The sequence below is a fragment of the Pseudochaenichthys georgianus genome, chromosome 2 (genome assembly GCF_902827115.2).
Source record: "Pseudochaenichthys georgianus chromosome 2, fPseGeo1.2, whole genome shotgun sequence".
NCBI classification, from domain to species: Eukaryota; Metazoa; Chordata; class Actinopteri; order Perciformes; family Channichthyidae; genus Pseudochaenichthys; species Pseudochaenichthys georgianus.
The window spans coordinates 4962303-5092956 of NC_047504.1; the positions used below are offsets into that span (position 1 = coordinate 4962303).

Here is a 130654-nt window from a genome sequence, read left to right on the forward strand (position 1 = left end):
TATTATAATTTATTTTTCTAGTAAAGGGATTGCACAATTGTATTATGTATTTATTTTTTGACGACACAGACTTATGGAGCATTATTTTATTATCACTGTTCTAGCAAAGGAATGCACACATTCATATTGATGTATTTTAATAAATGTTAACTTGACTATTTGTGTTGGGGGGGCCCGACTTTTTTTTCTCCAAAGGGGAGGCCTGACAGAAAAAGTTTGAGAACCACTGCTATAGCCTAACTAAATATCCACTATTATAACACATTTTCTGTAGTTTCCACGCACAAAACGCTACATCCCAAAGTGTGAGAAAACACTTTCATTTGCACCCTCATTTGCACTTTGTGTGGTGGAGTTGATCTAATTTAGATACTTCTAACAGCACTTGATGACGCCCGGCCTCGAGCACACGTATTGGCTGAGTCTCAACGAGACGTGAATAAAGAGCGCGTGGATGGTGGGGAGCGTCTTGTGGTGTGCGAGGACCCTCCAGCGTGCGTCTCTATCGAGGCGGAGTCTCAGCCGGAGCCAAGCACCAGAACTGATGCCAAATAATCATGGAGATTAATAAAAAAAACGAAACCGACAACCCGCTGTCCTCTGCCAGCTGTTTATCAAAACTCTTCCTGTGGTAAGCTATTGTTATCTCTCGTCATTATCCAAACGTGTTTTCATTGCATGTTGTTTCCTGTTCAAAAGCACTTGTTATTTGTACCTGAAGACTTTGTACCTGAAGACTTGTATTGGAGAATCACGACTTAAAGAATACAAAAAACGGATTGTTCTTTTCCCACCGAGACACCATCGAGGAAGCTGACATTTGAACATATTGTCCCAAGTTTTATTTTCACTTGCAACTCATTCAAAGTCATTTTAGGAATGTTATTCCACTTGTTACACATTGTTATTCTAGCACAAAGTTAAACGATAAGCTAAATAATGATTTCCTATTGAATTTTACATTTTTCTTCACATAAATAAAATGAATCTATTTAGACTACATAGAACGCCTCACGTATAACACTGTTGCTTTAAGCTGTTTACATGTGTGCTTCGGCAGCACATTGAGGTGACCTCGATTTAAAATGTATTTAATCTCTTATATTGATGTATTGCTTGATGCTTTCCCCTCGTGCACCAGATCACCATGACTCTCAGTGTTTTGCTTCAGATTCCTGAATAGATTAACTTCCTGTCCTGGTCAGTAGCCGGACATTGGCTGAGCGGGCAGACACAGACAGGAGCGCTCGTTTAGTGACTTGATGCTGCACTCTTAGTTTTTGCAGCCAAGCAGTTCTCCGGACAAAGTAAAAATACTTATTCCAACATTGCCCTAAGGTAAATTGAAAGAAGGCTGAAAGAAGCAATACCTTAACAAAAAAAACATTAGAACATAACTGTATTTCCTCCCTCATAATAACATTTCTGTGCCTCAGACAAAATGTTCCCGACCCTCGCCTACCCACCGCAGGGACATGGCTGCAAAGAGTTAATTCGTTGTCTGTAAAATGCGAAATCCTGGGATTCCGTTTAGCACAGTTGCTGTTTAACTGACATAATTCAGGTTTCTTCAATAATCTGGCGTTGAGTCAAAAACAAGGAATCTATTACTGTATAAAGCAGACTGGGGTCATAGGGAAATCAGTTAGGATTTTACAGCCATTACAATCCAATTGCAGAGCAGCTTTCAAATGAGTTGATGTAATTTCTGGATTGTCAGACACTGACATTAAAGTATCCAAAGGATAACATGTTGAAACAAAATCAAAATACTTATTCCAACATTGCCCTAAGGCAGGGTGGCCAACTCTCACGCATCTGGCGTGTGCCACACGCTTTCACTCTCAATCTCACGCTCTCACGCTGCCCAAACTATTCTCACGTCAAAAACAAGATGAACCGGCAATCGTTTTTGGTTAGTTATTTACAATGTTGAGTTGGCAGCTGCTCAAGCTGTCGATCCGCTCCCTCCCCGCCCGCACCACTCTTAAAGGTGAGATGTCATGCTTTTCCGGTTAGTACCCGTCCCCTTGTGTGTTATGAAGGTTTGTATGCATGTAAACGGTGTGCAGAGTCAAAACCCTCAAAGTACACCATGTAGCGAGTACAACTCTAATACAGAAAATACCTATAACGGCCCCTACACACGGCGGCGTGCGTTGGCGGTGGGCGTGTCTTGAGCTTGGGGAATCAACGCGAGCAGCCCGACCAACAACCAACCACATGAATGTCCCGCCCCGGACATACAAAGCAAAGCATTCATGCTACATCCATGCTGGCTAAATATACTGTCTATGCTTGCTAGCTGTCCATTCAAACAAAATACACTGGATATAAACTCCCCAAACAAGCGAAAACCTACCAGTTTCCCCCACTGTCTTTGCCACCTCCCCCCATGCCTGGCTCCTCCGGTTTGTATCCCTGTATGTTCCCTACCGCCACGATCATTTTCTCCTCCTTTTGTTGACATATGGGAAATAACTGCGGTCTGGCTCTCCCAACATACACCCGGTTTGATTGGCTACTGCTTGTACTGTCAGATTTACATACGAGGGATTTGATTGGCTGACGCCTCCGTCGAGGCGGCAAAAGTAGAACATTGCTCTACTTTTGCAGCGAGCACCTCGAGAGAAGCTACGCTTTGCTCCCGCAATGCAGTTCGGCGAATCGTGACGTCACCCCATTCAAAGTGAATGGGCAGAAGCGTTGAAGCGGCAACGCACGCCGCCGTGTGTAGGGGCCGTAACACAGAAAATACCTCCCCAAAACGCCTCGTTGGAGATACGTCACTGTCCATTTGATTCTTCCATGGACATCATGATGTCATGTCGTCCCCGTAACGAAATGGACCAATCCGTGGAGACGTTACATTACGTCCGCGGAGCCGTTACGTTAAGCCCCCGCTGATTGGTCCAAATTGACCAATCCACGGACTTCCTCACACACTCAGTGCATGCAGCTCTGCTGATCTCTCCTCCCTGGCTGCAGGCTGATAACAGATAGTTGGGATCGCGGCGAAATTCTCTCTGCAGACCCATTCTCACAGCGTTTATCAACCTTTTTCTTTCTCAATATCAAGCCACACTTATTGTTTTTACTTCGGCTGTGACTTTGTGTGTGCTCAGGGTGAGTTTGGCTGTGTTTAGCTGTGTATCGCAAAACAAGGAAATCACACCTCCACGGAGTTTAGCGCGATTCACAACGTCCCGACTGGTCCCGACCAATCGGAGCACACTGGGCTCACAGGGAGGGGGAGGGGGGGGGGGCAAGAGCTGCAACGAGCCGTTTAGTGGAGAGTGAATACTGCTGAATACACATACTTTACAGAGATGCTATGCGAAACCTACGGAGCCCAAAGGGACATGAAAAAAAAAAGAAAAAAACAGAGGGAGAAAAAAAAAAGTCAGGATAACGGGTTAGTATCTCGTGCGCACGTGGGGAAATGACATTTCCCCACGTAAACATAACAGTCTGCAATGACATGGTTGTCTCGTGTTCCACTTCCTCCTTGGTGCATCGGTAACTTTCTCAAAAAAAAATAAAGTCAGGATAACGGATTCGTTTCTCGTGCGCACGAGATACTAACCCGTTATCCTGACTTTTTTTTTTCTCCCTCCGGTTTTTTTTTTTTTCATGTCCCTTTAGGGGCTCCGTAGAAACCAATGTGAGTTTGGAAAATTGCACAGTATAAATCTATTCTAGTAGACCACAACAATCAGTGGTGTAGTGGGCGTTGGATGCGGGCGTACGCCGTACCCCCACTTATTTGGAGCATGATCTTTTTTGTAATAGTCTAATAAATATAAAATCATTATAAAGTCTTATCAGTTGCAAGTGTGCATTTGTTGTAATAATAACAAAAACATAATACATTTCACAGTAATTATAATAAAAACGATTTCCTTAAAGAATTATGATTAGTCATCACGCTCGTGACCCCGCGGCGAGCTGGGGGTGTGTCAGTCATAGACATATAAAGAGTAGACGCCGCATCGACCGCTGCTGCCTATTGGCGCTGACGAGCCGTGGGGCCGCCATCTTGGACCGGTCACCCGCTCCACTCAGTGTAATCTGTCTGGCAGGCGCAATGAAGTGTCAGCGCATTTTATCAATCATAACTCGCTGAATACAAAACTGATTTTCACGGGGGGGGGGTTTCTGCAAACGTCATATATGTAGGCATGATACCGGACACATGATTCGGCGTATTTTAATATTCATAGTAGGCTTAACAGCAATAGAATATTCTGGTATTTGATAGCCTATGTTATGTATGATAGGTATTTTGCAAAAGACACGATATATAATATATACACACACACACATCAAAAAACACTAATGGTCTATATATGATAGAGAAGCAGATTGTGTAGGCCTATACTCAGCTATTTTAATAAGTTGAAAAATGAAGAAACAATAATACATTATACATAGACAGAAGTTATATATCAGTAAAAATTAATATCTATGTCATAAAAAATGAAAATGTACTTCTACATCTATATAAAAAATGTAAATGTTCAAGTTAAACACAAGAACATGACACCACCCCGCCCAAATCATATTTACACAAAGTTGCTCATGACACCCGAATGCCCCGTGCATGCGGCTCCTCCAAAGCATGACTGAGAACCTCTTTCTCATATCTTTGTCTTTGGGAAACCATCAAAATAAAAACGGGAGATTTGAGAGTCAACACAAAAACATTTTAAGAAGGAGGTCAAGCTTATTTTCTTCCTTCTTCTTCCTAGATAGATTAGATTAGATTTTAGATTTAGATTAGGACTCTTTGTGTTTCAGGTGACAAAGACTTCGTCAGGTAATATGCAATGGGAGCCTTCCAATGTCCGTGTAGGCCAACCACCATGAACACAAGAGCCTCAGTAGCAGCATCGGTCTCATTGTTTCCATCACCCATGTCTACAAAAGCAGACATTGACTGGTTATGTGGATTATATTGCACATGTTTTCTGATGGCCATGTCATCCAACATGAGTGAAACACATCCATATTTAGCCTGGTCGTCCTGGCATCTTCTCTCCAGCATATCCAGCATCATCTTGTTCAGGCCAGGCTTGCCATCCACCGAACACAGCCACCTGTAAAAAAATTGAGAAGTAGCTATTTAACGTACTTGCAACCGTAATTTCCAAAAATGAAATTGAACAACATTAAGACTACCTTTTTGTTGTAGTCTCTCTGAGGTATTTGTATGCCTTTGGACCATGTAGATGGAGTGTGAGGGCACATTCTCTGTGGTCCTTGGAGTACTCATGGCCCTGCTTTGCCTTCAAGTCTATTTGAAGATCTGAAATTGTATGAGAAAAAATTAATAAGTCCCCTTCATATAATAACAAAGGAGTTTAATAAAGAGTGTAAGAGTAAGATGTACATGAATCTCAAAGTGCTACTTTCATCTTCCCTGAGTAGAAATCAAGCCTCTTTGAGTTCTTCATTAATGAGGTTCTTTTCCCTCAAATCCCCCAAAAGAGTCCTCACTGTGGTCTCTGCCCTCTTTTCTCTAGCCATGGCATTCTTCCTCTCTCGCTCTCCACTCTCCACTCTTGCTAAAGCTTCATTGAGTCTGGCCTTAAGAGCAGTAGGAGAAGCAGGCGAGACATAGCTATGATCCCAGTAGAAAGAGGGATGAACATGGTTTGAGTGATGTTTCACTTCACACACATCACTTTGACACAACTAGAGTATGGCCCACATTCTTTCTTATAGTCATCACCTGTCAAAGCCACTGCCAGCATCATGCGTGTGTGTGTGTGTGTGTGTGTGTGTGTGTGTGTGTGTGTGTGTGTGTGTGTGTGTGTGTGAGTGTGAGTGTGCCAGGAATGCATGTTCAACATGTCTTCAATTGTGTGTGTATGTGTTTATTTGTGAGTGTGTTTAATATGAGTGGCAGCAAACAAGAGAGATTTGACTTTGTCTAGGACCATTATGATATGATGTTGAAAATAGAAATACTCACATCATTAGGCTGAGGTTGTGAGTGTGAGGTTGAAGCTTCTGGGTCGTCCTGAGGGGCCACAGACAGGCTCTCTTCAGCTTTTCTGGAAGTAGACGTAGTCCTGCCCTTTTCCGGCTAAAATGAAAAAGCAGAATACACACACACACACACACACACACACACACACACACACACACACACACACACACACACACACACACACACACACACACACACACACACACACACACACACACACACACACACACACACACACACACACACACACACACACACACACACACACACACACACACACACACACACACACACACACACACACACACACACACACACACACACACACACACACACACACACACACACACACACACACACACACACACACACACACGTTATTGATAATATTTACATTTATGAATGCTAATAACCGTATGATGATACACCTACTCTTTGGAGGTGAACCGAGAAGCTGAAGATGGAGGGAATAACACCATCTCTGAGTCGGACAATCTGTCCTGTCAAACTCGTCCTGCTTACAATGCTCACTGCAAATCACGGATGACTCGCTTGCAGTGAACCCTTCCCTCCTCAAAGCAACTTCCCACTTCTTTCTCATATCTTTGTCTTTGGGAAACCTTCAAAATAAAAACGGGAGATTTGAGAGTCAACACAAAAACATTTTAAGAAGGAGGTCAAGCTTATTTTCTTCCTTCTTCTTCCTAGATAGATTAGATTAGATTTTACTTTATTCATCCCACAACGGGGAAATTCACTTGTTACAGCAGCGATTTATAAAGTCTCAGTTGGCCATGAACATAATGTTTGCTGGCTACGATTTCGCTGGCGGACATCAATACAGTACAATAATATTCTATTTACAAAATACAACCAATTATAATGTTGAATCTTACTTGTGAAAAGTAATCCCCCGACCCCTGTTCGCAATCCCCCGCCGATTTGCACAGCAATATGCTGCACAGTGCTCTGGCATCTTGAAACCTCTGCTGTCTATGGGTAGAATGTCTGTAGGATGACCGGTCCAAGATGGCGGCCGTATTTCTTGCGCCCCAGCAGCCAATGCGGCGTCTACTCTTTATATGTCTATGGTGTCAGTGACACACCCACGGCCAGTTTACCGCCCGCCGATTTTGCGGCAGCTCTTTCCCTCAAGAACGCTAACGAAAAATCTCTATAGTGGCAGGCAAACATTTTTTACTTGACTTCTTTTCTAAAAAGAATATAATTCACAAGAAGAAAGAGGCTAGCAGCACCGAAGCTACAAGTGAAGCTGCTACTAGTAGGCTACTACAGTACATCATCAGAAGAGCCGCCTAAAGACGTGGATAATGCTAGCTAACGTGCACGTTAGCTGCGCTAGCAACGTTCCCCTGGCTAGCTCAAGCTCACCTTTCCCACAGAGGTATGGACGGAGGAGATGTGGCGGAGAAAACAAGAGGCATACCCGTGGATAGACTGCAAAGCTGGGAAACTGGGCTGCAAAGTTTGTTCATCCATTTCGGATTTATCAGTCTTCAAAACGCAAGGTGTGTGTGTGTGCAACACGTTCTCACTCTCATCCCGTCACATATTGACGGACGGTCAGGGCCCCTCCCCGTCGCTATATTACGTACAGGGTACCCCTTTCCCGTCATTTTCTACGGGCAGGGCGTCCCATAGACCTTCATTGCGGACACAGCGGACCCCTTGCCCGTCAGGCTTCTACGGGCAGGGCGTCCCATGGACCTTCATAATGCCTATTTTAAGGTTCATTTGGCCATTAAAATGCGTTTTGATCTCATTTTATGCGAGTAATGAGTTTTTATTTCGGATTATTTGTGCAGTACATGTACATGATGTTTAGTTTGCTAGTTATGACGAAGATTACTTCATGAATGTGTACACATTCATGGTTGCTAAGGTGGTTGCTATGGACGCTGCAACAGCTCCCAGACCACGTGATCAACAACAATGGCTGGCCTTCGTGTTATTCTCGGTGGAAAAATGCCTATTTTAAGGTTAATTTGGCCGTTAAAATGCGTTTTGATGTCATTGTATGCGAGTAATGAGTTTTTATTTCTGGTTAGTTGTGCAGTACATGTACATGATGTTTAGTTTGCTAGTTATGACGAAGATTACCTTACGTCTGTGAGGATAATACATGGTGCTCAGAGCCTCGTATTTTTTAAATCTTTTTTTCCTTCTAATTTGTTATTCTTTTCAAAATAACACACTGTTATTTACTCACCAATAACATACAATTATTTTATTTATTGGTTTAATTCCATAATCTCGGTCTTTTTTGGTGTTCGTCAGGAACTGAATTTCAAAATAAAAATAACCGGAAACAGACGTAGGCCTATAAGGGACAGTTCGAGCATCATTGCGATTGTCAAAATGTTTGAGTTTAAGATGGCCGAAGACACTACACTACCCAGAATCCCCAGCTATCGTTGAGGACTACAGTCCCCGTGATTACTCTTCTAGGTCTGGGATTGGATGTTGGAGTGGCAGTGCGCCAAGGTTACAGCGTCAAACAGCTGTGTGAAATGGAACGAAACCACGCCAGACTATCCAAAACTGGAATCGACCGCCCCCCCAGAACTACACACTACACTATTGTGTTTCGCAAAATGTTCTATGGGACGTCTCTACTGAACTTTTTCGTTTTCCCACAATTAGAAGTTGCCAGTATTAAACACATTGGTGTTATCAAATGTAAAACATATAATTAATAAATGGATAAAAATCGCTGTCCATAATGCGCAGCATCAATATATAGCATTAATATACCCACAAGAAAGCTCATTGATACTTTGTAATTCTACTCTACTACAATTCAGAGGTTAACCTGGTATTTTTACTCCACTGCATTTATTTGAGTTACTTTGCAGATTCTGTTTAATGATGTGAAATATAAACAACCCTTAAATCAGACTATAGTTACACCTGAGTAAAATTCATATAAGGTGATTGTCAAGTGCCAACAATCAGGAGAGATATTTGATACTTGTGCTTCAGAAGACTAAACATGTATCTGCAATTGACATTAATGGAAACGAGTAATAAAGTATATTAATTACTCGTTATTCTCTACTAATAGTTAATTAAAGACTATATATTATGGCTATTTTTCACATCCCTTTCAAGATTTCAAGATTTTAAAGGTGTATTGACATATCATTTACACAACTTACGGTGTAGTTATGAAATGAATGAAAAACTTGGGTCACAGGTCCCTCAACAGTGCAGTACAAGACATCTATCAATATGTGTGTACCTCCACCATTAAACTGTCATATTTTGCACATTTCTTATTCTATCTACATACATAAGAGTATAATCCATATGTATAATATCAGTTAAAATAAGTGCTTCAACATAGTTAACATTGCAGGAAAGCAATATATTAGACGTTAAGTACTTTTTTATCTGTAGATATATACCCCCAACGTTTTTTTCTTATTTAAAAGAAGACCGTAATCTGTTATTTAATGTTTAAATAAAGGTTAATTCGTTTTTCTGTTTTGCACCTCCTCCTATTAATATCTTTGTACATCCTGCACTAAACTGTTTTATTGAAGAGATCACTTATAGTATCTTCTTGATTTTTTATATTCTATATTTCTATCACAGACCTTCTACTTTCCCCCTATGAAAGTATATGTACTCTTAATATTTTTTTAATCAAATATAACACATAAAACCAATAATTCAATAACGTGCTTTAACCACTAGTCACACAAGGTACACACAGACACTTATGTACAACATCTGAAGATGTGTAGTTTTATTCATGCTTTCACATAATTTTACAGCATATTGCTATACTATTTCAGAATCAGTATTTACATTCTTACATTCAAAATGCAATCCAATTCAAATCAGTAATATCTTTAAAAACTACAGTCCTTTTTTATCAGCTGTGCACCGTTATGGTGTAAATATAACCTATCTATGAATTACATCAAATGTAAAAGTCAGCCGAATTAGTGTTGATACTGCAAAGAGACGTATTGTGTGAAGAGAAATTGAGAAGTTTTTTAATTGTTGATATATCCACGTCAAGTATTCAGTTTCGGCGGCATTTCTTCAGTTTTTCCATAGGTCTTATCATCAGGGCGCTATAAATAAAGAACTACGGCAGATCTGTAATATTTAATGCAGCCGAACCGTGTATTACAATGCCGTTATGTGATGACTTTCAAAGAGAAAAGCAAGAGCACTCGGAATTAAGTATTATTTTAGTCTTTTCAAATGTTTTCCGGATTTCATATAATATAAACACCAAATCCCAGCATGCATTGCGGCTAAAACATCCAATCACCGTAGCTGAGAATCTTGGGTAATCGCTCGAAATGCCCACGTCTGTTTCCGGTTATTTTTATTTTTAAATTCAGTTCCTGACGAACGCCAAAAAAGACCGAGATTATGGAATTAAACCAATAAATAAAAGCAAGGATAATTGTATGTTATTGGTGAGTAAATAACAGTGTGTTATTTTGAAAAGAATAACAAATTAGAAGGAAAAAAAGATTTTAAAAATACGAGGCTCTGAGCCCCATGCATTTTCCTCACAGGCGTAAGGTAATCTTCGTCATAACTAGCAAACTAAACATCATGTACATGTACTGCACAAATAATCAGAAATAAAAACTCATTACTCGCATACAATGACATCAAAACGCATTTTAATGGCCAAATGAACCATAAAATAGGCATTTTTCCACCGAGAATAACACGAAGGACAGCCATTGTTGTTGATCACGTGGTCTGGGAGCTGTTGCAGCGTCCATAGCAACCACCTTAGCAACCATGAATGTGTACACATTCATGAAGTAATCTTCGTCATAACTAGCAAACTAAACATCATGTGCATGTACTGCACAAATAATCAGAAATAAAAAAACTCATTACTCGTATAAAATGACATCAAAACGCATTTTAATGGCCAAATGAACCTTAAAATAGGCATTATGAAGGTCTATGGGACGCCCTTCCCGTAGAAGCCTGACGGTCAAGGGGTACCCTGTACGTAATATAGCGACGGGGAGGGGCCCTGACCGTCCGTCAATATGTGATGGGAGTGTGTGTGTGTGTGTGTGTGTGTGTGTGTGTGTGTGTGTGTGTGTGTGTGTGTGTGTGTGTGTGTGTGTGTGTGTGTGTGTGTGTGTGTGTGTGTGTGTGTGTGTGTGTGTGTGTGTCAGGCACACGCTGTCTGCTTGTTTGCAATGTAGGCTAGGCCTAATCAGAATAATTTCCAGTCCAGATTCAATGTTTGCATTAGTAGGCTATATATATTTTTCGTTTTGTTTATTTAATAAGTTAATTTCAGGACAACTTTGGGAATTGTTTGTTATGAGTTTTAAATATATTTTGAAAGTGGAGATAGAGAGAGAGAAAAGCAGCGCTGTCTGCTTAGTTGCAATACTGTAGCTAATTGCAATTTAGGCCTATACATTGTTTATGTAACGTATGTGCCAGTGTGTCCATGGTTTTGAGTCTGTGTGTGTGTTGAGCACAGCGCAGTCTGCTTTTTGCAGTACAGTAGCTAAAGTAGGACTAAGCATACCGGTAGTTTCTGTGGACCTGTCTGCCCGTTTTGTGAGTGCACTGCGCGCGTGCGCACTTGTGTGGCATTGTTTGGGATGACCTAATTTAAAATAGCGTCCCCCCAGTAAAAAAATCCCCACTACACCACTGACAACAATGGAATTATGATCAGTGGAAATGGCCATGACATGTGACCTTTAACAACGTTAACAGACAGCAGAGCAGTGGGAGCCGGTTGGTCAATCCCTGACCCGTATTGCGCATGGGCAGATCTGAGATCCAGTAGAAATGATAACAAAGTTAAAGTCTGCTGCTTATTGTTCTACTAGGCCAAAATAGAGTCAAAGACTATTTGAGTGAGAGTGTGTTAATTAATATATTTGGCAGTTTGGAGTAAGTCTGTAGATTTGTTTGTGTGCGTGTGTTTCATGTATAGGCCTCTCACGATAATTAATTTTGTTGGATACATTTTCCCGGAAATTATTGCGATAAACGATAATATTGTCGGCACCGTTGTTTGACCATTTTAGACCACTGACGATAATGATAATAATAATTGAAGTACATCCTTTCAAACTGCTAGTCACATCCTCATGTAAATGGCAATTTATCGAGTTCATTTTTATTTATCGTGCGATAAGTCAATGAATTGCTTATCGCGACAGGCACACAATAAAACAGTGTGTTTGACTTTCATTAGTGAATGAAACTTTGTGCCCTTTATACTCTGTGTCCAATATTGTGTATCTATGTATATATATATATATATATCCTATATATATGCTAAGGTCCCGCTACTGACACGATAGCAGTCATTTAGTGCGCATATGTATATGTGTAATTAAACCCATGATATCAAAATCTCACTCCAGCCAGGTACCCAAAGTTGGCAACCCTGCTAAGGTGTTAGTAGACAAAAAAGGCTCAAAGAACCAAATACCTTAAAAAAACAAACATAACATTAAAAAAAAACGGTATTTCCTCCCTCATAACATTTCTGTGCCTCAGACAGATTTTTAGACAGAAATGGTCTTCATGCACATTATTCTAACCTGCACACAACAATTCTGAGATATTTTGTTAAGCGTTTACGAAAAATGAAATGCTTATTCTTAAATAAGCGCCAAGGAAAAGTCTGTGTGATATGCATTGAAAGCCTAATAGATTAATGTATGTAAAGCTAATCAGATCTGACCCATCTATTAGAAACACACTTGCTGTCAAAGGCAGTGGCGATCCGTGTCTATCACAACTGGACCTTCTGTAGACACACGCCCTCCAACGTAACACTGTAATATTACAGATCAACAACACAGATACCATTGTCATTTATTCATTTTACATACATTTTATTTATATAATTAAATCTATGTTTTGTTTGTTTTACACATACAATGACACTTGTGTGAGTCATATTCTGTTTAAGTGACATCAGCCCTACGTGTTTCTAACCGTCTGTTCCAGCTGGTTAGTCCCGTTGCTGCAGCTCGGCCAGAAAAGGAGGTTGGAGGAAAATGACATGTACAGGGTTCTTCCAGAGGATCAGTCCAAAGTGCTGGGAGAGGAACTACACAGGTACTAAATCACCGTGATTCACTGTTGGACACCTCCCAAAAGTCTAAGTCTGTATGCATGCATGTGGAGCCAACAATAACCACTCATTCACTATGTTACTGTACAGAATGAACATGCTGCATTTTCAATGTTGCAGATGTTGGGACCATGAAGTCAGAAAGGCTACGAAGGAGCTCCGGAAGCCAAATCTCACCGGAGTTCTCATTAAGTGCTACGGGATGTCATACGCAATGGCTGGGTTGTTTACATTTTCACTGGTATGTTCTGGCTATTTAAATCCTACTTTACATTTTTCCAAGTGTAATTCATTGTGAGGGGAGGATAAGAAGTGGATTGGTATACCCAAAGGTATTCATGCTACTCAAACTAAACTGAAAGCTTTTCGAGAACAGCTGACGGCTAATCTCTTTTGGCATATTTGACAAGCATGTCAGCCAAATATCTTGAGGCCCGGGCATTTTAGTGTGTTTTGTAATTTGATTAAAACGGAAAGTTGTAGGAAGCTGCAGTTGAAGAGTTTCGCCGATGGCATCCAGCGTCGTAATGCATCTGTGTCCCTCTTTGACATGAAGGAAGCAATCAAAGTTATCCAGCCTCTTCTTCTGGGCGAAGTGATCCTGTTCTTTGAGAATTATGACGAGCAGACGAGTCTGCGCATGGTGTATGTTTACGCAGCTGCTATGTCCATCTCCCCGTTCGCGCTGACCATTCTCCAACATCTCTACTATTACTATGTCCAAAGAATAGGCATGAGGATCAGAGTGGCCATGTGTCACATGATATACAAGAAGGTCAGTGATGGGGAAAGCAACATTTCCACTCCTATAAATATGCTGGGAATTGTTTGAGTATTATTTACCAGACAGGTGACTTGTCTCTCATCAGGCTCTGGGCCTCAGCAGTGAATCCATGGGGCAAACAACCACGGGACGAATCGTCAACCTATTATCAAATGACGTCAATCGTTTTGATGAGGTAAGGCTAGATCAGTGGTAACACTGGCACCATGTTGAATAAAATAAACTGTTTTATTCAACATATGTATGTATTTTAAGTGTCTACTATGCCATGTTTGAACACTGCAAATGAAATGCAGGCTTGTTGGAATTGGGCTCTAGATTACTAATTGTCTCGATAGATTACACTGAATCTGCACTACCTGTGGCTGGGACCACTGCAGGCCATGGTGATCATCGTGTTACTATGGTGCCGGATCGGACCCTCCTGTCTGGCAGGTGTGGCAGTCCTTGCCCTCATGATGCCTGTGCAGACAGTGTTTGGAAAGCTCTTTGGCATCTTCAGGTACGCAACAAAGAAACTTAAGAAGTGCAAGGTGGCACTATTTGCTCTTTATTTTTTCTATCTGGACAGTTTTCGTTCAAAGTAATTTCTCATAATTTTAGGAAGATTGGGGTATTTATTAATATTCCTGTATTTTTAAACTTTGTTTACAGGAGCAAAACGGCAGTCCTTGCTGACAACAGAATCCACATCATGAACGAAGTGGTGTCTGGCATCAGGATCATCAAGATGTACGCCTGGGAGAAACCCTTCTCAGCTCTGGTTACAGACGTCAGAAGGTAAGGATGCAACGGTTTTGTTTAGAACAGAACAGACTTAACAATCTTTGTAATAGTTTCCGCAGCGATAACATGGGCTATTCATTTGAACTGGGACCACAGGAACATGTGTTTTCATCATATGTCCGCTAATTTTGGAAAGAATATCAATCCTATGCAGTTTACTTCAGAACTTAATTCAGTCTGGTGCTCCACCCTCTCTAGACTTCAGTTTGGGCGTTGGCCAAAGTGGTAGCAGAATGTCAAATTTCTGCGTTAGGTTGGGGCCAGCTGTTCAGCACAGCTTTTACCTTCAAATCAAGGCGAAGCATTTCGTCACAGCGTCATTGGTTAAAGGTAAGTTTGAGAAACCGGCTTGAGATACACTTTTTGTTATATTCCATGGAATGCTCTTAACATCCCGATAGCAATGAATATCTTAAGTGCTTTGACAAAAAATCCATACAAACATTTCATCTGTGGAAGCCGTAGTACTGTAAAAAGCACGACCAATCATCTGAGCCGGCCCGGCTAAAGTAACTGGATGGCCTACCTGCCTGTCAGCCTTCCACCAGTGCACAAACTTATCTCGTGCCCTCATTGGTCATGTGCTCGTTCGTGTGTGTTGGAGGAGGGGCTCTGTAAGGAAGTGGTAGATTCTTTCCAGCTGTGTGTTTTCAAATTCTTGCGCACTCAAGCTGGTTTCTCCAAAATTACATACCCCACCTTTAATCCTGATTCTCAGCTTTCAGTAGGTGTTGTATTGTTAGCTCATCTCCTCTGTCGGTTTGTTTACGGCGTGTCGTACCATTTCCAACCTTCCTTTTCTATCAAAAGTGCTGGAAAAACTAGTTGCTGCTCAGCTCCAGGACCACCTAAACTCCAACAACTTATTTGAGAAATTCCAGTCTGGTTTCCGCTCAGGCCACAGCACAGACACTGCCCTGGTCAGGGTCACCAACGACCTGCTGATGACGGCTGATGCTGGCTCTCCCTCTCTCCTCATCCTCCTCGATCTCACTGCAGCTTTCGGCACCGTCGATCACGGCATCCTCCTCCATCGTCTGCACTCCGCCATCGGACTCTCTGACTCTCCCCTTGACTGGTTCAGATCATACCTCACCGGGAGAACAGAGTACGTCTCCTTGGGCGAGGCAGAGTCGGGTACCCACAACATCACCTGTGGTGTCCCTCAAGGATCAGTTCTCGGCCCCACCCTCTTCACACTCTACATGCTCCCCCTTGGCTCTATCATCAGCCGACATGGAGTATCATTCCATTGCTACGCTGATGACACCCAACTGTACCTCAGGATCAACCCTACCTCCTCTGCAGCCCTGCCTTCACCCACACTCACTGCCTGCCTGGAGGAGATACAGGCGTGGATGAAGCAAAACTTCCTGAAACTCAATAGCTCCAAGACCGAAGCCATTATAGTTGGCACCCCACACCAGTTTCGGTCATCCACCATCACCACCATCACCTTCTCCGGCCAGGACATTACCCTCTCCTCAATAGTCACCAACCTGGGTGTTAAAATGGACGCCCATCTGACCTTTGAGCCCCACATTAAACAGCTGTGCAAGAACTTCTTTTATCACCTCAGGAACATCGCCAAACTCCGCCCCACACTCACTCTGTCTGATGCCGAAAAGCTGGTCCATGCCTTTGTCTCCTCCAGGCTGGACTACTGCAATGCACTCCTCATCGGGATCCCTAACAAAAGCATCCAAAAGCTCCAGTACACTCAGAACAGCGCTGCTAGGATCCTGATGAGGGTGCGCAAATATGATCACATCACCCCCATCCTTAAAGCACTACACTGGCTACCCGTGGAACTGAGGATCGAATTCAAGGTCTCCGTCCTCACCCACCAGTGTGTACATGGAACTGCCCCTCCCTACCTCAAGGAACTCCTCACCCCCCATACCTCCTTGCGGACCACCCGTTCCAGCAACTCCAATTTCCTCAAACCCCCCAGAACTAAGCTCCGTACTATGGGAGACCGGGCCTTCTGCTCGGCTGCTCCCAGCCTGTGGAATGCTCTCCCTGACCAAATGAGAGCACCACAGACCGTGGAGGCTTTTAAAAAAGGCCTCAAAACCCATCTCTTCAAAAGAGCCTTTGCCTAGACCTTTTTATCACCCTTTTATTTATTTATTTTTTATTTATTTGTATTGCTTTTTTATTAATTCTACCATGTTGTGTAATGTTTATTTATACTGTTCATGCTCACTACTTGTAGCACTTCGGGATTTGAATTCAAATATGAAGTGCTTTATAAATGGAACCTATTATTATTATTATTATTATTATTATTATTATTATTATTATTATTATTATTATTATTATGTTATCAGATCACTCTCCTCAATGCTCAGAGACCCAGACTGAATTATTAGCTTTATTTTGTTAAAATAGAGCTGTGTTTAAACCTTTACGAACAAGTGGATCAGAGGAAAAGTGCTTTAACCTGTTAAACCCCCATCCCTGTTTTTCAGTTCTCAGGCTCGAAAATGACATTCCAAGAACAAATGACCTTTTTTTCCTTTCAAAAGGGGACAATTATTAATCTTTTTTCTCAAAGTAATGATAAACCTGTGAGTTGGATGTAGAAAAGTCATAATCAATATAGATGTTTTTTATTTTAAAGAAAATTCAGATTGAACGTAGTAAAAAAACTCTAAATTATAGTGTCCGTCCAAAAATTATTTTTTACTTATAGTGAAAACCACCCTTGAATGATGGGATGGTAGACTAAAAGCTTTAGGAATCCAAAGTACAACATATAATAAGTACCCTGTATCAAGATTGATGCAAAACAAGTGACATTTGACCTTTTTTAGAGCAAAAAAAACTCCACCTCTGGGGTGATTTGGGTGGAAATGAGCGTTTTTGCCGTTTCTCTGGAACCCATTGGTCGATTTTGGTGATTGACATCTCTTTCTGACCGTTAAAGCCAATAGAATCGAAGGGGAATTTCCACATACATACCAACGTTACCAAAAAAAAGTGGGGGCTTTGCGCCTGCAGTTTTGCCCAGAGCGAAAGCTGTCTCACGCTCTGAAATCTGAAAACGGAAAAGTAGGTTTATTGCTTATGGATTATCAGAAATCATTTCAAAGTGACACAGACACATTGGATTAACCTTCAGCAGCGTTTTAATGCCATTGAAGACAACTTTTGATCAGACAACAACAGAGGTAAGACCTATTGCCGTTTTTGCTACCTAGCGCCACGTGTTGTGATGTCTTTTTGTTTATAAAGTCGCGAGTTCTTATCATGGAGTGATGATATAGATACCTATCGATTCTGTGTACTCTCACGATGCTAATCGATGGGTTAGATTTGCAGTTATGATATGATAAGTAATAAGGGTGTTATACCGTGTTTTCTGTGCAAACGCCGTTAGCATTATTTTTGCTCGTGGCTAATTCAGAGTCTCAGCGTTAGCTTTGTGGGTTTTCTTTGCAAAAAAAAAAAAAATCAGTTAGCTGACTTTCTTCCCATTACATGGATATTAAACATTCATAGTTTATTAAATATTAAGAAGCCCTCAGGCGCTGTTTCCTGCAGATGATGTGTTTTCCCCCCCGGTGGTGGGGGGATGGGGTTCAACAGGTTAAGTGACCGGCTTCTATGACTGGTCCTAAAACAACCTAATCAGTCCTCTATCATATAAGATTTCATTCTCATTTCATTTAATCGTTTATTTGAATAGGGACAATGCACATTAATGAACACTTTAGACAAATAATGCTTCAAGTGTAAATATGCCGGATTTTAGCTTTGAGCTAATTTCTATCCGTAGTCCCTGACGTATAACATATAAGATCATGTGTATCTTGTCACTCTTAGTTTTACTGGGGTTGGATAATCATTGACACACTGACTCCGACACTCTTATTCACACATTAACTCCTTTCTATGAAACCATTTGGAAATCCTAGAGCTTTTAAAAATAACACGATGTATTCATTTATGAAATGTCTTCTTTCTTTTTTTTAAAACGTGAGAACATTTGACTGCTGTTTTACTTTGCTGTATAAGCACAAGTTACATCTTCCTTGTTATACACGTGTGTTAACTTTGTGGACTTTGTTAATATTGAGTGTCAGCAGGGAGCACCTGACAATGGCATGCCATGTGGGAAAAAGTGTGTGCTTACTCAGAAACAAAAAGGAATATTCACATGATTGAACATTCAAGTAGAGACAGTTTTGTAGCTCTGCCAACCCACAACACTGACGTTAGCATTAGCTTGTGATAATAGTGAATTTTTTTAGGAATAGGAAATACTGTAATTGATAAGTGTGACCTGACAATGTTGCAAACTGGAAATATCTTAAACGGTACAATAAGCCTATAACATTAATAACTGAATTAAATGAACTAGCAAATAGTGTTGATAAGGTTAGAATTAGCAGATATTTCCCACTTAATCTAAACTACTGCATACGTGCAACACATGTTTCCAAAGCTACTAAAGTGCCACTGGTTGAGTATTTTATAAATGAGACACTAAAGCTGTCGCCTTTGGCAGTTTTGTGATGCAAGTTTAGTGTCTTTCTGTTGTAGAAGTTCCCTGTTTTTTTTTTACAGAACTGCAGGAATTTTCTCTGCACATTTTTGCAAGATTACGGGTATTTCCTAATGCTATTGCACAATTATGTAAAATAAGCAGGTCCAGACTCACTTGCATTAACTGAGAATTTAGGAATCTATATGCTTACTCATTAATATTCTGCATGGCCAAAGTCTGGAAAATAATCTTGCCGTTTAAAGCATGCACAAAGGTATACAAGATGGTGCCTTTGTGTAATTTGATTTGTGTCACGATCTTGACCTTCCTCATGTTGTCTTCTATTCCAGGAAAGAAATCAGGCAGATTTTGAAGAGCTCCTACTTACGAGGACTCAACATGGCCTCCTCCTTTGCCAGCAGCAAGATCATAGTCTTTATTACCTTCACTGTCTACGTTCTCCTGGGGAACACCATCGATGCCAGCACTGTGTTCGTCACAGTTTCCCTGTACGGCACCATCAAGCTCACCGTCACCCTGTTGTTCCCACTGGCCATTGAGAAGCTGTCGGAGACTGCGGTTAGCATTTGCAGAATTGAGGTAATTTGGTTAATTTGTTCTAAGTGAATGACTTTGCACATAATTGAAGTCCTGAATGACTGGTTGTTCTACCGCAGATAACCGGTTAGTGTAATCTGTTACTAAACTGGGTCATTGTGTAACTGATCTTTCAAAATCCAGCAAAGACACCAAAGATAATGATTATCTGCAAACTAGGGGGAACAATTAATGCACATTTTAAATCTTGCTGTGTCCTACCATGGGTTTGGAGCTGTGCTTAGTGAATGATCAGTAACACATTAAATAACACAAGGACGTCCAAGACACTCTCTTCACAACCTGAATCCTAATATCAGAGTTTATGAGTGACCCTGTAGGTAGTAAAAAAACCTGCAACAACAGATTCTAGGTAGGAATTATAGGTCACAGTGACAAAAGTTCTAAGTCTTGTGTCCATTAACCACTTCCAGGAATTTCTTCTGATGGAGGAGATTGAGAGGAAAAGCAGTGGGCTTTCTCTTGAGGAAAAGAAGGACAACTCTGTTGAGATTACGAAGATAACCTGCTACTGGGATAAGGTGACCATTTTAGCCCTAAAACGTTTTCTGACATTACTGTAAATGTCATCTTACAGAATATGTGTCAAAAGTCAAAGTCAGCTTTATTGTCAACATTTCTACATGTGTTATACATCCAGAAATCTTGAGATACCGTTTCCCCCAGCCCCACAGTGTGACATATATATACATAAAACAAAAAAAGGTCCTAGACAAACGGGGTATACAACAAAGTAATAGTTTTAATAAGTGCTGGTTAATAATATATTTAAAAACACAGTCCACAGTCCACAGAACATAGAAAAATGTTCAAAGTACAGTTTCAGTGCAGTAGCAGCGGAGATGGGCAGAAAAGTGACTGGTGCTGGATGAGGGAAGGTGGTGTGGGGGGGGGGGGTTAAAGTCCAGGACCATTTGGGGCAGGGGGGAAAGGTGGGAGGCAGGGTGGAGAGTTCAGGGGAGAGATGTCAGAGAGGGGGAGAGAAGGAAGGAGGGAGGGAGGGGAATGTGTGCTTTGATACAATGTATTGCCAACATTGCAAGTCTTGAACCTCGTGTTAGAAGCCAGAGGCTTGTTTGTGGTTTTAAACAATGTGACTAAATGCCACATCTGTTGTGAAATACAAGAATTTCTATCTGGTAATTGTAACTCTCAAGGACTGTTTTTTGTATCCTGCAGAGTTTGGATGCTCCATCGCTGCAAAACATCTCTATCACAGTGAAGTCTCACGAACTTCTGACTGTAATTGGCCCAGTGGGTGCCGGAAAGGTCAGTACGGCGGTGTAGACTACTTAATCTTCTGGATTGTGAATGCCTAAAACTGGCCAACAGAGTTTTGTCTGGGCACTAACAATATTTAAAACTGTCCATTCCCTGTTCCTACCAGTCCTCTCTGCTGAGTGCCATCCTGGGAGAACTGTCTCATGACTCGGGAAACCTCAAGGTCAAAGGTCAGCTGACATATGCCGCGCAGCAGCCCTGGGTGTTCCCCGGAACCGTCCGCAGTAACATCCTGTTCGGAAGAAAGTTTAACCACCAGAGGTACCAGAGAGTCCTCGGGGCGTGTGCTCTCAAGAGGGTGAGATACAACAAAGTGCCCTTCCTCATAAATGATGTAATATCAAACCCACCTGCAACCCATCACTGTTTAGTCAGAAATGTTAATTTGCTGACCTGCAAATCACTAAAAAGTGCAGTCGGGAAGCCTAATTAGTGTTTGACTTTGAAGAAGATTTGCCTGAAATGCCAAGATTTTCAACTAGAACATAAAAAAAGAAAGCTAACAGGGCATGCACATATATATTGTATTTGTACTAAACCTTGGTTGTGTGATTGCAGGACATGGAGCTGCTCCCAGATGGAGACCTGACACTGATCGGGGACAGAGGGGCCACCCTCAGCGGGGGACAGAAAGCTCGGGTCAACCTGGCCAGGTGAGACAACTATCATCTCTTTTTAGACAAAAATAACACTTCCAAAAAATGAATATGTATATTTGGCTTTAATATCAAGAGGCCAGCTACTTTAAATGATTGTTCGTGCGTTTTACAGTACCACGGCTTCCACATTTTTGTATGGATTTGTTTTCAAAGCTCTTAAGATATTCATTGCTATCAGGATGAGCGTTCCATGGAATATAACAAAAAATGTATCTCGAGCCGGTTTCTCAAACTTACCTACCCCACCTTTAAGTAGAAACACGCTTGGTAGAACTTTCCACGTTAGTCTTTACTTCCATAGATTAGTTTATGATTTAGTTCATATTTACTCAAATCATGTTTGGGTTTATTGGAATGTGTGTGTGTTTTCAGGGCTGTGTATCAGGACGCAGACATCTACCTGCTGGATGACCCTCTGAGTGCTGTGGACGCAGAGGTTGGGAGACACCTGTTTGAAAAGTGAGTGACCTGTTGTGGGCCAAATCCATTGCTCATAGTGATAATAATACAGGCAGTGAAAACACAAAAGCATTTACATTTCTTTACAATTTCATACTAACAGGAAAAGATGTGTTTACACAATATGCCAATCTGCTGTGTCATTTGAGTGGATTCCAGTTAGAAAGTATAGTAGATGATTGAAATCCTTTTCAAGTGGGGAAAGGGCACAAAAAGCTGTGAATAATTGACAATAAGTGTCTTAAACAAATTGTGGGACCAAAGTATCTGTCTACAGCAGTGTTTCTCAAACTTTTTCATACCAAGGACCACTTAACAAATAAAAAAACTCTCACGGACCACCTAACTCCACACATATCAAAAAACACATCGTTTGTCTAGAACAGACTGTAAATCGCCTGAACATGGTACAAACAGGTGGCAACATGTGTGATGAAGGTGTTGCGCTGGGCTATATCATGCAATCGAAAGTGAAACTTAACGTTGCTCCATTGCGGAGATATTCCCACGAGAGTGCGGAAAACTTAAATTCATTTATTTATTTCAAATGTGAAATGTTACCAATATACTCACGGACCACTAGGGGGCGCTCACGGACCACCAGTGGTCCGCGGACCATACTTTGAGAAGCACTGGTAGACAGCACACTCAAAAATGTGCTGGTTTGGAAATGCGGGTCACATGTGTTACAACTTAAGGCTGGAAACAAAGAGGGAGGCCACCCAGTTCAGGCCGCGGTTCAGTTAAATGCCTCAACATACCATCCAGATTAGCCAACGACTCAGAATTTTTAACCCGACCTCTCAAAAGACCATCATCTGGGGAATACTCCTCTTCCCCTTTAACCCCTGCCCCCACATCCAGAGATGGTGATGGGTGACCCACTGTCACCACTGCAGCATCTAAGGAAACGGAACAATCAACACCTGGCACAGGTTTACGGGCAAAATAGGGTTTTAGCAAGTTTATACGACAAAACTGCACCGACTTCTTCCGGTCAGGGGTCGCTATCAAATAGTTGAGGTCTGACAACTTCTTGGACACTGTATAAGGCCCAGAGAACTTGGCCTGAAACAGGGAGCCAACTACAGGCAGCAGTGCTAAAACCTGATCTCTAGGACTCAACCCACAACGTTCGGCACGTCGATCATAGAGTCTTTTCATTTTAGTTTGAGCAGACTGTAGCCTTTCTCTTGCCATTTGATTAGCCCGATACAAGCGGTGTTTGAAACCATGGACATAATCTATCAAACTTGACGGGGCCTCCTTGGCTTGCCAATCCTCGTGTAGGGTGGCTCAGATATAATTGTGTGATATAAGTGACAAAAGCTCATGCTCAAAACTTGGTGCCAAAAGACTTGATAGGAAAGAAATGTGCAGTGTTAAAAGTGAATGTTAGACTCCAATGAGTTCTAAGAGAAGCTCACCTGACTGAATAAACAGACACTTTCTTTACTTAATGTGTGTATTGTGTCTGTGTGTCCTCAGGTGTATCTGCGGCCTGCTGAAGAACAAGTGTCGTATCCTGGTCACCCACCAGCTTCAGTACCTGCAGGCGTCCGACCAGATCATCGTCCTCAAGGAGGTTGGTGCTTTCTGAGCTTTTGAAACTGAAGACACTTCAGTGACACACCTTGTTTTGCTCTGGAAGATCAGCACCCTTGTTTTTTTTTTGAGTGGAATTTGAGTTGGCTAATGTAGCTCAGTTGTGTAGCTCAATATTAGCTTCTTTCTCATTGAGACATTTCCCCCAAGGATTCACCAGCAGCGTCACCTCTTTGTCTCTCCCAGGGTCACATCATGGCCGAGGGAACCTACAACGAGCTTCAGAGCTCTGGACTCAACTTCCAGTCCCTGCAGAGGAGCGACGAGGATCAGGAGTGCTCCATTCGATCACCAGAGCCAGACACACTGTCCCTTCTCAGCAAGAGGACCAATAACTCTCACAGCTCCCAGAGCAGCCTCCTGGTGCCCGAGAGCAGATTCACTGAGCAGCAGCTTCCGGTACGTACCTTTCAAAATAAAGTGTTTTCAGGGTTATTCTACAACTGTTTCAATTACAAAGTGTTTGGTATTATATTTGTATAAGCATCCTGCTCATTTGTTTCAACCTTAAGTGTAACCATTATTTTGCCGTATAACAAATCTGGTCAATAATACCTTCTTTAAGACATTTTACAAGGCACAAGTGGAGTTAAATCAGAGTGAAGATGAGTCTGTATAAAGTGAGTGCAGAGCAGAAATTGCAAGGTTGATTCCATAATATAAATCTTATAGCCATGTGTCAGGTAATCAAACCCATTTCCATCTGCAAGAACTCATTTAAAGTCATTTCCCCTCTATGAACTGAGCACCTCTTTTTATAAATAGCACATTTGAAAAAAAACATAGTTTAGTTGATTTCTAGGAATTAGGAGACGTGCTGGAAAAACAAGAGGATTACCAGTAAACAGGAATTATTACATAATGTTTCTATGATAAGCTGTGAATGTCTGAGAAGTCGGGTCCATTGAAACAAAACTCATAATACAATCCTTGTTCCAGTGTCCTTTGTACAAGTCTGCCCAGTATGAAGTGGAAGCCAGTAGTATGAATATGTAGAACGTTTTGTTTTTCAGGCTGAAACAGTGCCCAGCGTGGCAGAGGAGAGCCGAGCTGAAGGAAATGTTAGCGGCCACATCTACCTCAAGTACTTCACTGCAGGCCACAGCCCTGCGGTGCTGGTGTTTGTAGTGCTGATCAGTGTCCTAGCCGAGGTAAGAGATGGCTCATAGGCCTTCATATACTCCAGAAGCAGCTTTATGATCTATTTTGTAAAAAGCTCATACTGAGATATGTGCTTCATGTTTCTTTTTGATGTGCTAATCAATGATTTGTACCACAGTAAATGTCTAGTAAAAAAACTTTTTTCTATGTATAGGGTGCGTATATAATGCAGGACTGGTGGCTCGCATACTGGTGAGTGTTTATCCAGGGCTATTCACACCCTAGTGTTTTTTAAAAGTTGTTGTTTTTTGAACCATGTAATATGTATTAGTTTGCCGTGCGCCTGGTCTGATTTGTTGATGCTGTGTGTCAACAGGTCGAGAGGGGAGTTCTTGAACAGCACAGCCAGAGATGTTACCCTCGGCTCTGGCATCAATGCCACTCGCTCAGAACAAGAGGCCGATCTCACGTTTCACCTTGGCATTTATGCAGGTGAGCCTTCCCTTCCTATCACCACAAATACTGTTTGTGGTGTTTTTAAAGTCCATGCTATTAAGTAGAGCATGTTCAAATGCAGTCTTCTTGTTTCTTTCTCTCAGGTTTGACAGCGGCTGCGGTGGTCTTTGGCTACATGCGCAGTTTGGTGTTGTTTCACGGACTGGTCAGATCGTCTCAAACTCTGCACAACAGCATGTTCAGCGCCGTCATCCGCACGCCTGTTCGCTTCTTTGACGTCAACCCCATAGGTGAGCCTTAACTTCAGAGTCACTACTGTTTAAAATGGAGCCGGGGTCCTGTTTCAATAGTACGACATATGGAGGCAAACCAGGCTTCTGACCTTCTGGATAAAGAAGTGGCATTTGTTTTTCTGACTGACTTTTCTTTCTTTGCTTTGTAGGAAGGATTCTCAACAGGTTTTCCAAAGACATCAGCCAGATGGACTCCCTGTTACCCATCACCTTTGTGAACTTCTATCAAGTAAGAAATTTAAATGACACATACACTGATTGTGTCAGTTCTCCAGTTCTTTAAGTCAACAATTCTCGACATGATCTCATTTTTCTTGAACTACTCAATTATTATTGTGGTTTTGCAGTTATTTTTACAGAATGTGGGCGTGATCGCGGTGGCGGCCTCGGTCATCCCTCTCATCCTCGTCCCCGTCATCCCTCTGCTCTTCATCTTCTTGTACTTGAGATGTTTCTACCTCCATACGTCACGAGACATCAAGCGCCTAGAATCTACAAGTATGTGTTTATGGGTCCTTTCCATAATATACCATTCCATTTCATTGAGGAGTGGGCTTTTTAAATAACGTTATATAATAATTAGGGCTGTCAAACGATTACAATTTTTAATCAGATTAATCACAGCTTAAAAATTAATTAATCATGATTAATCACGATTCGAACTATGTCCAAAATAGGCCATTTCTTTATGTATATTGTTGTGGGAATGGAAAGATAAATGAAAGCAGGCGGATATATCCTTTAACATACAGTATCTATGTTTATTATAAAAAACTTCTGTGTGTCAAAATGAAAGACAACCCACACACCTATCGATCATCAAACCGTGGGGTCTTAATTCATTACGTGTTGATTTCTATCAACGGGGGAGTACTTCAGGAAAGTCGACAGAGGGGGACGGCTAGTGGAGTACTTCGTGACCACAGTGTGAACGTTGTGATCAGCTGTTTTAGCGCAGTTCTCCAGTGAAGGGGGGGAGTCTCCCTCCGCAGCCGGTTGGCGTAGTTTTGGCACAGTTCCGTTGTACAGACCGACGTTAACAGCAGCCCTGTCTGTGCACACGGAGACCGACTCTGTCGTCCGGTGATCTAACCGCCTTCTGGAAAAGCTTCACAAGTACGTCGGTACGCAAATGCGTTTTGTGACACAAGTGACGGTACGCATTTCAGATTACGCACATAACCTGCGTACCAGTTATGTGTTACCTGCAGGGCCGGCCCTCGGCATAGGCAGTATAGGCGAATGCTAAGGGCGCATCAACCCATAGTGGGCGCCAAAAAAAATAAAGAAAAAAATTAGGAAAAAAAATGTATAACACAATTTCCCGATTTTGGATCAACATCTTATTATCTTATACTAACAGAACTACACCATAATTGTGTACAGCGCCCATAAACTATGGCGCACCCCCCCCAAAATCAAGTTGAACTGCCCCAGCAAAACCCAGAGGTTAAATGTGAAATTGTTCTTTTTTTTAAATAATGGTTTTAGTTTGAAATTATAGGTTTTAATTTTGTATTTGTGTTAATTTAAAATAAATCAAACTCCCAAAAAACGTATACAGCTTTTATTAACATTGGAATTTACTGTGTAAGCGGCCGCAGAGTGGAGAGCTTTAGAGAGCTCTCTCCTGAAAGATTGAGGCTCTGATAACCTCAGCTCAGTGAGGTAAAGGCACACCTTTATATGATCATTATAAAAAAATAAGAGAATAGATGAAAAACATGGATAAAATACTATATGACAGTACAAAAAAAAGGGGGAGTGATTTGTAAAATATCCATAAAGAAAGATAAATCTACTTACAGTTCCGTTTCATATGGGTGTTGAGAGAGATTCCATAGATCTGCTAATGTTGCTCTCAAAGTGCACCAGATTGATGCTTTTAACTTCAATATTAAAAAAAAAAAAAAAATCTTCCCAGGGGAGCATGCCCCCGGACCTCCCTAGAGGATGTTAGGTCCACCCCCCACTTAAATCATGTTCACATGGATAGGACACTAAATACAGTTGCACACATCTTGTGTCCATATCTTTCTGTTTTGGTGGTCATGCCACAACCGTGCATGCACGAGTCATAGTGAGTGTCTGCATTTGAGGGAGGAGGGAGGGGGGGCGCCAGCTAAAATCTTGCCCTAGGGCAGCAACTTGGTCAGGGCTGGCCCTGGTTACCTGTACTACAGCAAAAATATTCTCCGTCGGGACTTCCTGCAACAACACCACGCCGTTATCAAAGATGTTCTATTGAGAAGATGATCACTACGTGACAAAAGTTTTCAAACCGTGGCTACTGAAATCAATCTTACTAACTGCTGTCTGTGCAATTTACTCCGCGAGTTGGCGGACTTTATTTTGCTTACTTTAACATCATTTTTCATGGTGCGGCTAAGCCATTTCTTGGTATGGGTGTAGCCTACCCCAGCCATACCCTGGCGCTGCCACTGGTGGCACGTATGGGGCGGGCCATTCTGCACATGCGTTAAATGCGTTACATATTTTAACGCAATTAATTCAAAAAATTTATTACCGCCGTTAACGCGATAATTTTGACAGCACTAATAATAATGTTTGATACACACAGAGATGAGCAGATAAAAACGATGGTTTCAACCCTTCTTTTTTTCTCCTGCAGCTCGGAGTCCCGTGTTCTCCCACCTGTCTTCATCTCTTCAGGGCCTGTGGACCATCAGAGCCTTTAGAGCTGAGGAGAGGTTAACGAAAGCCTTCGATGCTCATCAGGACCTGCACACAGGTTCTACTTTACTTCATATTGAGCTTTTCATCATAAACATGTTACCTTTCAAAAGTGTGGTTATTATTGTCTGCAGTGTGGACAAATACAGTCTTTGCTGAAATCCATTTTCTCTCTCTGGTTTCAGAGGCGTGGTTTTTGTTCCTGATGACGTCCCGCTGGTTCGCTCTTTACCTCGACAGCATTTGCTCAGTATTTATCACCTTCGTAACCTTTGGCTGTATCCCGCTCAGAGATGGTAAATGCACCCAGAATGACTGTCAATCAATTGTAGTACCAAGCTTCACAAACGAGTGCAATCGCGTACCTGTATTCATGCAGCACATTACAAAAGACATCAGCTGATGTGTCAGGTCAGCTTCTGGTCAGCTATCGTCTCACGTCTCTTTAAGAGCAGAATGGCTTTAAGGGAGTTCCCTACAGCGAGTAACGTAAAACCTTGTAAAGAGTGTGTGTGTGTTTCTCAGGGCTGAATGCTGGGGAGGTGGGGCTGGTGCTGACGTATGCTATGACTCTGGTGGGCAACTTCCAGTGGATGGTGAGGCAGAGTGCCGAGGTGGAAAACATGGTGAGAACTGAATGGTCTGTCTGTCTCAGGAATGTCTGGTGGGAATCTGTTCAACCGTGTGCTTCATTGAGTCATGGTGTTACAACCCGGCTCCTGGGCTGCAACATAAAGCAGGGAGGCGAGACGAGGGGTATGATAAATAATGTTCATTTATTCAAAACAAACAAGTACACAAACAACAAAAACCGGCAACAGGTCCCTGACGCTGCACAGGACAAGTGCCCAGAGAAGACCGAGCGACGTAACGGCTGGGCTCCTCCTATATGCTCTTCCTTTCCAGGTGTAACTCATCCGGCAGGTGCGCCTCATCAGACAGCTGCAGCTGGAACCTGCAATCACACACACAACCAGACGGCACCCCACGTGGTGTGGAGGGGTCGTCACACTCCCCCCCATAAGAAAGGAGTTCCCCTAAGAACACCGTTAAGTACCCGAATAGCTAGGAGCTCTTCTCCGATATTCCGGCGTGGACAGAAAACCTCTCTGACCAGTCCCCTGACCGTGCACCGGGAAGAACCCGGAATGTCCCTCCAGAACCCGCAACCTAGACCCTGGCAACAAACCCAAGACCTGACCCCCAGGTCGCTGCCGAACTGCCCCACCCGTCCGACATGCGTGACATGACCCAACATGCAGAGACACATCTCTCCTCAACCCAGGCCAAAAGACATGCCGCAACAGGTAACCACATGTTTTACGCACCCCCCGATGTCCCGACTGCCCATGCGCTTTTCTGAGGACCTCCTCACGAAATCTGACCGGAACCACAATCTGATACGCTGGCCCACCAATGAAGCCTTTCCCACGTGACCACCACTTTCTGACCAGCAATCCCCCTTGCAGCTGACAAGCCCTGGTGACACCATTTCCATCCTCGGTGGAGAGAACCGCCTCAAAAAACGGACTGAGGGAAACATCCGCTTTCTGCTCTGCCACCAACTCACTACGGGATACAGACAACAACCAGTCAGGAATAACCACCGAATCAATCTCACTGACCTCTTCCCCCTGCCCAGACTCCCCCTGTGCACGGCTCACAGAGCAAGCCACAAACACTGCAGGAGAGGACTTAACATTCTCCTCTGCGTTAACAGTCACAGTGGGTGAAGATGACTGCATGGTAGGTGGTGCACCCTCAGCCCACACACGGCTGCCAGCCAGGCCGTTATCCAGGATAACATCCACACCACCAATTGGCATTACAGGCCGGACCCCCATGGCGACCTCACCCTGCACCAGACCTGAGTTAAGCACAACAGAATGCAGAGGAACGGGCACAATATTCATTCCCATCCGGACAAAATCCCCAGTTCCAGATTTGTCAGAAAATGGTAACACAGAGCTCAGAATGTACGAGTCATACGATGCAGTGTCTCTCAAAATCTTTACCGGCACGCTGATATCACTTCCCACCAACGACACGTATCCGGTTGACACAAATGCCGAAAACACTGGGTCCTTCCACCCGCATGGCTCATTAATCTGCTGACAGGAGAGATGACAGGTAACGGCACCACAGACACAGCACAAGCAGCAGAGTTAAACTGGCCTACACAGTTCCCCCTGCTAGCCTTAGCCTTCCAGTGCCCTCTCTCCCTGCAGTAATGACAGATCTCCGAATCTCCCAGTGGCTGACCTCGCATCTCACGCTCACCCCCGTGCGGATTAGCTTTCTCTTCCCATCTCCCTGCACGATACATACCCCCTCCATCCTGGACCCTGAAGTTGTGACCGCCCCTGTGCGTTAGCACATAGTCATCTGCCAGAGCAGCAGCCTCTGCAGCAGTCTTCACTTTGCGCTCGCTGATGTAAACCGCAATGTGGCTGGGCACAGAATTTTTAAATTGCTCCAACACCATCAACTCACACAATGCGACATACGTATCCACTTTCAAGGAGTTACACCACCTACCGAAAGAGGTAACCAGATCCCTGGCAAACTCAACATGTGTCTGCCTGTCAGACATCTCCCAGGACCTGAACCTCTGCCGATAAGCCTCAGGGACCAACTCGTAAGCCCTCAACACAGCAGTTTTAACCCTCAGATACACTTTGCTGTCCTCCATCGTTAAAGCAGAGTAGGCTTCCTGGGCCCGACCTGTTAGCACACACTGCAGCAATAAGGTGCTATTAGCCTCTGACCACTCTCTGCTCTCAGCAACACGCTCAAACAAGGAGAAAAACGTATCTGGATCTCGTTCATTAAACTGAGGCACAACCCGCAGATTACCGGAAACGTCAAATGGAGTAGCTCTACCAGGGAAATTAGAGGCCTGACTTGCACCACCAGCAGGAAAACCCAACCTCCGCTCCTCTAACTCAAGCCTTTTAATTTCTACCTCCCCCCTTATTTTTTCCACTGCCAGCTTCTCCATTTCTGTTTGCAACAACAGCAACAGCTCCTTTCTCTGTTCAAAAGTCAGGCCTGTATCACTGCAGCCAGACGTACTGCCACTGCTAGGATTAACAGTATGTTTTCCTCCTTTGAAAACACCCAACTCAAACAAATTTGCTCTTACAATCCCTCTTATATTTTCCTTCATCCTCTTATCCCCAACATCCAAGCGGAAATGTTCAGCAACACCGATCAGCTGCTCACGTGAGAAACCCTCCAGTAGCTCCTCTGTAGGCGCTCTCACAAACTCCTCCACACTCTCCATCATGCAAACACGGAGTGCACGTTCACGCTACCACACAACCTACACGCTACCGTGGCCCGTCCCTCTAACTGCCTTCAGAAACTAGCTAAACTCCCCGCTAGTCTTCAGGTGCTAATTATGGCGGGTACTTATGCACTTTTCTACCGTAAGCTCGGCGAGGCGACCAGCAAACCGGCAACTCCACCCGCAGCCTCGGCGTGCTCCCGAGCTAATAGCTCTAACCACTTTCACACCGCACTAACAGCCCCCCCTACGACCTCCAAGGAAGACCGTAGTATACCTAACAGGGACAGACACCACGGTAACTAATGATCTGTCTCTACTTGCTGCCATACACTCTCCGTGTACTTGAACTGCCAAACACTCACCCCCGTAACGCTACTCCCAGCCAATCAGCTGCACACAATGACAGCTGCGCGAAATCCGTCCCCACAACGGACATCCAGTTCGCACACGTTTCCCAGGTCCAAAGCAACGAGCCCCCATATGTTACAACCCGGCTCCTGGGCTGCAACATAAAGCGGGGAGGCGAGACGAGGGGTATGATAAATAATGTTCATTTATTCAAAACAAACAAGTACACAAACAACAAAAACCGGCAACAGGTCCCTGACGCTGCACAGGACAAGTGCCCAGAGAAGACCGAGCGACGTAACGGCTGGGCTCCTCCTATATGCTCTTCCTTTCCAGGTGTAACTCATCCGGCAGGTGCGCCTCATCAGACAGCTGCAGCTGGAACCTGCAATCACACACACAACCAGACGGCACCCCACTGGTGTGGAGGGGTCATCACAATGGTCACTGTGACCTAATAAAACATGACACTCTTACACACATGTGTAATAGGATATAAGGATTAGGGCTGAACGATTAATCGATTTAAAATCGAAATCGCGATTTGAAATGATACGATTATCAAATCGCAAAGCCTGCGATTTTTTTTAAACTTTTTTTTTCTTTCTTGTGTGTCAGTCATCCACACCAATCAGAAGTGCTGTGTTCCACATGTACCAGCCATTGTTAACCAATCAGAAGTGGCCCATGATAGAAGGTGATAGACAGGTTGATCCAATCACCTGCCAAGTATTTTTGAAAGTGCCTGCCCTTTTCCAATGGAGCTTTCCTAGATGGTTTGGTGAAACAAACCATCTGAGTCAGGTTAGTAATGCTCCATCACATGTAAACAAAGACGAGATTACGTACAAAACACGTCAGGCATTGTTTCCGATAGCAATTTTCTGTGGGTCCGCTGCCGATTTGACGTCAGATCGGAAGGACACGTCACAGCGGATGGAAATCTGGATCAGCTCCGTTGTAGCCCCGTTTTTAGAGATTTGGGTACGGAGGAAAAGAGAGAGGGTTGTATTTTCTGACGCTGCGTGAGTTCCCCGACGCACCGGGGACACATGTTTATGTATAAAAGACTTCACAAAGTGCATTTTGCATGATAGGTCCCCTTTAAAGCAACCCAACGGAAGTTTCATGTACGTTTAGTTCTTTCACTCGTAGCTCGGGCTGCGGGGGTGCTAGAGATGGGAGCACGTTGATGCGACAATCCTAGCCGGAGATATGGCAGCATTTTACAATAAACTTCCGTTGGGTCGCTTAAAAAGAAATATCGCAAATCGAATCGCAATATCTGTCAGAAAAATCGCAATTACATTTTTTTTTTTTTAATCGTGCAGCCCTAATTAGGATGTGATTACATTAGCAGCTGCTCAGGTTTTAACTTGCTTGTTATGTTGTTGGAGACTAACCGATGTAGTACATTTGTGTAGCTGTTTATGGAGGACAAAAGTATACAATGATGAGAAGCAGCAGAATTAACACAACTAACAAACATTGTAAATAATGTCTCTTTGAAGATGACGTCAGTGGAGAGGGTGGTGGAGTACACCGAGCTGGAGAGTGAGGCACCCTGGGAAACTAAGAAGCGTCCTCTTCCTGATTGGCCCAACAAAGGCCTAGTGACCTTTGACCGTGTCAGCTTCTCCTACAGCCCAGAGGGAGCGCCGGTCCTCAAAGACATCAGCTTCACCTTCAAACCCAACGAGAAGGTGAGACACATGTTGGCTCCCCGCCAGCGTCTGCCTCATTTATTAGTTAATATGTTGAACACACATGACGGATGCCGCTCACTCTTGTTCTCTGTGTGTCAGGTGGGCATCGTGGGGAGGACGGGCGCCGGGAAGAGCTCTCTGGTGTCGGCTCTGTTCCGCCTGGCCGAGCCTCAGGGGAAGATCTACATAGACGGAGTTCTGACCTCTGAGATCGGCCTCCACGACCTGCGCACCAAGATGTCCATCATCCCTCAGGTGAACATCCAAAGACCTTCTGTTACCATGAATTTTGGAAAATCATGTCATTCTAACAATTGGATACATTGAACTTTTTATTCTCACCATGACATCTTTGTTTTCAGTATCTGAATCTAGAGATTGAATGTTCTTTTTGCCCATTTGAGGATGAAAATCCAGCTCGAGTCTGACCACGTTTCTGTTCCCCTTTTCCCCAGGACCCGGTGCTGTTCACTGACACCGTGAGGAAGAACCTGGATCCCTTCGGCCAGCACTCTGACGAGGACCTGTGGAGGGCTCTGGAGGAGGTCGGTACCCCCCGTCATTTCATTTCATTTCAAACCTTTATTTACCCAGGTGTATCCCATTGAGATCATTGATGTCTTTTTCAAGGGAGACCTGCTCAAGTAGGTTCCACATGAAACATAAAAACATAAACAGAACAACAAAAAGGACATCATACAGCATCATTACAGGGTTTACAATTTACATAACTATCCACATGTGCCGGTACCAATAGCTTCTGATTGACTAGCATCCAACCGAGCTTTAAAAACATTTAGTGGCACCAGATTGTTCAGTTTCCATTTCAATTGCAGACTATTCCAAGACAGAGGAGCTGCGCATCTAAAAGCTGTCTTCCCTAAGACAGTCCTAGCAGTTGGCACATTTAATAAAACCACAGCATTCGATCTCAGGCAGGAGCCACTTACAATTCTCCGAGAGATCAGGGAGCAGATATAAGATGGAAGTTTCCCTAACATGGCTTTGTATATAAAAATGTACCAGTGACTGAGCCTCCGTACACTTAGTGAAAGCAAACCAGCCCTTGCATACAGGGTACAGTGATGGGTTAATGCTTTACAGTTTGTCACAAATCCCAGTGCGCTGTGATACGCAGCATCTAACTTGACCAGGCAATTGGCAGGTGCATTCATATAAAAAGGTCACATCACTGTAAGTTATATTCTTGTTTAAATAGACTTCTCTGTTTCATGTATTGTACTCTGTATAATTGTTCTGTACAGTTGCGAGCCGTGACTTTTATACCTAGGCCCTCTGACCCCCCTTCCCTCGAAAGAAAAGAAGAGATATTACATCACAGCGTATACTTCATCGGAATATCAAAACAGCGGCCCGGGGTGCAAAACGCATCAATGACAGCGACCCTCTACCACACAAAACAACACCATTTATATAAACACCTATCATCACAGGGCACCCACCTGTTTTGTTACTTCCCTTTGTACCCCTAGTTAGGAGGGAACGTAACAAACTAGGGACTCCTAACTCCTAACTAGGGGTACAAAGGGAAGTAACAAAACACCAAAATAACCAGGTGAGAGAAAAAGGAGAGGAAACTGTCTACTGAAGCCACAAAGTGATGTTTTAATGGACAAAAGAAAAAGGGCTCACCAGCCAACTTGCAAACTAAAATAAACAATACACGAAAAGGTAAACTGGAGCACATCTAACAATTCACAAGAAGACAGAGACATGATGCACACATGCAGCCAGAGGAGAAGGAGAGAGCGACTGCAGCCTTCCTCAGGTCCTTTATGGAGGCCCTGATTGAGGATTGGGAGCACCTGGGGAAAGGCTGCACCTGGGGACAATCAGGCTGCACCTGGGGAATCAGAGGGAGAGAGAAAGACACACACACCCACACAAACACTACGGCACGTAACAGTCCGCATAAAAATGTAAGGTTGCTCCATCGACATTTTCACCTAAACTATTGATGTAGATGGAGAATAAAAGTGGACCTAAAACAGAACCTTGAGGAACACCATTAGTAATGTTTAACCACTCAGAAGATAGCCCATCAAAATGAACACATTGGGACCTTTCAGTTCACAAACCACCGCACTGCATGGCTGGATATGCCATGCCAACCTTAGCCAGAGCTGATAATTTAGAGATGGGCCTATAATTATTTAATAAAGTGGCCTCCCCTCCTTTTAGTAGAGGCAGGACGAGAGCTGAAAATAGATTAGAATAGCGATAGAATTACTAACAAAGAACTGCTAACAGAGCACTTATATACTAATAAAGGACTGGCTTACCTAAAGCCAGTTGAGTAGCACTTGAACTGATTGGCTCTATGAAACCTGATGTACTTATATGATTCTGTTTTCTTCAAGGTTGTATCTTCCTGGTCGAATGTACTTATTGTAAGTCGCTTTGGATAAAATAGAATACGCTGACTTCCACAAGAGCCGCGTTCACACTGCGGTACTTTTCCCACAAAGGTTCATGCGAACTTAGTTCATGCAAACTCTTTAGTTCGCATGAACTAAGTACAGATCGCGTTCACACCAGAAAAAGTCCCTGGGGGTGGATTAGGCAAATGAAGCCGCTGACGTCACTTCTTCTTCTTCTGCTTTGGGTTTACTGGCAGGCCGCAAACCACTTCACGGCGTAAGTCCCCGGCCGGAAGTCCCCGGAGTTGGGGACTGGCTTCAGTAGAAGCTGCTGGGAGTCCCAGCAGCTTCTACTGAAGCCTTCCGAGTAAATCGCCAGAACGCCGACACCTCCTCATCTCCACCGCTCCCATGTTTTATTTTGTGTTGCCATAAGTTAGTCTCTCTGCGTTTCTGCGCTGGGCTAATGCTAATGCTAATGTGAGGATAATAAAATGGCGGCTTCACAAAACTTTTTGGGAGTTTTACGGGGCGTGGTTTGCAATTCCCCCAACCAATCAGGAATATAGCTCTTTTCTCAAAAAAGAGCCGCTCGAAAGTCCCTGCTAGAGACTTTCGAGGGGGTAAAAAGGTTCGCATGAACTACTTTTAGTACCGGCTCTTTTTGGTGTGAACGCGATCATGAACTAAGTTCGCATGAACCTTTGTGGGAAAAGTACCGCGGTGTGAACGCGGCTAATTTTGTAATTGTGTTAGTGCTGAGGGAGAGGTTAAAAAGAGTAGTGAGAGGTGGAGCAATACAATCTGCAGATATCTTTAAAAAGAAAGGTTCTACGTTGTCCGGGCCAGCCGGTATCTTAGGATCTAACTTGGTTAAAGCTTCACGAACAACATCAACAGTAAAAGTCACATACTGTAGTGTTCACAGAAGCAGAGTTAGTGACAGAATGAAACGGAGAGCCACAGGACACAAAATGCTCATTAAAACAATTGAGCATAGTAGCCCTGTCCGATATAGAGCCAGATGCTGTGGTAAGGCACGGAGGTAGCTCATTACGGATATCACCGGTGGATATCGATTTAATGGCTTTCCAAAATGTTCCAGGATTATTCAGGTTCTTTGTGGTAACTGACAGATAATACTTAGACTTGGCACTTTTGACATTTGAAGTGAAGCTATTTCTTAGCAGCCTAAAGCGTAACCATTACGCCTGATCTCCTGGCCTTTGCCCAGGCCTTGTTTCTCTCATGAAGGAGACTAGATAATTCAGCAGAAAACCAAGGATTGTCTCGTCCCTTCACTCTAAATTTACTCAGGGGTGCATGTCTATCAATCATTTCCATAAAACCAAAAATAAGACCATGCACAAAACCCTGCTCCACAAAATGTTTTTTGTCTCTCTTAATGATAATGCGAGGTTTAACCTTTTGGACCTTAGTGTCCCTAATTGTGGCTACAACACAGTGATCACTCAGATCATTTGCAAATACTCCCACAGCTGAGTATTTATAGGGAATATTAGTTAAAATGAGATCAATTAGGGAGGATTTATTAGGGGACTTAATGTTAGGGCGAGTAGGACTGTCAACAATCTGAGTAACATTTAAAGAGATACAAAGGTTTTTAAAATCCTCTGACACTGCAGTTAACCAGTCCCAGTTAAAATCACCAAGCAGCACTATGTCCTTGTAGTCTAGTTGAGAGTACATTTTTACCAAAGAAGATAAAGACTCCTTGACAGCTGAGGGGGGTCTGTTGACCCTTTGCTACTTCGATATTTAAGGCTAAAAATTGTAGTTGTTTACTAATAGATTTGGAAACCATCTTGGTTACACAAAACTTATAGTTACAGTTCAGTGAGATCTCACTCTGCTCGGGGCATCGGGCTAACTCCCCCTTTCCCTCCCGCAGGTGCAGCTCAAGTCGGTGGTGGAGGAGCTGCCCAGGAAGCTGGAGACGGTGCTGGCCGAGTCGGGGTCCAACTTCAGCGTGGGCCAGAGGCAGCTGGTGTGTCTGGCCCGGGCCGTCCTCCGACAGAACCGCATCCTAGTCATCGACGAGGCCACGGCCAACGTGGACCCCGGGTACCGCTCGGCAAGATCTCGCTTCGCTTATTTTTAAGCTTAAATCGTTCGGTCTACAGATGTCCTTATTGTTACCCTGTCTCTCTACAGAACGGATGAATTGATCCAGAAAACCATTCGGGACAAGTTCAGAGAGTGCACCGTGCTCACCATCGCTCACCGCCTCAACACCATCATAGACAGCGACAGGATCATGGTCAGTCCTCTCTTCAGCCTCAGTATACTATGATTCCCAAACAATTATGTTCCCTATACTTGATTACTGATTATATTGTTCTAAAGTAGTGCAGTCATTTAGTACATCAATGTTATATCTGTCAAAGTACTGTCCATCCGCATTATGCCACTTGGAGAGCCTGACTGACGTTTTTGTTGTTATCCTGCTTTAAGGTTCTAGACAGCGGTACCATCCAGGAGTTAGACCGGCCCTTTAACCTGCTGCAGAACAAAGACGGAGCCCTCTACAAGATGGTGCAGCAGATGGGTCGGGCGGAGGCAGCCGCCCTGCTGAAGGCAGCCACAGGTGAGGAGAAAAGTGCATAATGAATATTATTTGGAACTTTACCTTAGACTTTTTTGTTTTTGCCAAATTGATGATTTTTCTCACACTTGCAAAGGTAACTCGGGAGTCTGTCCAGCAGAACAAGATTTAGAGAGAAGGCTAGTCTGAGAAGACGTAACATTTCTTTTATTTTGAAATGTGCAAATCAACCTGGTAATGGTGAAGGACATCTTTTTCTGCCACCATTTTATTTTCAGTTCTGAAGCTGTGCAGGAAAGTTAGAACTGTGTCTTTTAAAGTTGATAAGTCAACAATCATGTTTATCACATGTGAATAAGATGGTCCGGTGACGGTGTGGTACTTACTGTGCAAGGTAAGTCCAACTGGGACATCTTGAAATGGCAATGCAAACCGTCATTTTTAATCCAGGTTATTCAACTTTTAAAGTTGCTGAGTTGACGGTTAATGGGTCACCTCATAAGGGTAAACACTTTTGTGCAAATACACATGTGTAAAAATGTAGTGATTGTCAATCGTGTGTTAGTCATCTTACAGTTATTAAGCCTTTTACATTTTTAATGTCTGTTTAGTTGTTTTTGAAATGCTGCTTTTTTTCTTACTGCAGTAAAATGAGACCTATGATGTAAGTTTTTGTATGTATTTAAAATCAGATCTCAGCCCAAAACAGAACTGTTTATTGTGTTTATTTCTGTGGTTTGTCAGGAGATGACTGAATTCATTCCAAATGGCAGGATGTTTGTGGAGAAAATATTTTCGATGTCATACCATTGATACCATGTGTCAGTTTATTTTTTCTATTATCATTATGAACCATTACCACGATGATGGCCATATTGAAATAAAATTCCTTAAAACGTTCTTATCGTTGTTTTTATTTTTGAATGACCATTTTAGGTAAGCTTTTTTTTATTGTCTTTTTTTATTTTTTATTGCAATATTTCAAGTTATCTAAACCTTCGACCAACCAAAAATCAAAATGTACAGAAAATGTAGAACATTGAAATCTGTTCAGTTCTTTCAGCCTTTCATAATTAAAGGGCCAGTTTAGCAGTCAGTACAGAGTTTGAATAGTAACGTTTTTTTAAATGAACTGTATAATAAACTTTTTCCGAAAAGGCCTTTTTCAGAGACAATAATTCAATAAATTAAAATGACCAACAGGTGTTTATTGTATTTCCAAATTCCAAAATATGAGGCATACCATTACTGGTTTATGAAGATTAAGCAATCCCATGGTTTTATCCTCCATAACTCATAAATCAACCATCCAATGTGTGCACCGTGTGTGCTCTACTGGGAAAGATAGGAAACTTAGGTGTTTCATTTAATGAAAAACAATGTTAAGAATTCCAAAACGTTTAGAGCCCTTTGCATTTACTTTACTATAATTAACAGACGTAAATGCATTGAATCTAGCAATCTTTAGATATATATATATATACAAACAAAGAGTTCCCAGAATCCTCAGCGGTGTCATGCTAGCATTGTGAAACAAGTTAAAGGTAGTATTAAGCATCACATGTTTGTTTTAGGTCCAATTAAACATTTGCTGCATCATAACTGGATATTTCAATATCAATCTGTTAAAGTCCAGTCCAGGGTTATTTTATATTTCCCTCCCCAGGTGATGAGTTGGAGGTGTGTGGCAAAGAACCATCTGACAGACTTATGTTACAATAACTAGTCTATGAAAGGAAACATGGTAATGTTTACTTTTTCATTTTTTTCTGGGAATTAAATACTTGAGAAATACAAAATATGTATTGTGATTGAAAGAACCTTATTATGCAAAATAAACACTTCATAAGTGAAATATTAAATAAAAGATAGGCACACCCTATAAGGATGGAATTTATATAGGATTATATACAATTGACATGTTCTTTGTGGTTTTGACGTCGTATTGCCATCGAAGGAGATCTGGGGTTAACGTTAACGGACTACAGTACTTTTCCCAATTGTAATCAGCGACTACAAGCTGCATCACCCGTTATGTTTTGTTCTATTGTTAGTGCTGCTGTTTGGACACACAGTATTTGGTTTGCTTGCAACCCAGTGCCAAGAACAGCAAATTGTGATAAGATTTATTTTCTTAAAATCAGTGTGTGAATGTTGTAATTATCTGCTTCCATTTCGGAAGGAGATCTCCAAGATCATGAAGATGAAAAAACGAATCATGCGATTATATCGGATATTTATATTTACTGAGTCTTAATCGCAATCAGAAATATTTCTCTTATCCTGGGGTCTATTGGGTTTCTTGCCAGTTGTTATATTTTAGAATAAAATATTTAAATAAAGATAAGATGTGCAGTTGCTAAATATTAAATAATTGATGTATACAAATGTACAAATCTAAAGTAAAAAAGGTCCAAAAAAGATAATACAATATTCTATAAACACTGGAAGACCCTCAGACTGACTGCCTGTCAGATGGCTTAGCTCAGTGTTATAAAGAAGCTCTCAGAAAGTATGAGGTTGTGAGTTCAACTCCCACAGTGTGCAATATTTTGTATCAATGTATCATTAGCCAAAGATAAGTAATCAAAAGATCTAACAAAAATAAGGAAAGCACATCTGATCATACAGCTCAGAGTGATACGAGTCTGGTTTGAAGATCTGAGGTTGTGTGTTAGGTGCAGTAACTTTATGAGTCCTAGGCTGCAGTCGGATAGTTTAAAAATCAGCTCCTAATCAATCAATCAATCAATCAATGTTTATTTATATAGCCCAATATCACAAATGTTACATTTGTCTCAGTGGTCTTCACAGTGTGTACAGAATATCAGTATGACAATACGACACCCTCTGTCCTTAGACCCTCACATCGTACAAGGAAAAACTTCCAAAGAAAACCCAGTTTAAAGGGAAAAATGGGAGAAACCTCAGGGAGAGCAACAGAGGAGGGATCCCTCTCCCAGGACGGACAGACGTGCAATAGATGCCATGCCGTGTGTAAATTGAAAAGATAATACATTTGCAACATAGGTAGTCCAAATGTTTGGAAATGCATGTGTGTATAATAGGAAGATGAATCCACGAGGATATCCATCCAGGACCTATGATCCAGGACCACAGCCACGACTCAAGATCCAGCGCTCGCGATCCAGGACACAGGACCGCAGGATCATCCATGACTCCGGATCCCAGCGTATATAGACACCAAAAAGAAAGACATTTGGGGAAGCTGGGTTAATCGGAACATGAGTGTACACGGGTATAGACAGAGAGAAGGAAGAAGTAAGATGTCCCCCGACAAACTAAGCCTATATCAGCAAAACTAGGGGCTGAATCTAATCAGCCCTAACTATAAGCTTTATCAAAAAGGAAGGTCTTAAGCGCACTCTTAAAAACGGATAGGGTGTCTGCCGCCCGAACACAAACTGGAAGCTGATTCCACAAATGTGGAGCTTGATAAGAAAAGGCTCTGGCTCCCATTGTACTTTTAAAGATTCTAGGAACAACCAACAACCCTGCATTCTTGGAACGCAATGCCCTAGTAGGACAGTAGGGTATAATGAGTTCTTTAAGGTAAGATGGCGCCTGCCCATTAAGGGCTTTGTAGGCGAGAAGAAGAATTTTAAATTCTATCCTGTGTTCTATAGGGAGCCAGTGTAAGGCAGCCAGAACAGGAGTAAGTTCTAACCCTATCGTCTATTCCTTGACCTCTGAGTGAAACGTCACGGGGTTAAGGGATAGTGGATAGGAGAATTTAAAAGGACTTAGGAGAAGAGACTGCGGTACTTTAGAGAATCCGAATGCACTTTCACTATCCGACGTGTTTATGATGCGCCAGCGGACGTCATTGTGTGCGTCTGCTGCTGTGGGGAAACTATGGAAACCACAATTTTCTATACAGCGGACGACAACATGGATGTTTAATAAGAACGAGGGACTACTGTAAACTCATCTAGAGACTCTGCACCGTGCTCTGATGCTGCTGCTTTGCTTTATGAACGTGGACAACAGAGAAACATATTCTTCAGGACCAAAGTTGGAATTGAAATAAAAAAGGAAAGTGAAACTGCTCGTCACCCTCTCCCTCCGGTCCACATTAATACAAATGATCCCAATACGTATGATTGTATGAACTAAAGATCTTAAAATCAATACAGATGTATTTATTATAAACGTTAGTCCTTAACATCTATCACTGTGTATATCACCATTCAAACATCTTTTAAAAGTTGAACAAACCCCACACAGCTCAGTGAAGACTGAAATGTTGACTTTATTTGATCATTTCAGTAAAAACTAAGGTTCATATTTCTCTCTTTGATTATAATACTGATGAACGTTCAAAACAAAGCACTTTGGCAACTTACCACCTATGTTTTAAAAAGCTTAATAAGCACCGTAACTTTCATGATATAATTTCTCCGTCATAATCGTTTTTTTCCGTGAACGGCCGACTGTTGAGTGACGGCAAATGCTGCGGCTGCAAGGCATTGTGGGGCAGCATTTTCGCTTCTCCTGCCGGTTAGGGAAGTCCAGTGGTTCCTAAGCTAAAGGAGGTTATAAAGGAAGTTTGAAACCTCCTTTCCTATCATTCTCATCATTCTAGAGTATTCGAACGGCACTTATCATGGCTGCCACTGAGGGACTTCCGGGTCATTTCACTCCTTTAGGAAGGTTCCTAAACTAAATGGACTATTCGACTTCAGCCCAATAGAACAGTAGAAGAACAAAGAGGCAGGTACTTCATAGTAAGTGAGACAGGAAACGTGGGGTAGGAGTGTCGCGTAGCACAGGAGAGGCAGGTAGCGTAGGAGAGCAGAACGAGTAGATCAGGATTACAAAAATAGCAGAACATCTTAATTTGGGCGCTAGAAATCGGTCCCGAACCCATCCTACTTTTCACAACATCCATTTTGCTTAATCTACTATGCACTTCCTGTCACAGCTACCTGCCTTACTTACTATGAATAACTCAGCTACTCTGAGTCTCGAGCCCAGTACATGCTAAGCAGCGGACCTGAACTCGGCACGGGTGTCTTAATGCCGAGAACAGACCCAATCAACCCACCAACACATGTACATGAAGACCTGTGCTCCAGGCACATTTATCTTTTTCATTTTGAGTAAAACACTTTATAGCTCACGAGGATTCGAACACACAACCTCAGGCTTTCTAACGTGTCTTCTATCCCTCTGAGCCAATTGACCAGTGACTGTTGCGTCTCCTTTGGTAAATTAATTATCTACTTTGGATGGTTAGACTTAGAAAATGCATTGACATCATGAGGATCTAACCCCAGACTCCTGCTCACCTGAGCAGCTTTGTATCGCACTAAACTGTTTCATTTGTGACAGTCTCAGGTTGTTTGGTAGATTATGTCACAATGAAAATGTAAAAAAGGAAATAAGTTATTGTGCAGTGCATCCAATAAAACTATCCTTGTAAGTATGTCATACAGTTGTGCCACCAACATTTATAAATGAAAAACTCTTCTCTACGCTTTTTTCACATCATTTTTATGTTTTTCCTGAAAACCAGTGCAAATAAAGAAGATTGAACCCACAGCCTCCAGTCTTCAAGGCAGTGCTTTATCCCAGTGAGCCATTTGACCTGGGACAATGCTTTTTCGTTTGGTAATCTAATTCTGCACTTTGGGCGTTAAACTTCCAAAAGTCTCTGCACCTCACGGGGAACGAACCCACAACCTCAGCTCACCTGAGCAGCGTCGCATCACTTTGAGCTATTAGATTGTTTGGTAGATTATGTGACAAATACAAATGTAAAAAAGGAAAGGAAATAAATCATACTGGAAAAAACTGTTCTTGTCACACAATTGTGCCACCAACATTTTTTAAATGAAAAACTCTGTTAAGAGGGTTGAATCGAGAACCTCCAGTCTTCAAGGCAGTGCTTTATCCCAGTCAGCCATTTACCCTGGCCCGTATGTGTTGCCCTGGCCCATATGTGCTGCGTTTGGTAATCTAATTCCACACTTCGGGTCTTGGACTCCAGAAAATCCCTGCACCTCATGGGGATCGAACCTTAAACCTTAGTTTACCTGAGCAGCGTAGTATCACTCTGATCTATCAGATCGGAGACAGTCAATGGTCATTGTCCAACTGTCCAAGAGTTCGTTTCAAAAAGGAAATGTAAAAAAAGTAATTGCATAATTTGTCATAAAGCTGTGCCTAGAACAGCTACCATGGACTCCTGGCTTTTCATCAAACAAATGCAACGTTAACCATGCTTTTCCACTGTGAATGAAAGGCACATTTAAAAAAAGAGGTACACAAAAATTACATAATGTCAGGCAAGTACAAAAATATACAAGTACTAGTATTTATTGATGCATTCATGTGTTTATCAGCTGCAACATTAAAGTGATAAAGGTTTATTTGGATTACTTTATAAACCCCACCTTGCTTAACCATGCTCAGCAGCATAACCTATAGCAGTGTTTCTCAAACTTTTTCATACCAAGGACCACTTAACCAATAAAAAAACAATCGCGGACCACCCAACTCCACAAATATCCAAAAACACATCGTTTTTCTAGAACAGATTACAAATCGCCTGAAAATGGTACAAACAAGTGGCAACATGTGTGACGAAGGTGTTGTGCTGGGCTATATCATGCAATCGAAAGTGAAACGTAACATTGCTCCATTGCGGAGATATTCCCGCGAGAGTGCGGAAAACTTAAATTAACTTATTTATTTAAAATGTGAAATGTTACCAATATACTCACTGACCACTAGGGGGCGCTCACGGACCACCAGTGGTCCGCGGACCACACTTTGAGAAGCACTGAGTAAGATATCATCATTTATTTGTTGAATTAGGTTTTTAGAAACTGTAAAAATAAATGGTGGTAAAAAGTACGAATGTTCCTCCCCAATGGAGTGAGTAAAGGCATAAAGGTGCATAATGTGGAAATACACAATTGAAGTACAAATAATAAATAATATTGACTGAAATACAGTAGTTATTGAGTTTAGTTAAATTGTCGCCCGACTGTATGTTTCAGAATGCACAATGGCCGTGTTCTCAGGGTGTGTGCAATTCAGCCGGCAGAGGTGTTCACGGACATCTTCAACAGGTCCCTGCTGCAGTCTGTAGTCCCCACATGTTTCAAACACTCCACCATCGTTCCAAAAAGACTGAGGGTTGACTTACTAAAGTGATAACCGGCGTGGTAGGGCTGCTTAGTTGCTGTTTTTAGAGTTAGTCACGGCAGATAACACAAAGATACCTGGGTTTCCAAGTGGTCAGGATATGTTGAGAGATTGGACATCTCGCTAAGTAAGTAAGTAGGTACTGTAGTAGTAGCCTTGGTTACTTCGCCGTCAGTCTATTAGAGGGTGGGATTTGGGGAATAATGTATCTATGTAGAGTAGACTGACATTAATGCTACTGACAAAATAAAGCCTTTTCATATACAAGTGGTTTGCATTGCAGGTTTTTTTTTTATGTCACTGTTGTGAACTTTAAGGACAACATTTAGCATCGTGTTACCAATCAGGAGTATTGAGAGTAAATGTTAATTTTTAGTACATATAGGATTATGTATTGCAAGTGCTACCTCATTGCTTTGTATTCTGCAGTGGGTATTTTGTCTTGTAAAAGTCTAGAGTTGGCTTTAAAATAAGACCAAGTTGTGCAAAGTAACTATGTACATTTATATTATTAATGCTACTTTGTACTTCTACTCCAATACAATTCAGAGTTAAATCATGCACTTTTAATACACTACATTTGTTTAATAGCTTTAGTTACTTTACAGATTTTGATTAATGATGTGAAATATAATCAACTCTTAAATCAGACTTCAGTTCCACCTGGAGTAAATTCACAAGCTACCCTGCAGCATACAAAGTCATTCAAACTAGCTGCACCTTTACCAGCTCAAAATATATCATATATATTATATCATATATATTATTCTGAAATGGACCAATCTGCACAATGACTACTTTTAGTATACTTTGATTGTAACACTTTAGCACTTTTACTTGAGAAACATTTTGAATGCAGGACTTTTACTGTATTCCTCCTCTGGTACTTTTACTCAAGTAGAAGATCTGACTATTTCTCCCACCTCTGATGGTTACACAGCCGATTGAAGCAAATTAAACAAACAAACGATGTCTTGGTGAAGGTGCAGCAACCTGATGGTAATTACTAGTATTGTGTTAAATGTGCAGCAGCCAATAGAGGGGCTGTAATATCAGATCTATGTTGTGGAATGGTATCCCTTTCCTGAAGGTAAAGGTATGAGTTTATGTATAGATATAGTGTGTAAAAGAACCAAATGACATCAGTGCAAGATGTACAATTTGTATTCAGCATTTAAGAACAAAGTTACAAACATATTCATGACAAGTTGGTAAACCAACTAAAAAGTAATTAAAAGCATAATGTCATTCTAACACATGAATTGGACACGTCCTCACCTGGAAACTGTTTAGTCTGAAGATTGATGTACTGCAGTTCTAAACTTGTGTCGATGACTGAAATGTCAACATGATTGTACAAAAACAATTAATAACGAGATTGCCGAAACCTTTGTTTTGAGTTTGATTTGACAAGGATCAGCGGCGTGCAATAATACTACCCGTATGTACAAACAGACACAAGGCTACTGCGGATAGATCAGACACTGGCCTTGTCACATGTGCAAACTTAAAATAAGGCACTCGTGTGTGTATATATACCGTATATATATTAAATAAGCAACTTCTTCAAGGCATCATCATACAGAGGGCAAACGTACAGCACGGTAAATAAATAGCCATGTATTTGAAGCGGTCACTCTCTGAGTGGGCTAAATGTGCACGTGTACATTTGGCTGAGGCACAGCGAGCGGAGGGCCTCTCAGGGTCCCGTCTCCCGACGGGCTACAGCGGCCAAGTCTTTCAGCGCGCAGGCACTTTGTGACATCCGAGGAATCCCCTCCACGAGCTCACAGCGCCGTCTCAAAGATCACCAAGTGACCATCTGCCGTCTCCGCGTGTCCGTTAGCGACGTCAGGACGGCTTTTGCTGTTGTATGCCTGAAGAGCAAAGAGTTTGTAAAGTGAGATGGAAAAACGTTTTTGTACCTTTTATGGAAAATGTTTGCAGAGGGCGAGACCCACCTGTTTGGCCGCTTGCAGTAACGCTGCCGCCTCCTGCCTGCCGGTCTGCAGCACCATTTTGCAAAAGATTCCTTCTGGATCTTGAAGCAGCGTGTAAGGTGCATCGTAGGCCTGAATTCTCCCTGCATCTAGCACCTGGGGACCAACGAGACTCAATGAGTTATCATGTAACAGAACAGACTGTTCGACGTTTGTGACTCTAGGACTGACCATGATCCTGTCGCTGTCTATGATGGTGTTGAGGCGGTGAGCGATGGTGAGCACGGTGCACTCTCTGAACTTGTCCCGAATGGTTTTCTGGATCAGTTCATCCGTTCTGTAGAGAGACAGGGTAACAATAAGGACATCTGTAGACCGAACGATTTAAGCTTAAAAATAAGCAAAGCGAGATCTTGCCGAGCGGTACCTGGGGTCCACGTTGGCCGTGGCCTCGTCGATGACCAGGATGCGGTTCTGTCGGAGGACGGCCCGGGCCAGACACACCAGCTGCCTCTGGCCCACGCTGAAGTTGGACCCCGACTCGGCCAGCACCGTCTCCAGCTTCCTGGGCAGCTCCTCCACCACCGACTTGAGCTGCACCTGCGGGAGGGAAAGGGGGAGTTAGCCCGATGCCCCGAGCAGAGTGAGATCTCACTGAACTGCAGGACAGACGGGGGGTACCGACCTCCTCCAGAGCCCTCCACAGGTCCTCGTCAGAGTACTGGCCGAAGGGGTCCAGGTTCTTTCTCATGGAGCCTGTAAACAGCACCGGGTCCTGGGGAAAAGGGAGTCAAAGTAAGTTATGAGTCAGTTGACTTAATGCAATTGGTAGACGCACATCAATAACATCCGTTTGTTGATACGTCAGAGGGTAAATGCAGTCGGATTCTCCTTTATAATTCTCCAAACCGCTATTCCTCGACCCGTGACGTTTCACACAGAGGACAAGAAATAGTGGATCGGAAAATATTTGTTTTTGGATGTTCACCTGAGGGATGATGGACATCTTGGTGCGCAGGTCGTGGAGGCCGATCTCAGAGGTCAGAACTCCGTCTATGTAGATCTTCCCCTGAGGCTCGGCCAGGCGGAACAGAGCCGACACCAGAGAGCTCTTTCCGGCGCCCGTCCTCCCCACGATGCCCACCTGACACACAGAGAACAAGGTTTAACATCCTGTAGACCAGGGCTATTCAATTACACATTCAGTTGGGCCAGATTTGATAACTACTAAATTCAGCTGGGCCAGACATTCAGCGGCCTGTAATAAGCGGGTAATGACACATTTTAAACCAACACATATTACTGCGATGAAAAACATGCCATTTGTATTCATTGTTCATCTAACAAAGGCACGTCAAAAAGTGCATAAAAACAGAACACATTTGCGTTAATTTAACACAATCTGAGGCATCTCAAAGTGCATTCGAAAAAAAAGTGCACAGTTGTAGCATTACATTTGTTTGCTTTAGAAGTCAAATATTCAGGTTTTTCTTTTTAACTAGGAACATCACAACGTGCATTTAACTGAATACAATAATAGCAGTCTTAATAAATGTCCTCACATACAAAATAAAATAGGATGTATATGACACATGCACATCAAAAAGTGCATTAATAGACAGTTGAAGAGCTCCAATGTAACACAAAGAGGTAGTACTGTAGCAATACTATGTTTTCACTTTTAAGTAATAACAAAAAAACCATACGTGTTGGTCACATTTGACCAGACACATTACAAAGTGCATTTAAATACAAAAAGAACTGTCAAACCCTTCAGTGCACAAACCGATAACAAGGGATAAGGTTAACTAACATATCAATGAATACTACACTACACGTCTACTATAGTAAACTAGGTGCTTACTATCACCTCATGTGGGATTTGTCATCGCTGACTTTCTCAATGGGAGAAGTGACATTTTTTGTTTTGAACAAGAGCAGGGATTTTTGGCTCATAGGATGTCAATGCAATTGAAGAGTGCTGTCAGTGAGGGAGCAGCGAGTGCTACTTGTTATTGAGTTCATGTGTGAAAAGCTTGACTCACATTTGTATGTTGATCCAAACATACTGAGCACACAGATCGCTACTTTCTGAACGAAGGGAACTGCTGTTTTTTGACATCACTCCAAAACTCGCTGGCCCGTTAGTGCGCTGCGCTTGTGCCATGGTTACAGATGACTGCATGTCAATAAGTTCCAGTGTACATTTCCCCTCGTCGATGCAGGGGACCACTTCCTTTGCTCTGGTGGATACGCCCCCCTCTATTGCAACAGTGAAGGGGTCTCTGGCAAAGCCCATCACCTCTGTGGGCAGAGCAAGTCCATCCAACCGACCGCCGGCAAAGTTCTCTTTCAACCTCGCAATGAAATCTGTCTTCACATCCGTGATTTGTGCCGGGGATGTGATGTGTTTGTGGAGCGTCGGAAAATGCAGCATCTGACCCGTACTCAAGTCGGTCCAGCTTGACTTGGAATGCGCCCATCTGCTCCACAAGATCAATGACCGGTTTGTCTCTGTTTACGCTTCAGAGTTGAGAGAGACATGTTTTAGAGTTGCCATCATATGACCAGCGTTACTAGCACCACTAGATGCACTTTCAAAACACGTGTTGTGGTTTGGTGGTTTCTATGCAACGCGGAGTGTTGCGTTCATGGACTGTACTAGTGTAGGAATTTGGCTACGGGAGGCTGGGCCACTCGGGAGTTGGTTCTGGGCCGCATCTGGCCCGCGGGCCGCCATTTGAATAGGCCTGCTGTAGACTGTCTCGGAGCCTGGGACTGTTCAAACCTGTCTCACCTTCTCTTGGGGTCTGAACATTGCCTTCATGTTGTTCAGCACCAGCGGGCCCTCTGGGCTGTAGGAGAAGCTGACGCGGTCAAAGGTCACCAGGCCTTTGCTGGGCCAATCGGGAGGAGGACGCTTCTCAGTTTCCCAGGGTGCCTCGCTCTCCAACTCAGTGTACTCCACCACCCTCTCCACTGACGTCATCTGAACACAGTAAAGATCTGGTTGACTACATGTTAAAACAACACGCACTAAGATCAAACAGTGTGTTCCCGAGTGTTCGGTATTACAGTAACCGTCGTCACCTTAAGGCAACACTCACAATAACACACTATCGAGGACTGTTACTTCTCAACTTGGCCGAAAAAGGGCAAATGGCAGAATATAAAGATGACCCGCACTAAACACACACACATCAGGTCAGCAGAGGCCAACATATGAAGCTTTACAAGTTGGTTATCAATAGCTTACCATGTTCTCCACCTCTGCACTCTGCCTCACCCCCCACTGGAACATGCCCATCAGAGTGACGGAGTACGTCAGAGCCAGACCCACAGAGCCGGCGTCCAGCTCTAACAACCGGGGGACAGACATGTTACAGATTTGGTTATTTATTTAATCATTTCCCACTCGTTGCCAGGTGGTCAAAAGCCAGAGGTTAATGTTTAAGAATCAAAAGTCTGCCTCACGTTCTCTGAGCAGAAGGCAGGCAAAGGTCACCGTAGTAACAAAGATGGCGCAGATGCCGTCCAGACGCACAGCAAACCAGCGAGAGGTGGTGAGGAACAGGAACCAGGCCCCTGTTAGACACGGAGAAAAACATTATCCACGCTGCACTGGCGAGGCTCCGGGGAAATGTAAAGCATTGAAGCTGTGGAGAACCTGAGTGGAGGTCCTGATGGGCGTCAAAGATGTTCTGGAACCTCTCCTGTGCTCCAAAGGCTCGGATGGTCCACAGGCCCTGCAGGGACGACGACAGGTGGGAGAACACGGGACTCCGAGCTGCGGGACAGACGATAAAGGTTTCACGAGCGATCGGCCTGCATCGTGATACGTACGCTGTTGCATTGTGGGAGACTCACTGGTGGCCTCGAGGCGCTTGATGTTCCTGGCAGTCTGCAGAAAGTAGCGCCGCAGGTAGATGAAGATGAGCAGCAGAGGAAGCACGGGGATGAGGATCCAGGGGATCACCGACACTGACACGGCTATCGTCCCGATGATCTGCAGGAACACCTGCGCAGAGAAAAAACACGTTACCGTTTGACGAACTGATGACTGAAGAATTTCCTAAAGACGATCTGGTCATTATGTCCAGTTTATGCAGAAGGCCGCTCTCTGGCAATAAATCAGGCAATCCTTCGCCCGACATTTACCTCTTTGCTTAGGAGGGAAGAAACAACTAACTACCGTAGCTTTAGGCTGCAGCCACACGAGGCCGATAACGGTCGTATTCGCTGCAGTTCTCTATCAGACTGACGGTCCGGCCACACGAGGCCGACAGGGAAACGCAGAAAACGATAACGGGTCCCAAGGTGGGTAGATCTGCAAACGAAACGCTCTGGGGGGGGGGGCAAACGGCTCCTGTTTACGCCTACACGATCATTTCCTGATAACGATGACGCAATAGCCCCAGTGTTTCGAGCCAGGTCCCGGTGTCTCGCAGGACAGCGCACCCAGCAGGAGCTTCCAGCTAGATTGGATCGATATGGACATCAACGCGAGTGAAGTCTAATCGGACAGGAGAGGAGACACGCAGCTCTGCATGATAACCTGCAGCTCCGCCCGCTGTGATGGAGCCATGAGCGGAACAAAACACACACTTCCAGTTAGATCACCCGTCGCTATTTTAATGACCTCTCAAACTACCTAAACTAGTTATAAATATGTTTATTTTTACTGTCGGGTCACTCATTACTGGATCAGCAGCTGCATGAGACCACGATACTGACGGGCTGTCAGGAGAGGGGGAGGAAAAGAGAGGCTCCGTCCTCCGTGTATTATTCTTATATTAGTATATAGAGTCGTTATTAATTTGTTTTAAAACTCAATAAATAACAAAGAAGACCTTTGACCGGCACTTTTCTAATTTTGTCCGGAAAATGTAAACTTTAACGGACATGTTGACCGGCGAAACCCCACCTCTGCTGCTAAATGCAGCGCGGAGAATAAACAGAAGGGCAACCATGACAACGATGCATGCATCCGCGAGAAGTCTTCTTCGCTGCTTTTGGTGTATTTTGTGGCCTTAGTAAAGCGCCACTTACAGGCCCGGCATATGTACTACAGCGTCTCCAATGCTTTCGAGCGGTCTCGTGTGAACGGACACGTTTCTGGTGCCTGTGGACGGAATACTTTTTTGATAACGATTTCGGTCCGTTTGCGTTATGGTCCTCGTGTGGCTCCAGCCTTGGTCGTCACTGTTTTCTTTGGGTTTAGCATCTACTTCTGGGCACATCTCTTACATTACATATCCTGAATCCTGAAGACCTTTTTTAAGACCCTTTCCATACATTTTAAGACCTCATCGCCACTTTGAGTTTTAACCGGTTACCTTGGCGACACACATTACCTCACATTGACTATATACAGTATTGATTGTCCTCCATCCTTATCTTCCAACCATTTGGACGCAGACTTGCATTTCCCCATAACGATGCTGTTTAACAACCGGCGTAAACGGGCCTTCGCGCGCTATCAAGCAGTGAGCGTACGATGTCCGGTTCAGATGACGTCCAATCCAACGGGATGCCATAAATAAACTACACAGAATCACACTACACACCTACGCCATGATTACATTCAGGCGGACTTTAGAATACAACCTCTTTGGACAATTTATATACATATTGAAAACAAGCTACAAAATGTAATACCTTGGAAAACTCCGTTTAATACTTTTTAATAGCCTTAATTTTTGCTAAATTGATTTATCAACTTTTAATACTTTTTAAGACCCCGCGGACACCCCGTCTTATAGAAAAACATCCTTCAGCCAAGCCATGCATTTTAAATCTGGATACCATTTCAGGTATGAAACACGCGGTGGGGCAGTCTCTGCTGCCTGCCTCTCTGCTGCCTGCCTGCCTCTCTGCTGCCTGCCTGCCTCTCTGCTGCCTGCCTCTCTGCTGCCTGCCTCTCTGCTGCCTGTCTCTCTGCTGCCTGTCTCTCTGCTGCCTGCCTCTCTGCTGCCTGCAGCCTGCCTCTCTGCTGCCTGCCTCTCTGCTGCCTGCCTGTCTCTCTGCTGCCTGCCTGCCTCTCTGCTGCCTGCCTCTCTGCTGCCTGCCTGTCTCTCTGCTGCCTGCCTGCCTCTCTGCTGCCTGCCTCTCTGCTGCCTGCCTCTCTGCTGCCTGCCTCTCTGCTGCCTGTCTCTCTGCTGCCTGCCTGTCTGCACAAACAACAGCACTAATTCACTACTTATTGAATGCCTATTCCTGACAAGTCTTTTAAATACACAGACTTACATTACTACATGGAACCTATTTCTTCATTTAAATAGATGATCTCACTTCTGATGTGCGTCCCTCATTAACACTATACAACATAGTTTCTAATGAGCCCTTACTTAACCCTTGCTTGTCCCACTCATGGAACATTTGCCACTTAATTCATTAAAGAAACTAATGGCTTATAATATGAACATCAATGCCACCACATTTACTGCCTTAAACAAGTTACTGTTAATCTAATAGTTTCCTTTGCGTGGAAGCCGTGCAATGTTTATTCAACTCGACCGTACAAAGATATACTAAACGGCTCCCGTGTTCGCTGCCGTGAGACCACTCTTCACCTGAATAAAGTCCACCAAAGTCCACGGCATGTTAGAATCCAGCTGGCCCATGTCCTTTGAAAACCTGTTTAAAACTCTTCCTGAGGAGACAAAATACATACAATGGAAACCGCTTAGCAGAAGATCAGGCTTTGATCGCCACTACAGTATGTTTATCAATGTGGTTAGAGGTGGCACCTTTCACGGTAGACTCTGTCCCCAATGTGTGTTTGTGTGAATACAAGATTAATGCTGGATTGTGTTAAGTGTTACGACTTGTTGCTACGACTTGTTGCTACGAGTTGTTGCTAAGACAGGAAAAAAGCCTGTTTCAATGCGGCCCGTACACCGTTATACAGTTTATATTTGGGCCGTGGCAACTTCTCGTTTCATGTAATTTGTAAAGTTATGCTCCTGTAAATATTCCTTGAGACGGGCAATAATCTGGCAACTGACGGCAGCTAAAGTCATGTTGAACTTTTGCTTACCGATGGGATTGATGTCAAAGAAGCGCACGGGCGTCCTGAGTATGCAGTTGAACATGCGGTTGTGCAGAGCCTGTGCGCTCTTCACCAGCACGTGGAACATGACCATGTTCCTCACAAAACCGAACAGGATGGTGGCCGCCGTCAAACCTGGAACACACCCGGCAAAATATGCTCTGTTTAACTACCGATGCGCACAAGGTGGCGGTGTAAAGAACCACGCGTGTTCTGAGGTTACCTCCGTAAATGCCCAGGTAGAACGTCGTGTCCAGCTCCACCGTGGCGTTTTTTCCGTTCTGGATGACGGTGCCGTTCACCGGCAGCTTCGATTGCTCGTCGGCCCTGATTGGTCCAAAAGGAAAAACAAGTTAGGTTGTACAAAAATAGAAATGACTGGCAAGTTAAAAAATGGTATCTTCTCAGTGATCGTCATAGTTACCAATGAGCCAACCACCAGTCCTGCATAACGTATGCCACCTAGAAAATTGAAAAGAGCAAGCAGCCGGTTAGTGTTTCTCTCAAGAGGGGACCGATTCCTCTTACATTCATTGATCAATGGACTTTTTGTGTATAGAATATAGTATAGAATCTTTTCCACATTTTCTCACTCGGCTATACCAGAGGATTTTACTTTTCCTCAACCTGGTGGTGCCTCAGTTGGCCTTCCCTGCATACCTGAGCCAGAATGTTGATCAGGATGAGGAAGATCAGAAGCACTGCGCTGGCTCCAGCTCTCATGTACTTCACGTACAGACCCGCTCCGATGTTTCCCTGAGCGCGACTCTCCTCTGCTACCATATGCACTGCCTCTGCCTGCGTGGACAAACACCGTGACCAATGAACACAAGTGCACAGGAAAGCTTTATACTACTTATTGTCTCCAACGGACACACACGTGATAAAAAGACATTGTCAAAACAATATTTGGTCAGATAAAATACATGTTGTGGATTTTTAACATAGTTTTTTTTATGTTGGACTTAACAAGGCTCTGGGGTATTATACAATATTGAATTGTAAGAATATTTGCATCAGCTAATCTTACATTTAAAAAAAAATGAATAGTATTATACTATAAGAAATGGAACAGGAATAAATGGAATGGATTGGATGATATCTGAATTCAGACACATTTCCACACTGTGATTCCCCTCCGTATAATTTCGGCTATGCAAATAATCGCGTGGCAGCTTTTGCCGCTTTCTTTGCCCTTCCACTGCAAATGTCGCAGTATTGCCAGAGAGGGGAGATGATGTACAAACCGGTAAATGGTCTCCGTCTTTGACCGAGAGCACGGAGGACGCCTGAGAGAGCACAGAGTTCTGGGACAGAGTTCTCTTCCTCACAGACACTTCCTGAGGAGCCTGCTGCTGCTCCTCCTCTTCCTCTTGCTGCAGCAAGGAGGTGAAGTCCACCCCCGACCGCTGCAGCTCTGCATACGTCCCCTTAGCCACCATGTGACCCTGACACAAACACACACACACAGTTAGGACACTGTGCACCTCTGTGACTGTGTTTACATCAGCGCTGTCGACACACAAACACTATCTCTCCATGTAAACGCACTCCGACAGGTTTATAGTTAATGGTGCTGACGTCTTCAAACACAAACAGTCTGGCTTCCTGTTAGTGACCTCAACAAGAAGTGATGTTCAACGTGACTTTATGCTCTCGTTTCTCCCAGATGTGTACGAAGTGTTTGTGCCACTTGGTGCTGGAGAGTGAATCGGAGTGTAAATGCTGCACATAGTGCTGCACATGTTATGTTGCTCTGTAGAGACACCGACCTCCTTGAGGACGATAATCTGGTCGGCTGCCTGCAGGTACTGAAGCTGGTGGGTTACCAGGATACGAAGCTTGTTCTTCAGCAGACCGCAGATACACCTGAGGACACACGGACAGTGAACTTTGAGTCAGTTGTAGTGACAGCCTGTAGTGCTATTTATCTAGATAGTTCAGAGCCCCCCCCACCCCCCTTATAACAGAGCAGCAATCTTAAGTCGATCTACTGTATCAGTGTGTGTCCAATATATATTATAGTTGTTACATAATGTCACTGTATTATCCGAGCGGACTAGTGAAACAGGAAGCAGCGGGTCAACTCTGATTGTCCTCCTGACAGTAACAGCACCGCACCTCTTCCTGCCTGAGCCTCTGCTCTGGCCTTTTGAACACTGGAAAGCTTTTCTTCCCTGAAGCACTTCTCTGCTCTCACTTGAGATGCATAGCCCTCAGTGTAAACTGTATAGCAACATGCTGAAAACAGATGAACCTTTTTCTACTGCTGAGATCTAGCTGGAAGCTCTCTCTCCCGGGGAGTTAACCAGAACACCGCATTTTCCAGTTTGAATACAAAGAGACTGGAGGCTGATCGATCCTTGTGCTGTAAGGCTGTAACCTGCTGCTCTACTATGTGCGGGCCAGAGCATGTACACACACTTCGTGCCTGAAACGTTTTACATTACTCTCAAATCACTTTTCAAACAGGTGTCTCCCGACCTCTGCGTCCACGGCGCTCAGAGGGTCATCCAGCAGGTAGATGTCTGCGTCCTGATACACAGCCCTGAAAACACATCAATCCCAGTCAATAGTATAATAAATAACTATTTTTCTAAGAGTGATTTATCTCATCAAATGCAGGTCATCGCCTCTGGTGTCGCATGTCCTCTCACCTGGCCAGGTTGACCCGAGCTTTCTGTCCCCCGCTGAGAGTGGCCCCCCTGTCCCCGATCAGTGTCAGGTCTCCATCTGGGAGCAGCTCCATGTCCTGCACTCACACAACAATACAATTAATGTAGAACTCAAAAACAATTCAATAGAAGGGGGAGGGGGAACTTGTTTTACATCTTCATTTTTCATTTCTGAAAACAAACAAATAACACTAAGACAGAAGAGACTGCAGAGAAGGCATCACCTGACTGAGCAACAGACACAGCTCTGTAATAAGGCTGCACAACTAAGAGGAGGAACCGCAGAGACAGTGTGGCCCTCTGGTCCTGTTGTCCGGACATGTCTGAACATGTGCCAAAGAGAGCACATGCTGAACATTTAACAACATGACAACTTCACCACTCGTTTCTCTCAACGACACTTCGTGCAGTGCGGAAGACAGATATGTTATCTGTCTTCCGCACATTGCAGGCCACACAAAACATCATTTGTGTGATTATTAGCGGAATCGACACAAATAAATAAATAGATGCATATAACTAAATCTCTCGGGGTTTCTGTCTGTTCTTGACATAAGAAAACGTTGAATTTGTTGATTGAAATGGTGATGGAAAGTTTCCCATTTCATTTTCTAGACAAAAGAAAACATGGCAGATGTGTGAGAAACATTTGGGTATGTTTTGTAAACCAACATTCCCTGGCAGTGCGATACAGATGACAACACTTTTAGAGGAGGCAACAGAAAACTGTTTTTGTTTTTTCTCTAGTTAAAATCCATCCTTTTCCATTATCAAGCTCTCTCTTAATCCCATCATTAAATCATTACACATCCTGACAGTAACGTAGCTGATTAGAGTCATAGTGAGTCAGCAGCACATGATGGTCCCATGATGGTCCCATAATGTCCATTCAAACACAATAAAGTCTTATCCTGCGTCACATCGGGACAATGTATTTTGTAGCATTTTTTATTTTATTTGGATAATTTCCTTTTATTATGTACAATCAAGAGCGATAAAAGGACTCACAAGTAACTCATTTACTGGACACAGCCTGGGTGACCTCTCCTTTTCTAGGTTACAAGTCATTGTCATGTACCGTACTTTTCGGACTATAAACCGCGACTTTTTTCCCCATTTTTTTTGTACAGCTAACGGCCACTAGGGAACCTCCTAAATCTATGGATTTTACAGGTAAAATTAACCACCTTTAACCCTATGGGCTCTAGGACCGGTCCGCGCCCGCCACCTTTAAGCGGCGCTCCAGCGGGAAAAGCTGGAGGCGGGAAAAGAGTGAGCGCGCCAAAGTAAAAGTGGAACCGAGAGACAGAACGAGAGCAAGACAGACGGACAATTTAGCTGCTGCGGCTTATATGCAGGTGCGCTTTATAGTCCGAAAAGTACGGTAGTTATGCAGAGTGAAACTCGTGGCTCGGCTGATCTTCAGAAACCGGCAAAAGGTCTTTTTTAAAACCAGTACCCCAAATGACCGCTGCAGGAGGATGAGAGGGAGCTTAGGGAGAGGAGTACACTGCAGCGTTGTTATGCTAACACCGTCCAACTCGCTCTCATTCAAGACCAATGTGCTCAATGCTGTCAATGTCAATGAGTTTACGGCTGGCAGGTAAATGTTTAGACGGGTTATTGCAGCCTTTTTTTGTATTGATTGCTGTCGAATTTAAAAGACAATTTCAACAAAAACGGTTCTCTTATAAATCACATTGCCTGTCTGTCCAAGTCCAATCAGTCCAAGAGAAAAGTAGGAACAATCCATACAACTTTAGCTTAGACTCTGCCGTAGAATGACTTTACAATGTACAAATACAGTTAGCCTGCAGACACAAAGATAACGCTGCTGCCAGAGGATCATGTTCCGCAGGTCACTGCTGTCAGTGCTCCAGGAATGAGCGAAGGAATGAGCACCTAGTCAGCCTGTGGTTCCAGTTTTCTCTTTTCTCCATACACACCACCTGCAGCTGCTCTTTTTGGTAAAGCAGCTGACATGAACTGACTCAGAGACTGGGCATTCCTTAGCTAATATGTAACTGGGTACATATCATCCTAAGATTCTGAAAACATCAATCAAAACTAAATATATATCATTATGTATCATTTATTCTTTTGACCCGTCAGTGTTTTATCTATCCGCGCAGGTGAACTGCAAAGTCATTCATAAAGTCATCCAAGCGTATCTCACCCTCTTCAGGGCGCAGGCTCGGAGGACTCTCTCGTACTTCTGGGGCTGCAGCTCCTTCCCAAACAGGATGTTGCTGCGGATCGTTCCGGGGAACACCCAGGGCTGCTGGGCGGCGTACGTCAGCTGACCTTTGACCTTCAGAGTACCCTTTTCGTTGGGCAGCTCTCCCAGGATGGTGCTCAACAGAGAGGACTGGAAGGACACAAAAAACATTGAACCATAACTATGGCCTATGTTTCCTGTAGTTATTGAAGTGCTCTTTTTACTGCACTGTTAGTGTACAGTTGTATTATTATTGTGCTGCTGTGTGTGTTGTATTTTGTAACTCTGGCACAACAATTTCCTTCGGGATGAATAAAGTCCTATCTTATCGTATCTTGACTACCTTTTGTAACTATTCCAACAAACCAGCTTTGTTATGAGTTTGTCTACAAGTTTATGATAAGGTGTATCTGACCTTTCCAGCTCCCACTGGTCCAATCACAGCCAACAGCTTATTTGAGTGCAGAGAGAAGGAGAGGTTCTGCAGAGATGGAGCATCCAGACTCTACAAAATAAAACACATTTAAACAAACAAGACACCAACTAACCCTTTCATCTGAAGATATCGTACTTCTTTATATTGACCCACATATAAAACAATGGAGTTTTTCAAAGTCAGGGGTTACAGTACATTGCAAAAGTACTAGACAACTATGTATCAAAACATCACATAGGCTTTTTGGAATATAACAAATATCTGGTGACATTGTTGTTGTATTGTTGCTAAGGCGGCAAGTTTATTTGTTCATGCCTGTTTCTAGGTGTGGCTTTCAGAGTTAGCTTCAGTGAAAGTGAGTCGGAGGTGTTTTCCTATGTTTATCCAAAACAAAGCCAATCTTTTGTCAAGCAGCCTAGAATCACCACAAATACATTTCATTAAAAAGGCTGTCTGAACAATGCCTGCTCCAAGACAAAAATTATTTCATCTGAACACATAAAGGGTGATTATCGTGATTTCACATTTGGCATTGCTAGTGTGTAAACCAGTGAGAGTTAGCTAACCGACCTTGTCCCAGTAGCAGACCAGGTCCTGCATCTCCACCGAGGCGTCCTCCTTCTCCTCCTGTGGGGGGGCAGCGGGGCTCTTTATGATCTCATCCAGCATCAGGAACTCCTGGGCCGTAAAAAGAACACAACACAGTCATTAGTCAAATCTCTAACTACTAGGAATCTCTTATTGAAGTGTTTAGGTCCAACTAAACTGGGATCTAGTGGGGGCAGAGGACAACTAGCTGCTGAGTGTTGTCAGGGTGTTTCCGCCTCATAACAACTAGATTAATTGCCACAGTAAGGCCAGAAAATGTAACATTTCTGAAAGAGCGGGGCAGGGCGCTAAGATACAATCGTTCAGGAGTGCAGAATTTACAGTTAAGGGCCAATACAAAGACAATATAACTGATAACGCCAAGGAGGACCTGTTCCTGTAATGAGCTACAGGCGGAGCGGTACCGCCAGAACAAAGGGAGGGATGTACCGAGAGCCACGAGGGAACAGGGGGGGCATCGGGATCTTTGAGTAGAGTTCAGGGGGATTCGTTGACGGTCCAGATTGTGAGAAGCCTCCGATCAGACTGAATCCAAATCAGCTCTGATTTCTGAGACATCTTCTCTTTAATGTCTTCCAGTGTTTATAGAAATATTGAGTAATCTTTTTTGGATCTTTTTACTTGAGATTCTCATGTTTATATAACTATCTTATTTTATATTTTGCATCTGCACATCTACTTCTTATGTTTATTTAAAGGTCACCTATCATGCTATTTTTAGGCAATAGCATAGGTCTCAGATATATAAAAAACATGTCTATGAAGTTTTTTGCTCAAAATACCAGCCAGCCTACATTTCAGATATTACGTCATATCGGACGCTAATCTGGATCAGCTCCGTTGTAGCCCCGTTTTTAGAGATTTGGGTACGGAGGAAAAGAGAGAGGGTTCTATTTTCTGACGCTGCGTGAGTTCCCCGACACACCGGGGACACATGTTTATGTATAAAAGACATCAAAAAGTGCATTTTGCATGATAGGTCCCCTTTAATATTTCATTTTAAAATATAACAACTGGCAAGAAACCCAATTGACCCCAGGATAAGAGAAATATTTCTGATTCCAATTAAGGATCATTAAATATAAATAACAAAGACATAATCTTGTTATTTTCTTTTAGAAAGGAGACGAGGAACTTTCATTTGTTCTGACGCTGATCCTAAGTCCGAGTAGGAGCAAGGTCTTTTGGCTTTGGCATCCATTTTAAAGTTCCAAATGTAATCCCCTTGTAATGAATTCAACACGTAACCCTCAGTTCAGTTTAATAACTGAAGTCAAAGCCTGAATCGCCGTACCTGGATCCTGCGGATGCTGACGCGGCTCTCGAACAGCTTCTCGATGGCGCTGGGGAAGAAGAGCGTGACGGTGAGTCGCACGGCGGTGTACAGCGACACCGTCACGAACACGCGGCTGGCTGTGATGGTGTTTCCCAGCAGGACGTAGAGGGTGAAGGTGATGAAGAGGATGATCTTGCTGGCGCAGAAGAAGGATGCCATGTTGAGGCCTCTTAGGTAGGAGCTCTTCATGATCTTGGAGATCTCCTTCCTAAGTGGACGCAGAGAAATACAACAGTCACACACTGATTTTAAGAAAATTAATCTAATCACAAGTTGCTGTTGTCTTTTTACCAAAACTACAGAACAATTATAGATGTAGGGTTTGGCAGTGGGTGATTCTAATAACTGCTTTTCTGGGTTATTGAGTGGGGGAAATGGAGGATTGGCGGTTTTGATTTGTCAGCCTGTACTGTAGCACAGATCAAGAAGGTTTGCCAAAAACCATGTCAGTTCACAAAGCTAACATGTCACCGTCTTTAAGGTACAGAGAATACAATCACGAGAACCATGTTGGAGATAAAGTCATGTTGCTTAGGTTGCTATGGTATCTCAATTTAAACTACAAAGTTAAACCAAACAGAAACCCGAATGTTAGTTTTGTTTAGTTAGTTTACCGTAACCGATAAAACTACCATTAAAAGACCGGATCGATAAGCGGTATCGATAAAAGTAGTAGTACCGTTAAAACCTTAACGATCGATACCCATCCCTATTCTTACTACAGAGAAATTAGACTGCTATCAAATCAAATCAACAAACTCAAGTGACGTCCATCACAAACATTTAATATATCTCTGTATGTGCGTTTTGGAACCTGTTCTGATGCTGCACCAATATCCTTTTTCTTCGTAATTTGGATGAAGCTCCATGGAAGTGTTATGGTCAGCCAAATGTTCACGTTTCACCTGGAGTAGTTGTCGCCCTCTTTCAGCGCAAATCAGATTAATGTTATCTTACATTAAGGGTGCGCCCCAAAACCGGGACGTTTCGGAAAAACAAACAAAACATCCCTTCTTTGCACAACCTGAATCAATGGCACTGGGTTGCAAGAAAACCAAATACTATGTGTCCAAACAGCAGCACTAACAATAGAAAACAAAACATAACGGGTGATGCATTAGGAAAGGTACTGTAGTCCGTTAAAGTTAACCACACATCTCCTTTCCTTTTCATAAACACTGGAGATGTGAGCCACACAAACCAAAACTTACACCACAAAAAGGACTACAAAACCCATATTCAGCAGGGAATTACAACCAGGGTTGCTGCCCTACACCCGCATTTCAGATCTCCAAGAGAAAAGCTCCTGAACTCCTAAAACAGTACACGCTACTTTGATCTAAAAATATCCCAACTGTGAAGAAAACGTCCGACCACAAGAATGCCTTTCATGTTTTTACCTTCTGACCTCAGACACCAGAGCAGAGAAGGGTTTCTCCCAGGCGTACATCTTGATGATCCTGATCCCAGACACCACTTCGTTCATCATGCGGATCCTGTCGTCAGTGAGACTGGCCGTCTTACTCCTGTAATGAGGGAAATGTGAGTCTGTTTAAAATCTGCAGAAACATTGTGTGACAGAAAACTTTCAAAAGCAGTTTCTGTGTGAAAGCACGAGTGCACTCCGATGTTGAACATTAATGGCTGCACGTACAACTGGTTCTTCCACTTACAGCTACTAAAGTAAAGTTATTAACTCCATTAACGCTTAACAATAGCCTAATTAAATATGACTTGGGAATGAAGCTTGGCTTTAACCCTTTATACACTTTCAAAGGAGTGTTTGATACTTGTGTGTTGTTTGAGTAGAGGCCTCTGCTCAGTAAAAAATATATAAGTATATTTGCGGGGGTGAATCTGTACATTTGCAAAGCTATCAGCTACAATGGAGTATCTGGATTCTGTGAGGGTGTGTGTTACCTGAACTTAGAAAAGAGTCTTCCAAACATGGTTTGCATTGGCATCAGGATCATGAGCACCACCATGCCTGCCAAGCATGACGGACCGATCTCCATCCACAGCAGCCCCACCACCACCGCGGCCTGGAGGGGCCCCACCCACAGGAAGTGCAGGAAGATGGTCACCTGGAAAGAGAATGTACCATGAATGAGCTGCAACACCACCAGGACAGCTTGTCAAATCAATATGCAGGAATTTGTATTGGACATTTTTACTATACAATATATAAGGTACCACTTTACAATAAGACTACCCTTATAAAGAGTTTACGAATAGTTTGTAATTCATTTATTAATTAGGTTGTGAACACTTTATAAATCCGTAATAAGCTTTTATAAGACATGAGATGAACAGGGCAACTGTGACCGGTTGCTTGCCAAATAGTGAGCCCACATTTATCTGTACTGCTAAGCCTTATATTGGCTACCTAGCTTACTTCGTCCTCTTTATCAGCCAGCATCCTTGGTATCTGTAGCTCACTGACTTGATTCTCGCTGAGTAGCCAATATAAGGCTTAGTCATCTTGCCAAATAGTGAGCCTGTGTTGATGTATGAAAACGGTTAGAACTGGTTTATAAATGGTTCTTAATGATTAATAAAGTGTTTACAACCTAATTATAAACCCTTTATGACTCCTTTATGAGGGTAGTCTTAAATTGGTATCCAATATAATAAAACAGTACTCAATTTCTTAGAATTTTTCTTCATATTTCTTATGTTTATCCATGAAGAAACCCAATTTCCCTCAGGATAAATGAAAAACAGACTAAAGTATTCAACAAAAGAGCCACACATTGATCGCTCAGGGCCAAGAGGCATGCAGACTGCAGTCAGGTAGTGACTTTCTAAAGACTAATGCAAGCCAGCATGAGAGGAGGACTTGATTAACTTAAGAACCCGATGACAAACAACAAAGTGCTGTTTTCACAGCAGACTAAAAGGAAACTCAACACTTTAATGAGACAGAGTGGGATTGGTGCCACAAAGCCTCAGAGGATAATCAGTCCCTCACGCTGGGACAAGTTCTCTGTGTTCCTCAGAGTGAAACAGTCAGGACAGAGCCAACACAGTGAGACACTGTAACCACACATAACAGCAAAATACGTTACACCCAGCAACCAATTTATCCGGCAGCTATAAATGAAACCCTTAAACTCAAAAGCTTCATAAGGGTGGCTTGCAGAACTAGGTCAAATGTGCATTCCTGGAGTTAAATTCCCCAGAACACACTCCCTCACGATGGAGATGGGCTTCACACAGCTCATCATGCACTGGATTACTGAGGTAGATGCAGCTAAACACTACACATATTATCTGTTTTGAAATGTATCATAAAGTGGCATTTTATTGTATTTTTGTCTTTCTAACTGCTTGCTTAAACCTCACAATAGCTGGGGGGTTTTCTCAACAGTTGTTAGACACGTCTGGCTTCCTTCTGTTCTCCAGCATTCGACAGTGGCACCTCGACCTTTTATCACCATATGTTACCGATTGTAATTATCTGGCTTGATGTATCTATCCTGTTTCCATTTTGTAGACTGTAATTAGGGCTGAACGATTAATCGATTTTAAATCGAAATCGCGATTTTAAATAATGCAATTATCAAATCGCAAAGCCTGTGATTGTGTGTCAGTCATCCACACCAATCAGAAGTGCTGTGCTCCACATGTACCAGCCATTGTTAACCAATCAGAAGAGGCCCATGATAGAAGGTGATAGACAGGTTGATCCAATCACCTGCCAAGTATTTTTGAAATACTTTTCCAAATGGCTTCCAATGGAGCTTTCCTAGATGGTTTGGTGAAACAAAGCGTCTGAGTCAGGTTAGTAATGCTCCATCACATGTTTCTATGACAGGGTGAATCTTAAACTGAAGCTTGACTTTAAAGCAACCCAACGGAAGTTTCATGTAAGTTTAGTTCTTTCACTCGTAGCTCGGGCTGCGGGGTGCTAGAGACGAGAACACGTTGATACGACCTTCCTAGCCGGAGATATGGCCGCATTTTACAATAAACTCCTGTTGGGTCGCTTAAAAACAAATATCGCAAATCGAATCGCAATATCTGTCAGAAAAATCGCAATTAAATTATTTCCCCAAATCGTGCAGCCCTAACAGTAATGTCAATACCCTCATATCCTGTATTTTCTGTAAAAGTTACATAATGGTACATTATTGCATAACTCCTCATTAAATAAAATAATAAAATACTGCTCTACTAAAACAGTTTCCTAATCTGGGATCAATAAAATATATTTGATCTAAACTTAAAACGCCAGTCAAAATAACACAAGAGCTCTTAGATTGGTGTTGTTCCTGAGCAAAGAAGAAACTATTTGATTTTGATTCTAAAGGCAACTTGGGAGTAAGTATGTACATTTGTTGGCCAGGAATGTTGTAGCACCTTGACCTTTGCAGGAAACGAGAGCAGCCCTTCTGCTCTCTGAAAGATTTCAGTTTCACTTACGTCATCAAACTTGTTGACGTCGTTGGAAAGGAGGTTGACGATCTGGCCCGTGGTGGTCTTTCCCATGGCTGAACTGCTGAGACACAGAGCCTAGGAAGAAGAGAGGAAGGGCCATTAGTGCTGAGCGTCCATCACAAACACTTTCCAAGATGTCACATTGGAGGGAAAGAGGTATAGAGGTATAAGAGATACGACCTGTAGTCTTAGGGCTTCACATTCAAAGGTCATCCCTTCAGTGCCATGACATGCAGGTCAAGCAGCATCAATGATAATGGGAACTGCCCTCCTACTGACCTTGTTGTAGATCATGTGACACATGGCCACTCTGATCTTCATGCCTGTCCTCTGGACGTGGTAGAAGTAGAGGTGATGGAGCAGGGCGAGTCCGATGGAGCAGACGGAGAGGCCGGCCGCGTAGCCCAGAGTCTCGTACAGAGCCACCATGTCTTCTGGGTCGTAGTTCTCAAAGTAAATAATCATCTTCCCCAAGAACACCGGCTGGACCACCTTGATGACTTCCTGATAGGCAGGCAGGGAGATGGAGAAGGGTGAGCTTCACAACCGTCAACCAAGGAGAAAAGAACCCCTACAGGGCCAGCAAGATCCTGACAGCTACATAATAAATAAATGATTTGAATCACAGGCCGTTTCTCAATCTCGAGGATACTGGCTTCCAAGCCAATATTTCAAGAATGCTACGTCATCAAGTGGCGCAGCAGGACCGTTCCAATGTCCAGCATACGTGGAATTCCACCAAGGCCGCGTCCTTGGTTTGGGGGAAATTTAGAGGCTGCACATGGGTAGACTTCGCATCCTTAAAATCCCCACAATGCTTTGCGCACGCACCAATTTCAAAAACCCTTGCGGAGAATGGCTGAACCGACGCAGCACACATTTAAATGTAAGTATGTTGTGGCGTAGAACATGTGTTGGTAAATATGTTACTTTGTTACATTTGTTTGTTACCACCAAAAATGTGTTCTGTGAAAGTAAAGCAAGTTCATAATTAGATAGACATCGTGAGGTATTTACTTTCGGTACAGTTTATGTTGAAACCGTTAGAGAGAGTGGCACACTTGTTAGCCTGTTCCATTCTTCTTGGCTTGGAAGTATACTTGCTTCGTTTCTGAAGGAAGTGACTTGGAAGTACGCGACTACCAAGCCAGCGTCCTCGAGATTGAGAAACGGCCACTGTTAAGATATTCGATTGATTTAAAAAGGATTTTATTCCTTCTGCTTTGACTAGTCTGTTATACTGCAAAGCAACAGCTGAACTGTGACTATAGCAACTCAACTTAAAATGCCGGCAGCATTGATCGAGGTTCTCTTTCCCGAAAATATCAAAGTCTGTACACAATTACTTTTATTTTGACAACAGCTGATGTTAAATTGACCGGGCTTCTTTCTGCAGAATAATACTACACATAGTGCCTTGATCAGAGTGTCTTTAGCAGAGGTCCGCTATAGAGAAATAACAGGCCGTACAATGTCAAAATTGACCAATCAGAATCGAAGATTTAACAAAGCCCTTTAATATTAACCAACCAAAGCATGCTCCCAAAAATATCTGTTTAGCAGTACGGTAAGTTTGGCATTGTAAGTCATTTTCAAACCAGAGAGTAAATCCACTATTCAACGTATTTACAACGTTTTAAACACTTACTTCAATGAGGGTAAAGATTCCCAGCACTCCATATGGTTTCCAGTAGCACTTTATGATGCATTTGGTGAGTGAAGGGGGTCGCAGCTCTTTGGTAGCTTTCTGGATCTCAGCATCCCAGTATCTGTAACAGAGAGACAGCATGTTATACAATGTTTTTTGTGTGTGATTAACAGTCCAGCCATGCACCAAGAGGAGTCAGTACATATGATATGCTACATATTTGTTGAAGCTTTCATACATTTTTGAAGATTAAAATCACATTTGTAGATTGCATCATTCCAAAAAACACTTGGATGCTCAATGGCACAGAATAAAAATAATTATTTCAAGCTTAGGCACAGTCTTTTCTTAAGATTAGTTAAAAAATACAATAAGACCAGATATTTAGATATGTTTAGGCATTAGGGGTATGTCCAGTCATGAAAAAGTGCTCCACAAACAATTGTCATTTTGTAAAACCTTCGATATTTAATCAAAATCATCGTGGTATCACAGGCGTCTATGGAGAGATAGCATCATTTTCCTGGACAATGGAGTGGCAGTTGCTTCCTTTTTAAGTAAAGCAGTTCAAAAGCAATTTGTCCCAGAACGTTTCAACCAAACTAACAAATATAGAAACATGACTAACAGAGCGTAGAGGCATTGAGGCCAGTATCTCATGCTCACGTGGCCACAGTTAGCATTTCGATTTCACTGTCAATGAAACGCCTGCAACAAGATGTTAAAACACTACAGAATAACCCTTGTCTGCTCGCTTACAGACCATAAAATAACGTTATACGTGATAAGAAATCGACTGCTGCGTGTACAATTCAAACACTTGGACTAGGTTCACGTTTAAAGACAGTTCATGTGTGGAGTAGTGTTTCTGGTAGTTTTTGGTTCCGTCCTGCAATCAGTCTGCACATGTTGCAAAATATACCACCTTACAAAACACAATTGCATTTAATCATTCACCTGAGGGATGGTTTTCCTGTTGTCTACTATTGTTAAAGTTAAACATTACAGCTTATCTTGGTAAGGACGTTTTCTGATAATGTTTGACGGGACCGTCAAGTCCCTACGACTGACCACTTATCAGTGGCACTGGCACTGTCCAAATTGTAAAAGCATGTAAAAAAAAAAAGCTGGCTTTGAGTTAGCTTTGTGTTTAGCACACGCTGAAGCAGAAAGGAGTTACAAGTAACTAGGCTTAAGGTTATCTAAATAAAAGTAGCATGGTGGAGAGAAAAAAAATCAGTGGTTACTAAAGTTTTTTTTTTATATCCCACGATAATGTTACCGACAGGAGATCCGAAAATTACGTTATTTTTCATAAATGAATGTTCTCAACGGGCCGGATGTTCTGCGTCCTGTTACGTTATTCTTAAAGATTTCATTTAATGCTCATTCAATTACATGTTTATAAGGCTTAAATTAATAACTCTCTGAATGATGTTTTTTTTAAATTTCAATTCATCTCATCATCACACGTTGGCCAGGCCTACATATAAGAGCACTACAGTGTACACTTATAAAGTCTGACTATAGAATGATTTATTGCATCTGTATAATCATTAATACAGAAGAGAAAGACCTTAACATTTGTAATATTGGTATTATAAAAAATTAAAGTGACAATACATGTTTTCGTTATATTATTTAGCCCTTGGATATGCCATCTTATACATATTATTAACACAACATTTGTTATGGTTTTCATCCCATTTTGACATCAGTGTCATTTGTGTTTCACTTATTCAATGGCACTTGGTTGTTTATGTGAATGGTTCGCATACATTACATTTTAGAGGTCAACAGATGATTAGAAAGATAGTTGAGAACAAAATCTTGCTTATTTCTCTTGTGAATAACTAAATAAATATTCTCTTAAGCAGGGTATGCAGGAATCCTGAAGTCAAATGTAAGACCTTTTTAAGACCCTTTCCATACATTTTAAGACCTCATCGCCACTTTGAGTTTTAACCGGTTACCTTGGCGACACACTTTACCTCACATTGACTATATACAGTATTGATTGTCCTTCCTCCTTATCTTCCAACCATTTGGACGCAGACTTGCATTTCCCCATAACGATGTTGTTTAACAACCGGCGTAAACGGACCTTCGCGCGCTATCAAGCAATCAAGCAGTGAGCATGCGATGTCCTGTTCACATGACATCCAATCCAACAGGATGCCATAAACAAACTACACAGAATCACACTACACACCTACGCAATGATTACATTCAGGTACACTGTAGAATACAACCTCTTGTGTTCCTCATTTATATACTTATTGAAAACAAGCTACAAAATGTAATACCTTGGAAAATGCCGTTTAATACTTTTTAATAGCCTTCATTTTCGCTAAATTGATTTATCAACTTTTCATATTTTTTAAGACCCTGCGGAAACCCTGTTAAGGCTTAAGACAAAAACGAAACATTGCTTCGATTAAAGACGGTTGGGAGCCACAGGGCCCTTTTTAATTTAGACATTCAGTCATTATATGACTAGAGCTCAAGGCAGTCTGGACACAGCCTAAATGTTTATAAAGGGTTTCTATTTATAGAATAAGAGTTTTCACTTCCTGCCGTTTTAAGTTTCCCTGTGGAGAATCAGGACACGCGTGTGCACGCAGGTTATGTAACTCAGATTCCTGTCAATGCTTTCACTATATCCCCCTGATCCACAGGTGGTGATGCCTCATAAAAGGCAGGGAGGAAGTAAGCCAGTAAACATTGATGTAATCAATGCTGCATACAAACGTTAAAAAAAACGCTTTGTGATTGAGGAAAGGAAATGCATTCATCATGTTTGTTTGACCTCGAGGATGCAACGCAACGCAAAAGAGCAAATGTTAAAGGGGACCTATCATGCAAAATGCACTTTTGTACGTCTTTTATACATGAATATGTGTCCCCAGTGTTCCAGGGAACTCACCAAGTGTCAGAAAACACAACCCTCTATTTGCCTCCATATCCAAATCTCTAAAAAAGGGGCTGCAACAGATCTGATACAGACTGATCCAGATTTGAACACTTTACTGACGTCAATAAAGTGGCGCTACGACTATTGGTCAATTCCCCACCTATCAGGGGAATGAGAGGTTGGGCCACGGCCGGCCATTGCTGCTCGAAAGCGCTGGAGACGCTGTAGTATATATGCCAGGCCTGTAAGTGGCGCTGTAGTCTGCCACAAAAGCAGCGAAGAAGACTTCCCTCGCATGGTTGCCATGGTTGCCCTTCTGTTTATTCTCCGCTGTGGCTCTTTGTCTCCCTCCCCGAGGCAAGCCTTTGCGCCTCCTGCTTTAAAACAAATGAATAATGACTCTATATAATCATATGTAAGGGATAATGTACAGCAACGCGGTCATTATGGGGAAAAGAACACCGACAGGCTGATCCGGAGCCCGACGCGAAGCGGAGGGATCTAGATCGGCATGAAGGCACATTATGCAATGTGCACATTATCCCGCTTATTACATGGCCACATTCTCGACAAGGTAACGACATGACTCCCAATATTATTTGAAATGCTTTTATGGATTTAAAAAATAGTTGTATTGATTTAAATTGACATGCATCCGCTAAGAAAAATAGTCCGTTGTTATGGCCCGTCCACACTACAGCTTCGACAGCTTCAAAAACGGTTTCCAACGCGTCTGCCCATTCACTTTGAATGGGGTGACGTCACTTTTCGCCGAACTGCATTGTGGGAAGCAGAGCGGAGCTTTCCTGGCGTTTCAGGCTGCAAAAGTTGAGCAATGTTCAACTTTTGAAGCTTCTGAAGCTTTCGGTGGAAGCGTCAGCCAATCAAATCATATGCCAGTACAAGCTCTAGCCAATCAAACCGCTGCTTGTGTGTCAGGGGCGGGAGATTCATGTGATTGGTTGTTGGTCGAGCTTCCCACACGCCCAGCTCCAAGATTTTTTTGAAGCTGTAGTGTGGAAAGCTCCGCTCTGCTTCCCACAATGCAGTACGGCGAAAAGTGACATCACCCCCATTCAAAGTGAATGGGCAGACGCGTTGGAAACCGTTTTTGAAGCTGTCGAAGCTGTAGTGTGGACGGGCCGTTACTGTTTGAACTAACGTAGCTACGGCAGGAACTGCTTCGATAGTGTTTTTGAGGAGCTTTTTGATTACAGATTTGAAAACATCGTTGCTTGCTTTAAAAATAGCACAATTCATTATGTCAAACCTAGGAAAGTATCTAGATATCCCTCCCCTAATGCCAAAAGTAACTGGCAACTGAATATGTGTCGCCGTTCGATGTCTATGAGTGGACCGCTGCGTAAAAAGGAGGGTTTCTGCCCTTCTTCTCTTCTTACTTCTATAAGAATAAAACACGGTGGATGGAGATAATAATAATAATAATAATAATGCATTTTATTTATGGGCGCCTTTCAAAGCTCTCAAGGACACCTTACAGAGCATAATTAAAAACAAGCAACAAAGAAGATCACACAGTAATACAAGACTTAAAAACTAAAACTTAAAAACAATCAGTTTAGAAAAAATTATTAAGATATTGAATATGCCAGTTTAAAAAGGTGTGTTTTCAGGCTGGATTTGAAGGTTGAGAGTGAGTCCATATTGCAGATGTCTTGTGGGAGAGAGTTCCAGAGACAGGGGGCAGAGTGGCTGAAGGCTCTTGACCCCATGGTGGTCAGGCGGGCAAAAGGTACAGTGAGTTGGAAGGCAGAGGAGGATCGGAGGGCACGAGAGGGAGTGTAGGTGTGAAGGAGTTCAGAGAGATATGGAGGTGCAAGAGTGTGAAGGGCCTTGAAGGTAAGGAGCAACACTTTAAAATCTATGCAATATTTAACGGGGAGCCAATGGAGTTGTTGGAGAACCGGAGTGATATGATTAATGGAAGGAGTTCTGGTAATGATACGGGCGGCTGAGTTTTGGACCAGGGATTTGTGAGGAAGACCAGAGAGGATGGAGTTGCAATAATCAATACAGGATGTAAAGAGGGCGTGGATGAGGATGGCGGTGCTGTTGGGTGTAGGTGATGGGCGGAGGCGGTTAATATTGCGGAGGTGGAAGTAGGCAGATCGAGTGATGTTGTTGATGTGAGCTTCAAATGATAAGGTGCTGTCAAGGATGACACACAGACTCTAAACTTGGGGGGAGGGTGGAATTGTCAATAGTGAGGAAGAATTTGTCAGTTTTGGCCAGAGTGGACTTGGAGCCAACTAAAAGAAACTCAGTTATATCACTGTTTAGTTTTAAAAAGTTGGATGAGAACCAGGATTTGATTTCCAGTAAGCAGTCGGAAAGGGCAGTGGGGGGGAGAGTGGAAGTGGGTTTGGTGGAGAAATAGAGCTGGGTGTCATCCGCGTAGCAGTGAAATTGGATTGCGTATTTTCTGAAGATATGGCCGAGAGGTAGAAGGTAGATGATAAATAGGAGGGGGCCCAAGACAGAACCCTGAGGAACACCAGTGAAGACTGGATGGGACTGTGATTTGAAGTGTTTGAGTTGGACAAAGTGAGTACGGCCGGAGAGGAAAGATCTAAACCAGGTGAGGGATGTGCCAGTGATACCAATGGAAGATAATCTGTCAAGGAGGATGTGGTGTGAGATTGTGTCAAAGGCTGCAGTCAGGTCAAGGAGGATGAGTATGGATAAGAGCCCAGAGTCAGCTGCTACCAGGAGATCGTTTGTGATTTTAACCATGGCCGTCTCTGTACTGTGTGAGGAGCGGAAACCAGACTGAAATTCTTCAAAAAGATTATTGAGAGACCAGAGGTAAGGGAGGAGTGAATTATGTGGAGATCTCTTTTTCTCCCCCTCTTCTCCCCGCTGCAGCCCAGCAGCTGATCTCAAAGCACGCTCCCCTCTCCTGCAGGGGGGCGTGGTCAGCTGCAGCTCACAGAATCAGCCCCCTGCAAAAACAGCGCTGGAAAGAGCAAATAGAGCGAAATGAGGCATGGCTAAAATGCAGAATCTTTTTGGTTTAAAAAAAAACAAAACTATATTTATATACTTTATATAAGTATGGCCCTACAATATATTGTTCAAATATAGCATGATAGACGTCCTTTAAAATTACTTTTCTTTATTTAGAAGGTTAACGCCTTGCAAATGTGGTGATCAATGTGTTTGTACATTTGGTTTTAAGTAAGGATGTGCTGGAAATTTAAAGGATCTCATTATCGAGGAATTTGTGGTAAAGGTACGTCTCTTTCTATCGACAGAGAGGACAATCATTTTTGTTTTTAAATCTCCTGACACGTACAAGAACACACTGTTTGATCTTAGAACAATGCTCTGCTCCGACCTTGGTTTTGATATCAGGAGCGTGTTTAGTCACACTCCTATTTTAATTCTTAATATGTGTGTGTGTCAGAGTTCCCGTTAGCCGGTAATTACCGGACTACAACCGGTAAAATATGCTGAAGACCGGCAAATCTAAATCTATCTGGTCAAAGTGTCCGTTCAAAATAATTTCCGCTTAGCGCAATACTGCATCAGTTGCGCAACTTGCGCCACTTATGTGACAAAAAAGAGTATGTGACAGACAAGAATAGTCAATTCTAAAGTCTAACACTTAATGTGGAGAAAGAGATGTCCTGTATGGGTTGATTGTGCGTTGATCTGTTGGTAATGCCTCGGGGTTCCGGCATGTAAACAAATGCATAATGCTGCGCTATACTTTGCGGCCTCACCCGGTTGCATAGCGCCGCTTATTGTTTAGGTGTCTTTTAATAAGCAGGTAGTCCTATCATTAGCTAGAACTAGCTGGATCTGATCGATATGGACATAAACGCGAGTGAAGTCTAATCTGACGAGAGAGAGAGATCAGCTGCTGCTGACGAGTCGACACGCAGCTCTGCATGATCACATGCAGCGGTGAGCTGACAAAACACACACTTCAGGTTAGAATATCACACGATAGCTATTTTAATTACCTCTCAAACTACCGTAACTAGTTATAGATATGTTTTACTGTCGGGTCACTCATTACTGGATCCGCGAGCTGCATGATACTGACGGGCTGTCAGGAGAGGGAGAGCGCTCCGTTTATTATTCCCGTGTTATTGTAAATTACTGTACACTTTTGAATAATGTAGTTAATCTACTATAATTAGTTTGTTTAATATCGAATCATATCAATTTGTTTTAAAGCACAATAAATAACATAGAAGACCTTTGACCGGCACTTTTCTCATTTTGTCCGGAAGATTTAAACTTTAACGGACATGTTGACCGGAGAAAAAATATTCTAACGGGAACTCTGGTGTGTGTGTGTGTTTTGGTGTATGCTAGTGTAGGGCAGGACCAGGGGATTAGATTTGTTTATCTATTCCAAACAACCAATGTGTTTAGAATTTTTTTAAGGGTGACTTCACAGAACCAGCCGCTATATTTCCTCACAGGTGAGAGTGCACCACATGGATGCATTGAACTTTAAATGTATACAGTTTTCTTCCGGGGGAACCCTGCCCGGCCTCCATAGTCTCTCAAAAATCCTGTGGTAAACACTTGTAAGCACTTATTTAATTTAAAACAAATTTATTACAGATGTTATCTTAAAACAGCTCTCTCGATAGACATACAGTAAAGCATGTTGTTGCTAGATTTGAAAGGAGTGCATCTCAGGACGCATTTCTGATGACACAACTGGACTTTGACAACATTTATAACACCATCAATGCTACATAACTTTCCTCCAAATGAGCCTCTCACTCATGGTCACGTGGTGAAGTTTTTTCAAAGGAGGATCTTATCATGGATAGCCAGATACAGTGTTGGGCAAGTTACTTCAAAAATGTAATATGTTACATAGGAATTATTACTGTCTTTTGAAAGTAATAAGTTACATTACAATATTACTGTCTCTGAAATGTAATGAGTTACACTACTTTAGTTACTTTTGAGTTACTTTCACGAAAATAACCGCAAAAGAATGGCTAGGTATTTTAAATGCTGAAATGTAGTTTAGTGCAGCTCATTATGCATCCAGTGAAGGGCGATGTGGTATAGCATAACCACTGTGTAGGCCCTTCAGGCTCAGTGTGAGAAAAAGTTTTTAGAGAGTACTTGTCCATGGACAAGTGAGTTTGGCAATTTACTTGTCCGAATACATTCTTCACTTGTCCAGAATGGACAAAAATTGGGGCCACTGGAATCTTCTTCTTCGTCATCGTATTTTACACTTTCCCACGGTTTTTACAACACCGCTAACGTAAGTGAGCGGTAAGATGTTACTGCATCACACATAGGGATGGGTATCGTTTGGATTTTAACGATTCCGGTTCTGCTTTTCGATTCCGGTTATTTTCGGTTCTCGATTCCGGTTCTTTGAGAGGGTAAATAAGTCCCATGACAAACTGGGAGAAAAATATATTTATGAAAACATTAAGTCAAATCTGTATTCCTATTTACAAATCACTTCATACTGTTGAATTTCTTACGGTTATTGAATACAATTATATAAAAATAATCTCTGCATTATTTAGTTAGTTCTAAGTTGTGCAGTTTAAGAATGTACAATTGGCCCAGTCTCCTCTGATGTTACACTGCAACCTGCCTGTGAGACAGAGTCCAACCACACATCTCCAACACATAGGCCTAATAATAATAATAATAATAATAATAATAATAATAAATTATTATTATCTCAAAAAGAGAGATGCTAACAAATAATCTAGGAAGTTTAACCACTTGGATTAAACCGGAGGTGACAAGTCTCGGTGTCATCCTGGACTCAGATTTGAACTTTAACGCCCATTTAAACAAAGTGACCAAAATAGCTTTCTTTCATCTCAGAAACATAGCGAAGTTAAGACCATTCATAAATCACAATGATGCAGAGAAGATAATTCATGCTTTTATATCTAGCCGACTGCAATGCACTATTCACTGGTCTCCCCAAGAAAGCTAGACTCCAGCTCATTCAAAACTCTGCAGCTAGACTACTGACGAATACCAAAAGGAGGGAACACGTTAGTCCTGTCTCAGCTACTCTACACTGGCTTCCTGTAACTTTCAGAACTGATTTGAAGGTGCTTCTCCTTACATACAAAGCTCTAAATGGACAAGGACCCAGCTACATTGCTGACTCTCTAATAAACTACACACCCGCCAGAACACTGCGATCATCAGATGCAGGTCTATTAGAGGTCACCAGAAAGAGTCATAAGAAGATCGGTGATGCAGCCTTTGTAAACCACGTTACCCAACAATATTAGGGAAGCCAATACATTAGGCATTTTTAAAAGGCAGCTTAAAACCTATCTCTTTACCAAAGCATTTTTACACTATTATACTGCACTATTCCCTGTGATTGACATTGCACTATTTCTCTATGTTTTATTCCCCATGTTTTTATTTTTAATTATTTTATCCCACTTTTTGCTCTTGCTGCTTGTTTTACACTGATTTGATGTCTTGTTTTTTACTGATGTAAAGCACTTTGAACTGCAATCCCCTGCATGAAAGGTGCTATAGAAATAAAGTTATTATTATTATTATTATATTTATAGCCTATAGGCCTAGCGCTTTTCTACAACTCAAAGCGCATACACATGTCCTGCAATACACATGCTGCAGCTGCCCAGCTAATCACTGTTTGTAAAAGTAAATAAATAGTATTTCCATTTCAATAATGTACTTTCTATACCCTGCTTCATAAACAATACTAACATGACATCCCTGTGCTCCTCCGAGTCTGGGGGTCCGGGGATGTGAGGACAGCGCGAGGACAGACAGGGAGGCTGCTTCACTTCATAAAGGAAATGGCGGTCAATATTAACGACACAGGAGCTAAAACGCTTAATAACCTTCATTACGTGTTAGAAAGAACATAAGAAAGTTTGACAACGATGAGGCTGTTAAACGGACAGCGGATCCGCTGTGTGTAGAAAGAGAGAGATAGAGAGACGCTGAGCTGCAACGTGCAGCGATCAGCTGATACGGAGCATAGAAAGAGAGAGCTGCGGTCCGCGGGGCTCCGCCTCCTGTCCTCACAACTCTTATTAATCCCGGTACCGGACAATTGTTATTTGTTCCTACTCGAAACCGAATTTTGCTTCCCAACCCTGCCACTGTGCTACACTTCCCACCCCGCTCCGCCCCGCCCCCGTCTAACTGTACAGAAAACGGCGAGATGCATTTCCTTATGAATCGACAAGCAGAACCGAAACTAACATTTCTAAACGAACAATGGCGGACACAGACAATTTGCGAATGAGTTCTGCCTTTTGTAAACTGAATTTATCAATAATTTGTCAATAAATCGGGGCGAAAAACGTCACTTGTCCACCGGACAAGTCAATTAAAAGATCTACTTGTCCGATATTGTAAATAACACGTCCCGGACGGTGGGACGTGTACTTTTTCGCACACTGAGGCTACTAACAACTTGTATTACACGGCTTAGCTGAATACTCAATTCTGATTGTAACTTCTTAACATGTGACACGTTGTTAATACAGCAGTACAGACCACTGTCAAGGACTATAATGAAGGTTGCTAAGGAAGATCAAGAAAGAGAAAGGAAAAGAGGTTAAAAGACGGAGTGCTGGACGTCAGATAAATCACCAGAAGAAGGCGGAGAGGAAGTAAACAATAACAGGACAGGGAATGGGCTCTGAAGTGTGTTTAGTATATGGCCGTGTACAGGCCCGGTTCCAGAACAAAATGACTCAGGGTGCCTCTGAGGTTACAGGGGGCGCAGCAGTAGCAGGTTTACATGAGCAATAGTGGCCGGCAACAGCAATGACAAATAGCATTGATGATCCCCAATGAACAGATTATGGCATTTGTTATGTTTTGAAACCAAGCAAGTGAGAACATTTCAAGTGAGTTAAAAGTGCAATCCTGAAATATGTCATACAGTCCAAAGTGGACTGTGGCAAAGAAAAGCACAAAACCTTCTGAACTGTACTGATAAAACAAATTATATTTTGTAAAAACAGTTCTTGTTGAGAAAAACAAGCATATCTGCCTTCTCAGGCATACCGGGAAGAAATGTTTGAACATTTTAAAGTAAAATGCTTCAATCTGGTGCACTTTAAGCAGAATTACTAGAGACTAGATCTAGGGCAGGGGTCGGCAACAGGCGGACCACGGTCCGGATCCGGACCCAGACGCCGACCTATACGGACCCGGAGCTATAATCAATACATTAATAGGGACGCTGATTTGGGTGACTTGTGTAATTCGTGGAGAACCGAAGAGTTTTCGTTTTGGGGGTGGGGGGGAGGGAGTCAGTCCGACAGACGGACAACTTCTCACTTCAAAAAAGAAGAAGAAATCTAGACCGCAAAAATAATTAAACAAGCGAGTACCTGTTTTTCCTGGCCAAGGACAGGTTCATGAACACAACACGAGCGTAACGTGTCTTCACGTGTATATGTCTCGTCTGAAAGGAGTGCTGAGCACCGGAACGCCGCTCCAGCCCTTAAAATATTGCAATACCCATAAGGAGCCGTACACATGCCGCAGTGTTTGCGTGGCTGTGTCTTTAGTTGTAAGCACAGTGGCGATCTGTTGTTATTAGCATCTGGTTAGCTAGCTATGCTAACGAATTTAAAGAGCTTTTCTACAACCAGATGGAAGAGAGCTCTCTCCTGAGAGGCTCAAATAACCTCAGCTCAGTGAGGTTCAGGCACACCTTGATATGATCATTATAGTTATTAATGAGACTAAATGAAAAACAGGTATAAAATACTATATGACAGCAACAAAAAAGTTGTTAAAAATAACAAGAATAGAGTTTAAAAGGGGAGTGATTTGTAAAATATCCAAAAAGGAAAATATGCTACAGTTCTGTTTCATATGGGTGTTGAGAGATGTATCCATATATCTCTTAATGTTGCTCTCAAAGTGCACCACATTGATGCATTTAACTTCAATATTTAAACATTACACATATCCACAGTATTTAAGTAATGTTAATTGACAATAAATATTGTGGTTTTTGAATTGTACGTTCTTTATTTGATTGGCAGTCAGTTGTTGATTACATGCAGACGTTGATAAAGCTACAGGTCACTTCAATATATATCACACTAATTCATGAAGCAACTAAGGGTGTGTTCACACCTAATAGTCCGCTCTCTGGTGCGCACCAGACCACAGTTTGTTACATTGTTTCATTTCTCAGAAGGTTCGGTTTGCGTTCACACTGGCAAAAACTCAAAGGGACTATAAACTTTAAACTAGGGCTGTCAAACGATTACAATTTTTAATCAGATTAATCACAGCTTAAAAATTAATTAATCATGATTAATCACCATTCGAACTATGTCCAAAATAGGCCATTTATTTATGTAATTGTTGTGGGAATGGAAAGATAAATGAAAGAAGGCGGATATATCCATTTAACATACAGTATCTATGTTTATTATAACATTTTTCTGCATGTCAAAATGAAAGACAACCCACACACCTATCAATCATCAAACCGTTGGGTCTTAATTCATTACGTGTTGATTTCTATCAACGGGGGAATACTTCAGGAAAGTCGACAGAGGGGGGGGGCTAGTGGAGTACTTCGTGACCACAGAGTGTGAACGTTGTGATCAGCTGTTTTAGCGCAGTTCTCCAGTGAAGGGGGGAGTCTCCCTCCGCAGCCGGTTGGCGTAGTTTTGGCACAGTTCCGTTGTACAGTCCGACGTTAACAGCAGCCCTGTCTGTGCACACGGAGACCGACTCTGTCGTCCGGTGATCTAACCGCCTTCTGGAAAAGCTTCACAAGTATGTCGGTACGCAAATGCACTTTGTGACACAAGTGACGGTACGCATTTCAGATTACGCACATAACCTGTGTACCAGTTATGTGCACCCCTGTACCAGAGCCATATTATTACTATTATATGGCTCTGCCCTGTACTACAGCAAAAGTATTCTCCGTCGGGACTTCCTGCAACAACACCACGCCGTCATCAAAGATGTTCTATTGAGAAGACGATCACTACGTGACAAATGTTTTCAAAACCGTGGCTACTGAAATCAATCTTACTAAATGAAGCTGAGCGCAAGTTCAGACAGGAAGACCTAACACTCCGTATTGCTCGTCATGGCAACACTCGCTCCCTCCACTGGATGACAGGGAGCGCCTCTCCTTAGCCAACATATCACTTCCCTCCATTCACAAGCCTAATTATCGCACCTGTTAAACCCTCTATATATGCTCTCCCCTTTGCTATCAGCTGTCTTTCAGGCGTCAACGCGCAAGCAGCAGCAGGGCTTCGTCCCAGCTCCAGGCATTATTCATCAGCTCCGCAGTCTTGCGGATTAAGCTACAGACGGCGTTCCCCAGTTCGGCTAGCGGGTCCAGCCGGCCGCCCCGCAAACCCGGACGCGGGAGGAAAAAACAAGGAAATCGGGCTCCACGGAAGTTCCTCCGGGCTTAATGGAAATGGGCTTCTTCACGCAAACAATTGACGCACGCCTTCAGTCTCTCGAGAGGGCATCACTGGCTCAAATGCGGCGATTCCGGCTTCACGCGGAACGGTCCTCATCGCAGGCGAAGCTTTACCCATTCTGGCTTCAACCACAACCCCTCCTGCAGGCAGGCAGGCAGGGGTTTATTACACATTATCCTGGTTATGACACGACCAGATACTAAATAAATTAGGAATTCACTCCCAATATTAATGTAATGATTATTGACTAAATGATCGTATTTTTCTTTTTTTCTTCCCCAAAAATAAATAAATAAAAATAAATAAATAAATAAATAATAATAATAATAATGTTCCGTTTCTCGGTGCACCAACGGCTGAATCTGCTACAACAACATCTCCTCGGCAGTAGGGGTGCAACAACTAATCGTCTTAATCGATCAAAATTGATTACCAAATTAGTTGCCAACTTATTCAGTCGTCGATTCATTGGTGATGTCATCACGTGTGTTTTACGCGCCGTTAAGCTCCAACGTATTGGTCTTTTATCGGTACCGGAGACATCTATAATAGGCTATATGTCATGTATATTGCTAAAAAACGAAAATCGCAACGATTCCCCGTTCTGCCCTTATAAATCCATGATCAAATTCTGCATCTTAGACCTTTCATTAATCCTCTCACCACTATTTCTTATTTCAGGGGATATTCCCTTAACTCAACGCCAGTTCAATCATTACTTAAAGCAAGTTCTCATTAGATCCGGCTTATCACCCCAATTATTCTCGGGGCATTCGTTCAGGATAGGCGCAGCTACCTCCGCTGCTAATCAAGGCGTCTCATCCTCATCCCTGCAACAACTCGGACGATGGTCCTCCTCTGCCTTCACATCCTACATCCGCCCGGACATCAGTGCCGTGCTGGCTATCCAAAGGTCCCTCAAACACTAAAAGATGGTAAATATACCTATAACTGGTGTGGTAACACGTCAGCATGTATACGTGTCTACGGTTCCGTATCTGTCAGGCTATGACTCTGGATCTGCGTATGCTAATCCTGCAAGTGCAGGTTGCGGACGTGGGTCCGCGTCACGTTTAACCCTGCGGGTGCAGGTTGCGGAAAAAGGTCTGCGCTTAGGTTTAACCCTGCGGGTGCAGGTTGCGGACACAGGTCCGCGCTTAGGTTTAACCCTGCGGGTGCAGGTTGCGGACACAGGTCCACGCTTAGGTTTAACCCTGCGGGCGCAGGTTGCGGACACAGGTCCGCGCTTAGGTTTAACCCTGCGGGCGCAGGTTGCGGACACAGGTCCGCGCTTAGGTTTAACCCTGCGGGTGCAGGTTGCGGACACAGGTCCGCGCTTAGGTTTAACCCTGCGGGTGCAGGTTGCGGACACAGGTCCGCGCTTAGGTTTAACCCTGCGGTTGCAGGTTGCGGACACAGGTCCGCGCTTAGGTTTAACCCTGCGGGCGCAGGTTGCGGACACAGGTTCGCGCTTAGGTTTAACCCTGCGGGCGCAGGTTGCGGACACAGGTTCGCGCTTAGGTTTAACCCTGCGGGGGCAGGTTGCGGCAGTGGGTCTGCGTCACGTTAACCCTGCAGTGCAGGTTGCGGCCAGTGGGCCCGCGCATGTCTAACCCCGCAGCCCGGAAGCGATTCCGGCGCTCATCATGTCCCCATGTTAATCTCTCTTTTCATCCATAGATCTCCGCAGCCAGCCGCAAGGTAAGGATTGCTCACAGCTCCGTACTTCATACTTCACTTCTTTTGGGGGTTCATCAGAGCGGTTCTTTCCCTCCTGAATGATCATCCTGCAAACCCGGGGCCTAATCGCCAAAACATCATTACAGTTACTTATCGCAATACGTCAATCACTATTCCCGCATATCATGTGTCCCGGTAATAAACATGTACTCATACATCACGTCTCTTCTGATTGAAATGTAGCTCAGCGTAAGTTCAATCAGGAAGACAACATCATCGGGTGTCACACGTTATCTCAATAAGTGATCAGGGGCATTACGCCCCGGCTAGCCAATCATCGCACCTGCTAACCCCTTTAAATCTGCTCTCCCCTTCCTCCCACCATCCTCACTCAGATGATGGAAGACAATCTTAATCACTCAATCAGTTTATCAGCATCTATGACTCATCCTGGCGCACTTAACTGCTATTAAGCTATACTATATCGTGGGTCATGTCTCAGCATTTAACTAAGTGTACGTCTTTTCTGCGTGCATTCTGCACTTCATTCATATTCTCGGGTTTGCTCACTTGGCTCGCATCAATCCAGGCTATGATATTCATGCATTACTGTACTCCAGCTAACAGCTCGTGCTTACTTATTTACATCTCCCTCTTCGCCCGGACATCGGCTCGTGCTGCAATCTAAGAGCTCTTCAGTTTACCGATGGTAAATAATGCATAACTGGTTGTGGCGTCTTAATAGCATATCAGGGCTTTCGTTCAGATAGGCTCAGCCACCTCTGCTGCAATCAGGCATTTCTCCCTCATCCCTGCAACTCGGGCGGTGGTCCTCCTCCGCCTTCACATCCCACATTCGCCGGATATCAGCGCGTGCTGGCTATCCAAGGTCTCTCAAACACTAAAAGAATGGTAATTATGCCTATACTGGTGGTGGTGGTTTCATAGCACGTCAGCATACGTGTCACTGTGTTCATGTTTAACCCTGCACGTCAGGTTGTGACCTCCGGGTCCGTGTTCATGTTTAACCCTGCACATCAGGTCGTGACCTCCGGGTCTGTGTTCATGTTTAACCCTGCACGTCAGGTCGTGACCTCCGGGTTCGTGTTCATGTTTAACCCTGCACGTCAGGTCGTGACCTCCGGGTTCGTGTTCATGTTTAACCCTGCACGTCAGGTTGTGACCTCCGGGTCTGTGTTCATGTTTAATATTATTGCCCGTACGGCCGGGATGCCCCGTACGGCCAGGAAGGACGCCTGGGAGGCATCAGTACGTCTAAATTCCCACATGTATTAACCTCTCATTTTCATCCATAGATTTCCACTGCTTCCCACAAGGTAAGATGTCTTCACGTTCAGTACTTCATACTTCACTTCTTTTGGGGGTTCATCGGAAACGGTTCTTTCCCTTCCCGAATGATGTCCTACAAAACCTGGGCCTAGTCGCATATTTTAAAAAACATTATTACATGGCTTTGTTGAATACTCGATTCTGATTGGTCAATTCAAAACACGTGACACGTTTTTAATCCAGAACAGACAGACCGCTGTCAAGGATTTATTGACCGTTGTTAAGGACGATCACATCTGCACAAAGAAGTCCGTTTGATTTAACTGTATACAGTTTAGCTGAAACTAACTGACAAGACAAGAGTGACAAGAAAACAGCGGAGAAGTAACGGGCAGAAACCCTCCTTTTTACGCAGCGGTCCAGACATAGGTCAGACGGCGACACATATTCAGTTGCCAGTTACTTTGGCATTAGGGCAGGGATATCTAGATACTTTCCAAGGTTTGACATAATGAATTGTGCTACTTTTAAAGCAAGCAACGATTTTCAAATCTGTAATCAAAAAGCTCCTCAAAAACGCTATCGAAGCAGTTCCTGCCGTTGCTACGTTAGTTCAAACAGTAACAACGGACTATTTTTCTTAGCGGATGCATGTACATTTAAATACATACAACTATTTTTTAAATCAATAAAATAATTGTCTAAATCCACAAAAGCATTTCAATTAATATTGGGAGTCATGTCGTTACTTTGTTGAGAATGTGGCCATGTAATAAGCGGCATAATTTGCAGCAGCGCGGTCATTATGGGGAAAATAACACCTTCATGCCGATCTAGATCCCTCCGCTTCACGTCGGGCTCCTGATCTGCCTGTCGGTGTTCTTTTCCTGCTTATCCATGAGAGACGTTCTGCAGAGGAGGGGTGTTTCACCGACGACAGGTGTTCTTACTTTTATGTAGCTGATGGAGAATGTTTACTTTACACGACACTGTTCAACACTTAATTCTGCTTTACTCTTTAACTAAACAACCGCGGATGTCTTGAAAGACTCTTTCGCTAAAGGTTTTTGAAGATATCCGCTTCTTGTGACACGTTCACACGTTCACACCGACCCAAATGAACCGCACCAAGCGGCTAAACGCACCAGGGTTCGATTCAACCGGACTATACAAGGCAGGTGTGAACGCGTTCACACCTGCCTTGTATAGTCCGGTTGAAGACATCCGCGGTTGTTTAGTTAAAGAGTAAAGCAGAATTAAGTGTTGAACAGTGTCGTGTAAAGTACAAATTCTCCGTCAGCTACATAAAAGTAAGATCACCTGTCGTCCGTGAAACACCCCTCCTCTGCAGAACGTCTCTCATGGATAAGCAGGAAAAGAACACCGACAGGCTGATCAGGAGCCCGAAGCGAAGCGTCGGGATCTAGATCGGCATGAAGGTGTTCTTTTCCCCATAATGACCGCACTGAAAATTATGTTATTGATTTAAAACATAGTTGTATGTATTTAAATGTACATGCATCCGCTAAGAAAAATAGTCCGTTGTTACTGTTTGAACTAACATAGCAACGGCAGGAACTGCTTCGATAGCGTTTTTGAGGAGCTTTTTGATTACAGATTTGAAAAAATCGTTGCTTGCTTTAAAAGTAGCACAATTCATTATGTCAAACCTTGGGAAGTATCTAGATATCCCTGCCCTAATGCCAAAGTAACTGGCAACTGAATATGTGTCGCCGTCTGACCTATGTCTGGACCGCTGCGTAAAAAGGAGGGTTTCTGCCCGTTACTTCTCCGCTGTTTTCTTGTCGCTCTTGTCTTGTCAGTTAGTTTCAGCTAAACTGTATACAGTTAAATCGAACGGACTTCTTTGTGCAGATGTGAGCGTCCTTAACAACGGTCAATAAATCCTTGACAGCGGTCTGTCTGTTCCGGATTAAAAACGTGTCACGTGTTTTGAATTGACCAATCAGAATCCAGTATTCAACAAAGCCATGTAATAATGTTTTTTAACGGACCTTGTTTGATTATATAATCATGTCTGTTGATCTCCAGACTAAAAGCAGCATGAGAATAACCTGCCGAAAGTGCCGATGCTCCATGGCGGAGGCTTCGCTATAAATTGCCGGGATTTGCGTTTGTACCCCCTTAATGTCTGACCAATGGTTGAACAGCATTTCCGAGCACATGACTTGTGTTTAAAGTGTATAGTCCCTTTGAGTTTTTGCCAGTGTGAACGCAAACCGAACCTTCTGAGAAATGAAACAATGTAACAAACTGTGGTCTGGTGCGCACCAGAGAGCGGACTATTAGGTGTGAACACACCCTTAGGGTGCGTTCACACCTGCCTTGTATAGTCCGGTCGAATCGAACCCTGGTGCGTTTAGCCGCTTGGTGCGGTTCATTTGGGTCGGTGTGAACGCAGTCCGAGACCTCTGAAGTGAACTAAACAACCGGACTCTGGTCCGCTAAAATAGGTGGTCTCGGAGCGCTTGCTTGCGAACTCTGGAGCGGTTAATTGCTGGTGTGAACGCAGTCCGCACCAAAACATAGGAAGCGCAGTATTTACGTGTCACAAGAACGCGGATATCTTCAAAAACCTTTAGCGAAAGAGTCTTTCAAGACATCCGCGGTTGTTTAGTTAAAGAGTAAAGCAGAATTAAGTGTTGAACAGTGTCGTGTAAAGTAAAAATTCTCCGTCAGCTACATAAAAGTAAGAACACCTGTCGTCGGTGAAACACCCCTCCTCTGCAGAACGTCTCTCATGGATAAGCAGGAAAAGAACACCGACAGGCTGATCAGGAGCCCGAAGCGAAGCGGAGGGATCTAGATCGGCATGAAGGTGTTATTTTCCCCATAATGACCGCGCTGCTGCACATTATGCCGCTTATTACATGGCCACATTCCCAACAAAGTAACGACATGACTCCCAATATTAATTGAAATGCTTTTGTGGATTTAGAAAATTATTTTATTGATTTAAAAAATAGTTGTATGTATTTAAATGTACATGCATCCGCTAAGAAAAATAGTCCGTTGTTACGGTTTGAACTAACGTAGCAACGGCAGGAACTGCTTCGATAGCGTTTTGGAGGAGCTTTTTGATTACAGATTTGAAAAAATCGTTGCTTGCTTTAAAAGTAGCACAATTCATTATGTCAAACCTTGGATAGTATCTAGATATCCCTGCCCTAATGCCAAAGTAACTGGCAACTGAATATGTGTCGCCGTCTGACCTGGACCGCTGCGTAAAAAGGAAGGTTTCTGCCCGTTACTTCTCCGCTGTTTTCTTGTCGCTCTTGTCTTGTCAGTTAGTTTCAGCTAAGCTGTATACAGTTAAATCGAACGGACTTCTTTGTGCAGATGTGAGCGTCCTTAACAACGGTCAATAAATCCTTGACAGCGGTCTGTCAGTTCTGGATTAAAAACGTGTCACGTGTTTTGAATTGACCAATCAGAATCGAGTATTCAACAAAGCCATGTAATAATGTTTTTTAACGGACGTTGTTTGATTATATAATCATGTCTGTTGATCTCCAGTGTTACGTGCCAGGCAGGCTGTACATGTGTGGTTTTCCTTCCCTCCTGTGTTTCTCTCTTCTCCCTGTCTTCTGCACAGCTAATCAGCAGCTGATCAGTATCTGCCTGTGCACCTGAGTCTGATGGCTGATTGGATCCTCTCACCCTCAGCTGGCCTATCAGCAACCAGGGCCGACCATAAAGGAGGCACCCAGGAAGTCTTCTCTCTCTCACTCTGGGCCTGTTGCTGAGGAAGGAACACGGCTGTGCTTAGCAACTAAAGCTCTTTGGATAAATCTGAACTTTGTTAATGTGTGTGTTGAGAGGTGGAGGAGTTAGGTAAGTCTGGGGTACCCTGTACATTTCTCACCACCGAGCTAACTATTGTTTAGACACACTAGGTAAGCGGATTGTTGCCACCCCTGTATATTGTTTTGTCAAATTCTTTGTAGTTAGTTAGTGAGGGTTTTTGTTTGAGTTTGGTTTCAAAGGATAGTTGTAGAGGTAGGCCTGGTTTTGTTATGCTTGTTTCTTTTGTTTGGCACAATCCTTTGACTCCTCCTCCTCCTCACAAACAGAGTTTCTGTTTAATTGTATTATCTGATAGGTTACAAGGAATAAACCTTTTGTCAACCTTTACTCTGACTCTCTCATACTTATTGGTTGTACGTTATTGTCTCCAGGTCCCCTAGACCTTAGTGGGGACGTAACATCCAGACTAACACTTGCAGCATGAGAATAACCTTCCGAAAGTGCCGATGCTCCATGGCGAGGCTTCGCTAGAAATTGCCGGGATTTGCGTTTGTACCCCCTTAATGTCTGACCAATGGGTGAACAGCATTTCCGTGCACATGACTTGTGTTTAAAGTTTATAGTCCCTTTGAGTTTTTGCCAGTGTGAACAAACCGAACCTTCTGAGAAATGAAACAATGTAACAAACTGTGGTCTGGTGCGCACCAGAGAGCGGACTATTAGGTGTGAACACACCCTTAGACATTTTGATGTTCCGGACCTTTGCATGGGGACCTCGTTGAATTTTAGTTGAAGACCCCTGATCTAGGGGGTATAACTCTAAACACCCATATGAAAAAGATCGGTTTACATTTTAATAATTAAATAAGTATGTAAACATAACCAATAACCTACCATAGCCAATAACAAATACATGTAACGTATTTTATTTTTGTTGTTCATTCATATCTTATTTTACTATGTTATTTATGCATATTTTTTTATCTCCAGTTTAAAACGATATGTCTGGTTTACTGTCCTATAGTATACATTGGAATGATTTCAAACCTGTTTTATCCCAATAATTATTGGGATAAAACATTCTATTTCGTTGAGCAGATGCCGATATTTGGGACATTTCATATTGCCCAGCTTTATTAGGGAGCTTCCTGAAGTGTTCAGGGTGGGGAATTCTCTTTTTAAAAAATGAAAATCTACCAGCTACACACTCAAATTGATCCGTCACTCAATAGTAAATCATTATTTTGTGTCAGAAATTAATCAAAACGTTTGCATGGTGGGGGGATGGACCTTTGAGATATGACAATGACAAATGTGATCTTCAATATTTCCTAACATTCTAAAAAGAGTAAAAAAGCAAACAGGAAATGAGTCAGCATTTTAACACTTCCAGTTCTCTGGTCTTTATGAGTTTCGGTCAGATGCCGGGAAGAAAATCGTTAACAAATGCTACGGCGATTTTGAAGTTTTGTTTTACGACATTTAATATGTCAGTAGATATACACTATTCTTACATTTCCGTACATATTCTGAAGCTTCTTTGGGTCTTTAAAAAGACGGTGGTAACACGTGGCTAATTGAGACCGCTAAACACCAGTCATTTGACCGTGATGAAGTTAGTTTAAAGGCTAACGATGCATTTATGCTTGAATAATAAATACAAGTGGTGTTGATATGTGGAGCTTATCATGATGAATATAACATGCAAGTATCATAAACATGTGTTTGCCACAGAGCTTTTTTTCTGCAATATTCCAAAAGTGAAAAGGTCAAATTGTATTGACTATTTGTCACGAAACCTTTGCGATGCTAACATACACAAATATGTCATTCCTGCCCCACTCTATTACTGTGACATCTATATGTTTTTATGTTGAGGATTATTCTGTTGATTATACACTGTATTTGATTAATATGTAATGTAGTTATACTGAAAGTTAGGGTTTTTTAGAGTACAATATGATGATGACGTGTATATTTCACAGATACAACTACTTTGTAAACAAACGTGTTGAAGGCTCTGTACCTCCGCAGATCCTGCCCAAGATTCTTCGACCGGTCCTCTGTGAGCACATCGTACATGTCCTCTTCTTCCAACTTGCGTTTGTATCCAATGCGAAACAAAGGATTGAGCCACCTGACGGAGAAATACTCAGAATAGTCAGTTTTGGAGTTTGATAAAGATCAAGAGAACAGTGTATCTATTCATAATTGTCATCAGATGATCCAACTACACAGCCATGAATCAGATACATCAATGTGAGCACTTTTGAGCTCTTACAGTGGGGTGAACTTTAACTATATGATCTAATATAATGTATAGGTCTAGAATAAAACGGCGAACTGCATACAAAGTGTAATGAACATGTCCAACTTTCAATTGAGTAAAACAAAACCGGTAAAACCGGGAAAACAGGAAACAATAACCACCTAAACACAAATATTATTGTCAGGGTATGTTTCTGATCACTGTCTCAACTGTCACTTCAAAGTTAAACAAGTTTTTGTTGACGAACCGTAACGGTCACCTTTTTTCAAACAGTCAAAAGCAAAACAGTCTGGTTTCCGTTTACTCTCAATTTCACACGTGCATGACAATGGGGAGTATAATGATGAGAAACATTCAGCTACAATGAGACATTTTAAATCCCCCGCTAACAGCAGCTAACAGCGTTCATCATCCGGGGCATTTGGTCACTTACCAGAAAAATATCTTGGACACCAGGCCGGCCGAAGCCGCCGGGTTGGTCTTGGTTTCTTTACTGTCTTTTTCCATGGTAGCCCTCACTCACACGGTAGTTTCACTTTGATTTCCCCCCCCCCATTCCGCTCCTCCGGGCTATGTAGAGAAACTTCGGTTCACGCTCGTATTACATAGCTGCTCCGACATGTCACGGCCCCCTAGTTGTAAAAGTTTTGCGCCCCAAGGTGGGTTGCGTATCCCTCCCGGCACACGAGCTAACGTGTAAAATACATTAGAAAGCACCTCCATAGGCCCCGCCCCAGAGACCCCTGGATTGGCTGAAAAATAATGACCGCCCACCGGGATTGGCTCTGTGTTCAGCTCTGCTTTCACTCGATTGGCTGAGAACATTTCCAGCACATATAACTGGATTTGCGACAATACATGTGGAAGCTTGAAAGCAAAACCTGAACATACTGTTCCACAAGTAGGATAAAGCAAAGCATTATTTAGTGAAGTATAAACATGAACTTTGGATCACTGTCAAGTACAGCTGTTTAATGACTCACTTGACTCTTGTGCCGTATTTCAAGGTTAATTCCTATTTTACATTTGTGTTTCTCTTTTTATCTGTAGGCCTACTTACGTTTGCCTTAGTGCAACAGCCAGACCTGAATCCCCTCTGTGGGGATAACATGCTTGATAATATAGTGTTGAATTATCATTATTGCCATCTTAAAATATACTCCCACGGTAAAATATAAGTTTTCCAATGGTTTAGTACGGAAAACGGTTCAAAGGTGTCCGAGTCATTTCCTCTTTCATGTGGCTTGCGTCAGTCTTATCACAGTGACTCGACAAAATCTCTCTTTATTTCACATAGAGTTGATAGTTGCACTAACTGACTTTATCTCAAGATAAACAAGTAATCATGCATCACCGTAGATAAAATATAGCTTGCTAATGTGGTAGTAGTGTAAAGTGTGAGTATTTTACAATCATAATTATACATGGTAAAGGAAATGACTGCATACAATGTCTCTTTAAGATAATTTTATTTGCTTGCTCTCTTTCTCTGTCTGTATTTTGTCAACTTACACAAACACAGAGAGACGTGATGGGGGAAGATATCCAGATGCCTCCAGACACACTGCAGGTGTTTCCTGCACTGGGAGAGTGAGATAAAACCGACTCTCCCTTTACCCTCTATCTTACATTTCAAAGTTCAAGGGAACATTTAGAAGGTAATAACCAAGGTAAACTATAATCCTGACATTGACCATCTAACGATAACGGACTGTATAAGCTCTGGTTCTCACACCTGGCACTTGATCCTCCTGTTGATATTTAGCTAGCACCGACTGGGAAAAGGGCTGAAGGAGAAAAGCCAGCAGGAGATTATTACAGGCAGCTGAACTCAGCCCAATAACATTCATCTGCAGGGATCAACACTCCTTTCCCATGCTACCCCAGTCCTGTGATAGGCCAACCTCGTCATCCCACATATCCCCAGGTTATTCTCTCACATGAATGAGCACAAAGGAAGAAGTGCACACTTTGTTTCCCTTTAACAACAGGTTACAAGATATAGGGCATGTCTGTTTTGATTCAGATTGAATAAACTGTTACACACAGTACCTTGTGAAAACATTTGTCAATGAAATCCTTCATAGGGAGAACGTTAACAGTACAAAAAAACAGTACGGAAATATAAAGAATGCAGCATTACAGGGGAGATTTCACTTTTGCACTATATGATGCAATTCCATGCAAGCTTAGTACAAAGTGCTTTAAAAAGTCAAAAAGTATGGAAGCCTTTTATGATTATTACATTGATAGTATAAACTTCAATAATTAAAATGTTATTCAACAAATGTTCCATGTATGTACACTGAACAAAAATATAAACGCAACACTTTTGTTTTTGCTCCCATTTTTCATGAGATGAACTCAAAGATCTAAAACATTTTTTATATAAACAAAATAACCATTTCTCTGAAATATTGTTCACAAATCTGAAAAAATCTGTGATAGTGAGCACTTCTCCTTTGCCGAGATAATCCATCCCACCTCACAGGTGTGGCATATCAAGATGCTGATTAGACAGCATGATTATTGCACAGGTGTGCCTTAGGCTGGCCACAATAAAAGGCCACTCTGGAACGTGCAGTTTTGCTTTATTGGGGGGGTCTGAAAACCAGGCAGTATCTGGTGTGAGGGGTAGAGGTAGGGTTAGGGTTAGGGTTAGGGTAATGTTGTGAATCGAGTGGCCCATGGTGGTGGTGGGGTTATGGTATGGGCAGGCGTATCTAATGGACGACGAACACAGGCCACTCGATTCACAACATTACCCTAACTCTACCCCTACCCCTACCCCTCACACCAGATACTGCCTGGTTTTCGGACCCCCCAGACCCCCCCAATAAAGCAAAACTGCACGTTTCAGAGTGGCCTTTTATTGTGGCCAGCCTAAGGCACACCTGTGCAATAATCATGCTGTCTAATCAGCATCTTGATATGCCACACCTGTGAGGTGGGATGGATTATCTCTGCAAAGGAGAAGTGCTCACTATCACAGATTTTTTCAGATTTGTGAACAATATTTGAGAGAAATGGTTATTTTGTGGATATAGAAAATGTTTTAGATCTTTGAGTTCATCTCATAAAAAATGGGAGCAAAAACAAAAGTGTTGCGTTTATATTTTTGTTTAGTGTATGTATGGGTATTTGGAAATATATCAATGAAAATGTAATAATCCAATTACTATTTTAATTTTCACATAATCATATGGACATTTTATGACAACATTAAAATAGGAAATGTGTTTTAATATCTTGCTTACAAAGGTAAAACAGTAAATAATATGTGTTATTGTTAATGTATGCTAAATGTTCATTAAAATGTGAAAACTTAAATGTAATGATGTAACTGAATTCAAGATTTTTTTTTACCCCAAATTACATAATTTGTGTATATATAATGCATTTACACAATGACTGTTTTCCAGGTCAGTTGAAAGGTAAAGATAATGATCTTATCATATTTAGCTGTTAATGGGATGTCACCAACAGGTTAACACAGATAACAACCTGTGCCAGCTGCTTCCCTTTCATTGGTAGATTTACAGGATTAGGGTCCCGTCTGAGATTGCACGGCAACAGCGCCCATGGAAACGACTCACGGCTTCAAATATCTAGAGATTTGAGTAACAATGTTCTGAGCACCGTCTCACTGTCATTTACCTGGCTGTAGTTTTCCTAGAAGGCTGACTGTTTGAAAGCTGCATACATATACAGTTAACTGACCCCAGGTAAATGTAGAATGTTTGAAAATGTTTGGGGTAATTATTTGCCCTGGAAACAATCCCTATTTCTTGACAAAGAGAGCTTAAATCCTAATCCTTGTTTCAAAAAAAGTTTTCAGTTTTCAGTACAAGATTAGGATTGAATGTATTAGTACCTGTCTGGCTGCCTAATTCTGCTCACAGGATTATTCACATTGCTCAACATGTTATATTTTTACTTCCAGCCAGAGGGAGGATTTGTTTTACTTCTATGCTTTGTTGCTGCTCATCTTACTGTCAATGACAGTATGCAATCAAATCACGTTGTCCACAGTAACAACAAAGTGTGATGTAAAGACAGCACAGAACAGAACAGACTATGAACACAGATACAAATATATTACATTCACAAAAAACATCAACTGTTAAGCATGAATTGAATGAAAGAAACCACAAGGGATGAAGATGGTAGAGAACCTCAACCATTACAAATATATATAAAGAAATGATGATTGAGCTTTAAAAAAAGGAAAGCATTGATGAAAACACTGAAAGGTAACGTAACACAATTTCAGCTACTTTACTTATTCTGTCCTACTTTGTACTTTGACTATGTTTGTATTTATACTTGTAATCCACTGTATTTAACCGTTCTAGTTACTTTTAGATTAAGTCATTACAAAATATTTGTTTTGATTCATTTTTATAGACACCAAAGAGTTTGACCTTATCTAAGGGCTTTTTAGCATTCGCAATAGTTTTTATTTGTGTGGTATTGGTACTTTTACTTAAAGTTCAGAAAATGTCTTCCTACCCTGAAATTAGTGATATAACGCTCTTAAATATAGGTTTGTCACAATACAAATGAACTAGCAGCTGTAAAAGACCAAAGGCACATTGACTAACCTGTGACAGTTATAAAAGTGCAAGCAAGGCAGTTAAAGTGTGACTTTTACATGACCAATGTGGGCGAAAGAGACAAGACTAAATGGAAACACATTCAGTGGTAAAGGTTAAAGTCATAAAGTCAGCAAAATGTCCCACAGCAGTATCCAGAGTAATGTGAGCTAACCTTAGCAGTAGAACAGGTAAAGCTGTAGCATTACATTTAACTGGGGGATGTTTTATATCTTACTAAAATATATATTAGGTAAAGCAAAATAAACATATTCTTTCTTCTTTAAAACTAAATAAACATTGATTGATTGATTGATTGATTGATTGATTGAGTTAAGACCACATGCTGCAGAAAGTAAAATAAGCATACAAGCAGAGAAATTTAAATACATTAAATGTTACTGACAATTTGTTTGAATTGTTTCTCCATTATTAGCAAAAAATGTAACTTGACCGAAAATATGAAGCGTCTCCCACCATGCTAGCAGCTCTGTAAGACCTACACAATGCTAACACGCTAGGCAGTCCTGTAGGCTACTAAGCCCCTTTCACACCGGAGTGTGAAAAGCGGACTACAATTACAGGCCCTGCTATAATATTCGGTTTGCTTAACTAGAAGCAAAGAGATAACATGACGTTCCTGATATTTGAAGCATCCTTTCCTTTCTGCCACTTGATGGAGCTGTAATGCTGTGCAACTAGTGTGGAGTTATACTGCATTGCCTTCACCTATTGCTGCTGCAACGAGGACCTGAAGTACTGGATTGTTGTATTTTGCTGCAGAACTGAGCCACATCATTCATTCAGTCAACCCTATCTCTGTTCCTAATCTTGTGTTTTCTTCTCTGTCAAAATCGTTTCAGATCCTTTCAATTAAAGACTTCCTCCTCTTGCAGATCCCCTTGCACATTGTGTGGAGTGATGGCTACCGTGCACCCTCCCACCACCACACACAAACACAATATACAGCTACTGAGTGTGTGTCCAAGAAGGTCATGCACTTTTAAGTATTGATTTTCAGGCATAGATGCTTGGCAGGTGGACGAGAAGCAGAATTCTCCAGAAGAAACAACACTGACGCACCTGTCTCGGGCCGACCCTCCCACCTCCTCTCTGTGTCCCTACTGAGGGATAGATCTCCGTCCTGTCCCAGTCGGGACATCCAAGCCGCAGGAAAAATGGGGAACATGGCAACAGAGATTGTAGCCTTCATCCTGGCCATCTCTGGTTGGATCCTGGTTTCTTCCATCCTGCCGTTAGACTACTGGAAGGTGTCCTCTGTGGACGGGACGGTCATCACTACGGCTACCTTCTGGTCTAACCTATGGAAAACATGTGTGACTGATTCCACCGGGGTCTCCAACTGCAAGGACTTTCCTTCCATGCTGGCTCTTGATCGTGAGTTGGTTTTTGTTGATGTTACAGAGATATATATTGATGTGCATATGCAACTAGTCAAAGCAATGATGACCAAAACACCTGTTGTTTTTGGGTGAAATACCAGCATTGCAAGAGGTCATTTCAGTAACTAAGCTTAGGTGGACTTATACAGCCTCTTAATGTGTCCGAATTAAGTCATATAAAGTCCCACAGTCATACAAAGGTCACTCGTCACTTCCCATGTCTTGCCATTAACAATAAACAAAGGCATTGCTATAATTCAAATAAACTGAAAGCAATTTATACATTTGTGTGGTTTCAAAGATACTAATTATTATCTGTGGTCACTACCTGTTGAGTAAAAACGATGTCTTTCAAAGCAGTCATGCTGGACAGCACAGTTTTAAAACTCCTATGATCTGTATACATCACTGAATGCACTTCTTTGCCTTTTGATGATTGTGGCTGTGTTAATGAATGTCATTTATTTCGGCATGGTTGTGAGTTTCTTCTCTTTTTTTCTCCAATATTAGATGTTTAACCTCAGCTCTTACAATATGCTGGTTATAAAGTATTTAGCCAAATACAGAAACTCACATATCCAAGACTGAAATCAAATGTACCTTTGCTATAGTCTAGTATACTTTGATTTAATAAGAATAGTGTGATTTTTTGAAATACCTTTTTTCCAAGTTTGTTGCCAATAGTTCAGTGAGAAGACTGATACCACTCTTATCTGTACAATATATATAAAGCAACAGGTAGGAGGATATAGATAGCTAAGCTTAGATTTTCGGTTTTAAATGTTGGTTTTGGTTAGAAATAAATATTAATTAATGAAAGAAAGAAAGACAGAGACATATATAGTCAGGCTAGCCGTTTCCGTTAGTTTAAAGTCTTAGTGCAAAACCAAGTTAACCAGATGCTGGATGTAGCTTTACATTTAGCTTCCAGCCATAAAGATGATATTTTTTAAAGACTTTGGAACCACTAACTTAAGTCATCCCCCCTTGTGTGTATCTCTAAGCCTATATCCAGGTGTGTCGGGGTCTCATGATCGCAGCTGTATGTCTGGGTTTCTTTGGTGCCATCTTCGCCTTGATAGGAATGAAGTGCACAAAAATAGGAGGCTCGGAGTCCACCAAGGCTCGTCTGGCGGTCCTCTCGGGTTTCCACTTCATTCTCAGCGGTACCTTTCTCTGTCTCTGTATATATTGGGAATGTAGCTGCATGTTAAGGAAGCTGTTCACCTTAGGACTACATTTCACTGAATTACATGATCAGTTCTTTTTGCTTTGATTTCAGTCCTTATTTCTCTTTGCAGGCCTCTGCTGCATGACTGCATGCTCCATATATGCCCACAGGATCACAACTGACTTCTTTGACCCCCTCTTTGTTGCTCAGAAGTAAGAATTCAACATTAAAGGAAATATTTGATTCACAGCAGATAAAAGGAAGTCCAGTCACATATGTCTTCTTTTTCCTCTTCAGGTTTGAACTGGGAGCAGCTCTCTTTATTGGCTGGGCTGGATCTGTGCTGTGTATCCTCGGAGGTCTTGTCTTCTGTCTCTCCCTGTCTGAAGGTTCCGGGTAAATTGCTTGATTTTTCTAACATTCTAGATCAGGGGTGTCAAACTCAATTTCATCGCGGGCCACATTCGCATAAAGGTTGCACTCAAAGGGCCGGTTGTAACTATATAAATATATAATATATATATAAAATAATGTATTATATTACATTATTGCCTCGGATTTGGATTATTATCGGATAGGATAATAACTTAGTAATTAACTACGTCTGAAAGCAGAAGTGCAGCGCAAATAATTGCAAGTCAGTGGGCATGTCACAAAACGAGATGCATTGTGGGACATGTAGTTTATGGGCAACCTGCTTCTGTAAAGTGGCATGTAACCTATAATAAACGTATTATATTCTTTGCAAGCTCTTGTGGGGCCACATGAAATTAAGTCGCGGGCCGGATTTGGCCCCCGGGCCTTGAGTTTGAGACCCCTGTTCTAGATGCTATCAATGTGATCCCCCATCTGTCATCAGCAACAAGGGTTTAGAAGAAATCTGATTTGGACGAACTCTAAACTGCACTTAGTTACTTACTCAATCAGGCAATTTAAATAATTACTTTAACTGCAATGAAGAGATGGCAGCAATGGTAAACATGCAATAATCTCTCTCAACATCTTGTCTCATAATCGTTGAACCTACAGGGCAGATTGTATAATCGTCCTTTTTGATTAGTATTGTGGCCAACAGAGGCTGAATGTTTTCTTTGTTACAGTCCAGTAGTAAGACATGTTTCCAAGTGAAAGTCACCTTGACTGAGTGTAGCTAAAAGGAAAGTCCTGCTTAATATGGTGGTCATATTGTGAATAAAGACTAAGATAAATATCATTTTCAGCTAGGTTTTCATTACGAAATAACTAGAAATCTAATTAAATCAAGCCTTAGCTGTACTCATTCCTAAGTGTTTGTTAAGCAAATGATAGCATGCTAACCTGCTAAACTAGTGTAAACTTTAAACCTGGTAAACAACAGCATGTTAGCATTGTCGTTGTTAGCTTGTTAGCATTAAGCTGTCCCTTAGCACAGCCTAGCAGAGCTGCTAGCATAGCTAAAGGTGGTTATTCTTGTCATGTTGGCTACATCAATGAACCAAGAGTAAGAAAGCAAGATAGAACATTTGAACAATAGAAAGCTTGATTTTGTTCTCTTTTACTGTTAAGCAGGTTCCACGGGCAACATTTAAGCATGGCAGCACTAAATAGTTCTCCTGAATTATTAGATCTACCGACGTGATACCAAAAGATGCTTATCTAAGAAAACAAAAAATATATTTTGTGTTTGTTGACGGGCTTCATTTCTTATCCTTTTGTTTCTCTCTGTAGCGCTGAATACTCCTACACTGGAGCTGGGTCATTTTCTAAAGCACACCACCAACAAAGCAAGACAGTCAACCGCCTCCACAAGGAACCAGCTGGGGAGCCATCGAGGCAGTTTGGAAGAAATGCTTATGTGTGACGTCAAACTTATTTCTACATGGATATTATCATAAGAGTTTGTGCTCACCAGAATTCACCAGTGAAAGCAAAGGGCATGAATTCTGTTCCTGGAAACAATCATTCATGTATCAGTTTACATATTCCCTTGAGTTTAAAGTGTCCAGATTCATCTTGAGTTATGGCTCAATGTTGGGACATTTCTATCAATGACTGTATATCAAATATAAGACCGTTTTTTTCAGGGCAGGAAATGTGGTTTGGCACTGTTCAAACTCTCCGGCCACCTTCAACAATCTGGTCATTTGTGCTTTACACAGAAAATCTCTATTTTATCATTTTTGAGTTGAAGTCCAAGTGGACGTAGATTTTTAGCAGCATTTTTATAGAATATCTTCCTCTTGAAACCAGAGGATATCGAACAGATAAACATAACCAAGATTTTTCTGTGTGTATGTCTACATTATATAAATAATTTAAAAATGAGAATCAATATATATTTTGTATTTTTAAACTAAATATATTATCATTTAAAGCTGTATTAAAGATTATAAGCATGCCGTTTTGGAAGCAACACAATTCAATCATTGTGACAAAGAAGTAGCTAAAAAACAACTGGATTACTGATTAAAACCTGGGTAGAAAGGATATCATTTCATTGAATCCTCTCCTGCTGATTTAAGGCAGTCGAGAACACCTTCAGCTAATAGCTGCATCGCATTTCTTGGTTTCTTGGATCGATTGATCTGACCTTCAAAGGTCAGGAGGTCACATCTGACCCCTTAAATGACCCCCTATGCAGAGCAGGAGGCCAGCCCGGAGGTTTCCCCTCATATCAGCCATCCATCTCCACCTAGGAATTATTATCAATAGGAACCCCAGGCTATGTTACGAAAACCTCCTGGCCCTGGGGTTAGAACCAGCTGGCAGGGAGCAGCGCCCCGGTGCTTTCTGGCGCCTTACATCCGTAAAACAGTGTCAGGTGTCCCGGGCTCGGCACAATGCTCTCTGATATAATGGTGGTATTGTAGTGTCTGAGTTACAGAAAGTGAGAGTGCAGATTTGATGAATCAAACACCTTCTAGCTCAAAAGATGTTCTCTTGATAGAATATTTGGAAATATAACCGCTTACAAAAGTGATATCTTAGTTACTTATCGTTTCTTGTTCAAATCAACCCTAGTATGATGAAGCCACTTGGAGCTGACCGGGAACAGAAAATGCAACGTTAAGTGTTTCACTTTCTACCTATTTACTGATTTGAGACACATTTCTTTCCTTTTAAAAAATGAACACAAACAGTACCAGCGCAGAAGCTCTATAACATTAAGAATAATTATGAAACAAGATTGTAATCATACTCTTTGATTCACTTAAAACAAACCAGAATGTCCCTTAGTTTAAAGCAAACACAAATCCTAAGAGCATATTTTAAAAAACAATTCTTAAAAATGCAATTCATAATTTCAAAAATGGTCTCTGTATTCTGAAGCTATGCTATAATAACTGTGGATTTGACAATGATTTTATAAGAAATACAAAAACAAGAAGACATTTTGTGAGTGCTTGTCTAATATTTGGATTGTATAGCTTTACATCTTCATGCTTTTAAAAATAATTAAAATAAACGTGAGGGTTTAGAAACAAGGTAAGAAACCCCTGACCTAGTTATTGATATCTGATGGGAAGATGTTCACTGAAGCAGCAACACGAGGAAGTCTGAGGAGACGCAGCCATTACTGCAATCACACCAGCAGAGAGCAGTGCAAATGCACAGTAATACAAAACAACAGTACATGCATTCATAATCATGTTAAATGATTCCATAATGTTTTGCCTGCTAAAGAAATGTCTCAGAGTGTAGGTATAACTCTGTTGTAGTGGGTAACATTAGATTAATTAATTATCTGATTATTTTCTTAAGAAAGGCAAGTTTTATTTAAGAAAGACATTTGTGAATTTTATTGTGGACTATTTGAATAACAATCAATTCAGAATTTAAATCAAACATTACATTATTTTAGTAGGATGTATTGCAAATAGAAATGATGAGAACAATACATTCATCTGGAAAGGTGGTAAAGGTTATGTAGCTATTGGCTGGTTTGCACACAAAACATTTAGAGTAGAATTAAAAATGATTTATCTTTGTAATTATCTCAAGAGGCAGTCTAGGTTTTTTCCTCCGTACAATAATGAAATGAATTAGAAAATATGAAGTGTTTTTAAGGTGATTTTGATTTTTGTGTTTCAGTTTTTTCATTCATGTTTCTCTTAATTAACCCTTAGATGCATAAGTGGATCTTTTTTTAAGTATCTTTATAATTTAAAAAAATTATCATTTCATATTCCTCAAAAAACCTATTTTGAATATCATGCCATTCAAATTTAAAATGTAAATGTTATACATTTTAAGAAATTGTATTTTTTGTATTACTACCCCAAGCTTCCATAAGTGGGTCAAAAATGACCCGCATGCATTTCCTATGGGATTCTATGGGAACCTTTGATTCGTATCACCTGTTGCTGTCAGGAATACATTCACTGTGGACCACACAGACTACATCACAAGTGACACCTCTCAGGAAGATTATTGTACACAGCAAGATCTGAAACCTGTCAGTATAATTATAATAATACATTATATTTGTATAGGGCTTTTCAAGGACTCAAAATCGCTTTACAATATAAGGGAAGGTTAGGGTGGGGGGTATAGGACTATCAAACTTGATCAACCAGCATGGATCGATGGGAGGGGGGGGGGGGGGGCTGTGAGTAGACAAGAGGAGAAGAGATGAGTTTTGAAAAGGGACTGGAATACTGTGAGGGTCTCAGAATACCGGAGATCTTTGCCACAATATGTTCAAAACGTTTTTTTTCAAAATGTAAAAAAAATGTCTAAAATTATAAATAGTGAAAAATTAAATATAAAATATTTCTAATGTGAACCAAAATATAATACTAAATATTATACGAGTGATTTTTCTTAATCAAAATGGCATAAAAACACATTATTCTAATACGGGTCCTTTTTGACCCGCTTATGGACGAGTGGGGTCCAGTCACTCGGGCATCTAAGGGTTCAAACAAAGTATTTTCATAAAAGAAAAAGGTAGATAAAGTCTGCTTTCCATTAAATTCATACTTTTGACTCAATTTGATGTCATTTTTAAACATTTGTTTTCGTTTTCATAAAGCGACATAAGCATTCCGTTGCTCATTTCAGTTTTTTCCCCAGAGTCATGCTAATTAAAGCAAATTAAATCACCCTCACAAAAGCAATTAAAGCTTCCCAGCTTTAACCCTAACCCTATCACCCCACCAATACCAATAACGTAGCATAATCCGCGAGGAGTAAGAAACAAAGAGCAGCTCTTTCATCACCGCCGAACATTCATCACCCGCCCCGCCTCTCATTACCTCAGATGTCACTCTAATTGGTACAGCACAAAGACGTTCTGATGTAACTATGAGCCGCAGCACAGCCTGGTCAAATGACTAATAACTAGCAGCTTAAAGAGGGGAAGAAGAAGAAAGATGCTTCAAGGAGCTAAGGTCACAGTGGCGTTACATATTTCCTGGAACATGTAAAGGTCACTAGTGCAGTAGGACAAATCTCAAGAGATGTAATATCGGTGAGCATCTATGGCAAATGCATACCATAGATGCAATGTTGTAGAGGTTATAAAACTGTGCGTTCTTGTATCAGTTAGCAAAAAACATCAAAAGCTCCTTTACGCCGTACAGCTATGAATTGCGCTGTATTGCAATCAACTAAAGGTGTGGTTGAATTGTTCCACGAATTACACATATGATGTTTGTCAATTTAAAAGATAATTTTGCAAGACAAACAAATAAAAATGTGTCGTAAAACTGTGAACTAACACTTTTTGTTTGTTTGTGAACTACATGAACTACATCTCCCACTGGGATCCTGGGATTTGTAGTCTTTCTAGTTGTATTTCTCATAGTCTTATATTTCCACAGTTTTACGACAAACTGTGACTTTTTTGACATGGAAATTATTTTTTAAGATTGACAAACATCATATGTGTAATTCGTGGCACAATTCAAACGGGATCTCTCCATTGACTTCAATACATACTTTTTCCGAAATAAGGTCCCATGGGGCGGAAGTAGATGGGCGGGACTTCGTCTCTATTTATGGACGAGCGATACAAAACTGCTGGAATACACCTTTAATTAGGTATTTATTCATATGCTAATGATAAATGAACTGATGCTATAAACAGATATTTTCTCTTTTAAACTGCACATGAGGGAAAATCAGACGGGGGATGAAGCTGTTTTTTTGTAATTGGAGATAGATGCTTAGGTGAGCACTCTCAGCCCAGATTCAAACTTGACAACCGTCAACTGTGGCCCATGAGAACCTGAGCGACTGTTGTCTCTCACCCACATGTAAAGTGACACCTGGAAAACATCAGCACACCCAGTTGTACCTGTGATGCAGTCGTCTATTTTTTCTTTCTGAGACAAGCCGCTGAGTAGGAGGCCAAAAGTAGACGTTCAGCTTGGGATGCACACGTCTCGAGGGTCTGAAGACGGATCAAAAAGAGATATTGGATTCTAAATGAGTGGCTTTGGATCTGAAAACTAGAGAACACCTGGGATGAAGATCCGTGTGGTCCAGATCTGGGGATTCCTGATGACAGTTTTAGGATGGATCTTCGTGGCCTGCACCATGGCCATGGAGGGCTGGAAGATCACCTCCATCGGGGGCATGGGGGGCTCCTCCATCCTCAAGGTGGCCTGGTACTGGTCCAGCCTGTGGAGATCCTGTTATACAGACTCAACAGCTGTCAGCAACTGTTACGACTACCCTGTGCTGTGGTCTGTGGAGGGTAGGTCACACGTCTAAAACAAAGCATCCAACTAGCAGCCAACCTTTCATTAACATCCCTTTGTGTCTTCCTGTGTGACTCCAGGCCACATCCAGATAGTGCGAGGCCTGCTGATGTCAGCTCTTTCCCTTGGTATGCTGGGATTCGTGCTCAGTCTGTTGGGAATGGAGTGCACCTTCGTCGGGGGAAAAGACAGGTCAAAGCACAAGAAGATATACGTTGGCGGATGTTTCCACGTTATCAGCGGTAAATATCTCGTTTTAATAAGGGCACAGTCAGCAGATAGAGTCGAATGTGAGTGTGTGTTGTCTACATGTTATTTAACTTAATTTCTAGCACCATTGCCAGATTAAACTTTCCAATGCTTTGTTAATGTCCTGATAAATACCTGCAAAACTATTGACTGTATTAACTAGTGAATGATTCTCTGCTTTGTGTTTAATGGTATGTTAGCATCCAAGCTAACACGCTCAACAGAGTACAATTGCATTTTGAAGTAGCATTTAGCTCAATAAGGTTGGTTTATAATATTTGATGACTTTGGTGAATTCGAACTAACTCTGTAAAGACAGAGTAACCATCACGGAAACTCTTGAGTTCTGCAAGGGAATCAAAATCAACTCCTCTGATGATCTCTGTACATACTGACATTCAAACACCTGTTATACTGTTTTAAACAGGTTCCATATTGTTGTCGTCTTGTGACTGGCTAATTGCTAGAATTGAGCTATTTGTGCTACAAGAGCATTGTCTACTCTTGTTCAAATGATACAGCAAATTCAAAAAGACAAAGATAATTAAATGTGTGTAGTATCATTTCCCCCCCGTTTTTTTTATCTTGCAACATTTTGTGACCCTTTTAGATGTATCTTGGGTGCACCTTTTGGGTCCCTACCCTTAGGTTAGGAAACTCTCTTTCTAATATTCCTGGCTACTTCAATCAGCGATGCTAATAATATATTCTAAATATATGATTTCTCTTAAGGCGTGCTCTCCACATGTGGATATGCAGTGTACGCCCAGTATGTCTCAGTAGAATACTTCAACCCGGACTTTAATGGACTGAAGTAAGTTAACAGCCCTTAAAGGTGGGGTAGGTAAGTTTCAGAAACCGGCTCGAGATACACTTTTTGTTATATTCCATGGAATGCTCTTAACATCCCGATAGCAATGAATATCTTAAGTGCTTTGACAACAAATCCATAAAAACATTTCATCTGTAGAAGGATGGCCTACCTGCCCTTCAGCCTTCCATCGGGGCACAAACTTATCTCGTGCCCTCATTGGTCATGTGCGCGTTTGTGTGTGTTGGAGGAGGGGCTCTATAAGGAAGTGGCAGATTTTCTCCGGTTGTGTATTTTCAAATTCTAGCGATCTCGAGCCAGTTTCTCAAACTTACCTACCTCACCTTTAATGTAGCTATGTAACCTGTGTCATCAAGAAAAAACATTAAGCTAAAATATGAATCTCTCAATCAACAGGTATGACCTGGGCACCCCCATGTTCCTGGGATGGGTGGGCTCTGCCTTCCACATGGCTGGAGGTTTCTTCTACCTGTGGTCAGTGTGCACGCCGCTCTATGGAGGAGAGGTGAAGTGAGTACAGACACATGTTGGGGGAAGTGAATAAATAACTCCTCTCTCCACTTCCTCAATAAATACCATTCTCACGTGTGCTCGGGTGGAATGACTCGTCAAAAATGCACGAGCGAGTTAAAGGGGGCAGTGTGCAGATGTGCACTGTGGGAAGGCTCCCTCCCACCCACCGTGTAACGTCCTGAAGCCATCGCTGTAAGCAGGCAGAGGAGGTTGTTAAAAGGGTGGGAAACGACTGCTCGCTGCGGATTCATTTCAGCACTGAAGGAGCGCAGAGAAAACATGTACAAAAAAAGCTGAATCTCACATTCAAGATTTCAAGTTAATGACTCTTTAATGTTTATCCTTTTCCTCCACTGTTTCTCTCTTATTTCTTCTTTTCTCTTCCTGTTTCATGATCTCCTCTCTTGTGTCCTTCTCTCCTCCTCAGTCTTCCTCTCCTCTTCCTTTCATTTTCTTCCCTCCTCTCTTATGTTTCCTCCTTTCCTGTTTCCTCCCCTAATTTCCATTTTGATCCTCTGCCCCCTTGTTTCCTCCTATCCTCTCCTGTTGCCTACTCTCCTCTCTCCGTATCTCCTTTTCTCTACTCTCTTCAAATCCACCAACCAGCAACTATAAAACGCACTCAACAAACCTCTGAAGACAAAGACACTGATTGACATCGATGCGTTTCTCTCCGCAGAGTAATGCCGGTCAAGGCACTACCAGATGTGGAGCAGAACAAGTCCATCACAGCTCTGTCCTCCGTGTCCGAGATCACCTCCAAGACTAAACTGTCCTCCGTGTCCGAGCTGTCGTCCAGGTCTGAGCGCTCGGATCTGTCGGACATTTCCTCCAGGTCAGGACGCACAGCCAAATCAGGGCGTTCATCGAAGACAGGGCGGACCTCCAGGTCTACTGAGTCAGCACGGTCTGCACCGGGGTCAGGGTCAAGGTCGGAGTCCGTGGTCTCGTCGATGTCTGGCACATCAGCAGTGTCCGGGTCAAGGAGCAGCGGCAGCAGCGGGACAGTCTCATCGCTGTCAGGAAGTTCACGGAGCGGAGCTAAACCGTTCCTCAAAAACTCTTATATATGAGCACATGTGAGATCGATGGCAGCCCAGAGAGGAAGGGGAAGAGTCCGGCTGATTCATTTTCTAAGTCTGGTTTTTATCCTGTCTTGGGGTTGGTGTCAGGATTTGATTTGTTGTTGTAATACCATTATTATATGACAGTGATGTGACATAACTCGTGTTATGTGTTAGAGTGCGTGGAGAAATTAAAACCCACCTGGAAAGAAACACATGTCCTATTTAGAACAACAATCAGCCGCCTGTGGCTTAAATGAAGAAACAAATGATAATACAAATAAATCACTCCAGAGCTGTTTCTCCCCACCTGTTTTCATTCAAAAGATGGCATTGTAAAAAAGAAAAAATTCCCTTTTGTAACTTTTTAAGGTTAACGTGGAAAAACCTTTTTAGTCGTTAAAGCAGGAGAGATGTTCAATGTATGGATCTGTTGTGAATAAACATTGTGCAACAGGAATGTTTACTGACGAGATTCCTGCAGCTTGTACTTCCTGTTTATCATCGATTACGCGGCACACCTCGACATCATACCATTCGATAAAACAAATATATGAGGCATACTTCTCATTCCTTTAACGCTGGCAGCCTTTCTGACAACACCTCGCTCTCCCAGGCAGACTGGTTGACAGTAAACACTATCTTTCGTGCAGCTATGCAACACAAATACACAAGCAGCTGCTCTTAGAGGACTGAACCACTCCGGCTTTTACTTTCTTAACCTCTTAGTGGACTACTTCACATCTGGTAATATTGGCTCTACTTTTCATCTAAAATGTGTAAACATCTGAGTCATTTGTAGTGGCTAATGAGAGAAGGCTGTGTTTACCAGAGTGAGGGGATGTGGAGGAGACTGGCTCAGACCCTGGCCCTGCTGCTCTGCATTCTGGGATGGGGCTTTGTAGCCTTCACTCTGGCTATGGACCGCTGGAGGTAGGCAAAAAAAACGATTCGACAAATCGCACTTGATTTATTTTAGCTCTTAAAAAAGTGTCTTGACTGAAGGAAGGACTTAAGGAAGCCAGTCTAGGTGACAATTTGAAACAGCTTTTGGATATGATGAGAGAAAAATAATCACATTGATGTATGAAAGGGGAGGTGTGACATTTAAGGGCCTTTAGGAGTCAGGAAGCGTCTAATGACAAATACTTTTGAGTGGCATTGTGGGAAATGTAGGAAGAGTTCCAGTTTCAGTTAGTTGACATATTCATAATCAATCCTACCGACCTATTCCTATTAGACGACCTACCGCGCCGGCAGTGGACCACTCTAAACCGTCTACGAACTGGGGTCGGTCGCTTTAAAACCACGATGAAGACGTGGGGCTTGGCGGACAGTGCGGCATGCGAGTGCGGTGACCCTGAGCAGACCGCTGTCCATATAATCACCATCTGCCCCTTATATAGACCACCCTCGGAAGCCAGCCTCTTCGACCTAGGACCAGAGATGCGGGCATGGCTACACGACACCGAGTTGGACATATAACGTTATACGAAAGAAGAAGAAGAATCCTAGCTGTGGTCATAGTATATTCAGTAGCTCAAAAACGTTTTTTGTTCATTGTGTGTGTATTTTCTTACTGGAGAGTGGCCCAGGTGGGGGGTCGGGGGGCTCCTCTGTGGTGGGGGCAGCCTGGTTCTGGTCTGACCTGTGGAAGGACTGCTATGAAGACTCCACCGCTCGAGTCAACTGTGTGGACTCCCGGGTTCTGCGGACAGTCAAAAGTATGTCAATAACCTTCCATTTCTTGAATGCTAAATAAATGAATTACTGAGCCTGAGGAGTGTGTGTTTGTTCAGCACACAGCCAGGCAGTGAGGGGCCTCCTGGTGGTCGGCCTGTGCCTCGGTTGCATTGGCACAATGCTCACCTTCTTTGGATTGGAGTGCACTCTCATTGGTGGAGACGAGAGAAGTAAAGACAAGATGTGGATAACAGCGTCTGCCTTCCATCTGCTCGGCTGTGAGTAGCATTTGTTAGCAATCACAAAGCATGTTAGCAGGAACAGATACTCACTGGTTGTTCCTGTTTCCCCCCGTGTGTCCTCGGCTGTCCCTCATGCAGGCGCGTCAGACGTGGCTGCTTACTGTGTATACATACACAGAGTGCGGGCAGCTTTCTTGCGCAGTGAAGCAGATCCATCAGAAGTGAGGTAATGTGCGGCATCTCATTTACTCTCATTATTCAGATAGCAGTGAGGAAAAGGTCATTGTTTTCTCCGCAGCTATGAGATTGGAGCCCCCCTCTACCTTGGCCTGGTGGGATGTTTCCTTATTCTTAGTGGCTCTACAGTTCACTGCTTAACTGCATGCAGAGCTAACCACTGGGAAACGTAAGTTAACAAACCATTTAGCTAAATAATCTCACTTTCCTATGAGAGAGCCTGGAGATTTGAAACTATAAATTGCTATTTGGGTATATTTACCAATAGATCACGAATGTAAACTGACTTGATACATCTCTTCAGAAAACATCCGGTGGTTCCCCCTATCAGTGTGAAAGGAGAACACACGTGTGGAAGGTCAATACTCCTCAGAGCCGCCTCCACCTACCAGATGGTGTCGGTTGTGGTTGTGTAACACTTCAGATACTTTTTTAAATAAATAATAACACTTGTTTTGTATAGATTTCTAAATAATTAATTTTGTAAATAACACCTGTGTACCTTAAGCCGCCCCCTTCATTTCAGAAACAGTCCTGAGAACGTAATGTAATAATGCCAAGTGTGTGATTATAGTTTTAAGTGTATCCTTATATTATAAGTTGAATACCTAATCAGCTATGTATATAAAATAAACAATACAAAAAGGAATGATTTTCATCTTTTGTGATTTTTTTTCTGAGCTCTGACATAATTTGTTTCTTTGATGTTCTGTTGGTTGTGGAGACTTTTCTTTGCCTGTTCCTATCTCTTGTCTTAATGCATCGTCAATACAACACAACAACTGTTAAATGTTTCCTTTTTGTGCTAAGGGAATGATTTCCGCTTTAATTGTAAGATACATTTTGGGTTATAATTAATGGATTTTATATGAAGAACAAAGGCTGATTTTGCAACAATGAGGAAGACAAACAAAACACAAGGGCTACTTCAAAAGGGAGCATGATCCCGTGCGACGTCATCCTTCACCTTTCTGCCTCAGTGCTGGGAACACGAAGGATGCTTACGAGGCAAAACCTGGAAAAGATAAGATGACAACACTGCAGGTCTGACGCCTAAAGAACAACAAAGAGCTCAGTCCTGTTTCCCACAGTGAATGGCGTGGATGGTACTCTCTTTATTTAACGCCTCAATAGTTTTGATCTCACCATGAAGTACAGGACGGTGGTGATGTACATGGAGATCGGCTGCTTCGTGTCCTGCCTGTGTGGCTGGATCCTGGTGTGCTCCACTCTCCCCACAGAGTACTGGACCTTCTCCGAGGTGGGCAGCGTCGTGCTGACGACCTCCAACTACTACTCCAACCTGTGGAGGGACTGCATCTCCGACACCACGGGGGTCTCCGACTGCAAGGACTATCCCTCCATGCTGGCCCTGCCTGGTAGGGTCATCGCAACACTTCTTACATTATATCAATAAAAGGCGTGGAAGCATTTTCCAGAGGAGCAATTAGAAGATCCTGCAAGTCACTTTTATAAAGACTGAGTATCTGGTTGCTCTCATTGTAAGTTGCGTTGATTAAGAGTCAGCTAAGTTAAATGTAACCACAAAATAATGACTTACTATCCAAAAATAATGTGTAAGGACTGCAGCATAATGATCAAATTAATTTAAAATAAATTATTAACTGCAAAATAATGACTTTAAAATATTGAGTTAGTATCTTAAAATATTGAAAAACTCTCATGCTTTGCAGCATTATCAATATTTCTTTGAAGCTTCCTTTTGAATTTGGGATGAATAGGCCTCTGCCGCATTACTTCAAAAATAACATCCATCATATTGCATTTCCTTTTGTCACACAGAGGATTATGGTACCAACCTTTTAAGCTTTATTTCAGTCTCACCTGTTTTCTCTCAGCCTTCCTCCACGCCTGCAGAGCGCTCGCTGTCTGTTCTGTTATCACTGGTTTCTTCGGAGGCGTCCTCACACTCGTGGGGATGAAATGCACTAAAATCGGTGGATCAGAGGTTGCCAATGCGAGGGTGACCTTTGCAGCTGGTATCACCTACTTGGTTTCGGGTAATATAATATATATTTATATACATTTTTCAGCATTAATCTTGTGAATGTTTTGCACTTCAAAGTCATCTATATTTGTGATAGGATTCTGTGGTATGATCACCTACTCATGGTGGGCCAACAAACTCGTGACAGAATTCTTGGATCCAACTTTCAGGGCACAGAAGTGAGTAGTTTTTAAGCAGCATGATTACAATTACTATCTGAGAGACAATGGGTGTTTCTCAATGTCAAGGAAGGATGCTCCAGAGCCACTATTTCAAGGATGCTACATCATCGAGTCCCGCCGAAGGACTGTTCCAATGTCCAGGCTCCTTGGAATTCTACCGAGCCCGGCGTCCTTCGTAGCGAGACATTTCGAGGCTGTACATGTGTATCATCCGCGGTCTTAAAATCCCCACAATGCTATGCGCACGGACCAATTTCCAAATCTTTGGCGGAAATCTAGGAAGGATTCTTGCCTCGCTTCTGAAGGAAGTGACTCGGAAGACATGTCCTACCAAGGAAGCGTCCTCGACATTGAGAAACACCCAGAGACTATAAGTGCAGAAAAACTAATCATAACTCTTGATAAACCTTCAAACTTGCTGTTCAGATTTGAAATTGGAGCGGCTGTTTTCGTTGGCTGGGGAGGCTCCACTCTTCTCATCTCTGGAGCAACAGTGATGACTTACTTCTCCGGAAAAGAAGGTCTACCATCAAGGTAAATATGAAACCTCTTATATTTCACCTATTGCCATTATTATATTTATTTAGACCATTTGTGTCAACAGATCTCCAAAGAGGCCTCAAAGGCCGGCCACTTACGCCACCGCCCGGACCCGACAGACCTACATGCTGCCGAACACGTCCTCCAGAGGGAATATGGGGCCGCCGCTTTACTATGAAGGCAGGAAGAGCCGAGGGACAAGAGCCCCCACGAAGACCAGCGCAACCTTCAACAGGGACAGCTTCGTCTAAAGTCTGAGCCGAGGAAGTGACTTCAAAGACTGAATTAGAATAATCAATACCACTCTAGTGTCTTGATGTTCAATATGAAGTCACAGACAGCATTATGTAAACCTAGATTAGCATAAAGGTAATCCTGATGCTGCAATTAGTCAATATTTTTGTATTTATAGCTGTTTCTTCATCAGTGAGCATCCACCTTTAACTCTAACCCGTCCCATCTGCCTTCTTTGTTCCTTTGAGACAGGGTGAAAGTATAAATAAGTACAAAAAGGAGAAACATTGCTCCTTCACACCATGTGATACGACTTTGTATTTTAGTTTAACATGAAGACCTTTCCATGCTTCAACCTTTTTTAGTGTGCATCACTTTCCATTTATACATTATTGTGACTTATGATGAAACTAAATTAACATAACATTCTCAATACGTATACGATAACACTTTCAGAAAGTATAACTATTGATGAGCAAATTAATTCAGTGTCCATATTAGGTTTCCTTTCCTTTTTGGTATATACTTGGTGGCATCTTACAGAGTTGTTCTGCACTTCTTCCAGGTCGCCAGAAGATGGCACTCAAAACCAGACCATCAAATGATGATGTTTGGTGTGCATAGTATCTATGGTGGCTATAAGTCACATTACTGATCAACCCCAGATTCCACCCTGAAGAAGGAAAGACAGCTGAAAATGGTTTGGTAAATGAAGCATGGTGTACTGTGGACTTCTTTCCTCAGAGCCAATGATATTCGAGGAGGCCGTGGTGTCAGAACAGGAAGCAGTCACAGCTGTCAGCCTCCATAAAAAGCCAGTAGCTCATATTACAAATGAGCTTCACGGCCAAGTCAGCCAGTCAGAGTGAAGCGCTGACACTAAGCTGTTGCTGATAGTTACTCATCTATCATCTCACACCATAAGCAGCGGTGGAGGAAGTATTCAAATCATTTACTCACGTAAACATAGCCAAACCACACAATTTAGATTAGTTAAAGAATCAAATCTTTAGGTAGTGTGTAGTTAGCAGAATTGCCCGTCAGAATTTGTAACTATTATTATAAGGCAAAATAAACTATAATGTTGTTTGATGTGCAGCTAATCTTTATAACTTAATGCACCGTTTTATTATGTTTTTTAAATAATGTTAATGTGACATTTTAATATCAATCAATACATTTTAGTTTGAAAAAAAGAACATTAGAAAGGATTGATTCTACAGAGAAATCTTTTATTGCTGGTTTAAATATTTTCTATACAAAATCACATTTCATCGCTCCGTTTGACACATGAAGCATTATCAAATTTGATTTACAAAATGTCATACGAACTACATACAGTACAGCATCTCATTTGGAGTGTTAGTTATATTTTAGTATATGTATCAAAAGAGGAAAAAACGGGATTTAATGTTGAACACTGAAAAGGTCTAAGGCAACAAAGATTGGCACAAGGTGAGGGTGAAAATGAGAAGTCAGTTAAAGCTGTAATTTAATATGTTTAGACTCGTTGAATGTTTTATTACAAAGTCCCATTATATATTGCTTCATCTCTATTATAGCTTCCATAGAATAACAGTATGGCTATGGTGTCAGAGGAGTTGAGGTCTTTGTGTCTGTGCTTGGCGTAGAGTTATTTGTATTTATTGCTAAAGTCCTCCGAGTCGCTGATGTCACTGAGGGAGCACAGGCTGCTCTTCAGGGTACTTCCTGTTCCTGCTTCAGTCAGACCTGCGGGGCACAAGACAGCTGTTTTTACTTTACTGCGTTACAAATGGGACAAGTCCGAAATAATCATCATTGAATATTATAAAACTGCATGTATCCATCCTACGACGAAGTTCATAAGGTGTGTAAAAAGAATAGTACACACATGTTTTGCATTAAAGCATCTAAAGTGGTGTTAACCTTTGTTTTTGATGCCAATACAAATCTGTAGTTTAAAATCAAGGTGCGCTTGATTTACTTGACTGTAAAGGCTTTTATCCAGTTTCAAGCCACATCATTCTGATACGCTCTAGGATTCTGGTCATTTGTGTCTATATTAGGGCTATCAAGTTAACGCGTTAATAACCCTTTAAAAAAACAATGAACGCCACTAATTATTTTAACGTGCGATAAATGTTGTAAGTTGGAAGGTGGGAGATTCTAGCGAGAGATATGGATACAAAAAAAGGTGTTTTAAACAGCAAGCCAAGCTCACAGCTGATGCTCAGCCCCGCTCCTGCCGCTCGCTTGCAGCAGACCACGCTTGAAAGTTTGCAGCGGAGACGCCTGGACAACAACAGCGATAGCTAAATGGGGGGCTACAGCTTAACATTGTGGAGGACGAGGGGGTGCGTTAAATCATTCGGATCGCATCCAAGGTGTCGACTGCACATCACAGCGCATTGTTTTGACCCCTGTGGGAACTTCAGTCTCATGCTTTGACTGTTATGCAGACAGAGGAGCGGCATTTCGCCGACAACTGTAAACAGGTTTGGGAGAGAGAGTAAGAGAGAGAGAGAGAGGTTCCAGGTTGTTGTGTGGAGAATATTCAGGAGAATATTTGTCATTGTTCAAATGATAATAAACAAACATTTGCATAAAGCATATTTGTCCACTCATATGTTGATAAGAGCATTACAAACTTGAAAAATATTCTTCTAAGGTGCATTTAGAACAGATACAAAATGTGCGATTAATTTGTGATTAATGGCGATTAACTATGGACATCATGCGATTAATCGCTATTAAATATTTTAATCGACTGACTATATATTTCAACAAGAGGAAGGATCTCAGTACTGAGGAGAGAGAAACAAGGCGAGTTCAAATGTCAGAGTCAGCTCACAGCTCCTCCAGGATGGCCATTCCCCACCAGACATCACGGGAGAAACCTCTATGGGCAGTTCTTTGTGGGACTGACCTGATTTGGGAGCCTTTCCTGTAGAAGTCCCCCAGACGCTGGTGCTGGGTGAGTCCAGGCTCTTCCTCGTTGGTGCGGCGCTCTGAGCAGGTTTAGACATCTCCAGCCTGTCCTCTAAGGAGGATCCCAGCCAATCACTGCTCTCCTCTAGATCTGTGTACTGTCCACACACACACACACACACACACACACACACACACACACACACACACACACACACACACACACACACACACACACACACACACACACACACACACACACACACACACACACACACACACACACACACACACACACACACACACACACACACACACACACACACACACACACACACACACACACACACACACACACACACACACACACACACACACACACACACACACACACACACACACACACACACACACACACACACACACACACACACACACACACACACACACACACACACACACACACACACACACGTTATCCCCAACATCCAGTAGACCAAAGGGTTGCACTGAGGTTCCATTGGAGTGATTCTCACCGTGAGCTCCTGAACCTCATCCTTCCTCTCCGGGAGGATGCTGACGCCCCCTGCTGGTTTCTTTAGTGATCGCTCTGCAAACTGCTTCTCCATTGTCCTGGCCAAGTCACTGATTTTGTTCTCTAAAAAAAAGACATTTAAAGAAATGAGAGCTGCGCAATATATCGAAAATATATCGTTATCGCAATATCATCTTTTGCGATAGACATAGAATGCAAATCAATAAATTGTCAAGAGAAGCCCATGCGAAATGTCCCAATTGAATGATTTCACAGTAAAGTTATCATTCATTTGCTGTATGGTTTAAACTGACTGGGAATAAAGCTACCTTTGCCAACGTTTCTCTTTTCCACGTTTCCGTTCTGATCTTTGAAACTCTGTAGGCGTTTGGGGTCGATCTGCTGCAGCTCGCTGACGTCCGACCAATCGTCCTCCTCATCGCTCTCTATCTTTGCGACTGTGGTCTTGGTGACACCGCCCCCCGACACCCTGGTCTGCGGGGGGTTGGAGGAGAATGAGGTCCTGGTCGGAGCCTGACCCGACTGGACCGGACTGGCTCTGATCTGGGTCAGGTTTAGTCTGGGCTGTGGGGATTTGCCCCTCTGCGGTGTTTTGGGCGGTTCCTCCTCCATGTCTGTGTCCTCTCCTTCCGATTCAGCATCGGAACTGAAAGGAGGGGTCCTAAATTATCACAGAAAGAAATGATTAAATTGTATAAAATATTAAATCATACCTTATTCTTCCTTCTACTCTTCAGCTTCAGACTAGCTCATTATAAATGGGTTAGAGTTAAAGAATGACGAAATGATTTATAGTCTTAGGTCATATCAAATTGTCCCTTTCTAGATGTACAAAGTTAATCTTGAAAGTTTGGTTACCCCCCCCCCCACAGCTCTCTCATTACTTTCTCAGACATTAATGTAAAACTACAAGAAGCCTTTCCATGTTTTACACAGTTTTTCTTTACTTCGATGCGAACGTCTTCAGAGTGCCCTTGGTGTTGGGTGTAGATGTCTTGGGTTGGGTGGTGGTCTTGGTCCGCGGTGCCGGCTGGGGGGTCTTGGGCTGTTTGACTGCAGGTTTTGACATAACTTGTGTATCTCTGGAGGGCAGGCTGCTGGATCGAGGCCGGATCTGCACCACTACGCACAGACACAAACACTTTATGTAAACAGAGTTAGCGGTTAGACGCACAGTATAAGACATACACACGTGATGCCCCTGTGGCTTCATCTGGAGAGGGTGGCTGTGCTGTGTCCAGCCTTGATTGCAGTAACTCAGGGCACCAGACCCAGGTGCCCTGAGTTACTTAAAGCCTCTCTGCTCCTTTCTGTCTGTCTCTGCTTTTTGCTACAGGCACCCGGTTCTGTTGAGTATGCTGTTTGTTACTTTACTTTGTGCACCCTCACACTTACACGTCCATGCAACCCTCACCCTGCATTTACACTACTGATATCCACACCTCTTGCTTTACTCATTTTTGCACTTCATTAATTTGGTTAATTTGAATTGTTTGCTTACATAAACATCTTTTATTAACCGTTGATATGGTGTGTCTCCCACTTGTTGTGGCCTTTTGAGCCAGGTCATAACACGGTGGCTCGTTCGACGGGTTATTTTGTAGAAAGTTTGGTTAAAAGTTTGTGTAGTGCTCGGAGCACATGGTGTCGTTGAGCAGCTGTTGATGTGGTCCAGCTACTGGGGGACACATCATGTTGCTGTTTGATACGCTTTTGTAAAGGGATTTCCCCGCTAGGCTTAAGTGGCGTTTCCCCTTGGGTTGCGTCTGTTTGTTTTTGTCATAGTGTTGTGGCCACGTGGTTAGGGTCAGCTGTTTTCAAACAGTTGTCTCGGGGGCACGTCCTTGTGATTTTCAAACCTAATGCAAAAGTGGCAAACAACAGGAAGCTGAATTTCTCCGTGTTGGTCTGTGGGCCGAGTGAGATCTTAGAGATGATCTCATGTGCTTCGAGGCTTCTCCATGACCCACCTTGAACCGGCTGTCTGGCTCTGGGCTGGGACACTGCAGCAGGGTCGCTGCCTCTCCTCTGACGAGCCACCCTCTGCTCTACAGTGCTGGTGATCTCCTCCCGATAGCCCCAGTAGTGAGGCATCCCCTTGGCAGCGCTCTCCCGCTTTGAATGCGCCTTGGCCAGGATGGAACTAAGCTCTTTGTCCTTTAGGCCACACTGCTCCTGAGAAGAAGACACACGTATGAGCAATGGTTACAAAACAAGTAGATTCAAAGCTCTCCCTTCATAAACTTTTATTTGTGTACAATACTTGTTTTAGCCTTGGGCATCACTTTAAAATAGTTGCTCTGTTTTCTTTAGAGGACCAATTGCTGTAAAATAATATTATAACTTGTTTTTGTCTATCTTCACCGAGTTAAAACGTAAACAACATCAGTCCTGATCCTAACTACCAAATGGTCTTTTTTAGAATTCTAACCCTTCATTTGACAGTTGCTTACATAATATTACAATTAAGACAAAAACACACACAAAACTGCAATTATGATCTGTATGACAGGGAGACCCTTTTCTCACCGTCTGGGATATCAACATTGATTCTTATGCATTGCATCAAACTAATAATCCAGCAGGTATTGGACCGATACGACACACATGAGCAGCTGGCTCAATCTGCTGGAGAACAGAAACATTCACACATTGGAAAGCACCTAATAGTCGTGGGTTTCCATGGGGACATCTTGGTGCTAAAACATGCCTGTGTGGGCGGGGCTACATTTATTATAAGAGCTGAGGATGAACTTCCAAAATAAAAACAATGGTTTGCGATATAGAAGAACCCATCCAACAATGTAATCAAAAAGCCAAGAGTGTCCTCAGCGCTGCTTAAGAGTGTGCACTTACCGGCTTGACTCCCAGGTTCTCCAGCTTCTCCATGACAGCCTGCTCCAGCTCTGGCCTCATCTCCTTCTTGAGGTTGGGGTTCCTCTTCAGAGCGCTGATGTTCACTCTCTGTTTCTTCTCCGGTAGCGGCTCGGGCTTCTTCTCCACCGGCCTCCTCTCGGAGAAGCTGCTCAAGTCTGTGAAGGAAGGCTCACTTAATCAGCCATTTATGAGAAATCAGGCTCAAATACAGGCAGCGGAGAGAGGCCAAATGGATGAACATGCTAACTGTCACAGCAAGCTAAATGCCAAACGCTTATATAGCCGGACGGGTTGGCAGAAGAGGAGAACGTCTACGAGTCCATTTGCCACGAACAAGATGACGGATGGATGTAATGATCACGAATTCTGAGCAAGCGCCGATGAATGTCACAGACAACAAGCTTGCTTCTCCCACAGACTGATGCATCCATGCAGACAGCATGCAGTCGGCCGGCTGTGTAGCGTTGGCTGCCTGTTTTACCTCTCTCCTCCTCTGACAGCTCCTGTATAGGGTCCAGCTTAGGAGCCGACGCGGGCTCCTCTAATTGGACACCACACACGTGAAGTTTGGAGGTCAATAAAGGTGAGGAGTCAGTTAACATGTGTTTTTATAAAAGAAGGGGGCGACAGTTTGCTTTGTCTATCACTCATGCATGAAAGCACATGCTCGGCTTCTCTGGGTGCGACCTTTGTCTTCTCATGAAAGCTGGTTTCACTAACTTACCCAGTAGCACTCTCTTTGGTTTAGGGTCCGGTGCACTGAGGACGACTGGAAGACAGAGAACATGATGAATATCTTACACGCACTTAAGTTAAGACTTTTATGATTCAAAGTGAAGGAGTTTATACCTGGTACTTCCACTATTTGTGTGGGTGGATTTGAGGAGAAATTCCGTATCTGTAAGTTGGAAAGAAGTACCACTTGTTACACCATGCATAAAGAAAACAACCATTCCTTTTGGCTTAGTTATATTCATTAACATCTGGGTTAAGTTACTGCTAAGCCAACATTTCCAACTGCAGTGAATGAAAAGCTTTAAACTGTTGATCTGAGTGCCCTCTGAGTGTCCTCTGAGTGCCCTCCATGTCCATATTCTGGACTGCAAGGACAATCAGTTACCACTGTTCCACCTTTGTTGTTCGGTAAGTTCACTTAAAGGGGTTCCTATTATTCTCAGTTGTGTATGTTGTGTGTTCTGTGACACACTTCACTCGTGGGAAAATGTGGATCTATTCCAGGAAAGCCACCAGCTTCCTGTCACGTGTACAGTATCTTCATGTCTCAGTACAATACGATGAAGCTAATAGAGGATATCCTGAACGAGGGCTGACCCGCCGCCTCGCTTCCTCCCCCGACATAATCAGTGTTGGCCGTGTGAGTGTGATGGAGCGCTGACCTGGTCCCTCTGAGCCTTGATGGTGTGCTCCTTGTCCTGCAGCCTCCTCCCCAGGTCCTGCTGCAGCCTCTGGCGGCTCTCCTGCTGCTCCGACACCGACGACTGCAGTCTGCTCAGCTCGTTCAGCAGCTGCAAGGCGGAACAAACTAGATGCTTTTTATGGATTCTTATTTCTTATTTAAGCTTTCGAAATATATATATTTTTTTAGTTAGCGATTTCTCTTTTGGGTCGCTTCCCCCTTCTTTCTTTTTGCACCAAGGAAACTCATTAATTATAAGAAAATATGAACAACCTTTCAGCCTTTCTTTACACTAACTTTGAATGAGCACAAATTCCCCAATAAAATGTCTTTCACAATAGCCGGTTTGTAATGAATATACAAAACAAGCTTTTAGTTGAAGCTTATAAAGGGGCATGAAGATTACGGATGAACAGACTGTGCGCTCACTTTTCACGTCAACACACGGAGCAGATCACCGTGAAGAACTTTCAAGCTATGGAAGATCGCCTCAGTCGGTTATTAGATTTTGCTCCTTATTACGTGACCTTAGCAAGTCAAATAGCTCAGTATAACATTAGCTAGTGCCATCAGTACATGTCACCTTACAGAGGCCGATGCATCCCTAATAAAACCCACCTTGTTCTGTTCAGACTCGTGCAGGGACTTGATGTCCTGCAGCTTGGATCCCCACTTTTTCTCCTGGAAGAGAATATTTGTCTTTTTAGTGTACTCAAACATCTACTTCTGTTTAAAAGCGTGTCTCCTCTCTCCACGGACCTGTTTCTTCATGTGATGCTCCAGCTTGTGTATGGCTTGCGCCTGCATCTCTTTGTAGTTGTCCAGATCTCTCTCTGGCTGCGATTGCACTGGGCTTGGTGGTATTTCATGCTTAGCCGTATGATTCTGATTGACTTCCTGATGGAAAAACTGGGATGAATAAATGACATCCTGAAGACCAAATGAACATCATTATCCAAGTGTCCCTCTCATACATTTAGAGCCTGTATATTTCGTGTGTAAAGGAATTCCATCTCCCTGCGCATGCCGTCCCTGCTGTCGTCTATCTTTCTGTCCATGCGCGCCATCTCCTCGGCCTTGAAGCGCTCCAACTCTCTCAGTAGCTCCTTCTGCATGGACTGCTGCTCTTTCTCCTGGAGCCACATAAAAGAACTCTGTTACGACAAAGGGAGAAACCCAAATATGATTCTGTTGTTGTTCTACTGGAGAGTGTGACAACAGCCCGAAAGACGGATACATTTGGAAAAGGTCACTTGTTCAGATCCTTCCCAAAGGTCAGGCTTTCCTACCTGAACTACTTTGGCTTGCAAGTCCTGTTGCTGCTGATCGATCTGCTCCTTCAGACTGTTGATCTCCACTCGGAGGCTTTCATTCAGACATTTCTTCTCACTCTCTGAACGCAAATCTGGATGGAAAGGAAAGGTATTGTACAACATTGTGATGTGCAGGAATAGTCCAAGTTCTACCTTCAGTTTACAACAATATATATATACATACAGATAAATGGTCTTGCTAGTCCTTAACATGTGTAATGCTTGTGACTAATACCTGTTTTTAATTTACTGTATAATAATTCTCTCCCTGCTCTATTCTTAAGGTGTCGGTGAACCTCTAAGACTGCTCCACTCACCGGTCTCATACTCGCCAGGGTGGCGACGCTGCATGTGATTCTGGAGAAACGTGGAATTGAGGAAGGATTTATCACAATGTGGACACTAAAAGACACGGAGAAAATACATTCATTTATTACCGTAACGGGAACTACAAGAAAATGTAGTTTAAGTATTGTAAACACATGTTTGCTAACAATCCACATTTTGAACTACGACTTGCTAATAATTCCTAAGAGGCAAACTCTTGTAACTCCTGAGTGTGGCATTAAGGGAGGATTGAATGGAAGAGGTTTGGGGCAAAGCTGACGATGAATCTCTTTCAGGATGGCCCGCTGACTGCAGGCATGTTTCCAAACAGACAGATAGCGCGAGTGATGCTGATTTGTTCCCCGAGGCAGGCGTCCCCACACTCCAGCTCACTGACACTTCACTACGAGAGGAGACGCTGTGTTCAACACATCACACGCTACATTAACCTCAGCCGCTCATTGTGTCTTCATTCAATGTTAAACCTGCTGCTACTGATATCTTGCCTCGCCATATGGCTCCACAGACCCAAAGCCAGCCACACCACATGGAGAAGTGTGCCGCAGTAATTGATTACATTAGGGTTTGGAATAACTGTGGAAATCGGGAGAGGAATTCAATTAGCCTTGAGCGCTGTGTGTGTGTTAACACATGACAAGCAAGTCATGTCCTCAAAGCTCAAACACATAACCTCTCTATCAATTATTGAACCACCTCTGTTAGCTGAGCTTCTACACACACCTAGCAACCACATGCTGTCATGACACACTATATCTGTTGCGTTGGTAACCGCTTGGATAGGTCAGGTACACTTGAAGACCAAAGAAGGGTTTTTGATTTGTGCTATAAATAACTTAATGGTAAGTGGGCTTTGTAACAGAGACTATATGTATTCAACAACACAAGTCATGTTTATAAGAGGGTGGGGGAGATGTCAGACGGTGTCTTGACTACTCACCCTATTGTAAGTGGATTAAAAAAACAACTAATTGCCACCATATGACACCATCTGTTCTGCAGCTCTAAATCCTATTCTTCCCAAAATAAGCTTATTAAAACCTCCCCACAACAAGGCAGCTATGGCTTTCACATTACATAGCAACCATTTCAACGCCAATACATTGTCACCTTTTCAATTTGTTCCCTCCAAACCCTGAATGCACAAAGCAGCCGAAGCTGTGAATAGACCTTGGGAACAATGACAGACTGGGGGCCCTGAGGAGGAGCGATGGGGGTGGGGGTGACGGAGCTGGCTGTCTGCTTGCCAAACATATGTGAAATGCAAATGGTAACCGATAACCCCCAGAGAGTGAGCGTTTAGTGTCAGCGGTACCTTCTGTCCACTGATGATTCTGGGCGGGATCAGGGACTGCTGGTTGCGAATCAGCTTCTTCCTCTGCTTGAGCTCGGTGGTGAGGGTCTTCACCTTCTCCTCCTGCTTACTCTGCTGAGCCAGCAGCTGCTCTCGATCGCTGGCAGCGGCCGCCAGCCTCTCCTCGGCCGCTCGCAGGTTGAGGGTGAGAAACTCCTGGCAGTGGAGGAGCCACTCCACGGTGAGCTGGGCCAGCCGCAAGAGCTTGATTAGAGCTGGGTCCACGGGGCTCTGGCAGCGCTGACACCGCTCCCCGTCCAAGCTGCAGAAGGTAACGCCGGTGATGTGCTCTTGCAGGGCGTCTACATCCAGCTGGCTCACCACCAGGTCGATGTCCACAGCATTGATCCGCCGCCAGTCCACGCTCTCCCTGCGAGGGCGGAACTTGAAAGGCAGGTTGATGGAGGCTCCGCTGGACGGAGTCATGCTGGGTGCAGGAGCAGAGTGGCCGGCGTTTACAGAGGGGTGGCTGAGAGGGGAATTCAGGAGGGAAGGGATCCCTGCTGATGAGTGGGTCCCTTGGGTGTCACCGGTGAAGGGGTAGTATGCTCCGTCGTGAAATGGCTGAAACAAAGAGCACAGAGATTTTGAATAGCCAGTTAAAGAAGATGCAAACCTCATTTCATATCAGCAGCCATAAGAAGAAAGAGATTCAGAGAAGATACAGCATCTGGTGTGTGTTGGCAAGGTAAAACAGCAGATTCCACCACTGCCGATTCCATCCCAATCTACCTATGATGCTGTCGCCGTCCTGACGCCGTGCTCTCCTTACCATCATCGACTGGTTGTGCCTTCGCGGGGGAGAAAGAAATAGAAGCACCGTCGTTCCTCTCCGGTTCCGCCCCCTTTGCAAGCAGTCGCGCCGGGGCAAGTTACCATGGAGACAAGAGACGAGCGTCCCTGTGGAGAAAAGTGTTATCAAAACACTGGCTGCAATCAGCAAATGTTTCCTTACAGTGTGTGGGAGATGGGCTGTGTCCTGTGGGAAACACAGCAATGCGCCTGAAAGCCCCTCACTCGACTGAATCTGTGTAAAAAGCTAATGTACCTGCGAATGAGCATGAGGAGGTTTTTACGGCAATGGTTTCCTTGCCAACTGCGAACGCCGATAATCTCTCTCATGTTGGGGCAGGCTGTTTATCCCTTTGCTTGACCTCAACTTAACAATTGCACACATGCTTGAACTTGTCTGCGCAACTATTACAAATGTATTTCTAACACGTTAATGCTAATGTAAAGTATAAACCCGTTCACAAAATGCCAGGAAGGTTAAGCGCTTTCAAACCCATTCTTAGCTAACGGACATGTTCTAGTGAACGGTGTTCGGCAAAACTTTAAACAGCGTAGCTAAAACTGAGTTATACATCACCAACATATGTATGTATAAGATGTATTTTCCAGGACTTTATTGAAAAGACTTACCTGAGGGTTTGTTTTCTTATGTTACAGCCTCTTGAAAAGTTTTTTTTTACGACGGGACCCCAGGCGTTTTGAGGGTGACGTAGATGCTGGTCTCCACATTCCTAAATCCCTGCTTGCAGAAAAGAGGGAGCCTCAAAGCTAACTGTGATGCAAGCATGAACTTCCGGTGAATACCTTACAAATAAAACGAAGAGTTCTTAAATAACATTCAGTGAGGCGTTTAATTCATAGCTAATAATGGACAATTGCAAAGCAGACACACGTGTCTTGAAAACATTATACCTATAAAGTTAAATAACTTTAAACAATAAAAAAGTGTGGGACTAGCTGTGATAATGTGGTGTGAGGTGAAGCCCCCTACATTTTTAAGCATTTACTAAGAATTATTCCTTATTCCTCTACTAACAAAGAATTTCTAAACAAAGCACTTATATACTAATAAAGGAATGGCTTATCTAAAGCCAGTTGAGTAGCACTTGAAATGCCTACTTATATGATTCTGTTTTCTTCAAGTTTGTATCTTCCTGGTCGAATGCACAAGTTTATTGTAAGACGCTTTGGATAAAAGCGTCAGCTAAATGCAATGTAATGTAATGAATTCTAAAATGTGTTTTGTATGCGGTTTGCAAAGAAGGACTATTTATTGAGTCAATCAATCACCTATCACAAAAAAAATTGAAAAATACTATGATGAAAAAAAATCATGCCCAACCATTACTTTGAGTGCAAATCGGCTCACTTCCGGTGGTGTTGGGGGTGTTGTTGAGTCGACTTGACGCAGCTCGCAGAGAGAGGGGGGAAGGGAGAAGCAGACCTCTGGGCTTTGAAATGGAGAAACGGGGAGTCTGAACACCGTGATGAGGGGGTCTGGGTTGAAGAGGGTCCCAACTTCACCTAGGGAAAGTCTGAAAGCTGAATAAAATGTGATTACAACGTTGAAGGCATAGCACGTGTGGAAACAACCATCAACACAGCTCGAGAGGGATGAAAGGGAAGATTTGAAAACACTTTGGCACGAGCTCCCTCTTGTGGTTAAACGTTTTATTGAATCATCATGTGAAATATGTTGGTGGAAAAAGTATTTTTGATCTTGTAATTGGGTAAAAAAAAAAATACCAGAGTCTAGGAATACTCTGTTACAACTAAACTAAAAGCCTTGCATTGAAATGTTACTCAAGAAAAAGTACAAATGTATTAGCATCAAAATATACTTAATGTACCAAAAGTAAAAGTACTCGGATTGGTCCATTTCAGAATAATATATATATATGATATGTTTTGATTATATGTATTGATGCATTAAAGCTGGTAAAGGTGCAGCTAGTTTTAATGACTTGGTTTACTGCAGGGTAGTCTCTGATATTGTAATATTATTAATCATAATAAGTGTGCTTGACCCCTCTATACAATCATAACAACCCCCTGCTGCATGGCACTGCTTTAAAGATGGGTAAATGACTCGGACCCTAATTTACACAAGTGATACAAAATAAAATATCACTAGTTAAAGTCCTGAATTTGTGATCTTTGTTATTTCGAGCCAATCACACAAATTACTTGTGATCTTGAGAAAACTAATCAAATCTATTTGTTTTTCCGTCATAACAGATAGATTTGATTAATTTTCTAATTTTGATTCATGCATGAATCAAAATTAGAAAATGTTTGAACCATACAGCTGCCGTAAAAAAAAACATTCACTTCTTTGTGAAATATTGGATAATCTGACCCCTCATGGGCCTAAAACGATTATTGATATATAAGAATGTGACCAGTTGAGGGGGAAATGAGCCCTAATTTAGTTTCCAAAATGTAGGTCCCACTTTAAAAATGTATTGTATAAGCTAATCAAACTGTCTGATGATGTCCGTCAGATGGGAGTGTAAAAAGTATGTATTCATGGCTGTAGCAGCCACCATGTACATTTAGTCACCAACGGAGGTCAGTAGAGATCTGATCTGAGCTCTGCAGACTATAGGCTATTATATGGAGGAGTGATGGCCGTTCCTCCCTCCTGTATTCCCTCAGTGTCAGAAGAAATACTGCCTACTGCTGCTGTGATGGAGAGCATCTGCAGGAGGCGACACACTCCCCGCTTTAATGGCCAGCACAATCAGCGGGGAACATCCACACACACTAAAGTCCGAGCACGTACACACTGCTGCTGCTTGTATTCAAGAACCAGTCCCAAATTGTTCTTTGGATGTTTCTTTTTAAGCATAAAATTAAAGATTGATTCACATTCAGGGCAACGCAGCTCGGCGCTGGCTCAGCACTAAAACAAAGTGAAGGAAAGAGTGAAGATGGGTTTTTTCTTTTTAATCACACAAGCTGACAAGAAACAGCCTGCATGGGCACGTCTCAGCATGTTGAACCCTCCGTCAGAGTCCCACTGCTGGGAGAAGCCATTTCCTCGGCCAGTCCCCAGACAGCTTCAGTCGAGTCCTGATAAATAGAGATTTTAATTCCTGCGAACAGGTCCTGTGACTGGCAGGATAGCCTGAGGCGGGGGGGGGGGCCTCGCAGGCCGCGTTCACTGTAAAGACAAGCAGCACATCACAATGAGGCGAAGTTCAGCTAGGACTATACGCATGATGATCTGCTTGTTTCTTCCTTCCGCTGCAGCAGGCCGGAGCCGTGATGTTTCCTTGAAAATAAAATCCACACTTTTTTGATAAGAGTTTACCACAGCAAGAGACACGCGCGCGGGCAGAGAAGTTGCATTAGTCATGCAGTAAACAAGGAGCAGGGGTGTGTGGAGGAAGAGGAGCGGACCTCTTGAGATGAGCAAGCACTACACTCAATTTACTGCTTGATTTATGAGTTCATTTCCTGCGTGAAGTTCTCAGCGGGGGTGAGGTGGTGTATTTTCCCACTATAGGTAGCTGTGGCTCCACTTCCCTATCCCCCATGAGACCCACTCTCACCACTCCGGGCCTTAGTGGGACTATAAATAATGGCCGCTGGAACAAGTACACATTGAACAAAGAGAGGAGAGGATGCCGAATCTTTATTCATGAAGGAGGTTCTTATCTTCCCCTGCAGAGGACGAGATGGATCTAGACCACATTATCCTCACTGTGTTCCTGCTCTCAGATAAGCATCCACAGATGTTTTGATGCTGTAAAGGTGAAAAGAAACCTTGATACTCTGCTTTCTTTCATCCGTGTGCACATGCAGTTCATTACCAGGGAAGGATGCATTCAAATAAAGAGACTTTTATCTTTTAACATTAAAAAAAGTTGAGCAAGAGAGAAATGCTGTTTAATTGATTGCTGCAGAGGTTTTCTAATACTAATTCAACAGAAACACAGGTAACTCATTTACTGTAAAATAAGACAGGATTTCAGATAAGGGTGCTTGTCAGTTCCATGGGTTTTAGTATACACGACTAGAATCCAGACAAACGAAGTGCCAGCTCAGCAGGACCCTCACCACTGCCGCGCCAACTTCAAGCCGAGCGGCATCCAGCCTACAACTGCCCACCGGTTTTCATCTCAGACACTTTGTTGTCTATTTTCAACGAGGCAGCCGCAGAGGTCACAAGTGGTGAATCAGCCTTGTGGGAAGGAGAGATTAAAGAGCGATACAGGGGGGGGAGAGAGAGAAGCAACCCACTGTTTCCTTTCATTGTCCCCTATGAATGTTACACATGCAGGTCAGAAGAGGTACCAGCACCAAAGAATTATATATAGCAGACAAATGACGAGGACCGCAGTGCATGGTTTTCTCTCGTCCTCCCACTGAGCTCCAGGTCCAGGCGAATCAGAGAAGCAGGATCCTTAGGAGGAACCCAGGAAATGCAGAATATGCAGAGATGATTGTGTGATGAATGCGCACATGGGTATTACTTAACTCAGACCGTGTTGTAAGAGAGTGCCAAACCCTGCACATTTCCTCGAGGAGAATCAACATTTTTCACATGGTAGCCATTTTGATCTCCTTCCTTCAACTTGTCCCCCAAACTAAAATGTTCTACGGCATTACTGAGCAGCGAGAAACGAAGGCAGGGTTGAAGCTTGCGTGATTTAGAGGGGCGAGCAACGATCATCATAGGATATATATCTGTCTCTGAGGTTTATCTGCTCCAATCCCAATACACTAGTGTATTACATGTAAATTATGTTAGAACACCGCAGAAGCTGTTATTAACAGGAAACCAATAGGATGAATTTAATCTCACACTTTATCAGGCGCAGCTGAAGAAAAACCCCTCTTGTTTTGACATTTAAGAGAGGCATCATTTCTACACCATTGCTCCCTTGGTTTCTAGCTTAAAGCGTCTAATTATATTTCCCTTTCAGTATTAAGTTACAGGACAATTAGCGCACTGCTTAAACTGCTTTTAATATACCTGCACTACAGGAAGAAGTATATTAGTGTGAGTTATTTTCATGTGTTAACCTTCCTAGCAGCCATGAATTGTGCTTTATTTAGCATCCAAATGTAGGGCTGCGAGTGGAAGTCATGTCCTTCTGGACTGGTAGCCCTATTAGAAACCAAATGTTACTTTTGACAGTTTGAACAAATGAGGGAGAGCGCAGGAAAGGGAAGATAACTGTCGCTCGCTTTGAGCCATGGCAGCCATCCAGTACGGGCCTTCTTTGTATTCAGCGAACACCTCGTTTTTGTGTCAGTGTGGGACGAGAGAAGCACTTAACGTGACATTTGGAGATGCTCGGAGATTCTCTCTAGAGGCTAGAGGGAGGGGAACAGAACCAATGATGTTATCGCAGACATGTGTTTTAAATGCCAGGAGGGGTGCTTTGCCCAAGAGCTTTGGTCACACAGAATAACCTCTGGTCGTGCACCTCTTGTGCCGGGTCTGGGGCTCACGCTAAGCTTGGTCTGAAATGGTTTCATCTCTTTTCTATCAGATATGATCTTTTAATGCAGAACAATCTCCTTACATTGTACATTAGGGCTGCTGTTATCCTCAGAAGAAATCCACACACGCGCGGAGCATTTTAAATAGTCCGCCACAGGACAGGACACACAGCTTTATGAGTGGGCGACACAAGCTTTCTGGGATTGCGAATCTTAAACAGATGGTCGTAATACACATAGTAACTGTGGATCACAGCCATTTTAAAGACTTTCAGAGCCATGAATAATGTCCAAAATCTCTTTTCCATTAATACCAGACTGAATTCCTCTTATTGATGTGGGTTTATCCGGAAGGGACCTCCACAATAAGGAGACATGCATATTTAACAGCTGAAGAAAGGTCAGTCTGTTGGTATGGAGGCTGAGATTGAACTAATCAATCATCATTTGTGTGTCAATTAAAGCAAAGTGTGTACTTGTGACTGGATGCAGAGGATTTTCTTCAAAAATATGCTGTGTCAAGCGAATCCCTGCAATAGGTGTCTGGATGTTTTGCAATTCAAATGTGCAAAATTCATCCATCTTACTAATGTATCTTTCACCGCGCCGTGTATGGTTAGCATGTGTACTTGTGCACAAAGTGTTGTAGCGCTTGATGCAAGGTCTAGCGACTCAGCCATAGCCTCCGATAAATCAGACGGGGAGTTAGATGTATGGAGATAGAGCTGCGTGATGAAGCTGCTGTAAAGGAGCAGAGTTTAGGAAACAAGGTTAGCAATTCATCACCAGATATTCCTACCGAAAGATCCGGAGAACTTCCACGGACTCCTTTCCCCCCATTTGTCTCGGCTCCTTCCTGTGGGCTCTTTTCTGCTTCATCACAGCCTCAGACACCTCGCTGAGCAGTTTGCTTTGAAATAATGTGGGAGGAGAGCACCGCAGAAGCATCACAATATTAACACTGTCACCGGTGACAGTTGTGGATGGCGAATTGGTTTTGCTGGTAAAAGCCTGCCAGAGAAGTGATTCCATTTGATCTGCAGTCACACCATTTCTCTTCATGGAAACACTCATCATCATTTTACCATTTCATCTTGGACCAGTGCAATTTGCCAAACGCTGCTTCTTTTTCTCACTCTGCCACGTGCTTGTGTTCTGTGTGTTTGCCCAAGGAGGAATAATCCATTTTGTACATTTCTCGCCATCTGAGGCCCCGTGAATATGTAAGGCTTTGATGTTTGGTTGTCTAATGCAGTTACCTAAGCAGCTTGCCACAGCGGCCTCCCAGAGAGTCTCCCTGCACGCTTCTCCCTATGTCCTGCAATGTGTCTGGATTGCGTAAATAAAGTATCCTTTTGAAGCCTCTCTTCGCTGCCTCTCTGGGAATGTGTTTTCTGCAGATAATGACTCCTCTCACCTCGCCCCAGGAGTGCAGCACACATCTT

The 130654-nt window shown here is 42.7% G+C and overlaps 6 protein-coding genes and 1 pseudogene across 12 annotated transcripts; 5 read left to right on the top strand and 2 right to left on the bottom strand.

Moving 5' to 3' along the window:
* Positions 1-463: 463 nt before the first annotated feature.
* On the top strand, positions 464-39545 carry LOC117458301 (ATP-binding cassette sub-family C member 4-like). Of its 4 annotated transcripts, none has more exons than XM_034098687.2 (31): positions 464-631; positions 12995-13105; positions 13242-13362; positions 13678-13896; positions 13991-14080; positions 14244-14407; positions 14560-14685; positions 19537-19786; positions 20218-20325; positions 20984-21073; positions 21192-21383; positions 21644-21738; positions 22117-22203; positions 23692-23788; positions 23995-24207; positions 24822-24959; positions 25124-25161; positions 25286-25401; positions 25509-25655; positions 25808-25887; positions 26006-26156; positions 28291-28410; positions 28538-28648; positions 28878-28978; positions 33504-33695; positions 33798-33953; positions 34154-34243; positions 37992-38164; positions 38255-38360; positions 38555-38687; positions 38782-39545. In XM_034098687.2, the coding sequence occupies exons 1-31, from the start codon at positions 558-560 to the stop codon at positions 38832-38834; spliced, it is 3942 nt and encodes a 1313-aa protein (XP_033954578.1). In that variant the 5' UTR covers positions 464-557; the 3' UTR covers positions 38835-39545. The 4 variants fall into 4 exon arrangements, with proteins under 4 accessions (XP_033954578.1, XP_033954587.1, XP_033954596.1 ...); XM_034098696.2 differs by having other exon boundaries at positions 14286-14407; XM_034098705.2 differs by lacking the exon at positions 13678-13896.
* Positions 39546-46969: 7424 nt separating this feature from the next.
* Positions 46970-91256, bottom strand: LOC117458332 (ATP-binding cassette sub-family C member 4-like). The gene is made up of 31 exons (XM_034098735.2): positions 90983-91256; positions 90307-90417; positions 68175-68295; positions 66806-67030; positions 66512-66601; positions 64007-64170; positions 63487-63612; positions 62045-62294; positions 60712-60819; positions 60121-60210; positions 59664-59855; positions 57470-57564; positions 57274-57360; positions 56585-56681; positions 56060-56260; positions 55473-55610; positions 55237-55274; positions 55036-55139; positions 54801-54947; positions 54334-54413; positions 51629-51779; positions 51429-51548; positions 51236-51346; positions 51018-51118; positions 50559-50750; positions 48750-48905; positions 48447-48536; positions 48189-48361; positions 47993-48098; positions 47783-47917; positions 46970-47698 (listed from the first exon to the last, which is right to left on the bottom strand). Exons 1-31 carry the CDS (start codon positions 91054-91056, stop codon positions 47609-47611), a joined length of 3963 nt encoding a protein of 1320 aa, XP_033954626.1. The 5' UTR covers positions 91057-91256; the 3' UTR covers positions 46970-47608.
* Positions 91257-96075: 4819 nt separating this feature from the next.
* Positions 96076-101090, top strand: LOC117457182 (claudin-10-like). The gene is made up of 5 exons (XM_034097110.2): positions 96076-96542; positions 97552-97713; positions 97849-97930; positions 98016-98114; positions 99426-101090. The coding sequence occupies exons 1-5, from the start codon at positions 96323-96325 to the stop codon at positions 99556-99558; spliced, it is 696 nt and encodes a 231-aa protein (XP_033953001.1). The 5' UTR covers positions 96076-96322; the 3' UTR covers positions 99559-101090.
* Positions 101091-104168: 3078 nt separating this feature from the next.
* On the top strand, positions 104169-107405 carry cldn10e (claudin 10e). The gene is made up of 5 exons (XM_034096256.1): positions 104169-104400; positions 104485-104646; positions 105386-105467; positions 105882-105995; positions 106678-107405. The coding sequence occupies exons 1-5, from the start codon at positions 104169-104171 to the stop codon at positions 107069-107071; spliced, it is 984 nt and encodes a 327-aa protein (XP_033952147.1). The 3' UTR covers positions 107072-107405.
* A 498-nt stretch (positions 107406-107903) lies between these two features.
* On the top strand, positions 107904-109785 carry LOC117456588 (claudin-10-like; annotated as a pseudogene).
* Positions 109786-110341: 556 nt separating this feature from the next.
* On the top strand, positions 110342-112205 carry cldn10d (claudin 10d). The gene is made up of 5 exons (XM_034101979.1): positions 110342-110603; positions 111084-111245; positions 111330-111411; positions 111841-111948; positions 112019-112205. Exons 1-5 carry the CDS (start codon positions 110372-110374, stop codon positions 112203-112205), a joined length of 771 nt encoding a protein of 256 aa, XP_033957870.1. The 5' UTR covers positions 110342-110371.
* Positions 112206-113429: 1224 nt separating this feature from the next.
* On the bottom strand, positions 113430-124615 carry dzip1 (DAZ interacting zinc finger protein 1). 4 transcript variants are annotated; one of them, XM_034102011.2, is made up of 18 exons: positions 124383-124615; positions 123733-123860; positions 122922-123524; positions 121579-121618; positions 121238-121353; positions 120923-121102; positions 120708-120845; positions 120567-120629; positions 119929-120057; positions 119381-119429; positions 119256-119300; positions 118511-118686; positions 117625-117829; positions 116602-116776; positions 115963-116315; positions 115635-115756; positions 115097-115256; positions 113430-113919 (listed from the first exon to the last, which is right to left on the bottom strand). In XM_034102011.2, exons 2-18 carry the CDS (start codon positions 123736-123738, stop codon positions 113822-113824), a joined length of 2658 nt encoding a protein of 885 aa, XP_033957902.1. In that variant the 5' UTR covers positions 123739-123860; positions 124383-124615; the 3' UTR covers positions 113430-113821. The 4 variants fall into 4 exon arrangements, with proteins under 4 accessions (XP_033957902.1, XP_033957883.1, XP_033957893.1 ...); XM_034101992.2 differs by having other exon boundaries at positions 121579-121663; XM_034102002.2 differs by having other exon boundaries at positions 120923-121081; positions 121579-121663; positions 124383-124614.
* Between the last annotated feature and the right edge of the window lie 6039 nt (positions 124616-130654).

Bases quoted from the DNA above. Each gene is read 5' to 3' on its own strand.
- LOC117458301 (XM_034098687.2), top strand. From the start codon at position 558: ATGGAGATTAATAAAAAAAACGAAACCGACAACCCGCTGTCCTCTGCC. The intron at 14,081-14,243 runs GTAAGGCTAGAT...TTGTCTCGATAG, and splicing joins ACGTCAATCGTTTTGATGAG to ATTACACTGAATCTGCACTA. The intron at 28,411-28,537 runs GTTCTACTTTAC...CTCTGGTTTCAG, and splicing joins TCATCAGGACCTGCACACAG to AGGCGTGGTTTTTGTTCCTG.
- LOC117458332 (XM_034098735.2), bottom strand. From the start codon at position 91,056: ATGGAAAAAGACAGTAAAGAAACCAAGACCAACCCGGCGGCTTCGGCC. The intron at 56,261-56,584 runs GTCGGTGTCTCT...TGTTTGTGTCAG, and splicing joins AGATTATCGTCCTCAAGGAG to GGTCACATGGTGGCTAAGGG. The intron at 48,906-50,558 runs GTGAGACAGGTT...TCTGTGTGTCAG, and splicing joins TGTTCAGACCCCAAGAGAAG to GTGGGCATCGTGGGGAGGAC.
- LOC117457182 (XM_034097110.2), top strand. From the start codon at position 96,323: ATGGGGAACATGGCAACAGAGATTGTAGCCTTCATCCTGGCCATCTCT. The intron at 97,714-97,848 runs GTACCTTTCTCT...TTCTCTTTGCAG, and splicing joins TTTCCACTTCATTCTCAGCG to GCCTCTGCTGCATGACTGCA. The intron at 98,115-99,425 runs GTAAATTGCTTG...TTCTCTCTGTAG, and splicing joins TCCCTGTCTGAAGGTTCCGG to CGCTGAATACTCCTACACTG.
- cldn10e (XM_034096256.1), top strand. From the start codon at position 104,169: ATGAAGATCCGTGTGGTCCAGATCTGGGGATTCCTGATGACAGTTTTA. The intron at 104,401-104,484 runs GTAGGTCACACG...GTGTGACTCCAG, and splicing joins TGTGCTGTGGTCTGTGGAGG to GCCACATCCAGATAGTGCGA. The intron at 104,647-105,385 runs GTAAATATCTCG...ATTTCTCTTAAG, and splicing joins ATGTTTCCACGTTATCAGCG to GCGTGCTCTCCACATGTGGA.
- cldn10d (XM_034101979.1), top strand. From the start codon at position 110,372: ATGAAGTACAGGACGGTGGTGATGTACATGGAGATCGGCTGCTTCGTG. The intron at 110,604-111,083 runs GTAGGGTCATCG...GTTTTCTCTCAG, and splicing joins CTCCATGCTGGCCCTGCCTG to CCTTCCTCCACGCCTGCAGA. The intron at 111,412-111,840 runs GTGAGTAGTTTT...CTTGCTGTTCAG, and splicing joins CCAACTTTCAGGGCACAGAA to ATTTGAAATTGGAGCGGCTG.
- dzip1 (XM_034101992.2), bottom strand. The intron at 120,058-120,566 runs GTGGGTTTTATT...TCCGCCTTGCAG, and splicing joins ACGAGTCTGAACAGAACAAG to CTGCTGAACGAGCTGAGCAG. The intron at 116,777-117,624 runs GTGGGTCATGGA...GTCTGTGCGTAG, and splicing joins AGCCAGACAGCCGGTTCAAG to TGGTGCAGATCCGGCCTCGA.